Raw genomic sequence first — 144,179 nt, forward strand, 5'->3', positions numbered from 1 at the left:
ACAAAGCCTACTGAATGAAGCTTATTCACCAGCTTCTTACTTATGACCAAGATTTGCACATTGTCCAACAACGCAATCATGTCACATGATAAAGTGGTAGTTCCACACATGACAACTTAAGGCTGTGGACACAAAGTAATATAATATGTAATATTATTATAGTTACTTTATTTTATGAGTAATATGTAACTGTAACTAAATAGTTCAGTTGATGTAATATGTAACTAGTTACTTTTACAAAGTAACTTGCCCAACACTGGGCATTTGTTATCATCTTGAAAGAACTGTTTACATTTCTGTATAAAGCATATGTACATAAGACTACATTTAGACTACTGCTCATCTATCTGGAGTCTGTATTTTGCCTATAGTAGACATATAGAAGTATTAGAGAAAGTACAGAAACAGGCTATGAAGTTAATTAAAAGTTTTGGTAAATTCTCTTATAATCAGAGATTGAGGTCCTTGGGTTTGATTCTGTGAATGCTATCCCACTAGGGACCTGTGAGAAGGCTTAAAGCCTGTAAATACAGGGAGTCTGAAACATGTAGTTGAAATGTGAAGAATGCAGAAAAAATCCCAGACCCAGTAGTGACTTGATCCCTTGCAACATGTAGTCTAGGCATGTACCAAAGGAGCCACAACAGCTGGGGTCTGAGATCTTCTCTGCATTCAACCTGTGGTTTGTTTACTCTATTTTATTGCCGTAAATATGGTGATCTCATAGAGATTTTAAAGATATTAAATGGCTACTATGATATTATTCCTAGCTATAACCTTTTTTACACCAGCTGCTACTACAAACACTAGAGGCCACCATATGAAGCTGTTTAAACCATATGCTAGATTAAACGATGTTCGCTCTAATTTCTTTATGCAGCAAGTTATTAATAGCTGGAACAGCTTACCAGAAGAGATAGTTTTATCAAACATTGTTGGACTGTTCAAAGCCAAATTAGATAAGTACTGGGAAACAGGATATAGATATGAATAAAGGCTTTTAGCCTAACCCTATATTTTATTGTTTCGTGTACTGCATATCCATGAAATAATACTAATACTACAGCCATCTTGAGTGTTCTGAAACAGACCCAGCACCATATAGTTATAAGCACAGTATAAGATTTAGCAGAGCATGTACTGAATGTATACAGAAGGTCAGTAAGGATATGATAACGTATAGATGCCAGATAACAGTGTCCACAGAGACCTTGTATGCTGCAGAGCTCAAAAATTAATTCTGCTTATTACGATCATAATTTCTTTATGCTCAATAATTTTTTTGTCTTGTTGGGCCTTTAATCCTTCAAAGTTGGTGACTATCTCAATAAATAATAAATTTCAGTAACTTAAAAGTGAATACAATAGTACTAGGATATCCATGGAAAGAGATTAACATTCTCCTATAAAATGGACATAAAATAGTTGCTTGGCTAATGATGATCTTTTCCAGTGGCTTGCCTCTTCACATCCAGTTGAACCATATAGTGTCATCATTAAGCACATGGCTGCATACCAGCCAGCAAGATTTAACGTGCTGCTGTTTTGATAAGCATACATTGTCCACACCAAAATAATCCACAACTACATGTGGTATGAGAACGTAGATAATGAGCTGCAAATGTGGGATGGGATTTGGCTTACATGGTGGTCTGGAATTATTGAAATAATTGAATCAAGCTTGAGAAATGCAAACTTTTTACAACAAAAAAACTGCCTAATACATAGTGAACAGACAATACAACTCATCCTTTGCAGTTGACAAAAATTGAACTGATCCTTGAAGAAGTTTATCTGGCAGAATAATGTGAGCTTTGTAATCCAACTTTGTGGCCAAACAATTGAATAGCATGCATGGAGATGTATGAGCTAGCAATAAGAAAATGTTTGCATTGCTGTCAGCCAAACAACTTGTACCAGAGTTAGCTAGCTAGCTATAATACATTAGTTGGCCGGGTGGAATATGTATAGCTATTCTGGTGGACTGTTTGGGCCAGTACATACATGGTAGTGATGATGTGCAGCACAAAGAACATTTTAGTCATCAATTTTGTACAATAGTAAATAAATTTAATGTATATGCCACCATCTATTGATCTGCAGTGTATTCATAAAGTATATACACTTTATTAAGGCATTCTCTTTTGTGTGTATAATATAGCATTAACAGACAGCTCAAGAGCTAGCATGTAATGGTTAAACTGAAGTATGACTAAAATATCACTATAGTATACAGCTATATTCCTAACAAATTAAAAGATCAAAGTAGCTAAGTGCAAGTACACTATATAGCAGTTGCATGTTGTAAAATTGAGAGGAAATTTCAAGGAATTTTTACTATTGTGATTAGTATGTCAAAAAAAAGTCTGTGATATCTGAAGAAATTGATCTAAAGGTTTCAATATATTAGAAAACCTGCAAATTAAATAATATTAGAAAACATCTATGAAATGACACATAGCTATACTGCTTTAACTCCATGAGATATTAAATTCTAACTTAACTTTTCTGTGGTGATATCATGCAGATTTACAACTTAATGAAAGGGACGATAGGTGAAGTCCTGTCTATATATGGTGCTATGTTGGCATAGCATAATACTAGCATTTTATGTGACTATACCTATAACGAGAGATTTAATTTAGATCAAAAGGAAATATCTCTTGGTTTCCCACACCATAGAAAACATGGACATAAATGAACCTATTTTTTAATATATGAAATATGTAAAAGACAAGCTAAAAATAGAGTAGCTATAAATAGTAACAGGGTGTCTACCTTATATTGCTGTTGAGTGAGTTATGTATAAAATATCAACTATAGGACTGCATTGAGATGATTGTTCTGACAATTCCTTTTGTGGAACAAAAAAACTTTTGATAACTTAGTATGATGTACTATTGCTTCCTGTAATTAAGTACTTAATGTAAACGTACAACAAGTTTTGAAGATTTAAGATAGTGAGAAGTATATTAAAACAATTGGTACATTTTTGTGAAGTTAAAAGCCAATTAACCATGTTCCTTACACTGCTTGAAGGTTCTTAGTTTACTAATTTGTTAAGATGCCTTACTGTAGTTATACTGATAGTAAAGTGTCAGTAAACTTAAGTATATGGAACATAATTATTTTACTAAGTTTTAAACTCTCAGTAAAACATCAGTGAATGCGGGTTTACTGAAAAACTACTAAAATAACAAACAATTAACTGTTCCATATACTGGGGATATCCCACTGTAGTAAACTAAGATACTTCAAGCAGTGTTACTGGCAATGGAAAATGGTATAGTCATAAAACTTGGAGAATTAGATTTGTGGAGTTAGGGTATCAATGTGATATATTGAAACCCGAAAATGTAATGACAATGGCTCTGGAGGCGTTCTTTGAATGTTACATAATTTCATCTGCAAATTAAGGGACACACACTGTAGCACAGCACTCCAAATATTTCACTAGTCAATTGTGCATTGAAATACTCTAATAGAGCATTCATACTGTATAATGCATTTTGAAACTTTGACAACAAAATGTTGTGCGCACAATACGGTTGCATATGGGACAGTGAATAGTTTGATGGGAATTTCCTGCATGAGCACAGTTTGGACAATTTAAACATATTTGGTTCACACCTACTTGCTGTGCTAACTTAATACAGTCCAGAGAATGATCATCTCACTATAGTGTCTGCTACAGTTGCTGTATTATGCAAGTGATTTGTGGAGCTAGTTTGACACCAAACACTGAACAAGTATGTTGTAGCTATTGATAAAATGTGTATAAATTGATCAGCACAAAACTGAATTGACATATTAAACATCTTGCAATTGAACATTAGCTAAGCCTCACATATGACTATGTAGTGTACCATCGGGAATGCTATGATAATGTATATATTATTGTGGAAAGAGTATAATAGCCATACACCATGCAGGGGAGCTGTGTAATACTAGTGCTCTTAATTCTCATGTGTATTAATTTTATTGTGTCAGAGATGCGTTACCTTGAGAGTAATGTATGTTAGCCAAATTCTTGTATAGTTAGTCATAACTCAATTTTGTAGTTGTCGGTCAGACCCTGGTTGATATTAGAGATTTGACTAGTGCAAATGATAATCAGCAGCTGCAAATCATTACATATCATGTACACTACAAGAGAGAGTCACAAGCAACAGTTACATAGTCAGGTGAATTGAAGACAACATCTTTTAGAGTTGTTGATAATTGTTGGATAGCGGTGTGCAGCTTCGAAACGTTTGGTCTACTCCCTGGACTTTGTGACCAACATTGTGTCATCACCTTTGTTACCTACAGTACAAGTATACTGCATGAATTATGTAAACTAAATTAATGGTATTTCACCTGTGGAGGACAGCCAGTTGGCGGTTCTAAGGTTCCTTGTTTAGTGACAGATGAAATCACCTCTTCATTAGTCAACCCAACATAAGGTTGTTGTCCATATGTGAACACCTCCCACATTACTATACCAAATGACCACACATCAGTTGCCATGGTGAACTTTCCATACATAATGGACTCAGGAGCCATCCACCGGATGGGTAACACAGCACGTCCATGAACCCTAGTGATAATTTTATGGTAGTTATGAGAAGTGTAGTTAACTAGTTGTTCTTTTCGGATCAAGCATATCGAGTTTGGCTCAAAATGAATTTTAGGTCAGCTGCAGTGACAAGTTGTAAATTGGCTTTACTGTTGCTGAGTTTTCTTTTTTTTTGTAGATTTTTCGACATTTCTGCTATCACAGACTAGTTAAAGCTGCTAGTGCAACTTACGAAAGATGGATTGGATGTTGTATACATACAGAATTACTTTAATAAAATCTTTGTAAAGCTCTGGGGCTGGGTATATGACTAGTCAGACCTAAAACACAGCATTTATCTTGCTTAGAATCACCCACATACCAACTTTGGTATCATTTTGACAAGCAATAGCTTATGCTATAAGTGTTCACTATGAAAGAATCTAGCAGCAAATCTAACCGGATCTTCAAAAATCTGACAGCTGCCACAGTTTCTCAATGGTAAGCAAATTACATAAATAAACTGAAATGGGAATATGGATCACTGAAAAAGCCACAACATATTAATTGCTGAAGTAATAACTTAAACCACAACTCCCCATTAGACTTCAAAAAAATACTAGTGTGGCAATGTACAATTTTTCCTTCAGATAATAAGGATTTGTGGTTTACATATTACTACCTTAACAATTCCTTCTTATTTTATGGCTTACACAAACTCTTTAAACTTTCAATGATTTTAAATTGAATAAAGCTTTCCAAAACTTACGAAAGAGTATATTGCTATAAACTTTTAAACAACAACGTTTAGTATTATTACACACCTGTAGTAATCAGTTGAGTTTATATCTCGTGATAGTCCAAAGTCTGCTATCTTAATTTCCAGTCCTGTAGCAACTAAACAATTCCTTGTAGCCAAGTCCCTGTGTACTAAACCCTGGTTACTAAGATACTCCATCCCTTCTGCAATCTGCTCCACTATGTGTAACAAGTCACTCAGTTGTAGGAAACATGTCTCCTTTTCTGACTCATCACAGTCGGGGCCCAAACCAATGGCAGAGCGAAGGTAAGCGTTGAGATCCCCAAGGTCCATGTACTCAAATATCATACAATATGGTTCTGTTATAGTACACACTCCTAATAGTCCAACTATTCTAGGATGATCCAGTTTGGACATGAATGTCACTTCTGTAAGCATAAAAACATTAAAAATTAGCTTTAGTGTGATATTTAATGACTACCTATCTACCGTGCTTTCTGATTACAATAAATCACTTGTATAGCTGACCACTTCTCCAAGGGTTCCTTATTTGCATTAAAAGTTTCAGAGCAAACTTCAACAGTGCATTATCACCTTATACACTGCAACCTTATTTAAAATTCTTGCTATCAAAGACCCTTGGCATGTTATAACATTCAAATCTTTAAAACCACTTAATTAAACAGTGATGTGGAGTTTAGCTAAGTATTATCAATGAATTGACAAGGTTTATATGTCTGAATTACCAAGGCTGTAGACCGAGGTAATTAATTGTGTTCCCAGTTCCATTGTCTGATGGACTCTCAATAGCATAGAAACTGATGTTGGCTCATTCTACAAAGTAATTTTCCCTAGGCAAAGCAAGTGTAGAAAGAAGAAACTGTGGCTGTTTGCATCAAGCTTTACCCTGGTTTTAGTGCCAGACTGTGACATCACTGTATCAAGTAACTACCATGCCTAGATCACCAATGACACTTCATCTTTTCCAGAAAGTAATTAAACTAACAATTTGCAAGTGGCAAACTGTTAGTGCTAGCATTGAAATTTATGTAATGTGTAACTCCATACTGTAACATCATAGATGACATTGGTGTATCAACACATGGATCAACCACGGTTAATGATGCCTGTCTTGGCCAGAAAGTAAACTAACGGCATTTGTTTTGCCTTTTAGCATAGCTAATCACATACCAGCTTAAATTTGTATTTTGGTAAAACATGCTAGGTTCACATAGATTCTTTTACTTTAACTGCTCACCTTTAAAGAACTCCATCATGACAGCATTATCATCCACAGCATTATCTGTTTTTAACTGTTTCACTGCTACAATAGTAGAATCTTCTCCTTCAATTATATTTGTTGCCATTCCCTGGTAGACACGTCCAAATGCTCCCTCGCCTAACTCTCTAACAAATGTGATCAGTTCTGAGGAAAACTCCTTCTCATGAGGACCTGGTGGCTTCAAGGTTTGCACCCGATCAAATAATGGATTACTGGTTTGATATTGTTCAGTCATCATCTCAATAGTAAAGTCAACTATCTTGTTACGTTGCCTATAATACCACACCAGTATCACTGTCACTAGTACACTACCAGTGATCAGTACTAGAATTGGTACAATAACAGCAGTAGCTATAACACCAGGTGACGTCCCAGTTTCCTTACGCACTACAACAAAAATATGATTACAGTAGTTCACAAAGTTACAGTTAGCACTTACCAGTTGTAGGAGACTTGGTGGGAGCATTTGAGTCATTATAGCAGTCAGTTATGCCAGTGTTAAAGGGAGGTGGTAGATCACTAACATTTTCTGGAAATGCAGTAACACCAGCAAATCCTACAAAGGTGTTTACATACCATACATTTTATAGGTACACCACACAGTGAAACAAGTGATGTTGCTTCTTCTAAATTTAGTTTTTACACATAATAATGCATCATACGGTACGGTAGTATCAAATGGTACGGTCGTACTATTTAAGTAGGGATCATGGTGAATGTTTCGCACGCCGCCCAAAATTCCGCCTGTAAAAATCATCGTACAGACATTTTACATGGCGAAAATCACCTTTACGGAATAGTACTAGTCCATATAATACATAAAATACAAGAAACACTTACAGGTGGCCAGATATAAAATTTTAAATAATTGCCAAAAACTCTAATTTTAGTCTCACTGCCTCACTGCTTGACCACAGTCACAAGCCTAGAGCCCAAACAAAGCAGTGCACAGTCACCATTTTACGCCACAACAACAAACTCACTGGTGGGATGTGCCTTTTGGGGTTCTGACAAGTGTATGCCCTGTGCGTCTTGTCTTTTCTTTTATCTTCAATCAAGCTGCTTGTCTTCTTCTTCATCCAACGAAACCATATCGAGGTGTCAATTTTCCATATCAACACAATAGACACCACAAAATTATTAAAGGTGCTAAGACTACATTACTGTACGGAGGTACCGGTACTCCACAATAGGTCCCAAGATCATGCCCATTCTTTATTCTACATATATCAATTTATCAATCGAGACCACGATGACCACGCCCTTTTACGCTAGCTGTATTTGTGACCACACCCCTTCAAGTTGGTAGGCTAATTCGAGATACTCTAGTCTAATAATCAATCAAAACCACGATGACCACACCCTTTTCATGCAAGCACACATCTTTGCAGGCTGACTCGAGATACTCTAATACAGCAGTCACCCTAATAGAACAGTCGCATGTTTATAGTTTGCTGTATGCTTTACCAAAAACTAAACAAACTAACCTATGAAATTAAAAATGAAGTAGGGATCCAAGCGATAAAAAGTAGTGAAACAAGAGATGAACAATGGTAGTTATTACAGCATAGCTCAATGGGAAATCCCTACTTTGGCATGGTATAACAATAATATTATTTTTGTGTTCAATGCCAAAGTAGGGATTTCCCACTGAGCTATGCTGTAATAACTACCATCATTCATCTCTTGTTTCACTACTTTTTATCGCTTGGATCCCTACTTCATTTTTAATTTCATAATTTTTAATATACTATTGTATATTAAAGAACGTGGAGTTTGGGTCTCCTTGTCATTTAAAATCACCTGAAAAACAGCCTCAGTTTTCCTCAAAACATCTTGGGGAGGGGGATTAGTTAAGCATATAACCACTTTAGAATGACCCAAATCTTTCTAACAAGTTTCTGTGGAATTTTAAATTTCCTATTTAACTGAATTACTGACTAACTATGTAACTAACTAACCAACTAACTGAAGCCTTCAGCCAAACATAACTGAATGCATAAGTCTATAGGCTAATTTTTTTTTCACTGTTTGACATCGCGTGCCTATGTACAATACATTCATCACGGACTTACCATTGTCCTCCTTTGTATCCCCCACTGACAACACAAGATGTCAATTCACGGTATATGTGTGATATGGCTTGCCCGTGTAGCTACCATACACCCAGAAATTTTCACAGTTTTCATGGTTAGTAAAGCTACAGTGAAATTTAATCACGTGAAAATTTATGTGAGTCCTACTCACTTTACTGATTAATTAGTGTGGCTCCATAGTATTGTAGGCATATGTGGATGCCTTTATTTCAACTGTCATTGAAGTAATGCATCAATCAAAAAGAGCTATGTAGCTGTAAACATACATGTATATACTGAGTTTCGTGTAACTTTCACCAGAATTTGTATACCTCTTGAGTCCGCAATGATATCTTCAACCCAAGTTGGCCATTTTAATCCAATTATTCTTGTAATATGCCTGACAGCTTCTGATTATTCTACCAAAATTAAGCACCCATTATTCTCCAAATTATGCCTGCTTAATAGGCTCAGGCCTAGCCGATATTTTCCTGAATCAAATATCAGGACTCCCAAACAAGTCTTTAAAATTTTGTATAAACAAACTACTAGTTGGGCTTCTTGTCTAGGTCCTGATGTTCCCGGTACTTTTTATTAATGCTTTACAGCACAAGTGCTGAAGGTCTGTAGGACACTGGTCCTACAGCTTGCTCAAAGACTTTAACTACATAAGGTGTGTTTGAAAAGTTGGAGAAAGGAGAAAAATTCAATTACTGGACCTAGGTGGCCTCGAACCTGCAGCCATCCGATCGCTTACAGGAGTCTACCACGTGGCATTAAAGTGGGCATGGCTCACAAAGACATGAACAAAGCTAGCCTACTGCAAGACTAGACTATGTCTCGCACAGAGATTGCCACTACTATTGAGAATTGATGTCGGTATGATTGTAAATAAACTATTACATAATTACAAACAGTCACGTTCAGGCCGCATACAGTAATACGTAATACAATTGGTTGTAACCATGTTATAGAGTTGGTTGTTATGTTTCTTTAACGTTTTAGCTAAAGAAACACTCTCTACTTAGTTGTTTGGCTTATCGCTTCATAATGCTATCATACATTGTTGGTGCTGTGACCAGGATTCGCTTCGCCTTATGGCTAGCTATGCCTACATTTGTAACCTGTTACAAAAAAGCTGTGGTACTGTACCATGACAATTGGAGTGAGAACGGTACCCCAGAAGGCAAGCAAATTTATCTGAAGAACTCTTATTTGTTGTATCAAGACACACGGTAGTGTGTCGTGCGGCCCAAGAAGCCGGCGTGCCACCCGTGAGTATATTAACAGGAAGAAAGAAAACGCAATTTTCACACCTATGTGGCTCTGTGATCCCTTATCCGATTGGAACCAAATTTGCTAGAGAGGTGCCGGCCAGTAAGGGGAGTCTACACACCAAATTTGAAGAAAATCGCTCCAGCCATTTCCGAGATACGAGCGAACAAAATTTCGTTTTAATTTCTTCATTTTTCTTCTTCTTCTACTTCATTTCGCACACTTCGCAAAATCCGCCATAAAACACGAATGCGTGCTAGGATCGGGCTGAAATTTGGCACACTTAAAGGGTTCATTAAGGCGGATCTCTGTACCAACTTTGGTAGGAATCCGATGAACATTCACGGAGTTATGACCGATTATTTGCGTACAATAAGGTCGAAGGTCTGTCACGCCTACAGGGTAAACTCCTTTGAGGAATCAGTTGAAAATTGCTATGTAGATGGAGTAACCATCGTAGGAGTGCATTTTTGTGGTTTGAAAGGAATCAGGATAAAGACCACGGCGATATGGCACAAAACCCGACCTGCGTCAAAATTACGCGATCGATTTTTATGAATAAAAAACTATTAGTTTTCGTGTCTATCAGGCAAACCGCTTAGAGCAATGAGCTGAAAATCAGTATGTAGCTGGAATAATCATCATAGAAAGTCCTTGCAGTAGTACAGAAGAATCGGATTACAAACCACTGAGTTATGATTCGAAAGGCAACTACATGTAGCAAATGCGAGATCGAGATACTCTAATAGAACAGTCACCCTAATAAAGCATTCAGCTGTATTTATAATTTACTCAATTATATTACATTGCAAATTATTCTGTAAGGAATTCAGTTACAAACAAGTCACCCTGTAGTCAGATCAGCCAGAAGAAGGTACCTAATAGAGAGTTCAGCTACAAAGAAACCATCATGTAGAGAGTTCAGCTCAAACAAATTGCCCTGTAGAGAGATCAGCTAGAAGAAGTTACCTTGTGGAGAGTTCAGTTACAAAGAAACAATCATGCAAAGTGTTCAGCTACAAACAAATCACCCAGTAGAAAGTTCCGCTATGAACAGAATCAACAGATCCACTGTAGAGAGTTCAGTTAGAAACAAGTTATGTTGTAGAGAGATCAGCTAGAAGAAGTAACCTTGTAGAGAGTTCAGCTACAAAAAAAACACCATGTAAGAGAGTTCAGCTGCAAACAAATCACCTGTAGAGAGTCCAGCAGGAACAAGTCACCCTGTACAGAGATCAGCTAGAAACAAGTCACCCTGTAGAGAATTCAGCTACAAACAAATCACCCTGTAGAAAGATCAGGTAGAAGAAGTTACCGTGTAGAGAGTTCAGCTGCAAACAAATCCCCTGTAGAGAGTTCAGCTAGAAACAAGTCACCCTGTAGAGAGATCAGCTAGAAACAAGTCACCCTGTAGAGAGTTCAGCTAGAAGAAGTCACATTGTAGAGAGTTCAGCTACAAAGAAACTACCATGTAGAGAGTTCAGCTGCAAACAAATCACCCTGTAGAGAACTCAGCTACAAACAAATCGCCCTGTAGAAAGATCAGCTAGAAGAAGTTACCTTGTAGGGAGTTCAGCTACGAATAGATCACCCTGTAGAGAGTTCAGCTACAAACAAATCACACTGTAGAGAGTTCAGTTACAAAGAAACCACAATGTAGAGAGATCAGTTGCAAAAAAATCAATCACTCTGTAGAGAGTTCAACTAGAAAAAGTCACCTTGTAGAGAGTTCAGCTGCAAATAAATCACCCTGTAGAGAATTCAGCTACAAACAAATCACCCTGTAGAAAGATCAGCTAGAAGAAGTTACCTTGTAGAGAGTTCAGCTACAAAGAAACCACCATGTAGAGAGTTCAGCTGCAAACAAATCACCCTGTAGAGAGTTCAGCTAGAAACAAGTCACCCTGTAGAGAGATCAGCTAGAAACAAGTCACCCTGTAGAGAGTTCAGCTAGAAGAAGTCACATTGTAGAGAGTTCAGCTACAAAGAAACTACCATGTAGAGAGTTCAGCTGCAAACAAACACCCTGTAGAGAACTCAGCTACAAACAAATCGCCCTGTAGATAGATCAGCTAGAAGAAGTTACCTTGTAGGGAGTTCAGCTACAAACAAATCACCCTGTAGAGAGTTCAGCTACAATGAAATCATCATGTAGAGAGTTCAGCTGCAAACAAATCATCCTGTAGAGAGTTCAGCTATGAAAAGATCACCCTGTAGAGAGTTCAGCTAGAACAAGTCACCTTTTAGAGAGTTCAGCTACAAAGCTACCACCATGTAGAGAGTTCAGCTGCAAATAAAAATCAATCACTCTGTAGAGAGTTCAGCTAGAAGAAGTCACCTTGTAGAGAGTTCAGCTGCAAAAAAATCACCCTGTAGAGAATTCAGCTACAAACAAATCACCCTGTAGAAAGATCAGCTAGAAGAAGTTACCTTGTAGAGAGTTCAGCTACAAAGAAACCAGAGTTCAGCTGCAAGCAAATCACCTGTAGAGAGTTCAGCTAGAAACAAGTCACCCTGTAGAGAGTTCAGCTAGAAGAAGTCACATTGTAGAGAGTTCAGTTACAATGAAACTCCCATGTAGAGAGTTCAGCTGCAAACAAATCACCCTGTAGAGAACTCAGCTACAAACAAATATGCCCTGTAAAAAGATCAGCTAGAAGAAGTTACCTTGTAGAGAGTTCAGCTACAACAAAACCATCATGTAGAGAGTTCAGCTACAAACAAATCACCTGTAGAGAGTTCAGCTAGAAACAAGTCACCCTGTAGAGAGATCAGCTAGAAGAAATTACCTTGTAGAGAGTTCAGCTACAAAGAAACCACCATGTAGAGAGTTCAGCTACAAACAAATCACCCAGTAGAAAGTTCAGCTATGAACAGATCACTCTGCAGAGAGATCAGCTAGAAACAAGTCACCCTGTAGAGAGTTCAGCTAGAAGAAATTACCTTGTAGAGAGTTCAGCTACAAAGAAACCACCATGTAGAGAGTTCAGCTACAAACAAATCACCCATGCAGTAGAAAGTTCAGCTATGAACAGATCACCCTGTTGAGAGTTCAGTTAGAAACAAGTCATCCTGTAGAGAGATCACCTAGAAGTATCACCTTGTAGAGAATTCAGCTACAAAGAAATCACCTGTAGAGAGTTCAGCTACCAACAAATCACCCTGTAGAGAGATCAGCTAGAAGAAGTCACTTTGTAGAGAGTTCAGCTATAAAGAAACCACCACGTAGAGAATTCAGCTGCAAACAAACACCCTGTAGAGAACTCAGCTACAAACAAATCGCCCTGTAAAAAGATTAGCTAGAAGAAGTTACCTTGTAGGGATTTCAGCTACAAACAAATCACCCTGTAGAGAGTTCAGCTACAAAGAAATCATCATGTAGAGAGTTCAGCTGCAAACAAATCATCCTGTAGAGAGTTCAGCTATGAAAAGATCATCCTGTAGAGAGTTCAGCTAGAAGAAGTCACTTTTTAGATAGTTCAGCTACAAAGCAACCACCATGTAGAGAGTTCAGCTGCAAACACATCACCCTGTAGAGAATTCAGCTACAAACAAATCGCCCTGTAGAGAGACCAGCTAGAAACAAGTCACCCAGTAGACAGATCAGCTAGAAGAAGTTACCTTGTAGAGAGTTCATCAGCTGACTATGTAGTCATAGCTACAGCTTTAATACACTAATAATATTATTGAACACACCTGAATTATTTCTGCAGATATTCTAAGTCTGTTGTAACTATTTATGGTTAGATAATGCTTCATTTATGGCTATTAATTAATTCTGGCAAAACTACTTATAGCAGCATCTTGAAAACTAAGCAACTAGCCACAAAAAGCATTATTATGGAACAATAGGCTTAGATACAAGAAATAAAAAAAGAATAGGAGAAATTTTTGGGAAATTCTGGTAAGAATTATTACCAAATTATCAACAACATTGTTTAGTGACCATATTGGATAGCTTTGTTTTGCACAAATCTACTTCAGCACACCTCATTAATGGATGTAGCCATTTAGCCCAAATTGCTAGAAACTTTTGTCTAATCAATTCATTTTATTATACACACAGACTACTGCATAATGAAGATAACATTATGTACCTGACACATTTACACTTGAGAGTTCTGAACGCTAAGGGCGGAGAAACAGGAGGGAATAGAGCACTGCCCCTTCACTTTTTCTATGCCCATAGGCTGAAGTACAGCAAACATTATTATGACTAGTGAACCCACACATACAAAGAATGGTGAAAGGCTTTTTTTTCATCTGAATGCACACCCCAACTATCAATTACTGAAATAGTGCAATGGCCATTGTATTTCATCTTCAGCTACGTTCAGCCCATTACACAGTGTTACTAATGAAGAACACTGTGAGAAGGACCTCTATGGTCAATGCACATTCACAACAGGATGATTTCCATTACAAACATAGGGAAGCCATCACACAGTACCCAGCAAAAGTAAATGGAACACAAAGGAGGACACAGGTAAGTCCATGAAGCATACATTGTATACTGTGGTAAGCCACAAGACACCTATAGGGCTGAAGCGATGTCAAATAGTAAAAATCCAGTCCATAGCCTTAGCTATTAGTGAGTTACACTTGCCTGAAAACATCAGTCAGTCAGTCGGTCAGTCAGTCGGTCAGTCAGTCAGTCAGTCGGTCAGTCAGTCAGTCAGTCAGTCGGTCAGTCAGTCAGTCAGTCGGTCAGTCAGTAGAAAATTCCACTAAAATATTATTTTATTATTATTAAAGTTTCACAATTACCAGCACTGAAGACAAGACAACTATACAAGATTTCAAGACTAAGATTTCAGGACAACTATACATTTACAATTAGCTATTGATAATAAGGTGAAATAGAAAATGGGCTAAAGAAAGGAGAAAAATCCAACTCCAGGAGTTGAACTGCAAGCCGCCCAATGTCTAAACATATATTTTAAAAATTGTAGCAACCCATTGGAAGCAATTCAGGTCATACTGAAGGCATACTTAGGCTTGGTTATATCTATCCAATACTGCAAGGCACCATGAAGGTATTGTGAGGCTGGTTGCTGGTCAATATTTTAGTGAGAAAATGCAAACCTCCATGATCCCTAATATCACAAGTACACAGATAAAATTTGGAATTTTCAACTAGAGTAGGGATCATAGCACATCAATAAAAAGTACTGAAACAAGCTGGAGTAGTGCACAATATTAAATCACAGTAAAACAATAAGAAGTGTTATATCCCTACTGTGCATTTCCATTACAGTATCTTGAGCACAGTAGGGATATAACACTTCTTATTGTTTTAATATTGTGCACTACTCCAGCTTGTTTCAGTACTTTATCGTGCTATGGTCCCTACTCTAGTTGAAAATTCCAAATTTTTCTGTGTACTTGTTTGTTAACTTTTTGTAAATAATTATGATGACTGGTGAACCCATACATACCATCTAAAAAGTGAAGTATCCATTATGCTTCATTGTCAGCTATGTTCAATCCGATACATAGCATTTTGGATCAGGACCTGTTCGAAAAGCACCTCTGCAATCCATGCATACCGAAAGAAGGTGCCGTGCTCCCCAGTTATATCAATTTTCGTCTGAAAAGTGAAGTATCCATTATGCTTCATTGTTGGCTATGTTCAACCCAGTACAAATCAAGAACTGTTCAAAAAGCACCTCTACAATCAAAATAATCACTATGAAAAATAGGGACGATTTCCATTACGAAGGGAAGCCATCACATGCTATCACCAAATCGACACTTTTCGCTGTCAGCAAAGATGAATGGGACACAAAGGAGGACACTGGTAAGTCCATGAACAATGCATTGTACATAATGCGGTATGCCAAAAGGCACCTGTCGGGCTGAAGCGGCATCGAACAGTGAAAAAAGCAAACCCGTAGCCTTAGCCGTTATTGAGTTACGCTTGTCTGAAGGCATCAGTCAGTCAGTCAGGAAGTCAGTCAATAGAAAATTCCATTAAATAAATTATTTTTAAAATTCCATAGCAACTTATTGAAAGCGTTTCAGGTCGATCTGAAAGCTTGTTTGGGCTTAGTTTTACCTAAGCAATACTTGTCAGGGAAAATTATGATACAGTACGATAGTTTATCGTACTGTATAGTAGGGACCACAAAGGAGTAGGCGTGGCCCACAAAATAACATCACCCAAAAACCAGCATCAATTTTCTCTGACGATGATGAGGCAGTATTGGTTAGGTAAAACTAAGCCCAAACAAGCTTTCGGATCGACCCAAAGTGCTTACAACACGTTGCTACAGAATTTAAAAAAATATATTTAATGGAATTTTCTACTGACTGAGTAACTGACTGAGTAACTGACTGATGCCTTCAGACCAGCGTAACTCGATAATGGCTAAGGCTACGGGCTTGATTTTTTCACTGTTCAACGTCGCTTCAGCCCAAGAGGTGCCCTTTGGCATACCTGAGTACGTACAATGCATTCTTTATGGACTTACTAGTGTCCTCCGTTGTGTCCCATTCATCCTTGCTGACAGCAAAAAGTGTCGATTCACAGCAGCACGTGATGGCTTCCCATCGTAATGGAAATTGTCTGTACTTTTCATAGTGGCTATTATGATTGCAGAGGTACTTTTCAAACAGTTCTTGATTCGTACTGCTGTGTAAAGGATTGAACGTAACCGACAACGAAGCGTAATGGATACTTCACTTTTCAGACGACAATTGAAATAGCTAGGGAATGCAGTATGCATGGGTTCACCAGTCATAATAATTGTGACCCAGACTGACAAAACCGGGCTTATCGCCTATTTAAAAGTATCGAGAAATGCCAGTTTTAAGTATTTAGTGCGTTGTAGCTCGCCAATGGTTGAAGCTATGTGTACCAAATTTTCACAAGTCTTACACCAATTCCTTACCTTCCAGAGCATCCACTGTGCAAGTAGCCAACAACTATTAGTAAGTTTCCCGCCATTTTAGATAGTTTTTAAACCGAGGTTGACTGTATCAGGCGAGCTGCAAATTGGGTGGGAGGCAGGGGCCCTGGAAGGCAGGCAAGATGGTATTCAAAAATTGAAAAGGAAGGCCAAGGGATGAACTAGGCCAAGTTTTGAGCCATTGAGGTCTCAAAACTGGCTAAAATGAAAGGAAATTCACAACAGAGGTACTTATTCAACACCACGGAGCTGTACAACCACATACAGTCATTCCCAGGCTGACCAGAGCTCCATTAAGGCCCCTCACCACACGTACGGATCGCCACTGGGCTTGGGAAAAGCAGCCAGCAAAACCAGACCACTCAAGTCTAGCTGATTTTAAATGTGGAATTAGATAGTTTATTCATGTAGCTGTGTGTCCTGGGTGAAAAATCGAATCTGCTGACATGGGCGATAAGACCGGTTTTCTCAGACTGGGTCACAATTACAGTGGAACCTGTCTATAATGGTCACCTTGGGACCAGATATATCTGGCCTTTATTTACAGGTGACTGTTATAGAGTGCTACGGCCGTTATAAATAAGTAATTATTATTAAGAGGCTTGCGCCAACTGCAATATAGTCTGAATATTTTACTAGTTGTTAGTACAGAAAGGGTGAGGTGAGTCTATGAAAGTTGGTTATAGCGATTGAATATGCTTAAGCAATATAACCTGATAGATTATAATTATAGTAATCATCGAAAGGCAGGAAGTGTGATAATTGTGCATTAATTGAAACGGTGCCATGGTACCAGGCAATTGGCTTAGCAAGCCACCATAAAAGGTAGCAACCACTATACGAAGGAGAAAGTTATGTATACAGTGATTCATAGGTGAATTGTTGGTTAGCCATTATACCCGTTAGACAGGTGACCGCTTAATGCAGACCACAATGCATACATTTTGTATGGGAATATTTGGGACCTCGTGACCATGGTCGTTATGCAGAGGTTACCGCTTAATCCAGGTGACTGTAGCACAGGTTCCACTGTATTTACAAAAAAAAGTTAACACACAAGTACACAGAATTTTCAACTAGAGTAGGGACCATAACACATCAATAAAAAGTACTGAAACAAGCTGGAGTAGTGCACGGTATTAAATCACAGTAAAACAATAAGAAGTGTTATATCTCTATTGTGCTATCGATGTACTATGGTCCCTACTCTAGTTGAAAATGTGTTCTTGTACAGTACTACTGCATTGAGATTACACACGCATACAGTAGAGGGTTGATTATCCAAACTACGTAGAAGGGTGTTCACAATTATTGACAGATACATAAGATATAATACTGTTCTGTACAGGCCAGTTCAACTATACAGGAAAGCATTAGGTTAGCTATAATTATAATTGAAGATGTTCATTTAAACATTAAACTTTTCTCAATACCCTATTAAAGCATACAGAATAACAAAATACTCTAATTGAACAGTCATTCTGGCATTCAAATAATAGAGATGAATAAAAAATTGGAAATTTAAAATGGGAATAGGGATTGCTGAAAAAAGCCACGAAACAAGAAGGGATCGCTGGGGTGGTAATGTAAACCACAAATCCCTATTTTGACATAAATCTTTAGTTACATGCTCTGTAATTTTGAAGTGTAAGGATTTGTGGTTTACATTACCACCCCAGCGATCCCTTCTTGTTTCGTGGCTTTTTTCCGCGATCCCTATTCCCATTTTAAATTTCCAATTTTTTATTCATTTAGTTTGTGTACTTTTTATTAATCCAGTAATGGATTATGAAGAAGACCGTGGTGAATAGTGTAATTTTGCATTCTGCATAGTAACACCATCAACATTTCAGTACACACATGAAACTGATCAAATTGCAATGTACATACAAACTGAGAGTCTCCTAATATGAGCTACAATTTACATTACTGGTGCCTTTAATAGCTGTCAAATTCAGTGCAAGGATTGTTGTTATACACTTGACTGCATTATACATCAGGGTGAACTCCCTTCAGACTGGAAGAGGGCATATGCAACACCAGTATACAAGAAAGGCCCGTGTACTAATCTCCAGATTAAATACTCTAATAGAGCAGTCATGTAAATATTCTAATAATGCAGTCAAGTGTATAACGACAATCCTTGCACTGAATTTGACAGCTATTAAAGGCACCAGTATTGTAAATTGTAGCTCATATTGGGAGACTCTCAGTCTGTATGCACATTGCAATTTGATCAGTTTTATGTTTGTACTACGCAGAATGCAAAATTACACTATTCACCACAGTCTTCATTATCAATCAAAGAAATCCATGTTAATTTGTACACATGATATTGTAGTCAATAGCGTGAGAAGATATTGCTGAGGAAATGATAGATAACCCGCCCACATACAATAATCATGGAGTGAAAAAACTACCTTGCAACAAAGTCATCAGCCCAGATTAAGCTTCCTGGCCTATACTGAGTTTAATAAGGACAGATTCTATTAGCCACAAACAGCGCACACCAATAAACTTAACTTTGAGCACGATCTTGTATGGCTTCTCGAGTGTAATGGTGTTTTGGCAAGAAGAAACGGCCCGGTTAGGGCTGTTTCCATCCGAAAACGAAACCAAAAATAGGCCATGGACACGCACAATGAACCATTCAGCAAGTCTTGCTACTTTTTATCCCAGGATTCTCCTTGTAAACTTCGCTATGCCTGTGAAAGAATAATATTATGAATAATAAGAATAATAATATGAACAAAATGACAAATTTCAGTTTTGTCTGAAATACACGTACTGTTTCCTTTTCACTTAATACTTACTTGTGGACCTACACCAGAAGGTTGTTTTGGGTTGAAGGATACTTTTCAAGGTGGTTTTTAGGTGTGCATTCTATTAGGATTTTTGCAAAAAACATGGGCGATCCCTCCCTTATTATTAACTCTTGCTATTATGAACCCACTATCGTGGTTCATGATATTTTCTGTTCTCCACTACAATACCATCAATTACCTGATGAAACACTTGAACAAGACTTGCCCAGAAATATTGTAATTGGTGTGAAATTTCTACCAGGTGAGTAAGCATTGACAACAAACACAGCAGCAACGCGTCTAACATCTGTTCTACGATTACAAGGAAGTAGTATCAGCACTCCTATAGTAGATATAATAAGAGTACATAATAAACACGTTATATAGTCAGGAGAAATAAAATTACATTTGAAGTCTTATGTATTATACATAGTTTTAGATGCTATCATATATCATCTAGACTTAGAGGTCTTCATATTAGTTTGAACTATACTGACTATCAGAATGATCATCAGTATCTCATATCAGTGTACCATGACACTGGATTCTATCACTTGCAACTACAAAATGCTGTGATGTCTAGACTATCTGCACACCGGGCCAAGTACCAGCATAATTAAAAAAGCTCAAGTATATACAAGTCAATGTGTCACTCACGATAAGAACAGATTGGAAAGTCAAAACCAGAAGAAACAGACATAACTGGATCTCCGAGCACATCCTGATCTAGTGATGACCATGTGTAATTTAAAGTGATATTCTAAATCAAATACACAAATAATTCGTAATTTGACATTTTCATACCTCCTCACACATCAGAAAGGTCAATGGGACAATTGGTATATTTACAGGTACAGAAAATGATATAGCCCCAGCCTCATTGTTCAATGTCTCCAATGTGAGTACCCCATCTTTGACAATATCAATCCTATCTGTGGTCAAAAACAAATGTGCATATATCATACCCATCAACTCATTATTTGTAGAATGATATTATAGCATAGGCTGCTTATGTATACACAAAATATTGCATGGAGCATGATGACAAGATGCCAAATGTTATATATTAGCATCAATGTCCAGAGCTGAGTGCTTTCTTATCAGATAGAACAAGCAATGCAGTGTTTACATTAATTTCAGAACTTTCCTAAAATATAGCTCCCTTTCTCCATCTTTTCAAACATACTTAATATAACATCTTTAAACAGGCTGTAGGAACAGGTACTGTATCCTACAGATGTTCAGCACTTGTGCTGTAAAGATAAAGGCTAGTACATAAATGAGTTAGCATGGTGTATTACAATACATAGCATTTGCACTAGTTGTATACTTACACATGTCATAAACTCTAGTAGTTTTCTGTAGGCTTAATTAGCTGCTGGCACCACCCAGTTGTGGGATTGGGGGAAGGGTACACTAAGGATTGCCAATACACTGCATGTTCACATCATTCCTGTGCTTTACTTTCATAAAGTACAGTTGGGAGGTGTACTTATAAAGTCAACTGCACTTTACGAAAAATAATCCCCTTTGATCTTGCCCATGTAATTATTGTATGGGACCCATTGGTGCCGGCACGACCTTTTGCAGGTAAGTAGAATTCTAGGAAAATGGGAATAGGATGGAAATAGAAAGTGGGAATGGAAATGACCTACGGAAAATATCTGACATCAAGACACACGGTAGTGTGTTGTGTGGCCAAGAAAGCCAGCGTGCCACACTGTGAGTATATTAACAGAAAGAAAGAAAATGGAATTTTCACGTGTGCATAGCTCCATGGTTCCTTCTTCCAAGCAAATCATTTTGCATTATAGATGTCTGCCAGGTAAGCTAGACCACACAACAAATTTGGAACAGCTACTTGCAAGATATGGGCGTTCAAAGTTTCAATTTAATTTCCTTTTTTTTTTCTTCTTATGCCGTATGGGGGCTATGGGGGCTTTAATTTCTTTTCGCACACTTTGCAAAAATTGTAAACAAGTAATTCAATTGCCTCAATCTTTGGCATAAATGAAGAACGTATAAAGGCAAATTTACATACCAAGTTTGCTGTGAATCTGATGAATACCCAAGGAGTTATGAGTAGTTATTTACATGAAAAACCCATCAAACTTTTGTCACGGCTACAGGATAAACTGAGTATGAGAATAATAACTTGAAAATTGGTGTGTACATAGGCTGACCATTGTAGCAGTGCCTTTAGATAGTTTGAATAGCAATAGAGTTACAGCTACAAAGTTCAGTATAAAGCAAAACCCAGAAAATCGCAGGATTGAGATACTCTAATAGAGCAGTTACCATGAGGTAAAGAAGGTGCACAATCGGAAAAAAAAGAAGCTTACCAGCGTTAAAACCAGGGACCTTCATATCTGTAACACCCACATCCTTAACCACTGAACCGCTGCTATCTTGGCTGATCACCTCACTTAATTTCTGCTTTATAAATGAAAATTCTAATATTTAATCTAGATCTGTTGCGTATGAATAAATGTTTGTAATTTCATAGGTCTACCTAGATTGTTCTAGAACACCTATGTATGCTCTATCAGAAGTCCCCAAAAAATATGCACTCTACTGGAGTATCAAATATTGAAGTAAATCATGCAATACAATACATTTATAAGTCTGTCTTCAATAATCATTTTTGTGCCTGTATAGAAGAGAAGATACACAACCCCAAAGTCAGCCATAGGCTGGTTTTGGGACCTTATATAAAGTACAAAAAAAGTAAAATTCACACAAAACAGCTAAGCTGTAAAAATATTGGTGTGGCCTTTAAAAGCCTGGGTAGAAAAAAGTTGTGAAACTAAAGGTGCATGGCGGCCAAGAAATGGCTGCAATGATGTTAATGCTAATAAATGTATATAGCCATTAATTTATTAGCATTAACATCACTGCAGCTATTTCTTGGCCACCACTTTTCAATCCACAATTTTTTTTCACCCAGGCTTTTTAAGGTTGCACAATTTTTTCACAGCTTGGTTGCTTTTGTGCAGATATCAATATATAGGTTGGATTTTGCAGCATTTCTGCCAAAAATGATCGAAAAATTCTACTAGAAGTCACCTACAGTAAAATATTTAAATAGAGCAGTCAAGAATGTTTGGTTAATCAAGACACACGGTAGTATTGTGTGGCCCAAGAAGCCGGCACACCATACCATGAGTATTTTGACAGGAAGAAAGAAAATGTGATTTTCACACATATGTAGCTCCGTGATGTCTTTTCCTTATGGAACCAAATTTGCTACAGAAGTGCCCACCAAGAAGGAGAGCCTACATACCAGATTTGAAGAAAATTACTACAGCCATTTCCGAGATACGAGCAGCTAAAATCTTGTTATAATTCCTTCACTTTTTTCCTTCTTCCTCTTCTTTTCACACACTTTACAAAATCTGCCATAAAACACCAATGTATGCTGCAATTGAGCTGAAATTTGGCACATGTAAAGGGCTCATTAAAGTGGATCTCAGTACCAAGATTGGTAGGAATCAAATGAACAATCATGGAGTTATGACTGATTATTTGAGTAAAATAAGGCCAAACATCTGTCAAGCCCACAGGGTAAACCCCTTGGAGGAATGAGTTGAAAATTGCTATGTAGATGGAGTAACCATCGTAAGAGTGCCTTTTAGTGGTTTGAAAAGAATCAAGATAAAGACCATGGAGATGAGACACAAAACCCAATCTGTGTCACAATTACGCTATCGAGTTTCATGAATACAAAACTATCAATATTTACGCCTACCAAGAGTGAGCTGAAAACCAGTACATAGATGGAGTAATCATCATAGAAAATCGATGGAGTAGTATAGAAGAATCGGAGTAAAAGCCACCGAATTATAAAACAAGATCCAACTACGTGTAGCAAGTGCGCGATCGAGATACTCTAATAGTACAGTCACTCCATCAGAGTATTCAGTTTGTATGCATACTTACATTGTGTTTTATTATTACAATAATGATGGTTTTTATTCATTTGATGATGTTTTTGCTGTTGAAGAAAAAAGCACGGGACTTCATAGCTACCTACACTGTAGATAAACTGGATGCTGCCTGAATGGATGGAGCACTTGTTCATCACAATTCTTCCTGACCAAATTGAAGAACTACTGAAGTAGCTAACTCCTGTGTCACTCCGTATCTCATACTGCCAAGGTTATATCACTCATTGATTTGATTGTACGTGATATTTCAGAGGGTGCAGGTTTTGGACTAGTCCAGAGATGATACCTCCAGAAGTATCCAGTATCCAGTAGAGAGTTGAGCTACAAACAAATCACACTGCGGAGAGTTTAACTACAAACAGTCACCTTGTAAAGAGTTCAGCTACATTATAATCATTAGAGAGTTCAGCTACAAACAAGTCATCCATTAGAGAATTCAGCCACAAAAAGTCACACTGTAGAAAGCTTAACTACAAAACAATCACCCTGTGGAGAGTTCATAAGCCACCCTGTAGAGAGTTCATTCAGCACATGCATCTTGTAAATAGAGAACTCAGCTAGAAATATGTTACCTGTAGAGAGTTCAGCTACAAACAAGTCATACAGTAGAGAGTTTGGTTACAGAAAGTCACAGTATAGAGAGTTCAGCTACCAATAAGTCACCCTGTATGGAGTTCAGCTACAAACAAATCTCCCTCTAGAGAGTTCAGCAACAAACAAGTCATCCAGTCAGCTATAAAAGTCACATGTAGAGAGCTCAGCTGTGAACAGGTCACCCAGTAGAATGTTCAGCTTCAAACAAGTCACCCTGTAGAGAGTTCAGCTACAAGCTAGTCACCAGGTAGAGAATTCAGCTACAAACAAGTCACCAAGTTGAGAATTTAGTGCTGAAATTTCTAGAGGGTGACCTGTTTGTAGCTGAACTCTCAACAGGTGACTTGTTTGTAGCTACCAACAAATCACACTGTAGAGAGTTCACCTACAAACAAATCACCCTATATATGGAGAATTCAGCTACAAAAAACAAACCATCGTGTAGAGACATCAGCTATGAACAAACCACCTTGTGAAGAGTTCAGCTACTAACAAATCACTTGTATGGAGTTCATTTACAAAAAAGTCACCAAGTAAAATGTTCAGCTACAAACAAGCTACCCATGCAGTAGAGAGTTCAGCTACAAACAAGTCACTCAGTACAGCTAGAGTACAGCCACAAATAAATCACCCCGTGTGGAGTTCAGCTACAAACAAATCACCCTGTAGAAAGTTCAGCTATAAGCTAGTCACACGGCAGAGAATTCAGTTACAAACAAGTGATATAGTAGAGAGTTCAGCTACTTCTGTAACCAAGCTATGCAGTAGATTAAAATAACTACAGTAATAAAACTAGTTACATAATAATTTGTAACAAGGATTAACTGTCCAAAACTACAACAAGTTGGATAGTTACATTCTGTTGGCCTGTTGAGAAAAGTTTATTATATAAAAATTGTACAATTATAAAAAAATGTATGTTCAATTCTAAAACTGCTTTACACCTTTCTTCTTCTTCCTGTAGTAAAGACAGGTAAAAGGATGCCCCAAAGCATAGGCAAGCTTTGGAGTATTAAAAAAATACAAAAAGGTGATATAAAATCCAAAACAGTCAAGCTGTAAAAAAGGGTGCCGCCCCCAAAAAACCCATTGTGAATAAAGATGTGAAATCAAGACACACAATAGTGTGTCGTGCAGCCAAGTACAGCTAGTGTGGGTGCATGACAGACAAGTGTGTACTTCACAATAACCAAGAAAATGCCGCATCCATAGCTTGATAGCGCCTGACTGGAAATTAACCATTTTTGCCATGGAAACTCCCTCGGGGTGGGGCACTTCCCATTTCAGCTTTGAGCTGAATCCACCTAGACATCACCAAGATACACCCCTTCAAAGTTCTTTGTTTCATCATATTTTTCTTCATTATCTTCTTCTTTTCACTCCACTTAGAAAATTTGCTACAACTTGCGTATGCTTTCTTCAAATTTGGAGAACTGTAAGAATGTAGTATTGCACATTTACAGTCCAAATTTTGTACACATTGGATAAAGAACAAGAGAGTTATATGCGATTTTCAAAAAATTTGATACCAATTTTTGTCACGGCCACAGGGTAAACCGCTTGAAGGAATTACTTGAAAACCGGTCTGTATATGGAGTAGCTATAGTATTCCAAATCTTTTATGGTTTGAAAGAAATTGCACTAACAGTCATGGAGTTATAACAAAAACGCCAACCATAAGTAAAAAGTGCACAATTGAGTTTTGTTAATGAAAAAGTAATACTTGTCACACCTAGCAGGCAAATTAATTATTTTATTTTATTTATTAGGCTTTACAGCATGGGTACAGTGCAATACAAAATAGTGTAATTCTTAGTTGCACGTCGCTGGATTCGTTCAATTAAGTTAATATCTTTTATCAGGTGTGGCTTCCACAAAATACTGCAGAACAACAGTTGAGAACGGACTAATGAAATATAGAAGTGTTTCTTTGCTTCTACATGGATATTTGAAGAGAAAGATCGGCATAGTAGACCTAACATTTTGTAACTAGGCTTTGCTAAGAATATTGTTGCAGTGAGCTTCTCACCATAAGTTGGAGGAAATTATTATTCCCAAGTCTTAATGAGTATCGGTTCTAGAAATGGTACTGGATCTAATAGAGTACGATGTGGTAAATTGTGTCTTGAAACTCATATGGAATATCTTAGATAGATAGTTAACAGAATCAGCTGAAAAGAGGTAGAAAGGTAAATAAATCATTTTAGAACAATCTTTCAGTGGTTTACAAGGAATCACATTAAAATCCACTGAGCTACACTGTGAAAGTGAACTAGGTATAACAAGTGTGCGATCAAGATACTCTAATAGTGCAGTCACCCTACTAAAACATTCAGCTACGTAATAAGTCACTTGATTAGAACGTTCATCTACTATCAAGTCACCATGTAGAGAGTTCAGCTAACAACAAGTCACCTAATAGGGAGCTTAACCACAATCAAGTCACCCTTCAACTAGTACCAAAACAGATCACCCTGTAGAGAGTTCAGTTACAAACGAGTCACCCTGTTGAGAGTTCAACTACAACAAGTCACCCTGGAGACAGTTCAGCTGCAAAAAAATCACCCTGCAGAGAGTTCAGTTACTTTTCAAGTCACCCTGTAAAGAGCTCAGTTGAAACAAGCAGCCCTGTATAGAGATCAGCTAGAAACAAATCACCATGTAGAGAGATCAGCCAGAAACAAATCACCCCGCAGAGAGATCAGCAGGATCTGGATCAAGTCACCCAGTAGGGAGTTCAACTACTTTTCAAGTCACGCTGTAGAGAATTTTTAGCTAGAAACAAGTCACCCTGTAGAGAGATCAGCTAGAATCAAGTCACCCTTTAGAGAGTTCAGCTAGAAACAGTTCACCTATAGAGAGATCAGCTAGAAACAAATCACCCTGTAGAGAGATCTGGTAGAAACAAGTCACCCTGTACAGAGTTCAGCCAGTAGGAAATCACCCTGTAGAAAAATCAGCTAGAAACAATTGACTCTGTAGAGATATCAGCTAGAAACAATTCACTCTGTAGAGAGATCAGCTAGAAACAAGTCACGCTAGGCCTGTAGCGAGATCAGCTACATGTCAATAACCCTGTAGAAAGATCAGCTTGAAACAAATCACCCTGTAGAAGGGTCAGTTAGAAACAAGTCACCCTATAGAGATCAGCTAGAAACAAATCACCCTGTAGAAAGATCAGCTTGAAACAAATCACCCCGTAGATGGATTAGTTAGAAACAAGTCACCCTAGAGAGAGATCAGATAGAATGAAGTCACTGTGTAGAGAGTTCAGCTAGAAATAAGTCACCCTGTAGAAAGATCTGCTAGAAACAAATCACTCTGCAGAGAGATCAGCTGCATGGAAACAAGGCACCCATAGAGAGATCAACACACCCTGTAAGAGCCCAACTACTTATCAAGTCATGCTCTGTGGAGAGTCCAGCTACCCAAGTAGGTTCTGTTTGAGGCCCTGAACAACAAACACATTTTGTTGGCTCGTGGCATGTTTGTGAGTAAGGCTTGCTGTAAACTGTCCTATTATGCATAGTGGCAATATTGCTGGGCCGTATAACTTCCGTGAGCACTTCTCTAGCTTGACATTTGGCAATCTGTCAAAAGCAGCTTTACTAATGGCAGAGACTTCAGCTCCTGTGTCAATCTTAAAGGTCAAAGGTACTTTGTTTACTGAGGTCTCAGCCAGCCATTGGGTTGTCTGTTGGGTTGTTATCACCCCCAAGAAATGATCATCTTATATGTCTTCTTCATTGATAATAGTTGGATATTCTGCATGCGGTACTGAGTCTGCAACCGATTTTCTAGAGACACATGCTACTGTATGTCATCTTTTGCCACATCTATAGCAACTGACATCTCGAGCTGGACATCGATCTCTTGTGTGTTTCCTTTTCCATGTCCACAGTTCTTAGCGGGTGAATCCTGTCTCAAGGTGTCCATAGAGCTTGGGGGCACTAGGAGGTCTAAGTGGAAGGCAAATATTTTCTAAGTCACTCGAAATCATCCCTTCTGGCTTATCATTCAGGAAATCGTGCTGTTTGCCAACAGCTTCCTTTTGGCGGATTCTTGTTATGGCCTTTTCCAAGGTGAGTTCTGGGTACATTTGTAATTGCTGGGAAAGATGTTGGTCTCTAATACCCACAATTTCTGCTTTCGTGCCTTACCTGTACTCATCTCATTGAACCTAGTGTCAAGACTTAATTCAGTCGAGTCCACGAAAATTGATGTTAAGAAATGATATCCCCAGCTTTTCAACGGTCTAGGTCAATTTGAACAAGAATATGAGGTATCATTAAAGGAAGGTGCCAAGCCATTTGCCCTTCATACTGCCAGAAACATACCCCTTCCGTTAAGGAGCAAAGTTCAAAACGAACTAAAGTGTATGGAATCATTGGGAGTCATCTTCCCAGTATGCAGCCCATCTCCGTGGTGCGCCAGCATGGTTGTGGTCCCTAAACCAACAGGGAAAGTCAGAATTTGCATCAATCTAAAACACCTAAACAAGAGTGTTCAGAGAGAATGCCATCCCCTGTCATGTGTGGAAGAAACACTAGCTCAGCTCTCAGGTGCACAAGTGTTCACAAAACTGGATACCAATAAACGGGTTCTGGCAGATCCCTCTCACCAGAGACTCACACTTATTGACTACCTTCATCACATCATTTGGAAGGTACTGCTTTAATGTTCTACCATTCAGCATCACTAGCGCTCTGGAGTTATTTCAACGACGCATGAGCTTAATAGCTTATTATTGAATGGTATGCCATGCAGGTGTCTGCCTGATGGATGATGTTCTCGTATTTGGAGAATCTCAAGCCGAGCATGATGCCCATTTAGAGACAGTGCTGAAATGTCTTGTATCAGCAGGTGTGACCCTCAATCCTGATAAAAGTGAGTTTTCAAATTTGGAGCTGAAATTCCTTGGTCACATTGTCAACTCTCATGGTGTTCAAGTAGATATAGCCAAGACTGATGTAATTCTCCGAATGCACCCTCCTAAAACTGTGCCGTTTTATTGGTATGACTATCCATTTGTCTAAGTTTATCCCATGCAGTGCTGAGGTAATGAAACCATTAACTGAACTACTCAGCTCCAAGCATACTTTCTGTTGGGGAACAGCTCGAAGTGAAGCTTTCAAGAAAGTCAAAGAAAAACTGACAAATACTCCTCTGCTTTCCTTGTATGACCCTAGTGCTGAAAAAAAAGGTGTCGGCTGATGCATTGTCATTTGGATTTGGAGCAGTCATTTTGCAGTGGCCAGATGCTAGTTCAGAGTGGAAAGCAGTAGCTTTTGCTTTTCGTACCATGACTGAAATGGGTGCATTATGCACAGATTGAGAAGGAGGGGAGGGGCTGGCCCTTACATGGGCTTGTAAAAAAATTCTCAATGCATTTAATTGGAAGATCATTCACTCTGGAGACCGATCACAAACCTTTGCTTTCTCTATTGGGGCAGAAGAACCTAGATAGCCTACTACCACGTGTGTTACGGTTCCACTTACACATGATGAAATACAATTTACAATTGTTCATGTTGCTGGTAAATCCTTACTTACAGCTGACACCCTTTCAAGAGCCCCTTTGGCAATTAAAGCTACAGAGATTGGTGACTTACAAAGTCTAATAGAATGCTTTGTTGTTACAGTTGTTAACTCACTTCCAGCTAGTATTAGTTTAGCACAGATGGAAGATCTGGTGTTGTCCCAAGTAATGAAATTTTGTCAAGATGGCTGGCCAGCCAAACACACTATTAAAGGTACACTAAAAGTTTATTGGAATGTATGCATTGAGTTGTCCCTTTACAATCAATTGTTGTTGCATAATAATAGAATTGTAATCCCTGCAGGTTTGCAGTAAGAAATCCTTGATTGTATTCATCAGGGGAACCAGAGAATCACCAAATACCGGTTGCGTGCATCCACAACAGTCTGGTGACCAGGAGTGTCACAGCAGATTATGAACATGGTACAGAATTGTAAAGAATGTTGCCAGGCTTCTACTCATAGGAGTGAGCCATTGATTCCATCTAAGCTGCCACAACGTCCCTGGCAGAAGACTTGTTTGAACTGAAAGGTGTCATGTACTTATTGCTAGGAGACTATTACTCAAGGTTTATTGAAGTAGTTAATTTATCATCTACTACTACAAGGTGTGTTGTCTCTGCCATGAAATCCATGTTTGGAAGACATGGAATCCCAGAAGTACTCATCTCGGACAATGGTCCACAATATTCATCTGATGAATTTATGGAATTTGCTTCAAGCTACGATTTCAAACATGTTACAAGCAGTCCCTATCACCTGCAGGGAAATGGGGAAGCAGAGTAAGCAGTAAAAACAGTTAAGAAGCTATTAAAGAACTCCCATGACCCAAACCTAGCTCTCCTGGCATACCACTCTACACCACTTTCGTGGTGCCATATATCCCCATCTCAGTTGTTGATGGGCACACAACTTCACTCTACCATTCATATGTCCGATACTTCATTAACTCCTAAGTTACCAAACCTGGATGAGTTTCGTGAGGTTGAAGAATTCAAGCTAAAACAAAAGAAAGCTTTGATTGATGACACAGGGCAGTTGAATTACCAGGCTTTGAAGTTAATAACCCAGTCTTTGTAGCCACTAGGGATGGTACCGATCCAATACCTGGTAGAATAGTACAAGAAACTAGAGACAGGTCCTATGGAGTACAGACACCATTAAGTGTAGTCAGAAGAAATCAAAGTTACCTCCATTCTTGACCAGAAGACCCAAATGCTACAACGGAAGGGTCAGAGTCAAGTATAAGGCAGAGTGTACCAGAATCAAGAACAGAGTTTTCCAGAAGTCCAGTTGTCACGAGATCCAGGACTGGTACAGATGTTAGACCCCAGATAGATTAAACCTTTAGCCTCAGATAAAGGGGATGTAGTGTTACAGTATTTGAACAAACTAATCATGCATTTATATGCACACATACATCATAGTATGTAGGCACATGAGCACACTTGTGATGTAATTGATTGAGCATGTTGTATTCTATTATTTTTGTATCAAGTCTAATACAAAATCCATCATGTACCTGGAGGCATGACTGGTGTCTTCACAGAAATATTGTTTTTAGAGATGCAAAATTTTGTGCTCCATACAAAGGACCGGATAGCAAGATCATATCCAGAGTTGAAAAGTACGTATAGCTTTCCAGGCTAACAGCATAGATAGACTATGCATTCAACCTTATCACATCACTATGAAATAGAGTTGGCTTTTCTTGTCTTGGCTGGTAAAACAGCTTGAATTCAAAAATTTATGTTTTGTTTTTGAATTTTTAAAAGAAAGCAACCCTGTGCTGGGAACCCAGTGAAGCATTTAATAGTTGAATCTTTAAAACGTTAAAGAGGAGTAGCTAACTTTCAGTGTTGATGGATATATCTAGTGATAGCTGTAGTCTATCAATCCACAAGCTTTCAATGTAGGTCCCTGATAGGTTAATCTAATCAAAAACAGCCAAGCTGTAAAAAAGGGTGCAGCTTCCAAAAAATCCAGGGTGAAAAAAGATGTGAAATCCAAGGTGGCAGCCAAGAATTCACCTGAATTGTCATTATCAATTTTTTTCCCATTAATCTACCATCACAGCCATTTCTTGGCTGCCACCTTAAATTTCACTTTTTTTTACCCTGGCTTTTTTGGAGGCTGCACCCTTTTTTTACAGTTTGGCTACTTTTGATTAGATATCATTTCTTTTTGTAATTTCATACCTAAAGCCAGCCTATGGCCAGCTTTAGGTATTCCTTTTAACTTGTCTTTTTTCTTTACTACAGGGAGAAGACTATTATGAGAAGATTTTAAGGATTTGTTTAGCAACATGTACATTTAGGCAATAAGTTAGAACTGTGCTGATTGATCATAAAAATAAGTCACACAAGTTGAACTGTTTGCAGCTGAATACTCTACAGGGAAATGTGTATGTAGCTGAAAGTTCTACAGGGAGCTTCATAATGTAACTGTACTCTTTGAGTACATGATGAATGGTTTGTAGTTGACTTGTTTCTAATTGTTTCTAGTTGATCCCTACAGAGTGAATTGTTTCTAGCTGATCTTTCTTCAGGGTGACTTGTTTCTACCTGAACTCTCTATTGGGTGCTAGCTGATCTCTCTACGGGGTGACTTGTTTCTAGCTGAACTCTCTACAGGGTGACTTAAAATGTAGTTGAATTCCCTACTGGGTTACTTGATCAAGCTAATCTCTCTACAGGGTGATTTGTTTCTAGCTGATCTCTCTACAGGGCTGCTTGTTTCTACTGAGCTCTCTACAGAGTGACTTGAAAAATAGTTGAACTCTTTTCAGGGTAACTTGCCTAACTGATCACTCTACAGGGGAATTTGTTTTTGATTGAATACTGTACAGGTTGATTTGTTTCTAGCCAATCTTTCTATTGAAAGATTTGTTCGTCTTGTATGCTTTGATTTCATGCAGCTTGCTATGGTTGTGCCAGGCAAATAATAGCTTGAAAAGCTGCCAATCTCAAAATGAAATAATGGAAATAGACCTGTCACGGAAACCGATTTTAGATACCAAAACTGGTCTGGTTGGACCAATCAAGTTTAGTCTGGCCGGACCATTTTTGGCATCTAAAATTGGTCCAGCCTGACCAAAAGTGGTCCAGGCAAGTGCGAATTCTACTAGATGACTCCACGATCATCAGCATATCAGTGTAGCTAGCCCAGGTATGTGGCAGTGAAGTATTATTCCACAGTACTGGGTATAGGATAGAATTGTAAATATTTGGTGTCAGGAACCACTGCATGGCCTGCAAACTATTATTACGAGTAGTGTAGTTTTGTTTCCTGAGCTAATTTACAGAAAATGCATATCAGTAACTAGAAACTAAATGCCATGTCATAGCTATAGCTATCCATGGCCTTGCAGCCACTCAGACATACAATATGTACTAAAATGATAGTAATCAAAAACAGCCAAGCTGTAAATAAAGGTGCGGCCCCCAAAAAGGCCATGGTGAAAAAAGATGTGAAATCCAAGGTGGCGGCCAAGAAATGGCTGTGATGGTAGGTTAATGGTAAAAAATTTAATAACGACAATTCAGGTGAATTTGATGCCAAGACCAAGTGGCACAAAATTCACCTGAATTGTCGTTATTAAAATTTTTACCATTAACCTACCATCACAGCCATTTCTTGGCCGCCACCTTGGATTTCACATCTTTTTTCACTATGGCCTTTTTGGAGGCTGCACCTTTTTTACAGCTTGGCTGTTTTTGATTATATATCACTTCTTTTTGTATTTGTATACTGCGGGGCTTTTTTAACCCATGTGTTTTTTTATTTACCACAGGAAGAAGAAAAGAACTTATAGAAGATTTTTAATACTTCAATTATTTTTGATTTTATTAGTAATTATACAAATTATATACATATATTTATTACATGCCCATTATTCCCCACAGGATATTTTTTAGCAGCTGATCTATCTACTGGGTGACTTAAAATATAGCTGAACTATATACAGGATGGTTTCTTTGTAGCTGAACTCTCTACAAGTTGACCTTTTCTAGCTGATTTCTCTACAGGGTGATTTGTTTCTAGCTGAACTCTCTACAGGTTATTTGTTTGCAGCTAAACTCTCTACATCCATGGTGGTTTCTTTGTAGCTGAACTCTCTACAAGGTGACTTCTTCTAGCTGAACTCTCTACAGTGTGATTTATTTGTAGCTGAACTCTCCACATGATGGTTTCTTTGTAGCTGAACTCTCTACAAGGTGACCTCTTCTAGCTGATTTCTCTACAGGGTGATTTGTTTCTAGCTGAACTCTCTACAGGTTATTTGTTTGCAGCTAAACTCTCTACATCCATGGTGGTTTCTTTGTAACTGAACTCTCTACATGATGGTTTCTTTGTAGCTGAACTCTCTACAAGGTGACTTCTTCTAGCTGAACTCTCTACAGGGTGATTTCTTTGTAGCTGAACTCTCTACATGATGGTTTCTTTGTAGCTGAACTCTCTACAAGGTGACTTCTTTTAGCTGATCCCTCTACAGGGTGATTTGTTTGCAGCTGAACTCTTTAGGTGGTGATTTCTTTGTAGCTGAACTCTCTCCAAGGTGACCTCTTCTAGCTGATCTCTCTACAGGGTGATTTGTTTCTAGCTGAACTCTCTACAGGTGATTTGTTTGCAGCTAAACTCTCTACATGGTGCTTTCTTTGTAGCTGAACTCTCTACATGATGGTTTCTTTGTAGCTGAACTCTCTACAAGGTAACTTCTTCTAGCTGATCCCTCTACAGGGCGATTTGTTTGTTGTTGAATTCTCTACACGGTAATTTGTTTGAGGCTGAACTCTCTACATGGCGGTTTCTTTGTAGCTGAACTCTCTACAAGGTGACTTTTTCTAGCTGAACTCTATACAGAGTGATTTGTTTGCAGCTGAACTCTCTACATGATGGTTTCTTTGTAGCTGAACTCTCTATAAGGTGACCTCTTCTAGCTGAACTCTTTACATTGTGTCTAGTTTCTAGCTGATCTCTCTACAGGGTGATTTGTTTGCAGCTTAAATCTCTACAGGGTGATTTGCTTGTAGCTGAACTCCTTACATTGTGTCTAGTTTCTAGCTGATCTCCACAGGGTGATTTGTTTGTAGCTGATCTCTCTACAAGTTGATTTGTGTGTAGCTGATCTCTCTGCAGGTTGATTTGTTTGTTACTGATCTCTCTACAGGGCAATTTATTTGTAGCTGAACTCTCTATAAGGTGATTTGATCTCTCTGCAGGTTGATTTGTTTGTAGCTGAACTCCTTACATTGTGTCTAGTTTCTAGCTGATCTCTCTACAGGGTAATTTGTTTGTAGTTGATCTCTCTGCAGGTTGATTTGTTTGTAGCTGAAGTCTCTACAGGGTGATTTGTTTCTAGCTGATCTCTCTACAGGGTGATTTTTTGTAGCTGATCTCTCTGCAAGTTGATTTGTTTGTAGTCGATCTCTCTACAGGGTAATCTGTTTGTAGCTGAACTGTCTATAAGGTGATTTGATCTCTCTGCAGCAGGTTGATGATTTGTTTTAGCTGAACTCTCTACAGGGTGATTTGTTTGTAGCTGATCTCTCTGCAGGTTGATTTGTTTGTAGCTGAAGTCTCTACAGGGTGATTTGTTTCTAGCTGATCTCTCTACAGGGTGATTTTTTGTAGCTGACCTCTCTTTAGGGTGATTTATTTCTATCTGATCGCTCTACAGGTTGATTTGTTTCTAGCTGAAATCTCAACAGGGTGTATTGCTTGTAGCTGAACTCCTTACATTGTGTCTAGTTTCTAGATGATCTCTCTACAGGGTGATTTGTTTGTAGTTGATCTCTCTGTACATTGATTTATTTGTAGCTGAACTCTCTACAGGGTGATTTGTTTCTAGCTGATCTCTCTACAAGTTGATTTGTGTGTAGCTGATCTCTCTGCAAGTTGATTTGTTTGTAGTCGATCTCTCTACAGGGTAATTTGTTTGTAGCTGAACTGTCTATAAGGTGATTTGTTTGTAGCTGATCTCTCTGCAGGTTGATTTGTTTTAGCTGAACTCTCTACAGGGTGATTTCTTTCTAGCTTATCTCTCTACAGGTTGATTTGTGTGTAACTGATCTCTCTACAAGCTGATTTGTTTGTAGCTGATCTCTCTGCAGGTTGATTGGTTTCTAGCTGATCTCTCTACAAGTTGATTTGTTTGTTGCTGATCTGTCTATAAGGTGATTTGTTTGTAGCTGATCTCTCTGCAGGTTGATTTGTTTTAGCTGAACTCTCTACAGGGTGATTTGTTTCTAGCTTATCTCTCTACAGGTTGATTTGTTTGTAGCTGAACTCTCTGCAAAGTGTTTTGTTTGTAGCTGATCTCTCTACAGGGTAATTTGTTTGTAGCTGAACTCTCTGCACAGTGACTTGTGTGTAGCTGAATTCTCTAGAGAGTGATTTAATTGTAGGTGAACTCTCTACAGGGTGCATGACTTGTTTATAGCTGAACTCTCTTCAGTGTGACTTGTAATGTTCTGAATCTCTACAGTGATATAATTGTAGCTTAACTATCCACAGGGTGACTTGCTTCTTGCTGAACTGTCTATAAGATTAACTGTTTGCAGCTGAAGTCCCTACAGAATAACTTGTAATGTAATAGAATTCTATAATGGAGTAAATAAATTAGCTGAATGCTCTATTAGGGTGACTGTTCTATTAGAGTATCTCGATCTCGCATTTGCTACACGGAGTTGGCTTTCGAATCATAACTCAGTGGTTTGTAATCCAATTCTTCTATACTACTCCAAGGACTTTCTATGAAGATTATTCCAGCTATACACCGATTTTCAGCTCATTGCTCTAAGTGGTTTGCCTAGTAGGTGTAAAAACTAATACTTTTTTATTACTAAAAATCGATCGCGTAATTGTGACACAGGTTGGGTTTTGTGTCATATCTCCGTGGTCTTAATCTCGATTCCTTTCAAACCACCAAAAGGCACTCCTACGATGGTTACTCCATCTGCATAGCAATTTTCAACTCATTCCATGGAGCAGTTTACCCTGTAGACGTGACAACAAATCGAACTTGTTTTACGCGAATAATCGGTCATAACTCCTGAACTATTCATCGGATTTGCACCAAATTTGATGCTAGGATTCGCCTTTGGACTCCCTTTCTGTGTTCCAAATTTCAAGGCGATCGGAGCACGCGTTTGCGTTTATATCTATTTTTGCAAGTGTGCAAAAAGACGAAGAAGAAAAAAAAAACGAAGAAGAAAAAACGAAACTTTGGCCGCTCATATCTCGGAAATGGCTTGAGTGATTTCCTTCAAATTTGGAATGTAGACTCCCCTAGCTGGCGGGCAACTCTGCAGCAAATGTGTTTTCAATCGGATAAGCTATCACCGAGATACAAAAGTGTAAAAATGACGTTTTCTTTCTTCCTGTAAATATACTCACGGTGTGGCGCGCCGGCTTCTTGGGCCGCACGACACACTACCGTGTGTCTTGATCATGAACACTCTTTTGTTATTAACAAATTATTTGCATATGTCAGTATGAACCAAGTTCCTGCATTGCATGCCAATCAGGTTCCAATACTATACCCAGTCTATCACCTTACAGTATGCATTGATGAATTTATCTAAGATAATGAGCAGTGTTAGCTATCACCAGGCAGAGCAGTTCTTGATGAAATAAAATGGGGTCTGCTTTACATTTACATCTTTTATAATTACTGACAAGTCACCCTATAGGACTGTGGCATAATAATTAATGTGACCGCATCAAACTTAGTAAAATTTTTAAGTAGAATACTATAACTATAACCTTTAGGGTAATGTTTATTCCTGTGTGGCATGCGATCAGTAGATTTTCCTTATTCAATGGAGCAAACCTAAACTATCATCTCCTACATATCACATAGAATAGAGAGGAATGTGCAGTGTGTGCACATGCAGGTGTTACAGGTGTACTGTTCTAACCACTAGTGTTAACTCATGATCAGACATTGTATGTGCACAAGGGCTTTCATGCTACTGTGCACTTCACTGTACAAGCTAAACAACAGTGTCAGCTATATCCTGATGTATAAATATTAAGACATTCAGGACTCTCAAATTAAAATTTGGGCCAGCCGCCCACCTTGATTTATCTCTGGATCAGTGCCTGCTGATGAATGTTATAGGTGACTGCTCTATTAAAGTATCTCGATCTTATGCACCTCCAATGCAGCTAGCTGATCCCATGCAGTAATCCGTGCCCTTGTTGGATAACCTTTAGCATAAATCCATGCAGTGATAATGACTGCAATGCTCATTATTTGAGATTGATAAAATTGAGAATAGCTATAGCTAAGTCAGCTGCAGTGATCCGTCACAAACAACTTAGCTATGCATCATTGGCTGCATGCATTGGTGGTCCACCTGGACTGATTTTGGTCAACCAAAATTGATCCAAGTGGTCAGGGGTGTATGTGGCCAACCAAGCTTGGATGGGACCAATTTTGGATGTTAAAAATGGTTCGGGTGGACTAAATTTGGTTGACTGATAATGGTCCGGCTGGACCGATTTTTGCCCCGGACCTAAGTTTTCATTAAACAACACCCGCCCGCATTCAAATATGACTGGATACAGGACGGGACACAAAGAATTTATTTGGCACTATTTGGTGATATTCTGTTTTTCATCAGCACCTGCATATATTTTTACTGCTGCACGTATTTCCCCATTATTAAAGATTTAACCATTATTTTTCATCTGATTAACCAAATATTGAGGATACACAATTCAGTTTTCAAGATTGCTGCACAGTAGCTACCTTGCATTGTAGCCAAGAGAATGTGAAAGATTAGACTGCAGTGATGTTTACTGATCCTCGAGTGGAACTGTGATCCCATGACGAAGGACGACAGGATACGCAGGGGCAGTTTTAGGGGGTTTCTGGAAACCCCTTGGGGTTTGGCTTACTTCAGGCCAGCTGTCCAGCCATTAGGCAACTAGCTATTATACTGACTCTTCTTTGACTAGTTAGCTACAACCAAACCATCCCACAGGGCATAGTGTTATGAATCATACTCACCAATATTCATCAGCTAACTGATACTACCACTTCCTTACAGCAAAGGATCACACCCCAAGTGGTATGAGCTAATCAACTCTTTGTTTCTTCATCTTGACAAGATGAAGAAACAAAGAGTTGATTAGCTCCTTAAATTGATACTAGAGCTGAAACGAATAGCGATTTTTACTATTCGAATAGTTGTGAACAAAACGACCGAATATTCAACTATTCGTTAAGCTTATACTTTTATTGAATAAGTACTGAAACCTTTAGTTGGGGAGCAAGGTAGCTAAAGCCTAAGCGCTATTCCTACAGTATCTTTTCTAAAATAGAATTTTTACAGCATAGACACATTACTTCATTCACAATCTTAAGTTTCAAGGTTAACTTTTCCTTCTGAATACAGTGTACAAAGTGCTAACGATTATTCAAATAGTGTGTTAACAAATCGAATAGTGTCATACCAACTGAATAGTCAAATAACCGAATAATTGTTTCAGCACTAATTGATACCCTCTAATAGAACAGTCACTTTGTAGTGAAATACTCTAATAGAGCATTCACTGATGAAAATGTTCCAAGATAATTTTTGCTAGCCTATAGCTATTGCTATCTAAATAAACTATCCATATAGTAAGAATTCAGTGGATAGATTGACCTATCCTTAATCTATTGGTCAGCTTTAAAACTTCTTTTCATAGCCTCCTTCCACTAAATTTACTGATGGAAGTCATTTGCTTCCCTTGTAGCTATATATTACCTAAGTTTCCTACAAGATTAGTTGTTATAGAATATCGGTGGAAGGCATTGATCTTTTAACTGAACATGGTTTAATGAGTGTGAATGGACTGCATACTTAGTTACCACACATAGCTAGATAGAGTGTAAGTATTGCACCCTTTCTGTAAGATTCTGGTAAAATTGATAAGCTATGGTCAAGACACCATTGTATTTCTGCCATGTAAAAGTTCCAAGAAACATTCAGAAAGTGATGGCATGAAATGATAGTGGTGAGGATCAGTAGACCAAAACTATAATGTGTATAGTAGTTGTAAACAACAAGTTTTATTAAATTCATCCCCAGAATCTAAGTCCTACTACCACTGGAAACCCCCTGTTAGAAACCCTAGATCTGCCCCTGATACAGTTGCCAAACTAGCTGTATTGAGTTAAGGCCACTCCAAGAAAATTCCTTGTTTCCCATTTCACTGACTTCAAAAATACATGCGGGTGGGCAGTTCATTATCCATTATTCATTATAGATATTTCCACTAATTTTCAAAATTCATATCTACGTAACTTACAGGTAAGAATACAGTAGAAATATTTAAACTAAGAACCTGAACAGCGAAAAGCTAGCTAAATGAGCTTCTGAATGTTAAACTAGTTACTGCTATGCAACCACAGGATAAACAATGAATAAAATGTTCAGTTGACAGCAATAATGAATGACCATGTGGGAAGAGAATCTGCATGCGGGTGGGAAATGGGAAACAATGAATGTTCTTGGAGTGGCCTAAGCTAAATTAGCGAATTGCCTGTTATGCAGAGCCCTGGAGAGTAGAGGTATGACTATAATTGTGGAAAGTACTGTGAATAATGGGTAATGGTAATGATCCACCCGCCTGCACTATATATACATTTGGAATTTTCTGATGAAAAGCAGAATGTCACCAAATAGTGGCCTTATGTAAAGGGCAATTGGAAACAGTGGAAATGGAAACCAGAAACGGAAAGTGGAAAACAGAAATGGTCAAATCATCATATAAATGTACCTTAGAATGAAACCCTTGTTTAGTGGCCACTTCTTAAAGACCACCTTCTTATAAAGACCACCTCTGTACAGAGACCACTTTATAATTAGATCTCAATGGCATACTGACCACTTCATGGTCACCTTTTATAAAGATCACCTCTTTGCAAAGACCACCTCTTCAAATTGCAATAATAGCTAGGTTCCAAACATCCTATGTCATGACCGCTTTGAAAAAGACTAGGCTCTTAAGGTTGTCAAACCTCATTTTTCATTGATACAGTAGGTTGTAGTGTACTAGCTATATTTCACTTGCATGGAATATATTTTTTTGTATGACACATTCTGGTACCATAGTATTATCTAAGCAATGATGGCATATGACTTGAGTGAAGTGTGGAGAAGGAGATGACATTGATATGAGTCATGAAACACATGTTTGAAGCTTACCAAATATTACCATTTGAAGTGGTGGTCTTTATCAAAAGTGACCACAAAGTGGTCCTTAGCCATCTTAGAGACCTAATTACAATATGGTCTTTGTACACAGGTGGTCTTTATAAGAAGGTGGCCTTTAAGAGGTGCCGGGTCACTAAACAAGGGTTTCACACTAGGGTACATTTATACAATGATTTGACCATTTCCCTATTCCATTTCCACTTTCCGTTTCCAGTTTCCACTGTTTCCAATTGCCCTTATGGGAGACTATTTATGTGAAGGGTCAGACTATACTCCAGACTATGGGTTTTACTCTTTTCACCACCTTTCATAACCTTTACGTAATATTAAGCTCAAAAGCATCCAGACTTCCTACTGTAGTTGTTGTTCTCTCTCTTCGACTTTAGGGCACGCATCTAGTAGTTGCCGCGAGTAGTCGACTTTAGGGGATGCGTCCAGTAGTTGCCGCGAGTAGTAGACTTTAGGGGAAGCGTCCAGTAGTTGCCACGAGTAGTAGACTTTAGGGGAAGCGTCCAGTAGTTGCCACGAGTAGTAGACTTTAGGGGAAGCGTCTAGTAGTGTTAGCGTTAGGGTTAGAGTTCAGCTTTGATTTCACCTTTAGGGTTAGGTTCTTCTTACTATATACAGCTTATTTCGTTAGTCACATTTATAAGATACAAAAGAAGGGAATCAAGGAAGCTAGCAGCGGTAGCATAATCGATAGCACACTGGACCATCACACTGGGATCCTGGGTGCGATCCCCCTTCTATACTGCACTTTTTTTTCGCCTTTTTGGTTCACCATTTTTGTCTAAGTTCTGTAGGGTTATGAAATAGGGTGAAAAGAGTGATACCCGTCAGACTATAGGGCGGGCCCTGCCCTGGCTCATGTTTACCTGCCTACTCGTGTGCGTTATATTGTGCATACCTCTTGCTATCCCAAAAGTTTTTAGAGCATCACTTTTTGCAATATACAGGTAGAGCGGAATTCTCTCTCGAGTTACCTCAGAACCTGTTGTTGGGTCCTGGCCGTAACTCCACCCACATCGCAACAACAGAGACAACCACAACAGCAGTGACGTCCATATAGTGGCCATTCTGTGAATCTGTGTTAGCTACAAACGCAACAAAAATACTGCTATCACTTAGACAATCACAATGAGCAGCCTCGCATGCATGATTCAACAGAAACTACGCACGAGACGCACTCACCACCACAACAACCGGTGTCCGTAGATGTTTCCAGACTTGCGACAGAATTTATTTAATTTTCTACAATCTTTAGCCCTCACGAAAGACAGATGTGACACTCTTCTTTCGAAAAGTACACTCACTGAATTACGAGCTCAACCATCCACCCTCGAATAGTAATTGAAAACAAATTTTCACTGAGTGGATTCCCTGTGAATTTACGAAAAAACACGGGCGCAATAATAAATCAGAAATCTCCCGCTAGTTTTGTAGTCCCAGGGGCGGATCCAGGAGCTGGCAGGGGGAGGGGCACAAACAGACTGAGTTGTAGGTGGGTGGGGAAAGCCAGATTCTCTCGTTAGTTGCTGCATTTTTGAAGCAGCAAATAATCACCACTTAGCAGCTACAAACAAGTCATTGTGGAGAGGGTTCAGCTACAAAGAAACTACCCTACAGAGAGTTCATCTATACAAATAAGTTACACCTATGTTACTATATGTGACCGGGCTTGCGAAAATAGGGCATGTGGGCACAAACTACACCCCGTCACTTTACAGGTCATATCTCAGTTCTAGAATGGAATAGCTATTTGCATTCTGTAACTTGCATCATAAAGCCAATTAAATGCTTACTAAGAGCTGAAACTTGCATTGCCATAGCATTATGGTACAAAAAGTTATCATGTGCCCACATGCCCTATTTTCGTAGGCCCAGTCACATATAAAGATCTGATTTTTTGACATTTTGCCGGGCTTTTTTGCAGATGGTTGTGGAGTCTTAAAAGCTGTATACCACCACTTAGGCAATATTACCATCACACACTGTGATATATTAACTAAACTCAACTGGCTTAAGCCAAATAAATCTTGTGGCCCAGACAACTGTCACCCACGTGTGTTGAAAGAAATCAAAGATGGACTTATTTTACCCCTCTATCTCTTATTTAATAAATCGTTACAGGAGTCCTCTTTGCCTTCATGTTGGAAACTAGCAACAGTCACTGCCATTCATAAGAAAGGTGATACAAATCTTCCTAGCAATTATCGCCCAATCAGCCTTACTTCAATATTTTGCAGAATGCTTGAGTCAATTATTAAAAATAGGATAATGTCTTACTTCCAAGCAAATGACTTTTTTGCAATGAGCAACATGGGTTTCATAGCAGGAGATCTTGTGAGACGCAGCTATTGACTGTTATGGAACACAGGACTAGGTGTATCGATGATGGAACTAGTGTTGATGTTGTGTACCTAGATTTCCAAAAAGCTTTTGATAAGGTTCCCCACAGACGTTTGCTGACTAAGTTAGAAGCATAATATGGTGTTAATGGCTCGGTACTTCATTGGATTAAAGCTTTTTTATCAAACTGGAAGCAACGAGTAGTTGTTCGTGGAGCACTCTCTGAGTGGTCTACTGTCACTAGTGGTGTCCCGCAGGGTAGTGTGCTCGGTCCCATCTTATTTATTATATATGTCAACGACCTACCTGACTGTATACAGAGCTATTTGGGTATCTTTGCTGACGACACAAAACTTTATCGCCCCATCTGCTCATCTGAAGATTCCTCCATTCTGCAAGAAGACATTGATTCCGCTTTGCAATGGTGTGACACATGGCTATCCTTCCTTAACCTTCCTAAATGTCACTACAGCACAATTGGAGATTCTTCATCAAGTACAGAGTATTATTTCTCATCCGAAAATGAAGCAAATATGATCTCCATGGTTGTGGAGGAAAAAGATCTGGATGTAGTATTTGATAAAGATTTGAAGTTTACATCTCATGTTAATCAAATTGTAATGAAAGCTAACAGGGTATTGGGAATTATTAAACGTACCTTTGCCTCCAGGGATGCCAACACAATAAGATTATTATACGTTACTCTTGTTCGCCCAATTTTGGACTATGCGTCAACTGTCTGGAACCCTCATCTTCGTAAATTAGAAGCAGTTCAAAGAAGAGCCACAAAACTTATACCCTCCTTCTATAATTTGACATACTCTGAAAGACTCCAAGAACTTAATCTACCCAGCTTACTTTACCGTCGAACCAGAATGGATCTGATTATGACTTACAAAATCCTGAACAATTTAGTATCTGTGGACAAAGACTATTTTTTTACTGTTAATACCAACCCCACCCGATCTAATGGACTCAAACTTTACAAAAATCGCTTCAACACTGCTATTAGAGGTCATAGTTTTTCACAGAGAATCGTCAATGATTGGAACACCTTACCTCATGAAATTGTATCTGCACCTAATGTACTGATCTTTAAGACTAAATTAGATGTATTTTTATATGACCGCCGGTTTGACTTTATTTAGATGTACTTGAGATTGGTTTTTATAAGACTTTGTCTTCCTTATACCAATTAACAAATAATTATACAACCAAGTACTAAGAATAATACGAAACGCGGTTAAAATTACGTAATAAATAAATAAATAAATAATTAAATAAATAATTAAATAATTAATAATTAATGTTTGAGAAAACTACGAGGCCTAGGGACATGAACTAACCGGGGATAGATTCGCCTGTGAATGAAGGCACAAACGTATAATCGTCGCTCCTGTTTGTGCTGATGACTTGACCATACGTGTAATTCTATATAACGCCCAGTACCACACCCTTGCTTAATTACTTACATATTGCGCGAAGAAGATTAGTGATGCCCGTGCAGGAGAGCCAGAAGCCACTTGTGTAAACAAGAAGATTACAAGTAAGTTTTTATGTTTGTAACATCTCAAGTCTCCATGCCAGCTGCCAGTGGATTCATTCATGTAAATAAACAATACAAGAAAACATTAAACTGACATATTTATTATTTTTTTTTTTTATTTATTATTATTGATTAGCAAAACCCATTGGGTAAATCGCTAATGTACAAAAACAAAATTTTAGTGTCTATGCATTTTGCAAACAGTTCTTGAAAGTAAGTAAGTCTATATTGTCAAGATCTTCCATATCTAAATTGTTCCAGTCTGGTATTGATCTTGGTAAGAAAGAGTTACTATATCGATTTGTTCTGGCATACAACTGTAATAGCTTCAAGGGATGGTTTGCCCTGGTACTTGTTGCAGGAGATAACACTGGCAGATACTGATTTGGAACATAAATTAATTTGTTTACAAACTTAAACAACAGCATCAGACGTGCCTGTTTCCTACGATCTTCCAGTGTTGGCCATTTTAATTCCACTAACATTTCAGTTATACTGTCCCTATGATTCCTTCTCCAAGGTCTATTTAACACGAAACGTGCAGCACGATGTTGTATCATCTCTAACTTGTGAATGAGTGATTGTTGATGTGGATCCCAGATAGAAGAGCAGTATTCAATAGATGGCAAGACATATGCCACGCTCTTTACAATAAGCTTACAGTTACATATAAAATACAAGTAAACAATTTTGTCTTGTGCAGCTGGCATGGCGAACTTTCTTTGTGTTGGTGTCAGGCAATTCAATACGTGCTTAATCTTTTTTGCCTTCACCTGGCGTAGCTACTAGGCTCTAGTGGCTTGGCTGTCTTCCTTTATCTGGTTCATCTGGCTTGCATACGCCTACAGCATTGTGTAGCTATCTCCTGAAAGTTGTGTATGCATAACTATAGTGTGTCACCCATCACTGTGCCATTGCTACACCGCTGATGAACCTTACTTACCTCTAGTTGATGTTGATATGCATTGCTGTATATTGGCTAATAATTTTTATCTGCATGGTGATGTTGCCTATAATGTATTGCTGCATACAATACTGCAATAATGTATAGTTCTCTCCTGTATGTTTTGTATACATATACTTTGTACACATCACTGTGCCATTTATACCACACCAATGATGTACTGGCACTTAGCTACTGGTGGCCTTTAGTTACGATGCCACTATAGTGTTATATCTGTCACTACTGTGACATATTGAGTTGATTTGGGGATAATGCATTCACCACCTAATAGCCTCACCGGGGGGCTGTCACGTTGGTGTATGTACTTGGTTGTATGTGACGCGGTCCTAGTAATAATAATAATAATAGTATAAAAGACAATGAGTCTCTTATACAACAGCAACACGATAAATATTTTAGAGGCGCTTAGTACGTACGAAGGTGTTGGGGGCAATTTCACAGCTAGTTTGACTTTTTGGTTTGCTTTGATTTCAAGTCAATTTGTAATAAATGCTACTAAAAATTGCATATCGTTTTCATGAGTTAATTGATCTAGCCCTGGCTTATTAAAATAAAGTTTAGAGTTTTAATCAGAAGTATGGTTCCTCCAAAAGGTGAGGAAGGGCATTTGCCCCAAATACCTCATCCTGGATCCGCCACTGAGTCCTATCATAGTTGAGAGAGAAACCATCATTATTGATGAAAAAGGCATGAACAATAGTATAGTATAGAGACGCTACTACAATATATTTTGGAGCATTTGTACGTGCAATTTGTGCTAGCAGCAGCAGAGCAGCAGCAATGATAGCTTAGGCCATTCCAATAAAATTCATTGTTTCCCATTTCCCACCCGCATGCAGATTCTCTTCCCTCATGGTCATTCAATATTGCTGTCAATATTCATTATTTATCCTGTGATTACATAGGCAGCAAAGCAGTAACTAGTTTAGCATTCAGAAAGCCCATTTAGCTAGCTTTTCACTGTTAAGTTTCTTAGTTTAAATATTTCTACTCTATTGTTACCTGTAAGTTAGTTATGATTTCGAAAATTGGTGGAAATATCTATAATGAATAATGGATAATGAACCACCCACCCGCATGTATTTTTAAGGTCAATAAAATGGGAAACAAGGAATTTTGTTGGAGTGGCCTTATCAGCACAATAGCTACATAGTATGGGTTATTGTATCATCAGTGAGCTATATTCCAAGACTGTATCTCATTTTGCTAGTCTGCAGCCTTTTGTCATGGAATAGATATTGTATTCGCATCGATTTGCATCTTACACTTGGGACAAGCACATGTCCTTGATACACTTTGATTTTACAATTCTATTTAAGGCTTTAACAACACAAACGCTGAAGGTCTGTAGGACACCTGGTCCAAGTTTAAAGTTGTTACTTAAAGTATGGTTGAAAAGGTGGAGAAAGGAGAAAAAATCCATGACTGGACCTGGGTAGCCTCGCACCTGCAGCCATCTGATTAACACTCGAACACTTACAGGAGTCTGCCAGGAAGTCATTTTCTCCTTGTCAATTTCAAGTATATGTATCCATAGGAACGCTAGAGAGTGACTTACATTATCTCAAAGTACCCCATGTGGAACCAAATGGACATTAGGTTACTCATTAGGCTTTACAGCACAAGTACCGAAGATCCGTAGGACACCTAGCCTGGTTCTACTGCCTGTTTAAAATTGTTTCATAAAGTATGTTTGAAAAGGTGGAGAAAGGCCAGAAAAGTCTCAATTTTCAGTGGATGTATGCTGTATGTGTGTAGGCCCATTAGCTACCAAGAGGTTGTAATACCAGTAATACCAGTAATACCAGTAATACCAGTAATCTGGTATAACTGATTCGCTATTGCATTACAAATTCCTCCATAAAATATAGCTAATATTAAGGTCTTTCAGTGACTGGGGGCTGCACTCTCAGACCCCTGTCCTGCGTGCTGCTTGTAACTCAGTGTGGCTGTCCCCCTTGAAATATCCTTGCTATATGCCCTCAATCCAGTCTGGTAGTCCAGTATGCACAGCTGTAGAAGTACAGTATATACTTATCATGTAACTGCAATATGTGTAGGAAACATATCTCACAGACATTACATTTACACATCAATGTGGATGGTTGAAATATTTAGTGATCTATATAATAGATGTACAACGCATTTATTATATAGTAACACATGTACGATGAAGAATACTTATATATCAAGCACAAACAGTATAGCACTTATTATTCGTGCATGCAGTAACTATTACATCATAACAGGTGAATAATTAGGTGAACTGTAGACAACATCTTTTAATGTGGTTGATAGTTGTTGGATGGTAGTGTGTAACTTTGAAAAGTTTGATCTACTTCCTGGACTTTGTGACCAGCACTGTGTCATCACCTTCTTCACCTACAGTAGTACAAATATACTGCATGAACCAAATTAATGGTATTTCACCTGTAGAGGACAACCAGTTGGTGGTTCTAAGGTTTCTTGCTTAGTGACAGATGCAATCACTTCTTCATCAGTCAACCCAACATAAGGTTGTTGTCCATATGTGAACACCTCCCACATTACTACACCAAATGACCACACATCAGTTGCCATGGTGAACTTGCCATACATGATGGACTCAGGAGCCATCCACCGGATGGATAACACTGCTCGTCCACGTACCCTAGTGATAAGCAATTTTAATTTTACTATATTATTGGAAGTACCCACAGCTTGCATGAACCATTATTCTAAAATTCATATAATTATACATGGCTATTGCTTATAGAAATCTGTTTATACCAGGACATTACCACTTCATGGTGCCTAGCTATATAAGTGGTAATGAGTTTTCCATAGTTTCATGGTATCCAGAGTTCTCCCACACATTTAGCCAAAACAAAACATTTTGTGGATGCATGGATTTTGTTTGATATGTTCCAATTCTTTAAGTCAAATTTATTTTCTTACCACAAACTGTCTTTTCCTTCGATTACAAATGTCCGAAACTGGAACTGTGTATTTTATTGCTAATACATTTACATTCAATCAATATGTACAGTAAACCTGTGTTAAACGTATACTCATGATTTGTACATAATGTACTGTACTTACTGCTACACTACATCATGACTTTACATTACATGTCAGTGTGGGTTATTTCAAAGTAGGGATGGTATTAGCCAAAGAGTGGAGGATACAACACTGTGGCAACGAGCATTATATGAAGATACAGTACACAAAAATGGATGTCACTCTGAAAGGTTTGGAGGCTATGCCTCAAGGAAATTTTGTCATTTTTGAAATAGTATTTTTTTCATTGTGTTATGAAGCAGTTACTAACAGTTGTTAAAAGATATAATTATTTGTTCTATTAGAATGGTTGACAGCTCTATTAGAGTATTTTAATCTAGTTATTACGCTGACTAATTAAGTGGACGGACCATGCCCCCCTTCCACTGCTGTATATACTGATTATTTAGTAACAGTATATATACAGCTAGAGTATACATGGTTACCTGTAGTAGTCAGTGGAGTTGATGTCTCGTGATAGTCCAAAATCTGCTATCTTAATTTCCAGTCCTGTAGCAACTAAACAATTCCTTGTAGCCAAGTCCCTGTGTACCAAACCCTGGTTACTAAGATACTCCATCCCTTCTGCAATCTGCTCCACTATGTGTAGCAAGTCACTCAGTTGTAGGAAACATGTCTCCTTTTCTGACTCATCACAGTCGGGGCCCAAACCAATGGCAGAGCGAAGGTAAGAGTTGAGATCCCCAAGGTCCATGTACTCAAATATCATACAATATGGTTCTGTTATAGTACACACTCCTAATAGTCCAACTATTTTAGGATGATCCAGTTTGGACATGAATGTCACTTCTGTATGAAAATCAACACCTTATTAATAATTACTGTACACACGTACAGTACATCATACAAACACAAGGCTCCTTGTAGTAATTTTTTGTATTACATTTATAATATATACTAACTCGCACAAATAGTAGCATAATTTTACAAATTGTCTTATATTAAACAATGTAATTTTTTATGGATGAATACTAGTTTCAGCTATAAAGCTATTCACCACTACCCATTATCCCACCCCACCATATTTTGTGTTTCTTTATGAAAGTGCTTGTGGTATAACAGCAACACTGATGGGAAACAGATATTTGTATATACAATTCCCATTTAAATATAATGCATAGCATTATTTATTAACTTCATATACAGGTCAGTGGTGAACCACAGCTCCTCAAAACTTTCAACCAAAACTTCTGTAAAAAAAGATATTCACTAAACAGTTTACATTTGTATTATATATATATGATGCAGTTGCACACTGCAAGTTCTATATATAACCTTTAAAGAACTCCACTACAGTCGTATTATCATCCATAGTAGTGTCTGCTTTTAACTGCTTCACTGCTACAATAGTAGAATCTTCTCCTTCAATTATGTTTGTTGCCATCCCCTGGTAGTCCCGTCCAAATTTCCCTTTACCTAACTCTCTAACAAATTTGATCTTCTCAGAGGAGAACTCCTTCTCATGAGGACCAGATTGCTTCATAGTTGGCACCCAATCGAACAATGGGTTGCTGTCTTGATATTGTTGTTCCATTATTTCTATAGTAAACACTTCCTTCATTATCTTGTGATGCCAATAGCACCACACTACAGTCAATATCACTATGACTGTCATAACTAGCAACACTGCAATGGGAACAACTACTGCTATTGCTACAGTACTAGAAGATGTAGACTCCACCACTGTTGTGTCTGTAAGTGTACATGTCATACTTAACATGTGCAACACATCATAATTTGCTATATTTGTTTTGCAAATATTTTCTATGATAAAGACTTTGTGTAAAGTATTTTAATTTGATTATAATGAACGAAATTTATTTTAGGTGACTGCTTTATTAGAGTATATTGAAGTCCCTTGTAGTACCAGTAGCTAGCAACAGTGGAAATAAAGTTTGCTAACCAGCATATTGATGCTTGATGTATAGATCAATAGCAAGATCAGCAGCTACAGTATTACATTACCGTCAGTTTGAGATTGAACACATGTTGGAGGGTCTGTGTCATTAAAACATCCACCAGTAACATTGAACAATGAGGAGAACTCCTCAAAGGGAAACTCTGCAATACCTGCAAATTCTACAAAGAAAAAAAATTGAGATGCATGAGTTACATATAATAATAATACAGTATTATACACATAGCTGTACATATGTGTACCACCATTACATGTCTGTTGGTAACTACACCATGTGACTGCCAGTAATGCAGCACTTAGCTTAGATGGGGCAGGGGGCAGTGCCCCCCCGTTAGTTATCCCTCTTCCCCTAGGTTTATACCTAACGTGTTGATGCATAGTTAGAAATGAAAAGGTTAAATTTTATGATATTTCCCAAAGTTTTATAATCAAATGGTCAATATTCAGTGACACCACAATAAAATTTCACCAATATCGTGTATCTTCACACCTAATTTCTCTGGGAGAGGGGGGCATGCAGACCCCTAGAAACCTTGTATTTTGGAGTGTGCTTTGTACACTTATAATGATCCTTTCTCATAATCCTATAGAACCAAACACCACTACATTCTTATTTTGCCCACCCCTTCTCCCTCTTAGCATAATAATCTGGATTGAGCATTGTTAAAAATAATATTGTTTGTAATTAGTTTATAGCTGCTAATTATTACTGTGCATAATTAGTACCTGGTGGTGATTCCATTCCACAAATTTTGCCAAAGTACATTCCAATTGGAGCATAGACTTTCTTTGTAGTGTAAGCACTGATGGTTAATTTAGTAACAACAATTCTACCTTCATTTAAAACATGACATGGGTATACGAAAAATGTTCCTATGTACAAGAAAGCATAATATTAAATTACATTCCATGCAGTATCATATAATACAGTGCATCAGTATCGTACAGCATAGCAGTACTGTATAGTAGGGATCCTGAAGGGCACTTGCCAAAATTCCACCATTAAAATTGTAATTATTATTAGTCACTATCCCCAAAGGCGTAGCTAGATGGGGTTTTCAGATGGTTTCCCCTTTCAGAGGCAGATTTTTCTTTTAAATTAAGTCACAGCAAATCTTACAGCCCTGAAAATCTGTGGTAGCTACCTGCACACTGGCGTGGCTCTGTACTATTGAGGTTCACATCGCATTAATGCTAAAAAATCAATGTATCAAGTATGACATCACATGATCAATTGCACACATGATGCATGGTGGAAATGGCGAAGAACTGACTGGACTGTTGATTGATACATATTACTAGGCAGAAGCTGCGATAACCATGAGTCATTGTGTTATACATGTGTCAGGTTACCACAAAATGTGAATAGTTGATGTATATTTACCTGATGAATGCTTTGTTTATTTGCCACATATTGTGGGCACATGATGTCTCAAATATATTGGAGTACAAGCCAAGACTGAACCATCAACAGGAGGACCAGCCAAGAATAATGTATATACCCTCAAGAAAGTATTGCCAATTAAGTGACTCAAATGCGGAGGGAGCCTGTGTGCTTGGAAGTTGAAGTTGGTAGTCAGTATGTTATCTGGAAGTGTAACAATAGGTGTTTAGTTTCTATAAGCTGCATAAACAGCAGTGTGTAGGTTTTAGGTAGTTATATAGATGCACAGCAGCACCTTTTACTGCCTAACTGCACCATTTAAATGTGGTCCAGAGGGAAGCACCCAAGCCTCCCCCCAAAGACATTCCATACACTTCAAATCCGAACCCCCTTCCAGATAATCCTGGCTATACCCCTTTCCCACTAGGGATTTGCAAAGAAGGCTACTTCAGGCCTGTGTAGCAGGGAGTCAGAAACATGTTACTGAAACTCTGTTGAATGCTGAAAAAAATCCCAGACCAGGTGGAGACTTGATCCACAGACAGCTTGCAGTCAAGTCAAGTTCCTGAAGAGCCACACAAACTGGGATCCAGGATCTCCTGTGCATTCAACCTGTCTCAAATATCATAACTTCTCTTGTTTCATTAGGTTAGTCAGTATGATAACAGTGCAACAATATCATACAGTATGGTAGTACTGTATAGTAGGGATCCTGCCATTAAAAGCATCATACACCATGTAGATAATATGTGACAGATAGTATCTTTGTGGAAGTTCTAACATCAAACCTAGTGTTAAAACTGCGCAAAAGTACTTCAAAATCCAGAATTCGATCTGTATACCTGCCTGCCCTGACCACAGTTAAAAGGCAGAAACTAAAATCATCATGATACAGCCACCATTTTATGTCACAATACTTAACTCATGTCTGATGTGCCTTTCAGGGTTTTTACAAGTGTCTGCCCTCTGTGCATGCCTTGCCTTTCCTAGCATGGTGACCACATCTTTCATATGCATGTCCCCTAAGTATAGGTTAAAGACCTAACACAAGGATCTTCATTGATTGTAATAACTGAGGCGAAATTGAAATTTTTAAAACATGAATATCTGAGTGCATGGTCTAATGGGGGCATTTTATACGGGTATATAGGTGGAGTCATTGTGGGATTGGATTAGAAGACTGACCATGTTTTCATCGAAGAGGTGAAGAAATTGAAGCTCGCATCTTATCACTGCATGCAGGCACTTGAGCCTTGTGCAGGCAAATCCTCCTGGGGCAGGGCTAGTAACCCACAGGAGGCCTCATGGAGAGAGGTCTCAGAACCCGAAGTTCCACAATGACCCCAACACCACTAAGCAAAACAAGGATAGTTGGACATTTGCTTATAAATGCCAGGTACCCATTGATGCTACAGCTGGGTGATCTCAGTGTTACCACAGATGACACTAGGCCACCAGGTCCCTATTACATACACACACACACACACACACACACACACACACACACACACACACTCACACACACATGTATATTCATTCCAAAAGACTAGCTAGGTACGTACATCAGTGCACTATTACATATTGCACGAAAAGCATTATAGTTACCTAGTATTTTAAAAATTATAAATATGAGATTCATAAATTCTATGCAGTATAACAGTTATAATATACAGCCGTAATAGTATATACACTCCTGAATGCACAAATATACATCACTGCAGATGTACTTACGATAAGGACAAGTTGGAAATACAAAAGTATGAGGAACAGACAAGACAGGATTTGGCATCACACTGGTATCCATTGATTCCCAAGTGAAATCTACTGTCAAGTTATGTAACAGTACAAAACACATGGCTATCGATAATAATAATTCTATGACACAAATTTGCAATGACCTGTTGTTAGAAAACCAAGCTGTCTTACAGCATACAGTATATATTCCATATATAAAGTTTTCACAGGATAAACAATACTGAAGCATCAATGATTAACTATACCATAAATTGTGGATATAGTAAACAGCCTGGGCAAGGATGAGAACTAATACTAAAGGTTGTGTAAACTAATTGTTACTTTTTCCACGAAACATTAAAATCACACTTGGAAAGGAATTAGTTGTTTTATTGAATGAAGCAAGTCACAGGTATATAGTTTGCTGTTTTGATTGATAATAGACACCTGGCACATACAGCACAGGGAATGGCACTAAATGCATACAGCCATTAGTGTGATTAAAATAGTTTATTCACGACTTTAGTTAGTTCGTGGCTAGTACAGTAACTGCTTTGGTGCACTTAAAACATGCTCACAATTCCGCATCTGCACATTCTAACAATCAAGCATGCTAGTTCAGTACACATATACGTTTGGCCTCAGTAACACCTTCTTGTTATTCTTACATAGGTTATCCATGATCAAAATTTAAAAGGTCCAAATGTGAATACATGCATTCCTGCAGTTTCCCACACTTACAGGTGAGTCACCCAAACATGGGCACTTGTGATTTGCCTGATATAATATATGCACTTGCACTTGGACCTGTGGCCCTTGTGCTTGTGCAAATATATCAGGCAAATCACGCATGCCCATGTTACTATGATGCTGGTTATACACCTGTCATTGTTATAAGCCCCAAGGGTATCACGTATGTGAGGGCTTAGGTGGGGAATTTGCTAACTAACAATATAATTATGAATTAAATAATGTCTCTACTACTATACTGGACACAAATTTTCGCCAACTTTACCCCATATATTCCCCCACTATGCAACTGATGTATGTTGACTTTTGAAGTCCCTTCTATATGAAGAGACTCAGAGGGTGGGGCTATATACACATGATGTCATTTTAACTCAACATCAAAAACTTCATACTGAGGGATTTGTTGGAAAACCTTCCACTGATCCTCCTGTTTCCCATATAGGTGAGCACTATAGGGGTTAAGGCATTGTAGGGGTTACAAATGACAGTCTAAATCTTTTGTTTCTAGGGCCTGACCGATCCTGTTTTTTCTGTGCAAAATGTTTACATGCACACGTAATCACTTTGCAAGTAGAGATAACATCACAAAGGGTTTGCAAATAATACCTTTTAAGCTCATCACCAAGTAAGGAACACTTGATACTGTATCTCACTATATAGCTGGCTACTGACAGATGGCACAACTGCAGCAATCATTAACTACTATTTGACTCACAAAATCACTCTTCAGCTATCAAAAACAATTTTTTTTTAAATTTTATTTTACTGACCTTGTACTTGGCTGAGTTTGGCCCGAGAAACATAAGATTTAGTTGAAGTTGCCTTAGGTGCAATATAGGATGATGGCAAATTGGATGATGGACTATCAAGGTGGTGTAACATTGGCCACATTCTTTAGTAACCATGTCAACTACCTGGTAAAATGCAGCTAATTTATTACAGTTCCACATCAACACCATGCATAAGACGTGTGCTATACATACCTTAATGCATGCTAAAATGTTTACTGGAGCAAAACTAAATCTGCTTGGTACAGCAACAACAGCAGCTCTTACAGGTGATTCCAGAAAAGAAAATTCCACCTTTCCGTTCTGTACATAAAAGACACCCTCTATGAAGGGAACAATGATATAATTAATACAGCCACGCCTACCGTTGCACAGCAAATATAAATTACCGTCTGGTACATTCTCTTTGACTTCTGCAAACTTCTTCAAGTCGTTTTTAGTCGCGTAAAGATTCAATGGAGCACTTTCCATCTCTTGCATATCAGTTAATCCACAATGTAACAGTAGTGAAGCAAGCAACACCGATATTAGGTTCATCATGAGTGATCAGGCGAATTGAAGTTTTATGCCGCGGGGGTTTCCTAAAGGCTGGTAGATACGTAGCTAGAAGGCGGATGATTGCTAAGCTGCACGGAGAATGACCACAATTCCGGGGGAATAATAGAGCAATCCCTACCGCTTGAAGTCCTGAATGTCACAGTCTGGCGCCGCCCGCCCCTTCATAAGCTTGTCGTTTTTGTTTTAGTTTTCATAACACACGTACATACTGAAAACTACAACATACTGCTACTTATTACCTAACTATATACTTATTACTACCTATAAGTATATAGCTAGGTAATAAGTAGTTTTTTTATTTTTTATTTATTGTTTGCTTTACAGCATACAATATGTGTACAGTATAACCACAAGTATAGTCGTTAAAATCTTATGATGTATGCTGAAGGTCCACTGGCATCCAGTGCCAGTGGCCATGGTCAGGAGAAAGTAGTTATATAGTAATTATCAGTTGAGATTGGTTATAGTATATAAACTCATTAAAGCAAGGGTTACAGGTGATCAAAGTTGGGGGATTTATTACAATTACTACAGGGACAAACAAAAGAAACAATGCATGCATTGTCAGGATCAAAATTAAGTTCAAAATGATTCCAGAGAAAGTTTGTAAGTTTGCAGTATTTGATAGTAGATAGGTTTTTGCTGCAGGGGAGTTCTTTGTGTGCATGTGAATTTTACGCCCTACACAAAATTACCACTATGACCACAGATCAACATCTGTGTAGTAAAGACAATTAAGGCATAGCCTGTACAAGGGTGCTTCCCTATTAGCTAAATACATAAAATTAATAACAATAACAGAGAGTTAGCTACAGGTTGAATTGATTAAAAGTCAATGAAAAAAGTGAAATTGTGGAACTATATGAAACACACCAACTTTAGTAAGGTCCAGTATACAATACAGAACGATACTCCAAATGAAGGGTGTGTTCACAAAGAAAGAATATTGGCAAAAACTTATAGTGACCTGCAAGAGGGATTATGGAGAGATGTTGCTTAGTAGAGGTGGAAGTTGAATTCAAGCATAGCAAAGAAACATCGAGGTATTTTCAACAAATTGCAGCTGACAAGTCTGTATATACACATCCTCCTCAGTACACATATTCTGAGCCTGTGTACATATGTGTACTGCATATTATAGTAGCTGGTAGTCACTTTGAACCTATTGCTATCCAAGCAATAAGACATGACTAGCAAGCATTCTTAGGCTATAGCATTAGAGGACCTTTGAATGAGATGGCCAAAGCCTTGATTTCTGCTTCTCATTATCAGATAATCTTTTTGGTAGAAACGGAAATTCAACCCTCTGAGTCACTGTACTGTAGCTTATATGTATATATATATTATACTATGCAATAACCTCCAGTATTGATATACAGATGCATATAAAAATTGTTTTGTGATTAAGTTTATTTTTTGTTTTGTTTTTCCTTGTGCCATGCCCACAACTTACCCACTTTGTTGGCTAGATATGTGGACACATGTTGTCTGACAACTTACACACCTGCTTTTATTATATAATTGTTTTTCATCATATGATAAGCTTCCACACACATCCAATTCTATGATTTTAACTGCTTGCAATGTGACCAGTCACTATGCTATTGACCTACAATTTTCACACAATTCTTACAGAGCATTATGCAATAACTGGTCAAAATGTGAAAGTGATAGCATATTCCTACATTGCGTTATGGTCACTAACCTGTATGCGTGTGGAAGCCTGGTTTTGTCAAATCCAGTCACATACGTGTATAGTTTTTATATTAATCATTAATAAACTGGTGTACCCTTTAATCAATGATGGATTTCATTAATATCTGTTTGGCAGGTAGATATACAATTAGCCACTTAATTCTATTACCACATGATACTACATTACAAGTCAGTATCAGAAGTAAGGGTCACATAGTCAGGTAAACCAAAACCATCATCTTCTAATGTTGTTGATAATTGTTGGATAGTAGTGTGTAACTTTGAGAAGTTTGGTCTACTTCCTGGACTTTGTGACCAACACTGTGTCATCACCTTCGTCACCTACAGTATAAGTACACAGGATTAGTATGACACTCAACTAATAACACTTCACCTTAGGAGGACAGTTGGTTGGTGGTTCTAAGGTTACCTGCTTAGTAACAGATGCAATCACCTCTTCATTAGTCAACCCAACATAAGGTTTTTGTCCATATGTGAACACCTCCCACATTACTACACCAAATGACCACACATCAGTTGCCATGGTGAACTTGCCATACATGATCGACTCAGGAGCCATCCACCGGATGGGTAACACTGCACGTCCATGAACCCTAGTGATATAAATGTCTTACATAAGTAGATAACTATGTACATGAGTCAATATCTACAAAAATACACATTAAGAAATATCACTACTTTTATTGCTTGGACCCTTAAAATTATGGTAGTTATGACTGGTGAATCTGTGCATACTGTATTAGAAGAATGGTGCCAGCTAGGCTTATTGTTTTCGTCTGAGCATGAGTCCCAACTATCAATTACTGAGATAGTGAAGTGGCTATCATCCATTGCAACTGGATTGATTGCAGAGGTCCTTCTCGTAGTTAGAAGAAAGAATAGTGCCAGGCTCATCTGAGTATGTGCCCCAACTATCAGTTACTGAAATAACAAAGTGGCCATTGTGTTTAATTTTCAGCTACATGCATGTTTAGCCCATTACACAGCATTACCAATGAAGAACACTATGTGAAGGACTTCTACAATCAATCCAGTCACAAGTCACAATGGAAAACTCCCAGTACTAATACTAGGGAAGCCATCATGTGATGCTACTACAAATTGACACGTTGCGCTGTCAGCAAACATAAATGGGACACAAAGGAGGACACTGGTAAGTCCATGAAGCATGCATCGTACATACAGCTGGTATGCCAAAAGGCACCTGTCGGATTGAAGTGATGTCAAACAGTGAAAAATCTGTAACCTTTACCAGTACCAAGTTATACTCTATCAGTCAGTCAGGCAGTCAGTAAAAACTTCCACTGAAACAATATAGAAATTGATTGATAAAAGTTGTACTTAAGACACTTTTGGGCTTGGTTATACCTAGCTAATACTGCCAAGGCACCATGAAGGTATTGTGAGGCTGGTTTTAGGGTGATATTTTTGGCAAGAAAAGCCTAAGCCTTCATGATCCCTAATATACCCCGTACTGTATGATCATAGAACTAACTTGTTAACCTTTTAGCTTCTTTTTTGTCTAAGAACTCCCTCTGCATACTTTCACAACTCCACCATCTCAATATATGTGACTATAATATGGCAGAAAAAGATTGTATAGGACATAAAAATTATTCAGTGAAATTTTCTACCAATTACCTAACTGACTGACTGACTGACTGACTGACTGACTGATGCCTTCAGACAAGCATAACTCAATAACGGCTAAGGCTACAGACTTCATTTTTTCACTATTTGATGTCACTTCAGTCCAGCAGGTTCCTTTTGGCATGTACAATACATGCTTCATGGACTTACCTGTGGTCTCCTATTAATCTTTGCTGACAGCACAAGGTGTCGATTCATGGAAATGCCATGTGATAGCAATTGTAATTGGAATTGTCCAAGTTTTCCTATGCTTCATTTTCAGCTAATTATACAACATAATGAAGACACATGTGTAACAGTCATAATAATGTTACAAATAAGCAAACAAACAAGAAAAAGGAAAAATTAAGAATTTAAATTCCGTTTAGGTAGAAAGAAATAAAAGTAGTGAAACCTACACCTGAAGATATACCGGTGAACATTTAATCCCTACTTCAGTAAAATTGACAGAAGTACAGATTAATGTCCACCAGTATATCTTCAGGTGTAAACGACCTCCCTTGTTTCACTACTTTTTATTTCTATGGTCCCTAATCAAACTTGGAACTCCTAATTTTTCCTTGTACTTGTAATGTTTTGACAAATCCTAGACACCTGGTTCAATTATATGTACATAACATGCACTTAAAAAGTAAAATGTTTGTACCAAACAACAGTCAAGCTGTGAAAAGGGGCACAACCCCAAAAAAGCCAGGATAAAAAAGTTTGTGAAATCAAAAGTGGTTAACGTCAATCATTTTTAATGATGAGTGATCATGAAAAAGGTAGAAGGTGCCTGGTGGTGCTAGCATTCTGGGTCATTTTATTGGCACATTTGCAAGCTTAAATACAATCAACCAATATTGTCATGGTACAATGAACATAACATCACTATGTTTTCTAACCAATTCATTTGGTACAAAAATGTAAACCTCGGCTATTTTGTAATACTTTGGGCAAAACCTCAAAATTTTGTGCTTTATCATAAACTTCACAGTTAACAATATTGTACTTTGCGTGGGAGGATCAGAGTGATGTTGTATATCATATTGTCCATACAGTACTAATCAATTGCATAACTGTACTGTATGAGTCATACAGTACAGTTATGGAGCTAATTGGGCAAATATAGTACAGTTATGCGGAGAATTTATTTAAGGAATGTTACATAAACAACACACTGTAAATCGCTAAAACCAGCCAAACTAATCCTATGAGTTCATTCTACAGATAGGAAAAGATTGTATAAACACTTACAGATCGTCTGAACACTAAGCTTTTTAAACACGACTCCACTAAGACAGTACGATTGACTACATGCGTGACATTGTAAATCACTAAAACTAGCCAAACTAATCCTATTAGGGGTGTCTCGAGGCAAATGCAGCACTTGGCTTTGCCTCGTACTGTATTAGCCTCTCAACACGCCCCCTCGTGCTGTATTTTCCATACACACACACGGCGGTGCTTTAACTATAATATACAGTCTTACAATTGTATAGTGACATTATTGCATACCTATAATAGTCAGTAGCATTGATGTCTCGTGATAGACCAAAATCTGCTATCTTAATTTCCAGTCCTGTAGCAACTAAACAATTCCTTGTAGCCAAGTCCCTGTGTACCAAACCCTGGTTACTAAGATACTCCATCCCTTCTGCAATCTGCTCCACTATGTGTAACAAGTCACTCAGTTGTAGGAAACATGTCTCCTTTTCTGACTCATCACAGTCGGGCCCCAAACCAATGGCAGAGCGAAGATAAGAGTTGAGATCCCCAAGGTCCATGTACTCAAATATCATACAATATGGTTCTGTTATAGTACACACTCCTAATAATCCAACTATTCTAGGATGATCCAGTTTGGACATGAATGTCACCTCTGTATAAAATACAAATAAATGAATCATAAACACTTTTATAGATCTACACTGTGTATGCATGTATCTGCTGGCATACATAATTGCTCTGCCAAAACTAGCCTTGTGGCTTTTATGGTTGTATCATCATGGCTATATAAGTTGACTTCTGGATGCATAATATTATAGCCATTTGTATATTGTCTTAGCAGATATGAAACAGTATGGTAATATTATTTAAGTAGGGGTCTCCAAAAAATGACACGTGCCACCTAAAGTTCTGCCTTTAAAATCATCATAGAAACATCTTACGCAATGAAAATCACCTTTATGGAATAACATCAGTCCATCTAACATCAAATACAGCATTAAAATCAAGAAAACACTTACAGGAGGCCAGATACAGAATTTTTAAAATATCACCAAAACTCGAATTTTGCCTGCCTGCCTGCCCGCCCGCCCGCCCGCCCGCCTGCCTGCCTGCCTGCCTGACCAGTCACAAGGCTGGAGACCAAACGAAGCAGAGTACGGCTACCATTTTACACCACAATAATAAACTATCCAGTGGGGTGTGTCTTTTGGGGTTCCGACAAGTGTATTCCCTCTGCTCCTTGTCTTTCCTTTTATCTTCAATCAGGCCTGTCTTCGTCCTTCTTCATCATCCAATGAAACCATATTTTAGGCATTAATTTCCCCTATCAACAAATTCTTTGCGCAGCAAATTTAGGTGCCACAAACTTATTCAAGCACTTACACTCGGTAGATACTTACATGTAACTTCACGATAGGTTCAATACCACACCTATTAATGTGATCTTGGTTGATTAATCAGAACAATTGAGCACCGAGACTACACCACTTAACAATATATTACTTGATCACGATGACACATCCCATTATTATTGCCCTAGTTGTATTCATAATGCTAGCACAATGAAAATATGAAATAGTGACACACACCCTGGTAGGCGAAGGATGACTTGAGATAGTCTAATACAGCAGTCACCAATAGAACAGTCACATGTGTATAGCTGTATGCTATAACAAAAAAAACCAATCAAACTAGTATATTAAGTATTATTAAATGAAGTAGGGATCCAAACAATAAAAAGTAGTGAAACAAGAGATGAGTGATGGTACTACAGCATAGCTCGGTGAGAAAATCCTCATGTTAGCATTGAACAAAATAATTATTATAACACGCCAATGTAGGGATTGTCACCACCAAGCTATGCTATAATACCATCATTCATCTCTTGTTTCACTAATTTTTATTGCTCGGATCCCTACTTCATTTTTTATATCATAGTTTAACATTAATATTACGCATGGAAATTCAGAGAGGCTATAACAGGGACAGTTGGTCACTATATAGGCCTAACATGTATTTGTTTACTATCCTACTAGGGACCTGCAAGAAGACTGAGCCTGTAAAGCAGGGAGCCAGAATCATATACACTAAAAACTTAACTAAATACCTCTTGCTGTACACACACACACACACACACACACACACACACACACACACACAAATGCACCATGTGCATCTAACAAGCAAACAAGTTATACATACTTTTAGTTCTGTCTATATAGGTAATTGGAAACAGTGGAAATGGAAACCGGAAATGGAAAGTGGAAATGGAAAACGGAAATGGTCAAATCGTCATATAAATGTACACTAGAGTAAAACCCTTGTTTAGTTGCCACCCCTTAAAGACCACCTTCTTATAAAGACCACCTCTGTACAAAGACCACATTGTAATTAGATCTCAAAGATGGCTAAGGACCACTTTGTGGTCACCTTTGATAAAGACCATCTCTTTACGTATATGTTAAAGCATAGCCGCGAGTGTTATATGAAAAATAAAGTACGAGGCCAAGCGCCGAGTACTTTATTTTTCATATAGCACGAGCAAGGCTATGCTTTAAATGATTTATGGAGCTTTCTAGTCGTGTAGCTTCACCATACACTAGGACTCGTAATTAACAAGCGTTGCACGAACTATTAGCAGCCTGAACGCACACAAACTAGTTTAACAAAGTAACTCATGCGTATTTCACCATAGTTTGGCATAGTAGACGTTCATCGCGTCTTTTGGCAGGTTTTGCTCGCAACCCACAATCGATTCTATTGCGAGTCACATGGTGAAGTATTTCCGTGATATCTCCAGGACTTGTCCGTTTACATTAACAAACGTAACAGCAACGTTATCTTCTCCCACCCATCATCGAAGCATTTAGGTATGTCTATAAAACCAATCCAGTGGTGGAACTCGTATTGGCTGGGGTGATTGATCACTCAGCGCGGCGAGGCTATCAGCCTTCACCGGCTTGGGTGATTAGTCGTACTGGCGCGAGCCCCGTAGGCTATTAGCCTACACTAAGGCACGTGGGCAACTGTGCTTTATTGCCCACAAAGAGTGCTTTATTGCACCGCAAAGAGTGCTTTATTGCACCGCAAAGAGTGCTTTATTGAACGAATAAAGCACTCTTTGCGGTGCAATAAAGCACTCTTTGTGGTCGATGAAGTAGTTGGCCAGCTGAGAGTGTACTTTATGAAATTTAAAGTACACTTTTCCTTTGATCTCGCCCACGCAAAGTTCTATAAATGGTAATATTTGGTAGAGTTGCACCGATATGCATATTTTCACTTTTACCGATACCGATTTTTCACTCATTCCTGTAGCCGATATGCCGATATTTACCGATATTCTTCTATTCTGTAGGTCAGGGGAGAAAGAGCAAAAATTATCTGAAGTTTATGTGCGTGTATAACATTAGTTGAAATAATTTAATTACTTGCGTGGGCGGCCGATTCTACAATGTTTGCTACCAGTGTCCCACTAACCCCTTACATGGAAATGAAAGCCAAGTAGTTATAAAACACCTAAGTCAGCTTCTCAAACGGAGTTTTGGTGGGATTCTAGACCCTTTCCAAATAGTGATTGGTTGATTGCGTGGGCGGCCGATAAATATACACAGTCTATTATAGCCTTGCAGCCACACTATTCACAGATAAACAAGCCTAAATAGTTATAAACAGGTACAGCAAATAAATGTTTACCACTTACCACTGCATTCACTGCTTTCTTTTAATACTGTCACGTGTTTATTACTGTCGTTAATGATTGATTGTGGGTTTAGGTTATCGGCAAATAATTTCCTCTTTGTAGCCGATACCGATACTTGCAAAATCACCTTATATCGGCTGTTACCGATTATTCAACCGATTATCGGTGCAACTCTAATATTTGGTAAGCTTCAAACATGTATTTCATGACTCATATCAATTGTCCACACTTCACTCAAGTCATATACCATCATCGCTTAGTTTGTACCAGCGTAGATAATACTATGGTACCAGAATGTGTCATATGAAAAATATATATATTCCATGCAAGTGAAATAAATGTAGCTAGTACCAGTGTTGGGAGTAACGCATTACTTATGTAACGCAGTACGTAATATTATTACTTTTGTGGTAACTAAGTAATATAGCGAAATACGCTATAAAAACAGGTAATATAACTCAAGTTACTTTACTTACAAATGTAACGAGTTACATAAGTAATATAGTTACTGTAACGAATCTAATATTTATTACTACAAGTAATGAAGTTACTAATCTCGTTAGTAATCCACTGAGTAACGCCTAGCCACAATGAAGTAATGAAGCCTACTGAATGAAGCTTATTCACCAGCTTCTTACTTATAACCAAGATTTGCATATTGTCCAACAACACAATCGTGTCACATGATAAGGTGGTAGTTTCACATGTGACAGCTTAAGGCTGTGGACACAAATGTAATATTATTATAGTTACTTTATTTTATGGGTAATATGTAACTGTAACTAAATAGCTCAGTTGCAAGTAATATGTAATATGTAACTAGTTACTATTACAAAGTAACTTACCCAACACTGGCTAGTACACTACAACCTACTGTATCAATGAAAAATAAGGTCTCATAGGAGATGATGACTTTTTAAACTGTTTCAATAAAGCGGTCATGACATACGATGTTTGGAACCTAACTATTATTGCAATGTGAAGAGGTGGTCTTTGTAAAGAGGTGGTCTTATAAAAGGTGACCATAAAGTGGTCAGTATGCCTTAGACACTAATTACAATGTGGTCTTTGTACAGCAGTGGTCTTTATAAGAAGGTGAGGTGGCCAAGGTTTTACTTTATAGGGTGCATTTGTATAACGATTTGACCATTTCCGTTTCCAGTTTCCATCTCCATTGTTTCCAATACCTAATGGAAACCTTTAAGTTTCACAGCAAAGTGTAAAACCCACAATTCACCAGTAAACAACATTCCAAGGTTAATTATGTCATCACATACTAAAATCAACAGCATGTTTAATTGACCATAAATCTGACAAGGACACTATAATAGCTACTGACTGGATGATAGTATAATATTATAGCAAGTTAAGTATATAGTCAAGGTCTCTCTTCACTAGTTATAAAAGTTGACGTACATGCAAATCTAAAATTTTATACAATTCTTTTGTACATGCAACAAAAAATATTCTTACCTTTGAAAAACTCTACCACTGTGGCATTATCATCCATAGTAGTGTCTGTTTTTAACTGCTTCACTGCTACAATAGTAGATTCTTCTCCTTCAATTATATTTGTTGCCATCCCTTGGTAGACCCGTCCAAATGCCCCCTCACCTAACTCTCTAACAAATTTGATCTTCTCAGAGGGGAACTCCTTCTCGTGAGGACCAGATGATTTTAAAGTTTGGACCCGATCAAAAATGGGATTGCAACTTTGAAAGTTCTCTGTAATATTCTCAATTGTAAATTCAATTTCTTGTGTTTTGTATTGTCGATAGAACCAGACTATGACTAATACCACTATCACGGTAATAACCACAAACACCACAATAGGAACTGCCACTGCTACTGCTACAGCACTAGAAGATGTTGACTCCACTACTCTTGTCACATTATCTACAAGGATTAAACTATTAAAACACAAAGACATCATAATATGCATATACCATTTGATATAGAGCATCTAGGAGCATTTGGGTCATCAAAACATCCATCAGTAGTATTGAATATTGAAGAGAATTCTTCAGAAGGAAATTGACTAAGATTAGCAAATCCTACAGAAAAAATAAATCCTATTTGATACATATGACTTTTATGTAAGACTTAATGCATCGCTGCAAGTACTATACACAAGTATACAAATTAAATATACATAAGGCAAAGCCAAATGCTATATTTGTTCAAGATCACTATTTGAGTGCTATAATTCTTTGTGTAGCATGGGCAACAGGGGGCCAGGTGTAGTTCTAGAAAACCTGTTAACCCAGAAGAGCAAGCACAGCTGCTTATACCCATGAAATTCCATGGTCAACCCTTTCTGACAACACAATACCTGAACCAGACATTTGAAAAGGGGTTCAACCCTGAGGCATTATAACTAACTATATACAACCAATATGAAATCACCCTTTGATCTTGAAGCCTTAACAAAACATTTCCAATAGTAATAACACGAAGAACTTGAAATCACTAGAAAGATAACTGCGCTTTAGTGATAATTTTAAAAAGGTGATGGAGAAGGAAATTGGGTCATTTTATTGTATGGAGATATCTATGATGTTGTTGACCACTAATGGCTTTATATTATATAACAAGTAATCTCTTAATGATTTTGGCTTTAGATTACTCTAACTGTTCCATTAAGTTCTTTTTGTCCATTTTGAATCCATAAACCTCTCTAGGACCAGTCCTAATGGGAAAGGCAATGCTTTAAGCGTTATAGAGAACTGCATGCCTTCAACTTACATGTGTGAAACACACGAACAAGTCTTGAAATCATCTATAGACCATGTGCGCGCTAAGGCGTGGCACTTTATTGCATCATCAAAATAATGCATCCGTCATTTTTTGAGGGCAAAAAACGTACGCATTCTATGCCTACAAATTTTTTTTAATGCTAATACGAAGGAATTGTGCTAAAAGATATAGTTAGCACTGGTATAAAGTAAGTTACTGGGTAAAAGTATATAACATATTTGCTGCATGGCGAGTTATTCTGCCAAGGGAAGGTTTTTGCAATAGAACACTCGATACTTTTGCCCTCACTTTTCTCATAAACTATTGTGAAACTTGAAGCCATAGCAACCTTTTTCCAGTTTTTGCCAGACCATGCCTTGGCACGCACAAGGTCTATACAGATTTGCCATTGCATCCATCCTTCTAGCAGTTCCGTGTCTAGTTGACTCACATACTATTCTATAACTATGTACCTGATGGTCATGTAAACTGTTCTGTATGGCAAGTAGGATTGTTATTACTATGCAAGGCTCGGTGTATGTGCCAGCTACTTTGTAATAAAGGTACCCACTGCTGGTATCCGCCAGCTTACATGAATATATCACACAACAGAAAATCACTTCAAATATGGCCATATTTGTACTAACAGTTACTTGGTTCACCACAAGCTCCAAATACTGCTGTAAATATGCAATGTATATATATGTGTGATGTTGTTTGTTATTTATTTACTCAGTCAATTCAATGCAACTATCAACAAAACACCGTGCCATGCAATGTTTGGGACTGGATATGCAATGATCTACTGTAATGTACATAAGAAACTCATGAAGTGCACAGCATACTATGTAGACAATGATAAGCAAAAGTTTTACATACTTGGTGGTGAATCTGGTCCACAGCATTTATAAAAATACATCTTAATCGGTGCAAAACTTCTTTCTGGTGTTCGGGCATTGATGACAAACTTAGTGATGACGTATGTTTCCACATTCTGAACATTACAAGGATAAAGAGTGAATACCCCTACAATAAAACAATGAAACATACATTAGGACAGCATGATCGAATTACCATTTAACATGAAGTATTGTACATCTATGAGAGATTCTACTATACGCACAAAGGATCATTGATTCATTTCTACTTAAGCTGGTGTAGTAGTCTATAAAATGAGAGAACTTGATTCCAATTTGCTAAAATTGCTAGTGGCTACCTTATTATGAGTTAAACACCCATAGTTGGCTGCATTCACATTGAATAGTCCAAACCCATAACTTTTGAATGCGATAGAAATAGTTGGTGAGTGCATGTTGTACACATTCTCAACCTTGGTAATGATATGGAATTTAGTATATTTTCAATGTTGTGCAGACTACGCTGTTGTTGTTGTAAAGTTATATTATTGTTTTGTGGAGATTATGGTTGTAGGTAGATAAAGCTGGTCACTCCTTATCAAACATGTTGTGATCTCAAAGAAACGTTCTTATCGATAAAAAGTATTCCAATGTACATAATAAATTACAGTTCTCAGAGCCCTTCTTTCAGCCATGTGTGGCCTTCCTTATGTTATGCATACTCCTCGTAAATACGACAAAAAGACTTCAAAATATCATTGCCTATTTCATGATCAAGTGGCATGTTTGGTTACAAATATCATAGGGCTATGACCTCTTTTGCGGTCGTCATCTCAATAACAATCTGATGGTTAAACATGAACCACCAAAATTATTTTTGTTGGCGTTACATACTACGTTTGAACATTTAAAAATTTATAATTTCAATTTTATCAGTAACCCATTATATGGTGGCTTACACAAATCTAACTACTAATACAGGGTAACTGTCTTAATTCCAATATTAGAAATATGTGAATGCTGAAAACTACAACACTTTCCAAAAAAAATTGACAATACTATTTTCAAATTTTTTTTTGTGGGTTTAGGTCACACATATACAGTTCATCATGTTTTGCATACAGTGTGGTAGTACTTTATAGTAAGGATCATCAGTTCCCTTAACCACAAATACTAGCCTAGTGTTTCCAACATGGCAGTATTGGTTAGGCATAATCAAACCGAAAAATTCCTACAGAGTATCCGCAAATCTTTCTAGCAAGTCAAAAATAGTAAATTTCTACTAGCTGAATGCCTGACTAACTGATGCCTTCAGCAAAACATAACTCGACTATGGCTAAGGCTAAGGCTACAGGCTTGATTTGTTCACTATTTGATGTCGCTTCACAGCTCAAGACATTCCTTTCTCCAACCACAGCAACTATGCAATGCACGCATCATGAATCTATACTCGTCCCCATTTCTAATGTTCCACTACCGCACCAAGTGTTGACTCATAATACCATAACTAGCTTCAGTGCTGGCAATCACAAGAAACATCTGTGATTCCCAAAGTAACTGGATTGAATGCAGAGACACTCCTCATACAGTTCTTTGCTTTTACTGCTGTATAATCGGTAGAAAGAATATACATAGCTTCACTTTTTAGTAATAATTGATAATCCGGGTGTGCATTCAGTTGCAAAATTATTTTTTTACAATGTGTCTGGTGCTATTCTTTACTTATTGTGGTATCTGCTGGATCACCAGTAATGTAATGAAAAAAAGAAATTCCTCATTTAAGAGATCATATATAAAAAGCAATGAAACAAGCAACATTTAATCTCAATGGCTACATTTATTGATAGGCTGCACCTGTATATTGTTGAAGTATAGGAATTAAATGTTAACTATATTAGCTACAAGTATAGACGACCTCTCTTGTTTCATTGCTTTTATGTAAAAATTCTAGCTTTTTAGTGGAATGTTAAAACTGACCACTATGACACACCACAGCAACTAGCCAGATGTAGCTCCAGGATTTGGAATGGGGCATCATAAAAGTGGGTAACTATATAAAGCAGGGGTACTGGGATGCAGCCCCCCAGAATCTAAAGATTTTATATGCTTCAAGACTGAAAATTTTAATTTAGAGGGAGGAGGAGGGTGCACATGCTGCCCTTGTGCCCCCAACTAGATCCGCCATTGTTAAATGATTGTAGTAAAGTGCAACTGAAAGTGGATGCAAACCATTTACTCACACCCTCTAAATTGTAAATTCTGATTTTTGGCATAACATGATTTAGATACAGAGTACATAAACTATAGGCTGTTGCTATTGTTCTGGCAGTCAAGTGAATAAAAATAAAACTTAAAAGGGTCCTCAAACAAAAAAGTGCAAAATCCTTGATCGGGCATCAAGCCCAGGACCTCTAGTATGTGAGCACAGCATTGTACCCACTTTCCCAACTACCCACTTCCCTTAGTTTCTACCTTATGTGTCCGAGTGGAAAAAACTTCTATATATTGAAGAAGAAACCAACCAACCAACCCTAACTCTAACCCTAAGTTTTGCCTGTGAACTACTTGTCATATGCCCTAAAGTACAAGACCCAAGGCAAACTACTGGTCGTGTGCCGTAAAGTCTGGGCCACCTCCTAGCTCGTACATGTGTTTGATAGTGAGAGAAATCTGGTGGACTGCCGGAACAATAGCCTCGCCAAAATATTTCCGGCTGCAGGAACAATAGCAACTTCATAAACTATAATCCCTTGTTGATTTTTTACTGAAAAGGTCACTTACGAAATGGACAAGTCTCTAATGTGAAATTAAATGGAATGGACAATACAGGGTTTGGCATCACTTCAGTATCCATTGACTCCCATGTTATGCTGATCATCATATTACTCTAAGGTAACAAATAAGATTGTTTTACTAGTGCACAAGATATATAGCTACACACTTTGCAACATACCTCACATGCTAAGAAGGTCATTGGAGTAAAGCTAAATCTTACTGGTACAGCCAGGGCGAAAGCAGTCACTGGTGACGCCAGAAGAGAAAACACCACCTCTCCATTCTCTACGAAAATGATTTCACCTGGTGAGTGAATAATAACTTATTTATAGTCACGCCCCAGAATTTTGTACCGGATGACTGTCCTGCAAACCGTTGCACATCGTCTGCTGTTGAGTACAGATGTAATGGAGCATTTTCCATTCCTTGCATATCAACGAATCTACAACGTAGCACCACTATAATAAAGGTCAGAAGTAACGCCCCCTTCATCATGGATCGCACTGAAATCATTTAATCCGCTCTCCAATAATACGACCCAAGTGTCATCGCCTGTACGTCTAAGATATCACGAGAACTAATCCTCAAGCCGCTTGGCGCCTAGCCATGATCTATAACCGCGTGGCTGCAAGCTGGCACATTAGCAAGTAATAATTTCTAGTATATAAGCGCCCATGCACTACACGTGACGTGCCTATTTTTATTGCCCTCGCTCGATTGCCCTAATTATTAGAACTTCACAGTGACCAGTACTGAAGATTTGCGACAACCGAATAACGGGTATATATTGGTAAAACCGGGAGGGGGGTGGGAGATTTCTTGGTAAAACCGGGAGCTGGGAGATCACGTACACAATACTGTTATTTTCGCACTAAAGATGGTTTGTTGATGCAGAAGAGGACTCATGCAAGTAGTCTCCCTTCCTTCCAAACATGCATATTATACGAACTAGCTATAGGCTAGGGAATTGCAATATTTTTTACAAAAAGTTAAAGATCACATACTAAGTCATCTATTTACATACAGTCTAATTTCTCCTTATCAATTTGGCTTTATGCTGGGAAGATCATGTTCTACCCAGTTATTGCAGGTATTAGATTGCCTTACTCAGCATTTAGTAATGGTTATTGTGTTGATGTAATCTACTTAGATTTTCAAGAAGCGTTTGATACTGTCCCACACCAACGTTTATTACAAAAGTTAACTTCTTTTGGCATTCATGGCAATCTCTTAGAATGGATTAAGAATTTCTTATCTAACAGAAAACAGCAAGTTGTATTGAATGGATATAAGTCTCATTCCTCTCCAGTCTCCAGTGGTGTCCCTCAAGGATCTGTGTTAGGCCCTTTACTTTTCACCATGTTTGTTAATGACATTCCATCAATTGTGTCTAGCCCTGTGTTCATGTTTGCAGATGATACAAAGATTTTCCGTGTGATAAGAAACGAAGAAGACTACGTTACATTACAGAATGACTTAAATTGCCTTTACAGCTGGTCACAACTCTGGCAATTGAAGTTTAACATCTCCAAATGTAAACATCTCCATTTTGGCCCAGCTCACCATCATGGCTTCTGTTATCTTAATGGAACTCCAATTGACACAGTTACATTCCACAATGATCTCGGAATTCTCTTTGATGACAAGCTTAAGTTTCATGATCATACCGCTAAAGTTACGACCAAAGCTAATCGAATACTTGGCATGATCAAGAAATATTTTGAATATCATGACTCGAGTATGTTGTCTAAGTTGTTTACCACACTCAGGGGCGTAGGGAGGGGGGTTCAGGAACCCCCCCTGTAAAATTTAGACTTTTGCAAGCAGGATCCTAACACACCATTTGGTGTGGCAGGACAAAATGAGTGAGCAATATAGTGTAATGGCACAGCACAACAATTGATAAAACTTACAGTCATCTCTCAGGGAAGGATTTACAGAGGTAACATGAGCCCTCTTCAAAACTTGTTAAAAAGATCGATATACTCTAATAGAGCAGTCAGGTATACTCTAATAGAACATGCATGTAAATATCCATGTCCATATGAAGTTTTTCAGACATTCCAACATTAAATGCAAAACTTAGCATGATCTTATACTGCTATAGCTTTGGTGCACAGTGTTTAAAGATATAGAGCTCCAGTAATTTATCACTTGTGTTATGCAAAATATATTCATGCTATGCATATTTGTATAGTTATATTGTTTTGATTGCCATTTGTATCAGTGGATTCATGGCTCCTATACCACAGTGAGATATAACCATCACTTACAGATTACTACATGTGTCTCTATGTGTTATGCTGTCTGTTTCCACTAGGTGACTTTATCTAGTACTACCTTCATCCCAGGGGCACTTAATGCATCATAATTAATGTACTTTTTGCATAAAATATAGCAATTTGCTGAGTTTTGATTTATTAAAATATTGAAAGTCTCTCAGCGGATGGGGGCTGTGCCCCCAGACCCCTGCTTCTAGTAACTCAATGCTGGTGCTGGAACCCCCCTTCAAAAAATTCTGGCTACGCCCCTGACACTAGTTCGACCCATCTTGGAATACGGTAATGCCATTTGGGGACCACTATTTACCCTTGATCAGAGAAAGGTTGAAAAGGTACAACGTCAAGCTACCCGTCTCCTCCCATCATTACATGACAAATCCTATACTGAGAGGGAGAATAAACGTCTTAATGATTAAGACAAATATACATTACAAGCATACAGGGGCCTAGAAACAGGGGTACCATGTGCTGATGGATCAGTACAGGAGCCCCGGCAAGACTTACATTAACTAAAGGTAAATTAAATTACAATACACACAAAAAAAAAAAAACTATATCCAACTCAATTTTCAGTCCAGAGGAGGGACTGAAAATTGAGTTGGTCAGGCCATTGTATATGTTGAAATTGCTACTATATATGGTGCTGCCAATGAGAGAGGAGTTGCTGCACAGTGTGCGAAGCACACTCTGCGAAGTGCAAAACACGAGCATTCTAGGGGGGTCTGGGGGCATGCCCCCACAGGAAATTTTTGAAAATTGAACACTCAGATATGCAATTTTAGTGATATTTCACTGGTAGCTAGCTAACTAAATATGCATACTCAAGCCTATCTGTTAGTCTCACATGGCCAGACCGCTTTTTTCTCTTTTTCATTGGGTAAGGAGAAAAAAGGGTCTGGAACAGTTCGAATCCCACAATCGTCTTGACACGTCACGAAGCTACGTCATAAGTAGCAACCCATGCGCTTAAACTCCATTGTAACAAGAATGCTACAGCACAACAATAAACAAAGACTTAACTTACCTAAACACTAACAATCGATTCAATCTATTATCGCCTCACAGGAAGCTTTAGATGCTGATAGCTACTATTTGAAAACACATCACGTTTCTTTGGTTAACACCCCCAATTATCCGGGGAGTGCCAAGACGAGTGTGGGATTCGAACTGTTCCAGACCCTTTTTTCTCCCTACCCAAGAAAGAAACGGTCTGGCCACGCGAGACTGCCTATCTGTTGCTCCTCAGACTTGCTATACTATGTAGATAAAATAGGTAGGTAATTGTAGACTTGACATACAGGGGACACAGCATGAAACTTGCAATATGGCTCAGTACAGTTAGTTATAGTGAGAAGTTCAAGGGGGTCTGGGGGTGCAACCCCCAGGAGCTGCAGAATTTTGCAATTTAAAGGCTTGAAAATGCCTTAAAATTGATGCTAAATTACTAGCTAGCAACTTTTCCCCAAACTGAATTAAATTTCACAGGGAACCCTATATTATGACTAGGCAGCTAGCTGCATGCAGTGAATTCACACAACTACCACAGTACAAAGATTACACAGCTAAAAAAAATGCAGTATACTATACTGGTTTGTCTGGAATGAAGTGAACACCTGGAATCATCACGTAAATATACTGGTGGACAATCACAACAGACCATACCGGGGTAGAGTAAAGGATCTTTGACGAGACCAATCAGCAGTGGCGTAGCCAGACTTTTCGCCATGCCTGGGCAATGGGTGGGCAAGCCATTTCCTATGTAACACACGTACACATGCCCATCTTCATATGGACATCAATATAACATTTTTAAAATGCATTATGTATCATCCTACACTGCTGTATGCAAGATGACTAACAACCTAATAGAAGCGAACGCCTAGCTAACTATTGGCCTTCTAACATATTACATACATCTAGCTACATGTGTCTTAATACCAGACTACAAAGGTTCTTGAATTAAAGCACGAGGCGCTCTATCACGTGATGACTATGCTCTGCCACTAGTTGTTAGCCTAGAAAAGTGGAAACAAAAAGAAAAGAATTGCTGACTGAACAAGTACTCCATACCGTTTGAACTGAGCAGTATCCACACGGATACATGGGTGCTAATTTCACAAATACCTCTAGACTGCTTTGCCTCCCGAGTTTTGACCACACCAATAGCTTCCGTGATCACTTAATCCAAATGTAAACCGTCCAGCCTACTATTGTGAAACCAATTCTTTGTCCTTCACTCCTTGCCACAATGCTGCGCGGGTTTTTGTAATCACGTGATCTTGCTTCTATTTATTTCCTCTATTTGTGCACAATCAAGTTACTCGTAGGGAAAATCCCTTGGATACCCCATCTCTGTTTAGCCAAAAAGAAGGAAACCATTGGCGAAAATGGCACGGTGAGTGTTGTATAAGTTGTGCTATACTTATTCTTGTACAGTGACTAGTTAAGTAACTTTAGCAAAATCTCGAGCTATCCAGCCCACGTCTTTATAATTACTCTAGGAGCTGATGGTGGGGCAAAGAAGTCTGATGCCCGGGCAATGCCCTGGCTTGCCCGGGTTTGGCTACGCCACTGCCAATCAGTATTCAAAAATGGCGTGATGTGGTGAGAGTTTGCTCAGTATCTCGACAGGACGAGTGGGTAGTTATTATTATTATTATATTGTTTAATTAGCAGAGCCCACCTGGGGCATAAGTGCTAATGTACATTAAAATTAAAAGTGATTGTATAATAATTGTTTGAAGCCGTCAGTAGTTTGTTGGTTGATGAAGTCTTGTGGTAGTCCATTCCATTCTGGTATTGTTCTTGGAAAAAATGAGTACTTATAGTTGTCTATTGATGTATGATAGTGTAGGAATTTTTGTTCATGATTAGATCTTATAATGGTGACAGGTGATAATGTTGGTAAGTAGCTGTTAGGTATTTCAGTTAGGTTGTGGATAATCTTGGTAGTTGAAGAGGAGTGATTTCTACTCAAAATCTTATCCAGATGGTCGCCATGTAAATAAATGTATGGGTGTACAGCTTCCTGCCGTGGAATGAGGCACCAAATTTGTCACTGTTAACCCTTCGCAAGCCAAGGATGACAATATTTTATGAAGATTGAATTGTGATATAAGTGTGCTGGTTTAGAATGAAAGAAGGCACCTACCGTACACGTGATAAATGTCAACTGTCAGCACACGTGATACGTAGAACCCACAATCATTTCTGTACAAAATGATGCGAATGCTATACTGTACCGTAAGGTACTGTACGTGTATTTTTGTGCTTTAGCTAGTTAGGCTGAGAAATACTTGTGCCATGCATTTTCGATAACATCTGTAAAATGTACGTGTAGATATGATCGTCCAGAGATTGCATGAGAGTAACTTAATATAGCTAGTTTGAGCTGGTCAGCTAGTTGGTCCAGCTCCAGATTATTTGTCCGTCTCCTCCGGCCTTGCGGCTATTGTGCTAGTCTCACGGCGCCCGACCCTTTTCGCCGCGAGACTACTGGACAATAAATGCATGCTGTTACCATGGAATTCCCATGATCCTCATGAAATGCCCATGCCGAAAAGTTGCACTTGGTATTTTTCATGGGTAATGAAATGCACGGAGCAAAATAATGTACCCATGAACGAGTGAGTTTTCATGGGCTTGTATGTATGTCCATGAAAAGCCTGTGAAATCAAACCTGTGGAAAGCCAATGAATGTTATTCATAGGTTTTCAACAGGTTTTTCATGGCTGTGATTTCAAAGGTATACAAATCCATGAAAACTCACTCGTTCATGGGTACATTATTTTACTCCAGCATTTTATGGGTATTTTATCATATCAAACAATTAAGCGACTCTTAAAAATTTTTTTTTCGTTTACAAGATACACGCGTCTACACTAGTCTCGCGTGGCCAGACCCTTTCCGCGCAGCCGCTTATCGATTTGAAATTATAAGCGCCGCGCTTATAATTTCCGATCGATAAGCGGCTGCGCGGAAAGGGTCTGGCCACGCGAGACTACGTCTACACTGGAAGCAGGTTTTCAAGGCTCTGTCATGGAGCGTCAGATAACTTTAAAACCTTTCCCCGGTTCTAGCAGGAATGGCCAGCATGACATCTACTTTCACGTAAAACGTAACAGCGAGCGTAACTGCTTAATACGGCCTTTTTCATGGTACAAAGTAGGGGGTTAACATTACACATAAAACCATTGGCAATGAAAATATTGGCTCACCCCAACAATCCAGGCGCGAACTTTTAAACGAATCCCAGTGATACAAGGCTAGATCGCTCCTTGCTTGAATACTTCAGCTAGTTATACCGTTCGTGACGAACGTTTTACATGATACAAATAATTTTATAAAAATCACCATCTCAATCCAATAGTTGCATACCCCGGCTGAGAACTGATTATTAGTGACGCGCGCTATATTGCGTGGGCGAGTTGCAATGGAGAAGCATTCCTTTCGTGAATGTTTAATTCATCAACTTTTCAATGGTCAATAGCCCTTGTACATCATGCTAATAACACGTTAAACTATTTTGATCACATGATACAACTTTGTAAATGTAATCAAATAAATAGCTGCTACTCTAGATAATTTTACTAATCAACTACGTAAGTTATTAATTGTATAACTATATTATCGTAACTTTTCTTTTTTTTCTTTTATTGTAATATATGCACCAGCGTTGAAACCGGGTCACTACTGCTGACCCGGATGACCCACTGACCCGGATAGCAATCCGGGTCAGACCCGGATGTGACCCGGATTGACCCGGATTAAATTAAGCCGAGGCGCGCGATAAGAGCTATGTTTCGGGTATTCTCGAGCGAGCGAGACAACGTTTTGAGCGTTCGATTCGTGTTGAGTAAACGAGTAGTTATGTGATAACTAAGCCGGTAAGTTTAGAATTTAAAATCAGTCAGTGGGTTTGGTTCCACGTAGCTACTGTGAGTTTACAGACAGCAATTGGATGTGGCTTCATACATACTTAGTATTGCAATTTCCCAATATATTAAAATGGGTGTGGCTCACAAAAGTACTTAATATCCTGCTGCAAGACTAGACCTAGACTATATACAACTCGTACATTAATCGATTAGTGGGCGTGGCTCCACGTAAGCTTGCAGACAGAAACGGACACAGTTTCATACTACAGACTGCACTTACTAATAAATGGGCGTGGCTGAGCGTATGTTTGTAACGCGATAAGTGGGCGTGGCTCATGAAAGAGCTACGCGACTAGCGTTTATACGTTCCACGTCGTCAAACGATCAATTTCGTTTCTCACGTGATCCAATCCGGGTCAGACCCGGATAATTTGTAAACCGGGTCAGACCCGGATGACCCGGAGAAAATGTGACCCGGTTGACCCGACCCGGTTTCAACGCTGATATGCACTATAACTCACTGATTGATTATATCTAGCAATTATATGTATGTACTGTATGCTGTAACTTATTATTTATGAATAGTAATTGTAATCAACACATGCACTGTTTATTATTAGTAATTGTAACATGCACATTGTAGCATACATACTTTAACTTATTGATTGTAACGCGTTTTGTGATTTACATCCTAAGCAAACCAGCTGTGCTGCCTGCCTAGTAATTAATAATAATAAAGAAAAATATTAATTTTTTTAAAAAATGGTCATTATAAAACTTTCAAGTTAGCTGTTTGCAGATCTCCAGCATGTAAACCTGTGGAAAAAACGGTCACATTTTAATTAGTGAATTTAAAAAAATCTTTATCACGCACACACACACACTACACTACACTACCCTACACACACTACGCTACACTACACTACACATTCACATAAAAATAAAACACTACAAGGTATGGTAAGGGTTGTTTACATTAGTTAATTTTGTGGTCCACCACATATAGCAACAAGGGAAATGTGTATCTGTGATCAAGAATTTAATTTAGATTCTAATATCATAATTAGATGGTCAGACTACCTTTATCAACTAGAGATGAACTGACTTTTGGTAAAAAGCGAGGGGTAGCCAATGCCTTGGGACTCTTGTACACTATGTGAGAAATCCAATCAGAAATACACAAATATTTTAGAAACCAAATCCTAAATCACGTAAAAATAATGGAGAAAGTGAGTTTAACAAAGTAGACAATGATCGATCACGAATAGCTAAAACAAGATGTAGATCAACAACTGTACAGGTAGTTACTAGTTTTTTTTTTGTTTTTTTTAATGTTATTTAGACAGGGAGACAGCATCAGCATAAGCAGCTGTGCCCTGAACAAGCATACAAAAACAATATAGGTACATATATACACACAATTAACTAAATATGACTTAAATAAGCTAGCTTAAAGCTATTTAATGAGTTCATCTCGGTGATTGAGGTAGGCAGGCTGTTCCATATAGTTGTGCCACGATAATATAGACTTCGTTTGCCATAGTTTAATCGCACAGCAGGTACATACAAACGATGGACATTACGCCCTGCATGACCTGTGACGGATAAAGCAGACCTGAAGGTGGAAAGTAAGTAGGAGGGTGATAGCCTTTTTAAGATCTTGTATACTTGTATGGCAATATGAAGTTAGCAATCTCACTAAATGCTTTTAAAATACATAAAGATTGGGACTCTCGTACACACCATTTGGGTGCTTTGCGTGGGCGTTGGCAACCCCTCTGGTACACCATTTCGGTGTTTTGCATGGGCGTTGGCTACCCCTCGAAAAAACAAAAAGACTATACAGAAGCTGAGCCTGCACAGAAGATGAGCCCTGCACAGCTACGTGGGCTTCTTTGTACAAAGCATACACTCACCTTATTTGCACAGTGCCCAATCGTCATCATGGACGCTTCCACCTCCCACCGTGCACTAAAGTAATAGAAACATCATTAAACATTAAAATAATAATATAACTTATATAAGCATTAATATTATTATACAGGGGCGGATCCAAGGGTTCCATGGAACCCCCTTTTGAAAGAGCCTCTCTTACTCGAGATACTCTAATAGAGCAGTCAAATCAATATACTCTAATAGAGCAGTCACAGTAGTCTTTTGAGAAGCAGTGCAGCAAGTTATGTATCTAGATATAAATAAGGAAATTTAGTTGGTAAGGGTGTCTATGGTGAGGGGCAGCTGTTGTCAGCAGGTGATGACCTTTTATTTTCTTTTTTTTTTTTTTTGGTCTTCAACTTACATCTAGGCTGAAGTTGCAATTCCAAAAATGGAACCCCCCTTTTTAATAGTCTGGATCCGCCCCTGTTATAGCATAACACAGCAGCACAATATTATAGCATGATAAACAAACCAAAGTATTTATATAGAAAACTACGTCCTAGACATTTAATCGTCTTTGAGCAAGGCCATTTTAACGAAGGCGCAAATTGTGCGTGGGCGGGCAATTCATTACATTCTGTTCACCGTTTATAACTATCACTGGCAAACTAATGTATATACAATATCAAAGAACGTATATATTTAAACAGTTGCATGATACTTATAGACTGTTTTCTCACTGTTAACCACTTCTTGTGCGTGGGCGACCCACCACCCCTCCCCTCCGCACCCTCCCACCCACCTACCCCCTATATGATATACGTGCTATACAGGTGAGCATATGAAAGTTGCTAAGGTCTTTGTAGAATCAGTTTTTTTTTAAATTCTAATTGAACAAACAGTACATTTTCATACTATAGCTGAATGATGACATTAAAATATATTGAATTGTTCTGATATGTTACCCATGATAAAAAAAAACCTACTGCAGCTTTCATGGGTATTTCATAGGATCATGGGAATTTCATGGTAATATATAGCATGGATTATTGTCCAGTAGTGTATTGTGTCGGCATAGTACACTAGTATAGTATGCCCCTAGTATTCGACTTCATATAGGGCACGCGACCAGTAGTTTTCCTCGAGTCTTGTACTTTTAATAGGGCACGCAACAAGTAGCTAGTATTTAGGGTTAGGGTCGGGGTTCAGCTTTGGTTTCTTCTTCACTTCAGTTGGACATTTATACTAATACAGATCGGTAGCTGCAGTGCCGGCATACCTCTCAACTCAGGCGTGATTCTCACGATTTGAGGTGCAATCTCACGCTCACATGCCTAAGGTATTGTATCTCACGCCTATTTTATTTGTTATTTTATTATTAATTAGCAAAGCCCACCAGGGGCAACACGCTAATATGCATTACAAATCACAAATTTTTTAGCTTATTACAATGTTCTTAAAAGTGTCAAGGTTAATTGTGTCAATGTTATCAATTTTCAAGTTATTCCAATCAATAATTGTTTTTGGCAGAAAAGAATACTTGTATAAATTAATTCTGGATTGCAGCTGTGCAAATTTGAGGGGATTATTGGCACAAGTATATGATACTGAGGTAAACAACGATTTGGTAGCACCAGTAAGTTTCTCACAATCTTGAATAATAAGATAAGTCTAGCATTCCTTCTCCTACTTTTTAAACTTGGCCATTGAAGGTAATTAAGCATATCTGTAATACTGTGTTGTTGACTGGATCTGTGCCATGTTTTATTAAGAACAAATCTTGCAGCTCAGTGTTGGATCATTTCTAATTTGCTAACTATTGTTTGGTGATAAGGATCCCAGATGGCTGAGCAGTATTCAATAGCCTACAAGTAATGTAGCTTAACTTCCACAAAAACGTTCAGTATTAGAACCAAAAGAGACTGTAAAACTTTGGATAGTTATGTAGTTGTGAACAGTTGTGTCACATGATCATTCTCACGTGATTCCTGGTATTTAAATGAGGAAATGGCATTGGATCAGACATGTGTGTGGGATTAATAATCTATGGTCAAAACACTAAACATGGCTGGGGATAACATGAGTGAGATGTAAAATAAGAATGTTTCGACTGCCTGGCATCTTAATGTTATTTGAGTTGTGCTGGGCCATGTATCATAAAATGATCACGTGATGCCATGGATACACCGCAAGACGAAAATAGAGAACAAGTGACTAAGTGTGGCTGAACACTAAAAAAATAGTGACATTCTAGTACCTTCAAAGGATAGCTATACGTGCACTACCAGAATTCAATGGATACGTCAGCGCAACGTGTGCTCAACTAATTCTAGTGTGTGGTATAGCAGATGGTGGCAGAATGTATTGTCAATTAATAGCAACTAAGCCTGCATAAACAGGTGGATAGATAGCGGAAAACATAGGTGCACAACTACACATTATCAGCCTAAGGGAATATTTTATGTATGTTGTGCTTGTTATCTCCATCAGGTTGCATGGGACGGATGGCAGTTCACTCCTGGCAAAGGCTACAGGTTGAGAGCTCTGCACCGGTGGTACAGTGGTTATGAGTACGGATGCCAGCTGAGAGAACTTTTTTTTCGCTTTTTTAGTTTTTTGTCCAAGTTTTTTTTTAAAATGCATGTAATTTCTCACTGTAGCCTCCACTGCCAGAAAAATCAAGTATCCGGCGAAACAGTGCAACTGGTACTGGTTCTATGTAACCTGCCAAAGCTATAGCTGTGTGTTCTCAACATAGCTGATAAACTTTTGTCCTTTTGCCTGTGCTCCAAAAATATTTGCAGCTGTTTAGCTACATATATGTGCATGTACACAAACACATATTTGTAGCTATCCTTTTTGAGAAACATCTATAATATGTTTACAAAGCTTGCTTTGAGGGAATTTGAACTGTATACTTATAGCTATATATGTACGATTTTTCTCTTTTTTTCCTGAGCATAGTTACCACCATTGTTGACTCAGGATTGCTCATGCTCAGTAAAAATTAATATTATTTTTAAAAAAGCTTTATGGTGTAAACACACCAAGGGTCTGAAGACAGATACCAACAGCCATTATCTACATTACCCTACACTACTTATTTACATGCATACGTACAGTTGCAACTAAGTTAAGTACAATATAAGTGTTTCAAGTTGAGGTAGATACCAGTGTTGCTGGAGTCATCACATAGGAATAGCCACTAGATCTGTCGATTCTGCCAAATAGTATGTAATTCCTCTCTGGTCAGATAAGGTTTGATTAGGTGCCAAAGACCGGTTACACAAAATTGATAAGGTACGTAGCAACTTAATTAGGATTGGAGACATTAAACTTTCCCGGACAGTGGAGATCTTGGATGGATGATCTAGACAGAGCAGGATCAATGTTAGAGAGAACAGTTATCACAGCATCCACATCATGCTTCTGTCTGATGATTCTGGAAGTTTTGGGCTGAGATTCATTGATTCCGTAAATAACAACACTTAACATCTTATTATAGCTAGGCGAATCAGCCATAATGCATATCTCGATACATATGCCAGTTAATGCATCAATTTTGTCAAGGGACTGGATTGTACAAAAAAGAACAAGCAGTTAGCCTGTAAACTTACTTCTCCACAGATAATAAACAAGAAGGCCTAACACAAGACATTACAAAAACAATAAAAAATACTAGGACATGCACATGAAAGAAACAAGTTAAAATAATAATGACAGAGGGCTAATCAGAATAAAACGTGACTGGTGGCATGTAGCTATATACCATAGCTGATTATGTATTAATTACATTAGATTATTGATTTACGTAAAAGACAAAGCCTACAAACATGCTCCCCTTACAGAGACATACATAGCTACAGGTACAAGTACAAAAACAACAACCATATGACAACAGAAACATGACACAACAATACCTGCACAAGAATACAAGACAAAAATAAATAAAGTCATTAGAAAACAACGAAGTGCCAACCAGAAATGACTGATTTGGTTAATTATAAAACCTCTGCAGGTACTGATCATCAATTCCAAAGGAACGGAAACTTTATTTTTAAAATGAATAGTGATATATGCATTGATGGTGGAAGATGATACATGCATGTTGCAAGTGAGGATCTAGTACAGTATTGTTAGAAAACTAAAAATTTAAATTAAATGGAATGGAATGGAAACCCTATTATATGTAAAATGTTGTGCACTTGAGCTGAGCTATGACAAAGTACAACTGACGAGTATGCAATGAAGGTCATTTAGACTCATCTTAGGTCCTGTAGACAAGATCAAGGCGGAAGATTTGGACCAGTTACAGGTATGAGGATTCCATCTGCTACCACCCAAGCGTTGTATCCAGTTGAACAGTGTCTAAATACCATACAAGTGCAACATATTTCAATGAGGGCCCATTAACAAGGCAATTGTAGGCAGCAGCTTTAACATACCATACCATATACCATCATTCACTATTACAGCTACATAACTATATATACACTACTTTTGTCTTGATGTTTTTCCTACCTAGAATCCTAGATGCGATTCCTTCCCTTGACTAATGTGGAACTGCAATTTTTTTTTGTGGAAAATTTCAATGCATCCTACTGACATGCAAATTCTCTTGTAGTATGTGGATTAAAATATACACTACTTTGATGAATAAGCTAACAAAAAGATTTCAATCCTATGCCCTTACTACTGGTTATTTTGTAAAGGCCTAAGAAGATAAAATAGAGACCTCTACTAATAATTAAATGTATTGTAAATCAATTGTATACTCAATAAGCCAGAGGTGGATTTAGGATTTGAGATGTTAAGCTAGCTAGGGCATCTATAGTGGGGGCTAAAATGTGACAAATGGTTGATACAACTCATAGTAGTAGCACACTCAGCATGAGGAGAGAAGCATGCTTTATCTAGGGAATCTGGGGGTACGTACTCACAGGAATTGTTTTTGCAAATTTGGCTTTCTGAGATGGATTTTAGCAATACTATTGACTGAATCTTATTGAATAAGAATTGTGGGCTAAGTGAAATCATTATTTCTAGCAGTAGTAACTACTTATACGTAGCTTTCATTTAAAGGAGATTCTGCAGTATGGTTTGTTCAAATCAAAGGGTCTATGTAGCGACACAAATTGAAATTTTGATGATAAATATTCTATTAGAGTGTTTAACTGTTATAAGAGTATTTCAATATTTTGAGCCCTTTTCTTATGTTGATTCCTAGAAGAGATTAGCTCTTCTCTTCTCACTCTCTTTCCATGTTTTTATTGCCCATGTACACTTTTGACCCCGGCTACTATACTTGAATTCTAAAAACTTATTTTATATGTAGATTATTGTAAGGAAATATAGTAGAAATATTAATTAAATTGTGGGTGGGGCTCCATAGTGCAGATACACTCAGCCGAAAACTACATTTCTATTACAATGTGTCACAATGATGAATCATAACCTGCTAGTACTTTTAAAGTACAAATCACAAGTATAATGAAAGATCCTATATATGCATTAAATGCATGTCAATAAAAGTTTATACTTTTAACGTCATATTATATGACATCTAATATAGTCATTTATCAGGCATATGATTTAGTTAAGTTTGCTTTTTCGATGTGAGGACTTTTCATTATATTTGTGGCTAATAAATAAAGTAAATAAAAGACAACTTACAATTTATTATTGTGACACAAATTATATCCAAAGATTATCAAAAATCAGGCTTTTCGACTACTTTTGACCACAAATTGCTCCACTCTAAGTAGGCACCAGCCTATTATGCCAGCATAATTTTGAGCATAATAGGTGCCTGAAAGTATCAGGCATAATGCTAGCATAATAGGCAGAGTAATTGTCATACTGTAAGCAAAAATGAAAAAGGTTGACTTACAATAATAGAACAGTTGATGTCACTTATATGGCATTAAGTAGTTATCTGACACAATTGTTATTATAGTATACAATGTAGCCAAATTCTTAATGCACAACAAGCACTTTTTACATTTAACCAGTTGTTCATAAGCCAAAGTTTATTACTATCCATAGAAAGTAACAAAACAGTGGAAATTTTTTGAGCATAATTATGAGCATAATAGGAAAAAGTTTTGAGCACTGCAGCATAGCATAATAGGCAAAATTAAAAGCATAATAGGCTGGTGCCTAACTCTAAGGTACTTTATACCTTTTGTTTGCTTTATTTATTAGCTACAAGTACAATGAAAGGTCCTGTACATCAAAAAGGCAAACTTAACTAAATCATACGACTGATAAATGACTGAATTAGATGCCATATAATATGCACATGACATTTTTCATCATATATACCTGTGACTTTGTAGAAAAGTGCTAACAGGTTTTGATTCATCATTGAAAAAAAGGTCATCACCTGCTGACAATAGCTGCCACCTCACCAACTATATTTCCTTCCTTATTTATAACTAGATATATAGCTTGCTACACTGCTCCTGAAATAGAAATGTAGTTTTCGGCTGAGTAGATTAGTATTATGGAGCCCCACCCACAATTCATTTAATATATTTCCTTACAATATCTACATATAAAATAAGTTATGAAAATTCAAGTATAAAGCTGGGGTCAGTAGCTACATACCGTAAATGCAACTGCACCTGTACTGTAGCTTCTACAGTAAAATTTTGATGGAGGTGCTTCAGCCCCTCAAGCCCCCCCCCAAAAAACATCCTTGATCAAAACAGCTACAAGGTAACATAGATACAAAATGAAATAAATTGTAAGTACATTGTAGTATATGCAATAAATTTAAAATATACTAAGTCAGATGAAACTGTCATTGTGACACACTTAAAATAATCATGTGCTTTACTCTATGGTACAAATATATATACAAACATCATCTGTCTAGCACTGACAAAGCTGTCACAAGGCTGCATTGAAAGCAAGAGGTGGATAATCAGGTGAACTATAGACAACAGCTTTCAGAGTTGTTGGCAATTCTTTAATGATGGTGTGTAACTTTGAGAAGTTTGTCTACTCCCTGGACTTCGTGACCAGCACTGTGTCATCACTTTTGTCACCTAGACCACAAGTGTCTTAATGCATAACAAAGTATTGACTTGTTACCTGTTGAGGATAACCAGTAGGTGGTTCCAGTGTCTTGTTAGTAGTGATAAAGGTGATCACCTCTTCATTAGTCAACCCAACATAAGGTTGTTGTCCATATGTGAACACCTCCCACATTACTACACCAAATGACCACACATCAGTTGCCATGGTGAACTTGCCATACATGATGGACTCAGGAGCCATCCACCGGATGGGTAAAACTGCACGTCCATGTACCCTAAACAATGGTAATGATGACCTAGCTAGAACACTGGAAGTCAAGCATTTACATAACTGTGAGCTAGCTAAGCATATACATGGAATTGAGGTAGACAGTGCTATATAAACAGAAAATAAAGCACACAGAAGAAGTACCGATGCAACATGACAGGTATCAAGGCCACATGTTGAATTTTTTGGTGTACAGCAAAACATTTGGTTTGATACATTGTTGAAATCATCTATAGCATGTGAAAATTGCTGCATCTTAATTATCATGCACCAATTATATGTATATATTGCATAAAGCGCACTTGGCAAGGTTTTGCTTGTTCATTACAAGTAAACACAATCCTTTAGCTACCTGTAGTAATCTGTAGAGTTGATATCTCATGATAGTCCAAAATCTGCTATCTTAATTTCCAGTCCTGTAGCAACTAAGCAATTCCTTGTAGCCAAGTCCCTGTGTACCAAACCCTGGTTACTAAGGTACTCCTTCCCTTCTGCAATCTGCTCCACTATGTGTAACAAGTCACTCAGTTGTAGGAAACATGTCTCTTTTTCTGATTCATCACAGTCGGGGCCCAAACCAATGGCAGAGCGAAGGTAAGAGTTGAGATCCCCAAGGTCCATGTACTCAAATATCATACAATATGGTTCTATTATAGTACACACTCCTAATAGTCCAACTATTCTAGGATGATCCAGTTTGGACATGAATGTCACCTCTATAGGAACAAGGCAGTTGTATAATATGTGTGTGACATATAATGTACAGTATATATATAGTAATGAAACTACAGAATACTCTTAATTAATTTAAATAGCTACTGCAATTGTCATGACTTCATGAGTTAAGCCCGAAGTTATGACGTATTGATGTTACATAAATCGAAGTGGCTATATTTACGGGCCCGTAATGTAGGATTTTTTTGCTATATTTACGGCATTCCTAAGTGCGCATGTGCAAGCATCTTGTGACTTACGGTGAAAATATTTACTGCGGTTTTCCAAGTTCTTGCAATGCAAAGCGTCATGCGCTAATAATATGTGTCAGTATGCGCAGTTCTTTAAATACACTTGTAATGTTCTGTGGCTGTCCAGTTGTATGCGTAGGCATGCCTAAAGTCCTGTGGGTCAGTAGTCTTCACTGAAAACCCACTGCTGAACAACTGCACACCACACGCTTGTACAACGCATGACGCTTTGCATTGCAAGAACGTGGAAAACCGCAGTATTTAGCCAGTCGTTTGTTGTATAACTCGAGTATCAAACACACTAGTTGTATGAAGGTAGGTTTTTGGGTGAGTTCAAGGCAAGCTAGGGTTGGAGCGAGCGAAGTGAGCGTCCCGGCGAAGCTGGGCCAACCCTAGCTTGCCTCAAACTCACCCAAAAACTTACCTTCATACAGACAGTAAAAGTCATCATTGTGTTTAACAGGCAAACGTCAGGTTAACATTAGGGTTAGAGTCGGGTTCAGCTTTGGTTTCTTCTTCACTTCACTGGTATGGGTTAGACTATATAGTATTTTATATTAGTAACATTTAAATAGTACAAAAACAAAAGGAATAGCCAGCAAGTACCGGTGGTACAGTGGTAGATTGTGGGTACTCCAAACCTGGATGTGTGGGTTCGAGCCTCAGTCACATCACACCTTTTTTCTTCATTTCTTATACCTTTTTGTGTCACGATTTTCTCAAAGTTTTTAAATAGCAAATGTAACAAGCTAAGTCACGAGATGCTTGCACATGCGCACTTAGGAATGCCATAAATATAGCAAAAAAATCCTATGTTACGGGCCTGTAAATATAGCCACTTCGTACATAAATTATACATATTTTATGAGTTCATCTGTATCATAAATTTAACTTATGTAGTAGCATTTTGCTATCAATAAAAGTTTTCATTTTTATCCAAATCTTGTGACGGTATTGTTCCCAGAAATGAAATGCAAAAGGTTAAATTCCTGCAAGTCAAGGGCATCAGAGTAGGTGTGACCAGTGAGACCAAAGCCTCACCACTTTTTAGCTTTAAAAAAAACTTTCAAACTTGATGAAGCCAAAACCAAAAGTAGTAAGTATGAAATATTTAATGGTAACAATTGACAGAAACAACACATATCTAACCTGTTTTTTACTCAAAACAGCTTCAAGTCGACTTTTTACATGTTAAGTGTCTCTAAAAATAATTGTATATTCAGCTTTCCTGTGTTTCTCTTTGCAGCTATTTTGGAATCATTCCTTACAGCTTATCTAAACTCAAATGATAAGCTTTAAGAGTTAGACAGTATTATGGAGGTGCTTTTTGGCAGTATCCAGTTATGTCATTAAACACTTGTCAGGTAGCTGAGCTAACTAGCACCTTGCACACAGTGCTAGTTACAGCCCAAAACTTGCTTCTCAAAAATTTCTGGGAAGGGGGAGACATTCCCCCAGACTGAGCCTTACCACTTTCACTTTTACTCTGACGCCCCTACTGCAAGTGTATGCAATTTAGTTAGATAGATTTGGCAAAGCCGACTTATAGCTTACACCAAAACAAAGAGTTCCTTCAGTTTTTGTATTCTTTACCTCTAACTTCAGTGGCGATAATTGATGAGTGTCACCAGTTATAGTGTGATTTTGGGGCATCCTACACACCAATGCCTGATGTTTAGTTTTGCTCTGATTTCCCGCAAGTTTGAATCTCACTTATGTATGATAAAAAATTTGGTGGAGAAAATTTTGATGAATCCAATACCACATTGTCTCCATCTTTTTATTAAGACTTTACAGGACAAGTGATGAAGGTCTGTAAGACTCCTGGTCCTACAGCCTGTTAAAAGATGTTACAGAAAGTATGTTTGAAAAGGTGGAGTAGGAGAAATTTAGTTTGTAAAAAAATGGACAAATTTTTTGGCAAGTTGAAACTGAATTGCCAAATTCACCAAAACTTTACCCCACTAAAATTATACATAGCTAACTTAATTCTTTCCGTTCCCAAATATTCTTTGATTATATGCTTACTTTTTTCACATTATTTATGCCAGACTCTACATTGACATACCGTAAGTTGGGAAAATTTGTCAAAAAAATTTTTTTCGTCACTGGCTGTATCAACGAAAATTAAAATGACATTATCTATATGAACAATTTGTACATACAAATATTAACATATGTGACCGGATTTGCGAAAAGGTACCTTTTACACACATTTTACGTACCAGTAAACAAAATAATGTAACTCTTGACTCCTTATACTGATTAGCTTCCTCTTAGCATCAACATGCAGCCAGTTACTGTAGCTATACTAATGGAAAATTTCAGGCAATTATATGTCATAATCAAAACAATATTAAGCTTCAAAGTTCAAAAATTGGATCAAATTTTGTGTGTGAAAAAGGTACCTTTTTGCAAGTCCGGTCACATATAGTTCTTCTGTCAAAAATATTTTCGTCAATTAGGTTAGTAACGAAAATACATTTAATACATGAAATTTTAATAATACACGAAAATTTTCTACATCAACATTTTCCTGATTTATGGGTAAAAGGTGTAAAAGTGAAGCTGTGTAGCTGCATGTAATACAGATGCAATGCTAATAACTTTACAAGTACACAGAAAAATTTGGAATTTTCAACTAGAGTAGGGACCATAGCACATCGATAAAAAGTACTGAAATAAGCTGGAGTAGTGCACGATATTAAATCACAGTAAAACAATAAGAAGTGTTATATCCCTACTGTGCATTTCCATTATGGTATCTTGAGCACAGTAGGGATATAACACTTCTTATTGTTTTACTGTGAATTAATATCATGCACTACTCCAGCTTGTTTCAGTACCTTTTATCGATGTATTATGGTCCCTACTGTAGTTGAAAATTCCAAATTTTTCTGCGTACTTGTTTTTTAAACTTTTTTTGTAAATAATAATTATGACTGTTGAACCCACGCATACTGCATTTGAAATGGCGCCATGCACCCCAATTATCGTCTGAAAAGTGAAGTATCCATTACGCTTCGTTGTCAGCTATGTTCAACCTGTTACACAACATTTCAAATCAAGAACTGTTCGAAAAGCACCTCTGCAATCCATGCATACCGAAAGAAAGAAATAGTGCCGCGCGACCCAGTTATATCAAAGTGAAGTATACATTACGCTTCGTTGTCGGCTATGTTCAACCCGTTACACAGCAGTATGAATCAAGAACTGTTTGAAAAGCACCTCTGATATCAAAATAGCTACTATGATGAATACAGACGATTTCCGTTACGAAGGGAAGCCATCACGTGCTATCACCAAATCAACACTTTTCGCTGTCAGCAAAGATGAATGGAACACAAAGGAGGACACTGGTAAGTCCATGAAGAATGCATTGTACATACTGCGGTATGCCAAAAGGCACCTGTTGGGCCGAAGTGATGTCAAACAGTGAAAAAATCAAGCCCATAGCCTTAGCCGTTATCGAGTTACGCTTGTCTGGAGGCATCAGTCAGTTACTTACTTACTCAGTCAGTAGAAAATTCCGTTTAATAAATTATTTTTAAAATTCCGTAGCAACTTGCTGAAAGCGTTTCGGGTTGATCTGAAAGCTTGTTTGGGCTTAGTTTCACCTAACCAATACTGCCTGATTGTCATAAGGGGAAATTGAGACAGTTTTTTGGGTGATATTATTTCGTGGGCCACGCCTACTCCTTTGTGGTCCCTACTATACACTACTATCGTAGTGTATGATAACAGTAGACAATCCTTGTAAAAACAGCTTGGCTGTAAAAGAAGGCCCATTGATGGCAACCAAATTAGCTGATATCCGGAGCAGCCAAAACTGAGCGTTAATACTATTACTACTATGTAACCAAAGTAAACAAGGTTTTAATATCTGACCATTATTGATTGTCAGTCTTGTAGCAAAAAGGCAATGAACCTTATAATAATTTTTTTTCTTTAAGTGGTTGACTGCTCTATTAGAATATCCATGTTCAGAACATAATATGACAATATCAACTATGTCCCAGTAGTCTCATTCAAAACATGCATGGTAGGATTTTTGAATCATCGTCACGTAGATTCTGCTAAAACCCCAAGTACCACTTATACTAGTATTTTCCAATGTAAACAAAACAATTGTTACAGTTATACTGTATGTTGATATTGACAGGATGAGACTGAGAAATAGAATGCATAATTGTATGGTTTTATAATACAGTAACAGGCTAGTGAAGAAATGATGGCTAACTAGTTAATTATGCACTACAAATTAGGGCATTGGCCAACTTCCTCAACACTGATTCGCCTCATGTTAGATGAATGACTTAGTATGGATACAAGTATTGTTTGTGTCTGCTACGAAATGAAAACTTGTTGCACATCCACGAGCTGAGGTACTAAAATATGTGAATTGTGGTGAGGATTGCGTGCTACATGTAAATAGCTCACAGCAGTGACTTCAACTTATTAATTGCTTAATTTAAGGGGTACACTTTATTTCCTCAGCAGCGTGACCAACTATGGTATATTGCTATATGCAACAAGTACACAAAAAATTAGAACTTTCAACTAGAATAGGGACCATAATTATATTATATATATAGCACATCGATAAAAAGTACTGAAACAAGCTGGAGTAGTGCACGATATTAAATCATAGTAAAACAATAAGAAGTGTTATACGTATCCCAGTGCACTCAAGATACCATAATGGAAATGCACAGTAGGGATATAACACTTCTTATTGTTTTACTGTGATTTAATATTGTGCACTACTTCAGCTTACTGATGTGATATATATGGTCCCTACTCTAGTTGAAATTCTATTTTTTTTTTGTACTTGTTAACTTTTTTTGTATTATTATGACTAGTGAACCCATGCATACCACATCTGAAATGGTGCTGCGCACCCCAGCTATATCAGTTATTGTCTGAAAAGTGAAGTACGTATCTGTTGTCAGCTTATGTTCAACCCGTTACACAGCATTTCGAATCAAGAACTGTTCGAAAAGCATCTCTGCAATCAAAATAGCCACTATGAAAAATACAGACGATTTCCGTTACAAAGGGAAGCCATCATGTGCTACTGCCAAATCAACACTTTACGTTGTCAGCAAAGATGGAGGACACTGGTAAGTCCATGAAGAATGCATTGTACGTACTGCGGTATGCCAAAAGGCACCTCTTGGGCCGAAGTGACGTCAAACAGTCAAGCCTGTAGCCTTAGCCGTTGTCAAGTTACGCTTGTCTGAAGGCATCAGTCAGTCAGTTACTCAGTCAGTGGAAAATTCCATTAAATTTTTTTTAAATACCGTAATAACTTGTTGAAAGCATTTCGGGTCAATCTGAAGGTTTGTTTGGGTTTTGTTTTGCCTAACCAATACTGCCTCATCATTGTCAGGGAATATTGAGGCTGGTTTTTGGGTGATGTTATTTCATGGGCCATGCCTACTCCTTTGTGGTCCCTACTAATCATACTGTATGATTTGTTGCCTACTTTATTAGAGTGTATAGGCATTCAATAACAATTGTTCAAAATGGCTACCCCTCTCTATGCACAGCATACAGAAGTTTCACAAAGTAACTGAACTTCTGTTAAAGTATATAAATAGCACCTCATGATCACTAGTTTATCACTGTTAATTGACTTGGACCAAAATATATTACATGCACAAGAAAGCACGACAAAACATACATGCATTAAATGCACTTGCAAAACTTGAGATCAAATGGAAAAGTGCAATTTATTTTCCATAAGCACAGTTGAGATTCTTGAGAACACTCAACTGTACCTACCACCACCAAGACAGCTGGATGGCACATGATGAGTAATCAGCAGCGTAGTCACACAAAAATTATTGGTAGTAAGATTACTCTCTACAAACAGGTTGGAAAACCCACAATAGGAGTGAAAAACGTGTGAAATCAAAGGTGGTGGCCATGAAATTGCTGCAGTGATGTTGATAATAAATTTTATAAATGCGGCCATTTTTAAAATTTATTATCATCCATATCAATAAGCTAGTACAATCCCAACTCAGCTGTTTAGTGCATATTATGTACTGGGTTTCAATCCACAACATACATATATAATATATGAAGGCTCCAAAAATAATTTTTAAAACATTTCCTTGCTTGTGCTATACTGATAATGATAAATCACTCAGAGCTTGATCTCATATAAGCTTTATTTAGCATTTTGGCCGTGAGCCTCGCATGCTTTATTATCAGTATATCACTCATGGCAATGCTTTAACATACACAAAAGTATTCTACAACCTTTGAAAAACTCCACCACAACAACATTATCATCCATAGTAGCATCAGTTTTTAACTGCTTCACCGCTACAATAGTAGAATCTTCTCCTTCAATTATATTAGTTGCCATCCCCTGGTAGACCCATCCAAATGCTCCCTCACCTAACTCTCTAACAAATTCAATCCTATCTGAGGAAAACTCCTTATCATGAGGACTAGATCGCGCCAAGGATTCTACTCGATCAAATATTGGATTACCAGTTTGATATTGCTCTGCCATCATCTGAATAGTAAAGACAACTTCTTGTGTTTTGTAACGTCGATAGAACCACACTATGAATAATGTCATCGTCACTGTAATAACTACAAACACTACAACAGGAACTGCCACTGCTGCTGCTACAGATGATGATTCCACAACAGTGTTTGGTGGTTTACTAGGAGGGTCTGTGTCATTAAAACATCCACCAGTAGCATTGAACATTGAAGAAAATGCTTCAAACGGAAACTCTGTAATGCCTGTAAATTCTTTTTAAAAATGAGAAAAAAAACTATCAGAATTGTAATATCTTGTGAGTGATTTAGTGCTCAATAATATGCAGATACACACATTATAATTTTTCGTGTAAATAACATAATTCAGTTTTTGTTACAAAATAAATATGAGTACAAAATCAATTAGTATATAATGCTAGCTATGCCAGTACACCAGCCATATCTTTTGTTCAATTTAAGGCAAAGTGTGACTATCTGGCTTTGATATTGTAGCTTTGAACTTTCAACTATGACACATCAAGTATTACAAAATAGGGATGCCACGGCATAGAAATTTTTATGTCACATGTCATAGAGGTTTATGTCACGACATGTATTATGTCACGACATGAGCAATTCTTAAAGTTTCAAAACTGAAGCTGTTACTTATATAGCTATTTTGATTCAAACATGCAAAAATATGAACTTAAACATCAGCAATATTAAATATGACATCAACAACCAACAATTGCTCATACTCATCTGTCAAATTTCCTCATATTTATTGCGATAAAAATGAATGGAAAAGTGTGCATTATTAGAAGACAATTATGTCACGACATAAAGAAGCCTATGTCATATCATACCATGGAGCTTTATGTCACAACATGTTGTATGTCACGACTATCGTGGCATCCCTATTACAAAAGTGGAGAGACAACACTACCATTGTACCAATGCCAAGATACTCTAATAAAGCAGTCATACAGTAGTAGTAGTAGTACAACAAAGTAAAGAGTAAAGCACATTAGGTTATTGTGCACTTGCAGATAATGCTTTTATTTGATGTATTCTGTCAGGAGTTATATGATAGGCAGTGTTGGGCAAGTTACTTTGTAAAAGTAACTAGTTACATATTACATATTACTTGCAACTGAACTATTTAGTTACAGTTACATATTACCCATTAAATAAAGTAACTGTAATAATATTACATATTATATTACTTTGTGTCCACAGCCTTAAGCTGTCACATGTGAAACTACCACCTTATCACGTGACATGATTGCGCTGTTGGACAATATGCAAATTTTGGTTATAAGTAAGAAGCTGGTGAATAAGCTTCATTCAGTAGGCCTCGTTACTTCGCTGTGGCTAGGCATTACTCAAAGAGATTAGTAACTTCGTTACTTATAGTAATAATATTACGTAATATTAGATTCGTTACAGTAACTATATTACTTAGGTAACGCGTTACATTTGTAAGTAAAGTAGCTTGCGTTATATTACCTGTTTTTATAGCGTATTTCGTTATATTACTTTGTTACGACAAAAGTAATAATATTACGTAACGCGTTACATAAGTAGCGCGTTACTCCCAACACTGACGATAGGCTTTATGTAAACTCAGTCTTCAAACGTGACTGGATTTTGGACAAACGATCCAAATCGCACATTAGAAGTTTCGAGATAAACGGTTTTAAAGAATTGAAGCCAGCATAACTCTCCAAGGATAGCAAGCACGCGTATGAAATTTACACAAAAGATGCATCAATCTGTTACCTTTCAAGCCACTTCCAGTACCTGTAGCTGCTTGTACAGTTTTTCGTCAAATAAGATAGAAAATCTGAGCAGTTGGACGAGCGAAGTAGTATCACGAGTGCTCACAAAGGGGTGGAGGCTGGGGGGTGGCGGGGAGGGCAAAAGATAGACCTCAAAATGGAGGCAGACCACGATTGGAGTCCAGACACGAGATTACAGGGCTGTGCTGGCTCCTTAGTGGCTGATATGTAGCAAAATCTACAGAGAACACGTCTGGCCAACATTACAAGGCTGTCCACCAGTAAACCACTGATTCTTGCCAGGCCAGGTCCTTCACAAGGCCTGAAACCGCCATTTGGGCACTCCACACCACCCAGAAAAGACGTCTATTAAAACCAGCCTCGTGTAGTTTGAGTAGTGCTGAGGGTCAAAACTTGTAGTACGATAGTGTAGCTATCCACTGGTGGTGTTAGTTTGATTTTGCCTGATGTGCGATTTGGTTCGGTTCTGTAAAATCTGGTCACAAATGTACTTCAAATATACTTCAAATGTAATTTATGAGTAAGTTTGGCTGAATGAAAGTTTCGCTTCAAACATGTATATAATAGCATACACCAATTAATCCCGGATGGAGCATTTGGGGAAAATGCACCCCCCCCCCCCCCTCCTCACCTTGTGGAGTAGCCATAGCTACTTCTTTTGATTAAAACTTTAAGTCAGGCCAAGATCAATTTATAACTCATGAAAATATGCACATTTTACTAGCATTTAATGTTACAAATTCACCTAAAACCAAGGCAAACTAGCAGTGAAATTGTCACCAGCACCTTCGTGTGTACTAAGTGTCTCTAAAAATAAGCTGTTGCTTTCATAGCCTTTTAAAGTCATAAAGTCTATCTGCAAAAGCCAAATAGCAAAAATCAACAGTGAGACATTAAGAGGTGATTATTTGCTGCTTCAAAAATGCAGCAACTAACAAGAGAATCTGGTTCTCTCCAAATGCCTGTTTGTGCCCCTCCCCTTACTAGCTCCTGGATCTGCCCCTGCATAGGAAGCTAAGCCAATAATTGCTATTGCTCTAGTTAATACTACTCAAGTACTCAACTATACATTATATATAGAGCCAAGAGTTCTATACAAACACTGCCATGAGTTCACCATTATATTGGTTAATGGGTGTTGAATACAATTCCACCTGTTGATAGGTGTTGAATAATATGGTGAAGCCTTTATTTTAAAGAAAAAAAGTGAAGTGTTTATGTGTACTCTACTGATTTTTTCTGCATTCGACAGAGTATTTTAGTGCAATATTTCTTCACAAGTTATTGGGGTGGTGAATAATTACCTAACTAGCCAACTTATTTGAGTAGTGTGTCATGTGGCCAAGAAAGCCAGTGTACCAGTGCAACCAGACCAAGCATGTGTAATTGGCAGGAGAAAATGTGATTTTTCACACACCATGCATGGTCCCTCTCCAAAGCAGTTTGTTTTTGCATTATAGCTGTCTGCCAGGTACGACAGGCCATACACCAAATTTGATTAAATTCGCTTCTACCATTCCTGAGATATAGGCACACACTTTGTTTGGTGTATCATGACATGCAGCACACAAACACTATTGGAATCACAGGTGGCCACACTGCTCTGTTAGTGGCGCACCTAGCTTCTTAGTACTATTACATAATTACAATGATACTGCACTATAGGATGGAACAGTTTGCCAACATTTCAACTTCACCTATCTAGACGTTTTATAGGGAACTAAGGTACAGTATGAAGCTAACCTGTACAGAGAAATGTTGGTTTTCAGTGTACGCTTACACATTGACATTTCCAAAAAATGTGCTTATAAAATAGGATTTATCATCAGCCAAACTATAGTTCAATAGTAGTTGTCCAACAATATGTAATTATTATAAAAGCAGTTACAGTATAACTATACACTGAGAATTAGGCATTACCTCTTGATGATCCACTTCCACAGAGTTTAGCAAAATACAATTCTACTGGATCAAAACTTTTTCTTGCAGTGAATGCATTTATAGTAAACTTGGTAACAACTCGTCTGCTCTCATTGAAGGCAGAACAAGGGTACACACTGAACACTCCTACACAGTAAATAATACAATTCATAAAGTATAAGCTATGGCAGAGTTGGTCAGTTATGTATCATTATGTGTGAGTGCATGTATTGATAACCATAATACAGATATTGGGAAACTGTTTTGTGGTGTCACAATACATAGGGAAGCAATGCATTGTGTTTATAAAAGCTATAGGTTCTTGTGGGTTCTAGGACACAAAATTTACAGGTATACAATCCGTACATTGGAATACGTTGATCCTAAGAGCCAATAGTTTGTCACTGCACAACAAAAATAATAATGATGCACATACGTATCTCAATGGAAGTGTTTGGTACCACAAACATGTTACTTGGGTTGTGGATTAGTAGTTATATAATAATCATAATTTCAGAGGAAATTGGCTGTTATATCCAGCTACACATGTAGATTATACTTTCTGTTACTAGTACTATGATTCTTGCATACACAACCCATTTTATACATCGGTGATGTTACACTTGTTTGGGCCCTGCAACTTTGTTACTATTACTCTGATTCCTTTTAAACCACAAAAGGTTTGAGATAAGATTGTTAACCTTTATTGTTTTATCAAGAGTTACCAAGAGTTAACAATAGAGAGAGAGGCTTGCAGTGTTTTCCTCGTGCTTTTAGTCTTCACCTGACGCTTTTTCTTAGGCTTTGGCTCTTCACTCTCCGCTGTAGCATTTCTTTTCTTCATGGTCACGTTGTCTAATCATAAGATCACTACACAAAAAATATAGTATTGATACTGGTGCTTACTCATGCGTTGCCATCTTAACCACACCTTTGAACCAATTATCGTGTCTAGCCAGAAGCCATTCATATGGTGTGCTCATTTTATACAGGCCTATTCAGCATTAGACACTCTCCCTCCCTACTATTATTAACTCTTGGTTTTATGATAAGTCTAATATTCCAGAAGTTCATTATGTAAAGATTTACAAAAATGATTTCTGCCAAAAACTGTTTAGTTTATAGTGTAAGTTGAAAAACTCCCAAGTCTTGAACATGAACAGTGTAACCTATCTTTGTGACACTTAGTTATCCCAGAGTCATATTATGTATATGTATACAGTATTTTAAAGAATTACAAGATTACAAGCATTTTATGAAAAGTGTTTAATGATTGGTCACTTAATTCTTGCAAACCAGGCCAACAACCGGTGCATGTACCATACTCTACTTGTCTACCATGAGGATTATAACTTGGAACAATAGGCAGCTCCTTCATCTTAACAATCTAAGCATGTCATATATAAGGCCAGGCAAACTTGATTACTTGTTTTTCATCCACAAAAATTTGGACTTCCTCGTTGGTGGGAGATCATATCTCATTATTCATTATTAAAGAAAAATATACTCCAAATCAAGCTGTGTGTTACAATGAAGTTAGCCTAAAGCCTTTTAAGAACTTATGTTTTACCACCGTTTCTGAGATACAAGTGACATTTACTGTGTTGTAAAATGATAGCCAGCCTTCTTAGCATCAAAATACATGTACGCGTGATTGATAACAGCAATAATGAAATTAGAGGCGGTGGGATAAAAAGGGATGAGGGTGAGGATGAGAAATAATTAATCGAGTTTGTCTGGCCTAACTGTCTATCTACATAGTTAGCTCAATGTTGTCTAAATGATGAATCATCCTTAAATGTACAGGCACTGATCCATACAATTGACATTATTCATTATTTTACAGATAGCTAGCTATAGGCCATGACATACAGTACACATACACTAACTACGTAAGTGCATGGTTTCCCGGCAGTTTGTGATGATCGCATTACAATATGGGATCACCACAAATAAATGTCTAACTAACTATATAGCTACCACTCACGATAAGGGCAAGTAGGAAACACATACTTGCTGAATGGGATGGTCATGTAAGGGTGTCCCATTATAGTGGTGTCCACATGATGTTCACTGTCATGTCCTACAATAATATTAGAACAGTTACATGTCATACAAGCTAGTTAACTACAACTACTGAATATCAAGTTAACTACCTCCAAACATGACAGGAAGGTTACTCCAGTGAAACTGATACTTTCTGGTACAGGGAGCAAGAGAGCACCTTCTGGTGTTCTCAGGAAGGCGAGCTCTACTTCGCCATTGTCTATAAATACGACTTTTTCTACAGTGAAGCAATATTAAAAATAGTACTAAATAGCCACTCCTACTGCGCGAAACAATTCTCACCGGTTGCTGTTTCCACTCCTGCGAATTGGTTCACGTCATTTGCTGTCGAGTACATGTACAAAGGAATTTCTTTCACTTCCTGCATATCACCAACTTCAGATCTGCCTACTAACAATATCACTAGCAGTAACAAACACCGACCCATAACACGACCGGTCAGTCGAATCGGATATTTTAGTAAAATGTTAGCGCGATTGCTGTTGACCTGCTTCTTGCTGTCTCCGCTCGTGGCAGGCGAGTGTCCTCAAGTCGCAGCTAGTTTTGGTGACGATTTGGATTTGTCATCGCTATGGGTAATACTGGACGACGGAGAATGTGATATCGCCAATGAAGCCAGTGGAGCCTGTAAGTTTTTAACAAGGTTGAAGGGCGGCAATTAGTGATGACCGCGGTTTATATAAAGCTGGGAGATTTACTCTCCTTAGGTTGTAGCCAATGTAGGGAGTTAGTGGTATTAAAGGTTCAATGCCTAGAAGAAACTGGATGCTCACAACACTGAGGCCTAGCTAGGATGGCTGCAGAAATCACTCGCTAAACACACTCAAATTAATGCTTACACTGTACACTTGCTATGGTTACTACCACTACAAACTAACACATGGGACTAGCTAGCTATCGTGATTCATGTTCACGCATTCTAGTTCAAGGGGGTGACACACAGGCAACCGCGGCCAAACTCTAAATCACAGGTCAAATTCATACCAAGTCAATGGTCAATGGCAAAAATTTCCAACCCACAACCAAAAAGTGCTGAAATATCATTGCTAAGTCACAGGTCATACACTCAAAAGGCTCTTAATCTCAGTCAAAGGTCACAGCAAAATTTTGGTAAGTCAAGACTTTTACCACGGTCGCAAATTTACCTACAGTGCATACCTACATGACACCCCTTGTGGTTTCACAAAGCCGGATCACTTTCTTATCTTTTGAGAGTGGCTAAGTCAGGAAACGAAAGGGTCTGGTGAACAAGACAGGTTTAACAAGAAGGTGTGACACTATATTACATCATTTTCCATAACACAATCCGAATTTGTGTAGGGCAAAAAGATAGGGGAAATCAATGTAGGGCAAGCGTTTTCGAAGTATTTCTGAGCACTGTAATACTGCATCAAGTAATCACTACCTGAAATACAAACCTTGTAGTCATACTTTATCAGTACTCGGGATTTACTGAAAAAGAATAACAGAGTGACTTCTGTACAACTAGTTTATGAACGTAAAATTTAAATTACCTCCTAAAAACTTACTTTAGCATATTGAAAGGTAGCTTATTTACCATGCATGAATTTATTTATGGTTTTAGTCCTGAAACTACCCGTTGTTACCGTTGCTTGATTGATAAGTTCCAGTTGACATCGCATTTCTTTTGCCCTACAAAAATGGCTGGTAATTTGTGCATGAGGTGCATTTTTATGACCACACCTCTTTGTTAAATACTTCTATAGTATTTTTTCTTCACTCAGATTTTGGAGACTCTACTATGCAGCTTCTGATCATTGCAAATGTTACAGGAAAACTTATAGCTAGATTAGCAAGAATGCTATGCATGCTGTTACTCTCTCTGTTGTTGCTTAACATCAATTAGTAGCTCTGCAATGGCACCTCCACTATGTATAGGTTGCAATCGATGGCATTATAGCTACACACACACACACACACACACACACACACACACACACACACACACACACACACACACACACACACACACACACACACACACACACACACACACACACACACACACACACACACACACACACACACACACACACACACACACATATGAAGTTGTCTATCTCAGTAGTCATTAAAGAGTTGTGTATAGTACCACAACCCCTGCATGAATTTGATCACCTCACACATTGATTCTTTTGATATATAAATGTTGATCTTTTGTTTGCACCTTCGTGTTATGGTAAAAACATAAGAACTGGTGGACTTCTAATAAAATACTCAATTTCTTATTAAATTCATAGAAGTTGTTTTTTTTTTTGGTATCTGTGTGCCGGCCTCACAGAAGCATATATATAAGATGTGGGGTGTTATGGTCAATAGAATTTTAGCAAATCCAAAAATTTGTTAATACCCCTGTGTACCTACATAGCTGGATTCGGTTGAGTACTCTGCATGTTATTAAAACCAAAGACATATGAATGTATCCTAGCATACCAGAATTAAAAACAAAGTGGTATAGTATCATTTTTTGATAGTTAATATGTGTGTCTATTGAGTTGTAAAGCTTTAACTAACACGTATGGAATTTTGTATGGTAGTGAATATCTGGTCCCCTTTCATACACCCAAGTTAAACTGAGCACTTACACTGAAGGCAGGCATACCAGTATTTTAGCATGTTAGATCTGTACACAATAGACAGATTTTTTGATGGGGTAATATTAATACGTATTACTAAGCTAGAAAACTGCTGTATAGGGGGAAAGTTTCAATGGCGAAACGTTTGTGGATTTTGCAGTTTTGTCAACAGTGAAAGTTTCCCCGTGAATGAGTATCTGTCCGGATTGGTAACGTGTGAAATAAAGGAAAATTCTGTAGCAGCCCAGCTTGTTTTGTGAGTCATTGTAGTCTTGTATCCAGACCGCTTTTTCCTCTTTTGTATTTGGGTTGGGAAAAAAATGGTGTATTGTTTACCTGTTCAGCTAAACGCTTTGAGCTGGTGCCACCATACTATTGTCCACCGTGAAAGTTTAACCACAAATAAGTTTGTTTACCCTCTACCGTGAACTTTCACCCATTGAAATTTTCCCCCTATACGGTAACATCTTACTTCACCTGTACAAAGCCTTTGTGGTTAGGGTGTAAAAATATAGTTCTCATCCTACTATTGTAAGCATAGAGCTATACAGTATACTTTGTGAAATTTCTACACTATAAATCTATTGTGCAGGTTAGGTAGCTGGTCCAATGAATATTTTATTGACAAAAAATTAGTGTGATCCACATCACTGATTTATAGGGACCAAATGTTTACATTACAACTTAGTGTAATGTTATCTACCTGTTGTGATATGGTTGAATAGTATGCTATGAATGTGATGAGTTAGTCATCTCCCACTATCATGTGGTGTCCAGTCTGGTCTACCTGTCTTGTGTACAGTAATGCTACACTGTGTGCCTACTACTTTCAATGACTGTTCATATGCTTGAGTGGAGTGTCCCATGGATGTGCAGTATTAGACTATTCTTTTGCACCCGCATCTATGGCTGTTACAGTAGATCCTACCATGATAATTTGAATAGCATAATAATCTACCAACATGGGTAGTGCTAAAAGCCTACCAAGATGGATATAATTACATTGTGTCGGGGAATGGTTACTGAAGACTATACCAATTCATCTAACTTAGCCTATTGACTGACTGTCTGATGTGGTTTGGTAATAAAGGTCAGTTCCAGTGGTTAACTGGTTTAGATAACTAATTGATCATAGCTCTGCTTATACAGAACTACTGTAGTTGTTAAACAGATGTTCTTACTCAGATTGCTAAGAACATCCAAACCTGGGTATATATGTGGTATGTGTAAATAGCCACTGGGAGATAAAGTATGGTTCACAATTTTATATTATTTGTCATACAGGTATAGAATTGGTGGCTGGTGGTGATGTGATTGATGCACCAAATATCATCGTGGAAGGGAATGCTTCATTGACACTGACTGCCATGTTGACTAATTCTTCTCAACAGGTACGTACTTTGTGACTGAATAATTAGTCTTTTTGCCTGTTGGAAATATCAAGAAACACCAGTTTAAAGTGAAGTATTCAGAGTGCTACAACAGCCCGACCATTTTAGATAAATTTATCTCAAGGTTGAATGTAACAGGCAAGCTTCACAATAGGGATGGTGCATGGGGATGGCAAAGGGTTGAAAAGAGGAAAACACAAAGATAAATTAACTGGATTTATGGGTTATTTAGGGCTCAAAACCGGCTAAAAGTTTCTGTACAGGTCTCTACCCACCACCATCGAGCTTTGCGACCATCCTCTGGTTGACAATAGCTTCATCAGTACCTCAGACCACCCAAAGAGCTTGCCATTGGGCTTTACTACTCGACTGCTGAATTTGACAGTGAAATTTGATAGTATACTGGTATTATGAACTCTCTAGTGTAACGTTTATGGTTAACAAAAAAAAACTGCTGTTCTGTGCAATAAGACTGGTTATTTCAGACCCTGTCAGATTTAGAGTTAAATAAATATAATGCTTCCTTTGAATACTAATTTAGTACGTGTACTTCATTAAAAAAAAACTCAGAATAATAATTTTGATGCTGATCATTCTAGTTATACAGTCATTTACGATTGACCATCATTTTATTAAAACTGAGTGCAGTATTGCTCAATTATTTTATTCCTCAAATCAGTACAACAACATTTAAACTATACTTCATGACATCTGTAATATGCACGTACCATTATAGCATAAATTGATGCACAGAAAGGATCCAAGATACTGATACACAGTAGCACAATGCTCCAACTCGAGTGCTAATATGTGTTCAAATTTTTCATAATTGTCGATCTACGCACACACCAGTGAAGTACCATGAATGGATAGCCACACCAATACTCTACATATTTGTACCACAGCCATGCCTCTGGTTTCCTCAGGTTGCTTTTCACAAGTAGATTCCTAGAAACATGTGCCAGCCACTGGGAACGTTCTGGCACCTTGTAATGCCACTGGCCAGCTGAAACATGAGACTATAGAACATGAACAGCCTTGGGCAGTTGTCCAGATATTTTCTACGCACATTTTCAATGGCATGGTGATCTTGAGAGCCCAATATTATGGGTGGAGACACCATATGACCCACTCAGCCATTTTCTGTTCATATATCAATCACCCACCCACCACCACCCATGGTGGCGTGCTTGTGTTACAGATACCGTCATGAAAAAGTTCTCAAAATTATGGTTATATCAATAGCTAGCTTGCTATGGATTGAAGTGAAATAAACACTATGGTTGGCTGCATTCATAGTGAAAATTTCAAACTCGTTGCTTTTGAAGTTATAAATATTTAAAATCGCATATCTTACAATCTATTGATGTGTGTTGATTGACAGTTTTCCCAAATTAGGTCACATTATAGTATGGAAGCCACATGTTAAACACTTTATTTCATTTATCATGTATGATAGGACCAAAAAGATGTAGCAAAAACCTATAATCTATCTTTTTTTTGTCACTAAGTGAAGGTTACTAGCTGACACTATTGTGTGTACTTCATAGATGTTCATGGTTCTGTCAACATACACCAACAACTCAGTACGAATAGGCAATGACATGACTTGTGCTGCCAGCAATACTGAAGAGCCCATAATGGGATCAGAAGATGTTGAATTAGTATTGTTGTGTAATGATACTGGGATCAGAACTGTTGAACTGTGTCTTACACTGTCCGATCAACCATTTCTGGTTGGCAACGGAACATATTACACTTTGTCATTACAATTGCAAAAGAACTGTACAGGTATGACTCCATCATTGTTAAACCTGTTTATACATGTTGCTGTGTTGTGTTATGTAGCAGTGGGAGACAATACAGAGCATACCTGTACAGCTGGTAATGAAATATTAGGTCTGTACTGCCTGACACTACGTCAGAGTGAAGTGTTGTTCAATTCTAGAATAGGAATGTGGCATACTCTAGTCAGTAAGTTACTGTAGTATTCGTGGTAGCGTAAGGTGTCCGTACAATAATGTTTCTATTTTCTGAATAAATTCACCACTCATTTTTGACAACAGTATGATAAATATACTCCACTGAGCATGTTTAGAGTAGAAATAATACACTGTTTAATGTCCATCTACTTTGTAGCTGCTATAAAGGATGGAGATTTCTGTGTCATCAACAAAGATGGCATAGTGTTCCTAGCACAAGTCAACAACAGTTTATTAGAGTTTCCAGTGTACCGTGAGCTACCACAATTGGAATTTGAGATCATTCACAACACAACCTCAGCATACCCTGTAAGGAAGACCTTATAACGGGACCTCAAATAATAATGACTGTTTAATTAGGGTATTTAATTGTGACCGTTCAATTAGAGTGTTTAGTTATATTGCAAATTGGAAAAGTTTCATGGATATGGTAAACAGTTGCTGGAAAACTTTCACAATTTTTAGAATTTTTGATTTTAAAATCCATAATCATTGACTGTATTCACAGTAAAAGTTCACACATCGGTAAAATCCACAAAACTTTTCCATTTGCAATATAAAATTGGTATAAAGTATAGTAAAAGGATAGTTTAAATGTATGGGCGAGATTGTTCAATTAAATTAGCACACAGCTGTGTGGATAATAGAGATCCAATTGGCCAATTCTATTCCATTGTGATACTGGTTATTACTGTTGTTGTTATGCACTACTATAGCTTGTGTTCCAGTCATCCTTTGTGTCAACCAATAACTCAATCAGTATGCCAACTACTAACAATATAACTACAGGAACAATACAACCTGGAGGGAGATTTGGTAAGTGTTGTTTTATCTATAAGAAATGTGTAATATATAAACTGTGTAAATATATATGAATTGTTATTATTTATGTCCATGGCCAAGTCAAGGATACAGATAATATACTAATCTATACAGATCTTATTGTTCCTTATATTTAGTGTTTAATGTCAGTCTGCCATGTTATATGGAGAAAGCTGTGCCGGTAAATGCCTTTATGACATGGTCACAACTTCAGCCCAATGGGTTACTTCGTCGTCAGAGTTTAGATCTGCAGTTCTACCGTGACTGTGTTCCTAATGGAACCAACGGGACTATCATTACAGGTAATCCTGTTGTGGTTTCTAAATAATGCATATAAAGTAATCATAGCATAGTGATAAATAGTGTAAGCATCTTTACACTGAATGGTGGTCAGTCTGCATGTCATGCATGTTATATGCAGAGTTGGGGTCGTTACACTAAAAATGTAACTAGTTACATATTACTTGTTACGTTTACGAGATGTAGCGTGCTACAGTTACATATTACTTACTGAAAAAGTAACAAGTTACATATTACTCGCTACTCTGAGGGCTATAACTAGTAATAATATTACATTTGTTCATTACAAACTATAAAGTAAGTCCAACCTTCTAAATACAAGTTACTAGCCTACAACTACAAGTGACACGAGCGAGACACGTGTTTCTCTGGTGTAGTTCAGTCACAAATACATACTTTGTTGTATCTTGGCCTCAAGGGCACTCCCCATACACTATCATTCTTTGTCCATGCCTATAACGCTATCTCCAGTCTTGTCTGGACCCAAAATGCAATCAATCACGTGCCTGGATACAATGCGCCTTAAAAGGAAGTAACGCATTACATTCGTTACAATTTCCGGATGTAACATATTACTCTCTACTTTGTCATGTAATGCGTTATATTACTTGTTACTGTAAAAGTAATATTATTATGTAACGCGTTTCATTTGTAACGCGTTACCCCAACTCTGGTTATAAATATGCATTTTAAACTCTGATTATCATTTTTTTCCTTACAGAAAGCAGCAATAATGTGGTGGTGATTGTTGTCCCAACTGTGGTGGTGTTGACAGTCTCATTACTGCTATTAATTGGTACTATCGGATTAGTATCGTATTATCATTCACGCCGTAAGAAATATGCGATCCAACAAAAGATTGTATTGTCCGAAGGAGCCTTCAATCCTTATTACACTCTACAAAAGATGCAGGCTCCATTAAAGACACTAGAACACTATGGTATTGAATATGACTACGAGAAGCTTCAGTTTGAGAAAGAAATTGGCCAAGGGAATTTTGGAGTAGTTTACAAGGCTAAGGCACCTGGACTGAAACGTGGAGCCTGGGAGTTGAATGCTGATGGGTATGTTGCAGTAAAGACATTAAAGGCTGATGCTGACTTTGACGTGATGTTGAATTTTCAAAAGGAAGTAGATACTGTTGTGAATTTTGAACATGAGAATGTAATTCGATTGGTCGGGATTTGTATTCAGGAAGTAGAAAAGACTTGTATGATCTTTGAGTACATGGATCTTGGAGCACTGAATGATTTACTGAGGACAAGTAACCCAAGAAATCCAGACTTCCTTAGGCTAAAGCCAGAAGACGTGACACTTAAAACATCACAGTTTTTACCCATATGTATCCAGCTTGCCAAAGGACTAGAGTATTTGGCTAACAAGAGATTTGTTCACCGAGACATTGCTTCAAGGAACTGCCTAGTTAACTCACAACTTGTATGTAAGATTGCTGACTTCGGTTTATCCCGAGATGTGTACGGGGCAGATTATTACAAGGTTGGTAGTGGCCGTGCTTGTCTCCCTGTTCGTTGGATGCCACCTGAGTCTCTTCTTTATGGACGATTCACTGTCAAAAGTGACGTATGGTCTTATGGGGTCTTGATGTGGGAGATATTCACTTATTCACAGCAACCATATTATGGTGCTTCCAACCAGGAGGTTATTGACAATATCCGAGGAGGTGTCCTGTTATCGTGTCCTCAACTGTGCACTAAAGAGATATATGACATAATGTTACAGAGTTGGGAGAAAATGCCTGTCAGGAGACCAACTATCAGCAATATCCTACAATTGTTGGAGGATCTGCAACAGAACAATGTCACTGTTATTAAAGATGTTGAGAATTATGTCAACATGCAAGCATTAGTTATGAACAATGATGAAGTAGCCCAATAATATATTCTGTTGTATATGATCATATAATTTTTATTGATATTGTAGTTCACAGCGTTTACATATAACATTTTATGGATGATGGCTTGATTTTTACTTTTAATTTTCTTTCTTTCAGTCCACTATAAGTTGCCTTAAAATCCTATAAAATAAGGCTTGCGTGTACGTAATTATATACGTAGATCTTATTTTTAAACTTTGTCTTTTCAGCTTGCTATTTTCTTAAATTACCAAATCTCAATCATTTCTCTAAAATTGCTTCCACTAGGCATGTTTACATTTTCAAAATTTCCCTGGAGGAACCCCTATAGACTCCACTAGTTTGATAGTTCACTAGCAAAATAATGAAGGTTTCCCATATATTTTATCAGTGGCTAAAAAACTACATAGCTCTAACCTGAGACTGCAGGAGATGCATACATAGTGAGCACTTCACACTGGTATATAAAGTAAAGAGAGGTCTTGTGTGACACAGAGCTTTGATTGGAGCTATTGCTCATATAAAGTATAGTACCTTTAATTTAATTGCTTATGAGTACACTAAAATAAAAATCTTTGAGATGTTGTTGTTTATATACTCATTGCCTGAGGTGCCTGTGATACTGTACTCCAGAAAGACTGTTTGGTAGCTATTTATACACACGCATGTGCCTAATAGGGATCAAAGAGTTCATAATTATGGATTTTGATTGTACAGTTAAACCTCTCTAATCCGATGTTCAATGGAAGCCATAAATTTTGCTGGATTAAGGAGGTTGTTGGATTATCAAGTCACCTCTGTAATCCGAAATTGTAGAATCATGTCGGATTATGCAGTAAATTTGCAAGTATTACAACTTTTTCTATTATTGTCAACCAATTAAATGCTTTGGTTGCTTAAATATTATTCTCTGTGATTGCTTTTAATGCTGCTATTATTCTATGTCGGATTACAAAAATCAAAAACAATGTATTTCCAACTCTAGCTAGGGAATCAAATTTTGTGTCGGATTACAGAGTACAGAGGTGTCGGATTACAGAGTACAGAGGTGTCAGATTACAGAGGTTGTTTTCTACACAAAATTGTTGGTAAATGACATTTTGGTCGGAATAGAGAGGATTCTGGATTACGCAGGTGTCGGATTAGAGAGGTTTGGCTGTACTAGTCTAGAACACACACTGTATTTTTTCTTTTGTCATTTGATGAGGAAAATAAGTGTTAATCTTGCTAGCCAGCCTGTATTTGGTGAGACCTAGGGACAGATTGATCAATGTACATGTGTGTGCATTTATTATTTATTTATTTATTATTAATACTGTGCAGACCTCCATTAGGGAGTATAAAGCACAGATACATGCAAGAAAACAAAATGTACAACATTTTAGACTATATAGCTGGATTAATACAAAATCCTTTTCTGAAAGTCATCTACATTGGTTGCTTCAATTGCAGTAGCTGGGAGGCTGTTCCATATTTTGATAGTGGCAGGGAAAAAAGAGTGCAAATAAATGTTTAAGTGGGCTGATACCTGTCTGAATCTGTAAGAGTGCCCTCTTGTACATGTGGTTATTGGCATAGGAAGGTGGTAACTGGAAATGGATGTTTCATTATGTAATATTTTAAAAAGCATGATAACCCGTGAAATTTCTCGCCTACACTCCAAAGATGTCCATCCAAGTGAGTTTAACATCCCTGTGACACTAGACATAAAACCATAATCACCAGTCACAAATCTTGCGGCTCTACGCTGCACCGACTCAACTAAGTTTATGTTTTTATTTGTAAAAGGTGACCACACAACACTAGAATATTCAACAACTGGTCTCACCATAGATATATAGCAGGCTTCTTTCACCCTAGCTGGGCAAGAACTAATGTTTCTTTGTAAAAAACCCCTAACTTGGTTTGCTTTATTAATAATTTTCTTAATATGTTCATTAAATGTTAAATGCTCATCCAGAATAACTCCCAAATACTTTGCATTAGGCACTGATCTCACCTCCTCACCATCCATATGATAACAATACCTTGAGGGGTTTTGTTTGTTTGTAATGCGCAGTAGCTCACATTTGGATAAATTAAACGTCATTTTCCATGTTTTTGCCCATTGTGTTAGTGAATGCAGGTCTTGTTGTAAAATATCATGATCTGCAGCAGAATGTATTGCTCGATAGAGTAACACGTCATCAGCATAAAGCCTAACAGATGATTTAACATTACCGGGTAGATCGTTGATATAGCAGAGGAATAATAATGGCCCTAAGACCGTCCCCTGAGGGACTCCAGATATCACATTACTAGGGCTACTGCTATATCCATTTATAATCACTTGTTGAGTTCTATTTGTCAGAAAATTCTGAATCCAATTGAGGGTATTGTTACGAATCCCATAATGTGATAACTTATGGCACAGACGTTGGTGTGGAACTTTATCGAACGCTTTCTTAAAATCTAGTAACAGCACATCAGTTTGCAAGCCTGAATTCAGATTTTGTAGAAAGTCATCCACAGTTGATAGAAGTTGGGTTTCACAAGAGTGACCCTTTCTAAAACCACTCTGATTATTGCATAAGATATTATTATCCTCCAGGTGTTTATAAATGTTAGAACTAATAATATGCTCGAACACTTTACAGCATATGCATGTTAGGGAAACCGGCCGATAATTCAATGGGCAAGACCTATCGTCTTTCTTATATATTGGAACCACATTTGCATTCTTCCAATCATGAGGTAATTGACCTTGTTCCAATGATGCCTTGTAAATCACAGATAAGATGGGTCCAAACTCAAAAGCAAGTTCCTTTAGAAGTCTAGTTGGAACCTTATCAGGGCCAGGAGCTTTAGATGTATCAAGATTCTCTAAAAGATGAATAATGCCCTCTGTACTGATGTCTATGGGAGGCATTTCTGGGTATGGTGTGCCATCTAGAACAGGCACCGTTGATGTGTCCTCACTTGTGAAGACCGTGGTAAAAGCCTCATTGATTAAATCTGCCTTGCCTTGTGGGTCACTAAAAACAATTCCATCATCCTGTAGAGTTGCCACACCACAGTGATCATTCCTTTGTGATTTGATAAACGACCACAATTTCTTTGAAACTGATCTTCCTTGTCCGGCCAGATTATAAATATAATTATTATATGCTCTTCGACATTGCTGTTGTGACTCCTTTTTAATTAGGTTATACTGTAACCAATCTGCATGTGTGCATGTGTGTGTACATTAACTATGTATCATATTGAGAGAAGCCTGTGTGCCCATGCTGTACAAATGTACCACAAGACAGCTTGCCAGTAAGCAAAGAAATCATTTCACTATAGGCCCGCATCAAATATGTCATCATATTACTTAGGCTGGAGTGCTCTGCCATCACAATCATATTGCAGGTGATTGTTCAGATTTAATTTCTTGATAACTTCCTAATAGAGCAGTCAGTGGAGATCACCCTACACTCTAATACAATGATCTACTGACTGACAAATGGTATCATTTTAATCCAGACAAATGTGTGAACATCTCCAAATATCCCTCAAAAAGCATCCCCTCACATCACAGTTGGCCACTAACCACAAATACTGTAAAGCAATAATTAATTATGATAGTAGTCTTATTTGATCTGATCATGTCACCTACATCTCCCACAAAGCAAACAATGCCGGAGGTTTCTTGCAAAGAAATAAGCCATCATACTGATCATTTCAATGATAATTCCTTTGACTGGAATGCTTTGACAATAGACACTATTTTATCATCCAACCTTAATTGACACGGATTACAATCACTACTTAATTTGAACATTGATTATGATAATGCTATGTACATGATACTGTTGCTGAGTATATTATGTACATTAAATATGTACATTAAATACACAATAGTAATTTTAAAAACATTAGGGCAAAATTTATAGAAATTTTATAATTATTTGCTTATCTTCAGCCCATATGTGGAGATGTGTGTATGAGTACATGCAACAGTGTGCGCGTTGTGCCCATGTTGCATAAGCATGTGCATGCATGTGGTTTTCACACACATTTCACAAACTTATTAGTTAGGCATAATTACCTCTGCATAATTATATATATATAACCTTGTATGAGTATGAGTATAAGTGCGTAGACAGCATTTAACTAACAGTATTGTGTTACAGTGCTACGTATGTATTAATCACCATGTCTACTAACAACTGAAGCTATTGGATTGCAGATCAAAAGTTGCATCATACATTATAGAATCGATATTGCATACACATAATGGAAGTGGACATGTATTAAATGGTTGTAGAGAAACACATCCTTGAGAAATCCTCCCTAGGTGAAAGTCAAGTTACGCTAAAATCATTGGCCTCTCTTGAAATTCATTATCTGACACGTGTACAAGTGACAAACCCACATCATGCATGGTATTATTATTATATTTGTTACTGTGCAAAATGTTGTGCACAGGTGTGATCATACTGATGAATGTTATGGTTAGCCACAGCCCCTCACTCTTCAGTAGCCTAATAAAAATATGAACCAGCAAGCCGCGTTTGATTTCATCATAGGGTGTGTGACCTATGGTTTCATGCTTTCATGAATAAGTCCAAACATGCAGCCGCATTAATAGTTAGGGCGCGCGTCAATTAGCCAGGCTATCAAGTTACCGGTAGTCACGCGCTTACCCACAATTTACCATCCAGTAACCGCTAATAATAAACATATGGCTGGACTACTGTTGCTAGCTACTTTACTCGGATCGCTGTCATTGGCAGCATATGGTGCTACTCCAAATGTGATATTCGCAATGGCGGATGATCTGGGATGGGGTGACGTCCAGTATAACAATGGTAAAGCTGCCACACCCAACCTGAACGAAATGGCACACTCCCCCAACACCATACTCCTACAGCGATATTACAGTGGTGGTCCAGTGTGTTCACCTACTAGAGGAACTGTATTAACTGGTAGGAACCATAATAGGTATTGTGTGTGGACTGCTAACGCCGGAAATAGTGATCCGGATTTTAAAAAACCGGAGCATATGCCTTTGCCTTACTCTGAAGTCACTATAGCGGAAGTAATGCGAGATTCCGGCTATTCTACTGCCATGTTTGGTAAATGGCATTTAGGAGATTTCAAAAAACTTCAAAATGGCAACTCAAAGTGGCCAGTGTCTCATCCAGGAATGCATGGGTTTGACCAATGGTGGGCCACCGAAAGATCTGCTCCAACGTGTACACTCAACTGTGCATGCTTCCCAAATGCTACCTGTATAGAAGGACATAATAAAGGCCAACCGCCATGTACAAACTATTACACTAATAATTCAAATACTATTGAAGGCTGGCCAGATGCTATTCCTGGAGATGACTCTCATTTTCTCTTTACACTTGCAGAGAAGTACATTAGGGAACAGGTCAAGTTGCAAAAGCCATTCTTCCTCTATCTGCCTTTCCACACAGTTCATATCCGTTACATTGCAACAGATGAAATGAGAGAGAAGTACCTCAAACAAAATTATACTGAGGAGCAAGCAGATTATTTTGGAGCCATAACTGCAATGGATGAAGTCATTGGAAATTTGCGTGAACTGTTGAAGGAATTAGGGATTAGAGATAACACTTTGTTTTGGTTTGCCAGTGATAATGGAGCACTTCACGGTAGTCCAGGTAGTGTAAATGGTTTACGAGGATACAAGACTTTATTGTACGAAGGAGGAGTCCGTGTTCCAGGAATGATAGAGTGGCCAGATGTGATCAGTAGTAACAAAGTGTCATGGTTCCCAGTAATATCTAGTGATCTACTACCAACTGTTCGTGATATACTGGGTGTTAAGCCTAGTGATGATCGTCCAATAGATGGTATTTCTATACTTCCATTTCTACAAGGAAAAATGGACCATAGAAATCATTCCATATATTGGGGCTTTGATATAGGTGGAAAATTTGATGGCAAATACAATATGTCTACCAGTGGGGACCAGTATAAGCTTATGGCTACTTATGAGAATGGTAAAGTGTTTCGTTATTATCTTTATGATTTATTGAATGATCTTGAAGAGACTACAGATTTGAAGGATAAGCTTCCTACCATAGCCAATAAACTGTTGAGTCAAATTGAGGATTGGAGGAAGTCTGTGATGGCAAGTGTTGAAAAAGTTGGCTGTCTTAATGTTTCTGTTGCAGATGATGAACAATATGATGACTCTTGGTATTAAGATTAAGGATTTGGTATTTGTAAGACTCTTGGTATTAAGATTAAGGATTTGGTATTTGTAACTTAATGTTAATCAATGCTTTGTCAAAGACTAATGAATCATATGTGTATAGATGAACCTACCTACCTTATTTTGTTGGTATCAGTACCTACTTGAATCATTATTTGCTATAACAATTATAACAACATGCAAACTACCAGCTATAGCGTATTCCACGTGCAAGACTACTTATAGTAGCTATAGCAACAGGTGACACTTCATAAACCGCATGCACATACATAAATCCGAGCCCGCCCCGCCTAGCTGAACAACTTCCGGCTGTAATATTACAGTAGCCTCGTATAGTGGACCTGAACTATGTTGGTATTGTTGTTGATACTTCACTACGTAGCACATCATTGTTACGGTGTTGGGCTCAGTCCGATCAACGTTGACCAGAGTATTGATTGTGACATTCGCAACCTCGCCTACCAGTACGCACAGAAACTACTTCCACAATATGGACAGTTTCATGCTGTCTACGATGCTCTACAACTACACAATTGTAATATCAGTCTGAGCTCTGAAAAGCTGTACGAATTTCGTCCATTTCGTTATCAAAGCTACAAAGAAGGGGTGGAAATATTCGTTGACGTTGTTAATGGAGATGACAATAATAATGGTGACATTAATCATCCACTAAAAAGTATAAAGGAGGCGTTAATGTTGTTCAGATCACAAGTGGTTAGGTCTGCTACTACAATATTTCTACGTAAGGGCACATATTATTTGGAAGAGACCATAAGGCTAAGTGCTGCCGATAGTGGGTTGACATTGGCAGGCTACAAAGATGAAGCACCAATCATTAGTGGAGGAAAGTTGTACAGTTTCACATGGAAGCCATATCATAGCATACTATATCCAGATCTGAAGATATTCACAGCAGATTTATCCCAACAATCTCCAGTTGCTTTTAGTCAATTATTCATTAAAGGTCGTCGAGCAGTGCGTGCTCGTTATCCTAACGGAAATCCTGAAACAACAGGTCTCCACACAAACCCAACAGGGTACTTTGCTGATGTCGGTAAATGGCACGTTAAACTACCAGCTGCTGGTACACCACTTGTAATAGATAATCCTATACGTAATGGAACACACTTTCCTTATTTTTCCTTAGGAGTAGGAGGTAGTGTGTCTGTGTTTGATCCTCCTGAGTCTTATTTCGGTACTGCTGATCCCAATTCTGCTCATACCTATCTTGTTCCTTATGCTATACAGTATCCGGCTAATGTCAGTTTTATAAATTGTACATGGAGTGAGCCGAGTACTGGAGAGTTGCACACATTTCAGGGTCAGAGATGGGGAAATTGGATATTCCAGATTGATAGCAGGGATGATAACACTAGGAACATATCATGGAACAAAGGAGGCTTTCAAGTAAGCATATGTTCAGTTTGTATACACATAATTTGACATGTGTACTGAATCTATTGATACATAATCAATGTTGGGCACATTACATTACTCCTTGCTTCTGCATAGTTACAATCTAAGGTAACTTAGCCATTACAGTAAAAGTTGCTTAGTGTAGCCCAGCTCTAGCTATGTCAGATCGAACTCATGCCTATAGCTATATGATAATAGTTTTAGCTGTAACCTGATGTATTATCACTAGCTTCAGATACTTTGTTATGTCTTCACACTATGAATAGTAACTCAGAAGCCCAAAAGTACTATTATTACATAACATGTTACTTTAATATTGTGTTATTCCCAACACTGCATGTACATAGCCAATATAATTATGTCCATTGCATGTCATATGCAATGGACATTGCATGATACAGGACTCAGTGGCCATGGTCTCAGTTTCTTATTGTTATTTTGTCAAGTTGTGGTTCTATACTAAATCTAATTGACATAATTGCCAATTAAAAGCAGTTACTAATAAATTCATTACTTACTATGTTGGTTAATTAGCCTGGTAAGCCTGTATTCAACCTGCTAAGCCTATATTTAGGCTTTCATCCATACAAACGAAGAAAGATCCTACAGCCACTACATTATTCACTAGAGTTTCAATGATACAGTGTGTAGACGTATCGATATATTGTCTCTGGTGTATCACGATACAGCGATATATTACACTATACAAAGTGGAGTCTATGCAACATTGTTTCGTGTTCAAAATTAATTCCGAGTTTTAAGGGTTAATTGTAGTGTTCAACATTGTATATACCACAACAGAGTCTTACCTGAGAGTTAATTCTTTCATCAGATTTACTAGCTAAGGCCTCAGACTGCATTTTTTTTGACATACATAACTTTTTCATCTGAAGTATTATGTTGCTCCTGTTAGCCTAGGTTGTAGCAAGAGTTTATAATATACAATATTACTACTTTATATTATGAACTCTTAGTTGTAGCTAAGTCAAGGTCATTGCTTGAACCACTTTGTTGCTTGGTGTAGCACTTTTAGCACTACACCAAGCAGTGCAGCACTTTATATTGTGATATTATCGTAACACACAATGGTGTAGCACTTTTACACAAAATTTATCAAAAAATTATTTTTAGGACATTAATAGAGACTTCTAGTAGTTCAGATGGTGTAAAGTGTTGTACTGCTATTTTTCAAGCGTAAGTGCTACGTTTGTCATTAAATTATTACCATAGTTGCTGTTTATGTTTCATGATAATTTATCGTATCATGATGAAAAGATGTGTAATAATCACAATAGGCGATGTACAAAAGCGTACGACACTATTAAAGTGGGTGGTATGATGAGGCACCATAATAAGGATCATAGAAAATCAATGAACCATAACTCCCACTATCCTAGCTCAAAATATGAAGAAAAAAAACACAATGTGTTTCACACGAACCTGTATACAACTTATAAGCTAAGCTTTATCCACAGTACCTGACATTCACTGTTAAATATACAAGTGTAGTTGCTGTATATATGTTAGTGTATTGGCTACTAGTGATACCTACTATATCTGATGAAGGTTCTAGCAGACCTCCCTACTTAATTCTCTCTCAAAAAAACATAAATGGTACAATGGGGTTGATTAACAGTTCAAATACCAAGTACAGAAGGTTTATATTGTATGTAATACATACTGGTCCATACTGGTCCATACTTGATACTCATGTTTAGAAAGCTGCACAAGCATATGAACATTGTATTTGCCATTGTAAGTTTAGTTGCACCATCTCATTGCATTGTAGTGATCATGTCAGGCACATACAGTGTCACACATGCTGCTAAGGTGTACTTAATGGTCTCACCAATAACGTCACCTGTTTTTGAAGCCTTATACTGTATAATAAATTCTATAGGAGGCTAGAGGATCAGGGATAGGAGCTGAATGGTTTGTAGAAAACATCTTTGAAGAGTTGGACTCACCTGGAGAATGGTTTTATGACACTAAGAGTAAGATGCTCTATTACGCACAGAATGGAACCAGCTTACCAGAAGAAGGTGTGACTCCAGTACTTGATGAACTTGTTACCGTCATTGGGACACAGGATCAACCAGTTAAAAATATTACAATAGCCAATTTGACTTTTACACACACGTCCACTACGTACATGTCAAGTTATGAGGTCCCCAGTGGTGGGGACTGGAGTGTACACAGGGGAGGGGCAGTGTTTGTTGAAGGAGCCAAACAAGTGTTAGTACAAAACTGTCTGTTTGATTCTCCAGGAGGAAATGGACTTTTCCTTAGTAATTATGTCCGAGATGCAGTTGTGGAAGGAAATGAGTTTGTGCGGGTAGGAGATAATGCAATTGTTGCTGTGGGTACTGCAGATCTCATTGATGGTACTAATGGTAATCAACCTCGAGGTACTCAGGTACTTGGCAATCTTGTTCATGAGATCGGCATTTATGGCAAGCAAGTGTGTGCATATGTACAATCCGTTGCCTGTCAAACAAATCTAGTTGGAAATGTTTTCTTTAATGGACCAAGAGCTGGTATCAACTTTAATGATGGATTTGGTGGTGGTAACATATTAGAGAATAACCTAATGTTCAACTTTGTGAGAGAAACTGGTGACCACGGACCATTTAACAGTTGGGACAGACAACCTTACTTGACTAAGTTAGCTAATGGATCAGCCTCCCTCATACCAGCACAGAGTTTCATCACTAACAATTTCTTCATCTGCAACTACCACTCCACTTGGCCTATTGATCATGACGACGGCTCTTGTTACTATACTGACACATATAACCTGTTAGTGTATGGTGGATACAAAAACCACCTCGGTAACAGCAAGACAGTTACTAATAATCTATATGTATTTCCCGATGCTGTACAAGGCTACAATGATGATGGTACGTTAGGTAAATACTTAACTAGGCCATTTTGCCAGAACAGTGATGGATCATCTATAACTAACCTACCATCAGGATGGGGTGAAGTATGGACCAACAATACTTGTGTTATCACCAGCTCTGTAGTGTATTATAATGACAAATGTAATGTTGCCCATCTAAAGGGTCTGGTACCATTCACTGCTAACAATCACTTCTACACTGCTGATGGTACTGTTGTTATTACTTGTGGTAAAAAGAAGCTCACACTAGCAGAATATCAGAAACTGGGTTACGATATTGGTAGTGTTGTGGATAAGTTACCATCTAATGAACAAATCATTTCATGGAGTAAAGAGCTACTAGGTCTGTAGTCACACAAACCAATAAAGATTGAATTAAAATTTATATAATTATTGCTTATATTTCCAGGCCGCAACTCTAAGGATATGGCAGTCATACTGGAATAATAGGTATTTATGGTAAATCAGGTACTTATGTTGACATTATGAAATACTCTATTAGAGAAGACAACTCTGATGGGTAAAAATGAAATATTCAATATAGCAACCATCCAGAAATATTAGAAACAACTTTACCAGAAGCCATGGAATGTTAATTGAATAACTATACTGGTGCTTGCTTTCCTGAAAATGTTATTATCTGGCCTATGCTTTGCCACAAGTCTATGAAAATAGTTTCATTAATACAATTATGGTCTAGGGATAGCTAACAAGGTCAATCAGTGCTTCATTGTAAGTGCACATATTGATAATGATTTGTAGTATGGTTACAGTAATCAAACATCACATGTGCCCAACAATGTAATATCACTATCTACAGAATAGATACTGTCATACAGTGAATGGCATTGAATCTTTTTGGTTTATTGCACCACTCAGTGCTGAAATGTACCATGTGTAGGTACCACCTTATAAATGCATTTAACCAAAACGTGTCAGTACACTATCCTAATTTGCTGCAACATCATATACATGTTATTGTTTAAGTCTGAGTCCTTGTAACTAGGTTAGGTAATCCTAAGGCTACAGCACAAGTTGCTGTAGACCTTCAGTGCTGGTCACTGTAAAGTGCTGATAATAATAACATGTATATACTACATTCTTGAAACCATATCTTCACCTATGAAAATGCAATTTTCACTCTGCTTGTGCCAATTTGTGTATATATAGACTGCTGAGTTTCATTTGGAATTAGGAGATACTTTGAACAAATTTGTATGATGATAACCAATGTGTGGTTTAGGAAGTACTCCTGGCATTGACAATCCTTACACATGCATGCTTTTATTTATAAATGAGCGGTCTATACTAGCACTTCAGAGACAGATCTAGGATTTCCCAAGGGGAGTGCTAAGCTAGGGGCATCTATAGTGGGGGCTAAATATGTGGTGACTGATTGATACAACTAGTAGCACATTGTGAGAAGCTCACTCATCATGAGGAGCATGCGTTATCTAGGAAGTCTGAGGGCATACCCTCACAGAAAATTTTTGTAAATTTAGCTTTCTGAGAATACTGAGATGGAATTTGGCAATAATTTAAGCATTGTGAGCCACTTTAAATATATGTGACTGAATTTTGGAAAATCACCCATATGGGCGCATTTGACACCTGAAAATAATGATCAAATCACAAACCTTATAGTGTAAATATACTTTTTAATAGTTGTAAGCCATTCTCAATACCATAAATTATAAGAAAATTGTTGAAATATTTTTAAAGCTGTGCCATGCACTTTTAGCAACCCACTAAACATGAAAATTCTATTTATTTCACGTGCGCCCATGTGGGTGATTTTCCAAGATTCAGTCACATATGTTCTTATTCTCTAGCAGTGGTAACCAGCTTTCATATAAAAGACACAGCATAAATGCTGCAGAATGGTTTGAGTTCAAAGTTCAAGTAGTCTAGGAGTTGGTATTTGTTCTTTACAGGTTAAATTTTATTGATGGATGTATTAGAGTAGTTGACTGTTCTATTAGAGTATTTTGATGTTTAGCAGTTTTTAATACCCTATATGTGACCGGATTTGCGAAAAGGTACCTTTTTCACACACAAAATTTGACCCATTTTTTGACCTTTGAAACTTCATAACATTTTGATCATGGCATATAATTGCTTGAAATTTTCAATAAATGTAGCTACAGTATCTGGCTACATTTTGATACTAAGAGCAAGGTAATTAGCATATGGAGTCAAGTGTTACAGCGTTTTGTTTGCTGGTATGTCAAATGTGTGGAAAAGGTACCTTTTCGCATATCCGGTCACATATAAATTTATCTTCCTAGCTACAGCACATAGTAAAATTTTGGAGGGAGTGCTTCAGCCCCCCATACACCCCCTCCCCTAAATCCACCCTTGCACTTTAGCAGACCACAGATGTATATATGGTATGCTATCTGCGGTCACTTAGTATGATGTACATGTTTCAGAAGTATTGATCATCATACTAAGTGATCACAGGTAGCATACCAATTAGTATGAGCTTCATATTTCTGAAGACTAGTAAACAGCTACAGATTAAGATTGATAAATGCTCTGATTATGGCATTTCTCATGTGTAGGCCCTTAAAGTATTGAAAAGGTGAATGAGGTCCCCACCATAAGTTTTCCATATGTGAATGTAATATTATAAACTGTCATGCAGTCCTAGCAAACATAATGTGAACACATAATTGTGATACAAAACTTTACACCGTCAGACTGTGACCAGTAGTACTTGTCTTAAACATGTACTGGCTATGAGTAATCCTCTATCTAGATGACCAGTAACCATGTGATCCATGTCACAAGTTAGTTATCTTACTAACATTTCCATTATAGATGATATTATGGGTCAAATGACTGTTCAATTAGAGTGTATGTTCAGTTAGAGGAATATTAATGTTCTACATCCATCAAGCAGATGTCACACATCATAACTATCTAATCACCTAATCAATGAGGCTATACATATAATATTTTGTATTTACTGAGAAACCGATGACCAAAGATCATTAAGTTTTTAGTTGGGACAGTCAAATATACTTGACTATATAGTTAATGGGTCAACCTCACTCACGTCAATGATAAAGACAGAGTTCATTATCTTGAAGACAGTTTTATCGGTACATCTATCCTGATGCCATAAAAGGCTATAATTAATGCTGATGATACATTAGGCAAATGTTTTAGTTAAGCTGTAATTACCGGAACAGTAAGGCCACATACTGTTAATTTTATATTTCAGATCCTCCCCCCACATTGTGACATTATAATGCAAGTTTTCATCATTGTTTCATCATCTCTATATATGTTTAATGATGATTGCATGGAAGCAAGAGACTAACTTGCTTACATAATTTAGTATAGAGGAAGGCAGGCTAGATGGGCTGAAGACCCACCTTAATGTCAGAGGATGGGGCTTTAATTAAAAACCCTATCACTTCTTAGGATAGCAGGATAGTGATCAATAACAGATCAAAATATTATGCTAATACACTAACTACAATAATATATGCAATTATATATAACAGTTGGGTGCATGTACATTATAATGAATAATGAGCTGCCAACCCTCATTAGATTAGGTGATCTGAAACATAAAGTCAATAATAAATGGCCTGATAGATGATCTACCATCAGGATGGGGTGAAGTGTGGACCAACAATACTTGTATCATCACCAGCTCTGTAGTGTATTATAATGACAAATGTGTTGCCCATCTGAAGGGTCTCGTACCATTCACTGCTAACAATCACTTCTACACTGCTGACGGTACTGTTGTTAGATGGTAAAGACAAAATCACACTAGCAATATATTATTGGGTTATGATATATTGGTATGCAGTGTCGTGGATAAGTTAGTGAACAGATAATTTCATGGGGTAAACAACTACTGTTACAGTGAACCTTAAAATTTATATGGCTGCCTTATTATTGTCATAACAATATTTAGCTGAACTAGCATATAAGATGTCACAATTGACTCCATATACAGCAGACAACAATACATGGTGAATCATCACGTACAACACAGCAAATAACTAGGGGACCACAATTACACAAAGCTAGGGTATAACATAATAGACTATGAAATAGTTTAAGACTCTATAGTGGTAGCAGTTACAGCTGGTTCATCCTGCTTGCTACGTTTAGCATCATCCTCCGGCTGGGCATTGTCCCTTGGCTAAGAGAACAATATATGGAGTAAAAGGTACAAGAGTTCACAACTTACCCTTTTGCGGACTAAATGTGAAATATCTGTAGCTGGAGCTTTGCTAACCTGTGTATAAAGATGATTACTTGATAACTAAGTATGAGGTGCTTACTGCTGCTGTACATGGAGAGTCAAAGGCACTAGAAGGGCCAGCACCATCTTGTTGCATAAATGACCTTATTATGTTGGCCATCTGCCGGTTAGCATCCTTTGCATCCTCGATCTGTAAGAAGAGTACAATAAATGAGGCAAGCAATTTACACATGCACATATACATGTATAATATTATCATGCTCCATTGCATTTAATTCATTTGTGTGAGCCTAACAAAGCAAAAAAAAAAATTGCTTTATGCACTATCCCATCACAGGAAAAGCACATATAGTCGCCCTTTATTGCTATACATTTGTGCACTGTGCATATATGTAGTGAAGTTGCAAACTGACATGAATGTGCTACTGGAGGAAATGTGTTGAAATACCACTTCCATCATATGTGATCATGATGTGCTGTATAGTCACAAATTCAACCTATTCTACATACAGTGGTACTGCCCAAGTGCAACATCACACTCGCTCGAACATGCAATTTTGCTCGAGATTTAAAAAAAGTGCTAATAAAGGGACATGGCAACTGTTTCGCTTGTGATTCTCGTGAGGGAAACAGCTGCCACGTTGTCTCACGAGCAAAACAGTTACCATGCCCTTTAATTAGCAGTTTTTAAAATAAAAATCTTGAGTAAAATTGCATGTGCGAGCGGGTGCAATGTTGCGCTTGGGCAGTCTGCAAAAACACATAATTATGTTGCAAATTTAACCTCATATGCTAAATGTACCCTTGGGTATACAAATCCAAGATTTTTTTTGCAGCGCAACTCATAAGGAGAAAGAGTAATTTTGGCAACCTAAATTAATTAACAAGTTTCTGTCTGGTTCCTTCTACATATACAGCACCTGACAGACTTTGGCAGTATATTTAGTTTGAGAAAAATTCTCAACAACTATATATAGTTATGTGCCAACTTGAATAATAGCTAAGCTGATTTCTTATGTAAGTCATCCAGCCATTGTGTGTAGGTGACTTTCTCCACCCAACTAGATGGAGATATAAGGCTATCACAAACAGCTAGCTTCAATGCACTAAAGACTAGCTAGTAATTATATGCACATAACAGGCAAGTTTCGTTTTACTAAGCTTCAACTATAACGGACATAAACGGAGATATGACATGCAAAGGCGCCTCGCGAAATATACCTACTGTGTTTCAAAATTTATTTTTGTAGCGCGAGAATTTTTACAGCGAAATCACATAGACCTGATAAACGCCGACATGCCACCCAAGAATGCACAAGATACTCGAAGGGACAACTTTAGCGCTCAAGTTGTAAAGATACTAGCTGAGCGCTCCGGTGGAAAGTGTGCCATATGTCGAGCACCAACTTGGGGACCCAACGATTGTGCTTTCAAGGCGACTAACATCGGACAAGCGGCACACATTACAGCAGCAGCGCCTAACGGGCCTCGCTACGACCCAACGATGAAGCCAGAAAAGCGACGTAGCGCGTTAAATGGAATGTGGTTGTGTGGAAATTGTCACCAAAAAATAGATAAAAATGTGGGTGAGTATCCAGTTAAAAGGTTGCAAGACCTAAAGAAGCAAGCAGAGGATGATGCCAAGAAGGAATTGGGCGTGGCTGCTGCAAAACCAAAATCCTTTAGTGATGACTCACCTATCACCATAGCAACAAGTGCCAGTGCAATCATGGAGATACGCAAGGCTAAGAGCATGCTACAAGATTCAATCCAGACTCGAGATACGAATTCACAAGCTGAAGATTTTTTAGAAGAAATAAAATACATTAGTGTGGCAGATCATGATTACCTACCAGCTGTAGGCACTGAGCTGTTACAATATTACTGGCTCCTTGTGAATTACGATAGCAAACAAACCACCTGGTTACAAATTGTACGTCTACTGAAAGAGGTTGCTGATGCGTACCACACTACTATGACACAAGATGATGTGGACACAATGTGTACCATAGTGATGTACATGATAACAAACAAGACCAAAGATGGTAACATGACGTACCAATCAGCAACAGTGTTCCTTACTAATCTTGCCCGACAGCTGAAAAACAGAAAGGATATCACTAACACTGCCCAAGATGAACTAAACACCGTAAAAGCAAACACAGGGCCAAAACGTGGTACTAGAACAAGACACGGTGGTAAAGATACAATAGACGGTGGTGATGACAGTGGTGATGATAGTGATGGTGACGAAGCATACAAGTATCCAGCTGTTGATGAATCACATGATTCCAATGAGTGGGTGTACCTCTCAGCAATGTGTGACCTAGTGGAGTTGGGAGATGAAGAACGAAGACAGAAGGAGGTTAGCTTGGAAAATGAAGGATACATAACTTACGTTATATAACAGATATTTTTATAGTTATCTAGAAACATTTATTTTATATATGTAGGAAAATAATTATTGTATATTATACCCTATTGTACTGTAGTACAGGTGTGTATGTATTGAGACTGTGAAGCTTATGATTTGGCTGTTAAGCTACACAATGAAATTAAAGTGTAAAATGATTTGGGTTGAAGTCTCAAATATCAAAACTTATGCAATACACAAATTTGATGGTTTAAAGCCATAGCTGGTTACTTTGTACTGAAAGAGATTGTAGATTGACAGCAAAGAGTGAGATGTCATTAGTCATGGAGAAACCTGGATTGTATAAAGTTTTGAACTTGAAAACAAAGGCTCACTTTTATAAGCCTCTGAAGTCAGCCTTCATTGACTTTCATGTTATGTTTTCTCCAGAGTATCACATACACACTACACACATGTGCACTACCTGCACATACAAATTCGCTACACATGTACACATTGAATACACAACCTGCCTGCCCACACACACACAGAGTACGGCAGCTGTGAGAAACACAGCTATTGCTGCCCAGCAAAATGCCTGTGCACTACTTTTGTGCAGGCAAATCCTCCTGGGACAGGATCAGTAACCTGCACAAGGACCGTCCAGATATCATGGAAAGAGGTCGTCGAAGCCCAAGTTCCACAACAACCCCAGTGCCACAAAGCGAGACCAGAACAGTTGGGCATTTGCTTCCCCCCTCCCTCTCCCACACACACTAATTGAGCCTTGAGAAATTCCAGAAACACTGTGTTTCCCAGACAACTTACTTTACTGTCAAGATCTGGCATCAACTCTTTTATGTCTCTTAACTCCTTCTGATACCCCTCCTTATCTGTTGCTATAGCAACACAACAATAACATGATACAAGTTAGTAACACTTACTGTTCTCATCAGCAATAAGTGAGTCAAGGTGTTCTAAATAAAGACCATTCAAAAGTAAATATAGTTTGTGATGATACATGCGTACTGTGTACAAGGGTGGAATACAGTTTTATCAAAGTAGGGGGTTACTTCTAATGCATTCTCAGTTACCTGAAAATGTGACATGCTACTCAAGAAAGCTTTGTACTTTAAAGTCTCTTAGATTACTTCTGCATTCTGAGGTACTTTAGAATAACAAGCAATTTGAAGCTGCAAATGCTTTTGGTGCGTTCTCAGGTACCTGAGAAAGTGATATGCTGCTCCAGAAATATTTGCATTTTAGAATTTAAGAGGGGTGAGAATTTGTCAAAGGGGGGCACCCCCCCAATTAAACCTTGAAGAGTCTAATATATTTGAAACTTTTATGGTTCAACGAGAATTCACAACAACAAACTTTTGACAAAGTTTTGATCGGAGGATAACAACCAGTTGTATCACATGAAGAACCTCAGCCAGGGTTTTTAGTTTACAAATGTAGTATTAGTTGAGCTGTCAAAACTGACCCATTGTTCCTGTTAAGGTGTTCTTGGCTTTTTGGTAGGCCTGCAGGTTATACAAACAGGTCACATGATCTCATACAGTAATATCCACTAACTTGTATGGAGTTATCGTAATCCTTGATCAACATGTATGATAGTCCTAGTTGGAAGTGTCTGTGGTACGACAACAGATTGTTAACACAATAATTATTTTCAATTGGACATTTTACAGTGGTTAGGTTTTACAGTACCTCGATACAGTGTAGTTTAAACACTATAGGCAGGGACACAGGGTGTATCCTATTTGAGCAGGCAGTATTAAGGATGGCACTTTTATACTAGCAGCCTTAAATGTAACTACTAGGGAGGCTATTATTGATGAACATATATATCAATATTACCAAATGACAGTGGTTTAGCTACACCTAGAACACAGGTAAAGCAACTGAAACTCAGCCTGTTAGTCCCCAAGTACCATTAGATGACCGCAGAAAACCACGACAGGCTGACTGTCAAGTGGTTTGTACGTAAACAAATAGGACCAATTGAGTTAAACAATTTATAATTGTGCATTCAAGAGATGCTTTATTGTACATGTCAGCTAGTGGGTGTGGCTTACAGTTCTGCAATGCTGCGATCATAGTCAGGTAGCAGGGATTGTCGGATGTCCAGACTGGCTGTGAAGTCCTTGATGGCTTGTTCAAACATGTCTACAAGGATCACATGATCCCTGCTGCACACAGCTAGCCACACCCACCTGACTCCAATCCTATCTCTCCCAATAGTGACATGATATCAGCTTGTCTCAGCTTGGCCTCTCTTGTGTCTTGCCTGAGGAGAAACATGCAGTATGTTGTTTTACCATTTCATCAAAGTAATAAAACTTAACAAGTGTCTTGGTCTGGTGACATTAACTAAGACCCATTACCAGTTTCACAAGAAATTACCCCGTAGGAGAAAAAAATTTCATGGGATACAAATTTTCATGGATTTCATGGGTGTCTTATCCACGAAAATTTTGTAGTTCCTGTACAAGTTGTATGGAGATCGATGTCTAAACCACAAAAATTGTTCCACGAAAATTTAATACCACAAAAATTTCTTGCCCTACGGTAGTAGAAATGGCACACATATTTGTAGCAGTTTTATGAAGGACAATAGCATGCAGTGAATAATAACCTGTCACTTATACCCCTGTACTGTATACCCCAACACTAAAAATTATCTTTGGAAGTAGCTGATGCTACAGCTACATGTATACTGCACATGCCGCTACATTCCAGTAGAACAGGTAATGGGTCTAAACATCACCAGACCACATACAGCCAGCATTTATAATCAGAATATTGATAAGTGCCTGGAGCATATTGGTCTGACAACGCAAGACTATATCATACAATACACAATGTCACTTTACTTGGATAAAATAACTCGTGATAGCTCAAGAACTTCCCAGGCTAACTGGAGACCAGTAATATCTTCTTGTACATTGGAGCTATTCCCTTGATCATGTGAGCTACCAGCTTGATCATGTGAGCTACCAGCTTGATCATGTGAGCTACCAGCCTGATCATGTGAGCTATCCTCCTGATCATGTGAGCTATCCTCCTGACCATGTGAACTACTCTCCTGATCATGTGCACTGGTGTCTTGATCAGGTGATTTACTTTCTGATGCTTCTACATCATGTTGATCTACTCCAGAACTGTTTCCTCCTTGATCATTTGATGATCCTTCATTGACAGATGTTTCTTTCACAGCTGATTGGTCAGATTGATCAGGACCCTCATCCTCATCCTCGGATGATGATGATGGCTGTCCATTATTGTCAACTAGCAACAGTAACAATGACTGACATAGAAAGATCATTGAAAAGCTCATCAAGAAACCTTTCAGTACATTTAGAAAATTATACATACTATGTCTGAGGTTACTACATCCAATAGAAACCTGTGGTCTCACCGGTGGTTGCTTGCTACATTCATAACATGAAAATCGGCAAAGCCAAATCAAAATGTTGCTCCTTACTGTTAGCTTACTTTCTGGACAAGACAAGAATTATTGACGTTCAGATTTAGGCATTCAATACACCAATGTCATTATGGTGCTGACACAATAAACTCAAAGGATAAATCTCAATGCTAGCACCTACAGTTTGCTCCCTAACAGCTCACTTTCTGGACAATACAAGCGTCATTCTAGCCTCAGTAGCCTGGCATAGTAACCACTTGATACTGGCACTATAATCACATTATGGTTATGAAGTCATGCTGGTGCAGTGGCACTGACACGATTTCAATGCTAACATGCATTCTTTCTTTAGCTACCTACTGTACTTCATTCAGAAACATTTTCTAAATCATTTAGAACAAGCCGACAAGGTTTCTATGCTATTTAGAGCCCCTCAGAAAACGTGGGCTTTGCTGTGGGTAGTATCGTCCTCAGGTCTCTAGCGTAGAAACCTTGTTCTAAAGTCTACTGATTAGGCAGACAAACTAGCATTGGAGGGCATGTTATCATGTTTAAATCACCAACAACTTTATTATAGTGATTATCACATGTGATCATAATGAAGACAGTACCATTGATATTATATACTACATATCTACGACGGCTCTTACCAGGTATAGAATCTCCCAACACAGATGGCTCTAGGCTAAAGTAGCAACACAAAAATACAGCATAATACAGTACACTCCTATAGTGCATCTAGATAAGTGCACATACCATAGTATTAACATATGATTCAATATCTAATGTATATCTTACTTACCGCGCAGCCTCTAGTAGCGCCCTCCCATACAAATAGGAGGGTTCTGCTAATTCTGCACACAACGGGCCATGCTCCTTGGCTCTAATGACACAAACAATGACACACACACTACCAGGGTATACGTGACACACTCACATCTTAGAACAAGCTCTAGCATAACACAATATCGCGTTATGGATGTTTTGGCAGGCCATATTTCGTTTACCAAGCGCTAACAACTCGCTATAGGACATCTCATCCGAAGGAGCACTAAAGTAGACGTAATAATACGTTCATTGTGTCACCGTACTCACTTCTTCTCTGAATCTTTCGGCATGTCTCTGATCTCGCGCCAACTGGTTCAAATCGCGGTAAAGAGGATCACGTGTCCCTTGTCGAATTGGAGAATCACGTGTGTGGTACACGTTGTCGCTTTCGCATATTCTTACTATCTTAATCAGTGATTACAGCCATGCCAGTCAACCCGGCCAAGTTACAGAAACTACAGGAGAAACAAGGCCAAGTCAGAATTGGCGGAAAAGTGAGTTTTTTTTTGTTCGCGGATTCGTTTCGTTTGTGTTCTCAAATGACCTGTTGTTTGGTAGGGCACAGCTCGTAGAAAGAAGAAGGTTGTGCACAAGACGGCTACTGATGACAAGAAACTACAGAGTACTCTGAAGAAGCTGGCGGTAAATAGTATACCGGGTATTGAAGAAGTGAATATGTTTAAAGATGACGGCAACGTGCTACATTTCTCCAACCCTAAAGTGCAGGCTTCACTACAGGCCAACACCTTCGCCATCAGCGGGAACTGTGAGGACAAACGTAAGTGGTGTGCTTTAGTTAGAATTGTCGTCGATTTCCTGCCCTCACTACATTCTATGGGTGTTAAATACTGTTTGGGTTAGTAATGTGGTGGTTGCCATGCAGTGTGTGTCCATGCATGCATGTGTGTGACACAGGCCAAGTGGTAGAATTGTCACAAGTTATGATGTGTAACTATACTTGCATGACTCCAGCTAACCTATTTTATAAATAGGAGGTAGAAAAGTGGCCTAGTCTATATGTCTGTATCAATGTAATAAACAGTGAAGCAGATACCATTTGAACTGTCCTCATCTTTGTCCAGGATTTGTACAGCATCTTGTCAATGTGTAGTTACTAGTTAGGAATTTTTTGGGGAGGAAAGTTGTTCAATATAGCTGCTGTGTGCAACTAACTCGTGGTGGTTTAGGACTCAAGTTTGGTCATAGTGGGCATAATAACTGGTAGTAAAATAACCTGACTGCAATTAGTTGGTGACAGTAGCACTAATGACAAGGCATCGTTACTGAAAATGATGTGGGCACAGATGATGTACTCTATTGATGTCATGTTGCCCAAACAGTATTCACATGTTCCTTGTAGGGAGAGATGTGATTAGTTGCATCATCCACATGTTGCTATGTATTCACATGGCACATTGAAAATGATTAGTTTTTTTAACCATCAAAAATATCACAAGGGTTGTCACATGAAATCCCTCAAACAAATCCAGAACTCCGGTGGGAATAAGAACTTTGAAGTAAACAATGCATCTTGGGGGATATCTTGAAACAATGTTGCCAACTTTCCCTTTGAGAAAAAAATGGTTTATTAGATACAGTGTTATAGGTTCCATAAGGCACCAAACGATGACTTCTGGGATATATTTTGACTCACCATCAACTTATACTGAAATGACCATTCCCATGTGCAAAGGCTAGTTTTGTTTAAACTCGTAGAAAATAGTCCTGAAAGAAGATTCGTGATAGAGATTGTTTGTTTCATGTTGTTACACTTACAGTACCCATTTTAGCCAATTTTACTCTTTACGTTTAATAACTTATAACTTTAGCGTTGTATCGATATGTGTATTTTTTTCAAACAGTGTTTATAGTGGGATCCAGACCTTTGTGAAGAGTGATTGGCTAATAGTATTTCTGCTTCGTTACTAATTCAAATACTTCCAAGAGTGGCTAATATTGACTGTTAACTGATTATTCAAACAATTATCGGTGCAACACTAAGGTGGTTAATGCTACTGTATGTAAACGACATGCCAGCAAAACCCCCTATTGCATAACACGCACTGTAGTCCACCATGGAACCAGCTTTCTGGCCATATACTTCATTGCTCAGGAGAAATTGCAGTCCAAGGGAAGCTGAATGTCGCTGCTACTGTATGAGTACTGTTGCTGACACTTTTAGCATCCCAGCGCTTTCCCAGCAAAATAAAGTAAAGCAGTAAAACTGTCAATTTGTTATTGACATCAAAGTCAATTTGTTAATAATGTACACTCTTTTACCACATCAAAAGAATTTTGAGTAAAGTAGAGCAGTGCTGTACCACTCTAGCACTCTTTAGGGAAGCCCCTGGCATCCACTATTTCCTTCAGCTGCAGTAGCTTCCTCTTCACGTTTTCAACATGTTCTGACTATTCAACCACTACTGTTTCTTATCGGTTAGGTAGCCACTGCAATTGCAAATTAGAGCCAAAAAGAATGTCATAAGGAGATAACCCTATGTTGGAATGTTTGGTGGTTCTGTACATAAACAGTAGGAGCTGTGTTTCTCTCACTGACTCTTTCTCCACATGAGTCCAAATCTAGTACCGATTTATCCCTTCAATAAGCCTATTACCCTTAAGATGGTATGGAATTTCTTGACTCCAAGGCCTTATAGAGAATCGGATAAGATCCTGCTCTCAAAATTGAATTCCAGATCAGAATGTCATTTCTTGGGTGGCCCAACTAAGGTGAATATTTCATCACTCAAATTTATACAATCCTCTCAGCTGTCTGGTCTGGCATTACCATGGCAAATTGCCAGTTTGAAAAATAATCTTGAGCATTGATTTCCATTTGTGGAGACAGGAATCTTGAGTATATATATATCCAATGCCACCATCTCCAGAGTTACCAGTTGAAATGGGGTGCAGAGCTTCGCTTAACACAGAACTTACAGCGATCTACCACCCTCCTTCCCATTCCAATCCAGTAGGCCATACCATATAGTTTGGACATTGTGCCGTCTACTCCCTGATGTCCTGAATTGTTGTGAGAAGTTAAAAAGAGCTTCTGGAAAACATCAATAGCATCTGATTCTGTCATAGTGGGAGACTTGATCTTGTGATACACAATGGATCAGTGTATGGTGAACTGTGACCAGAGTTGTCTGTATTGCTTAAAGGGAAACTTGGTCGGGAAATTTTTTGTGCTAAGAATTAATCACTACAGAAAGCACAGGATCTATTCTTTGGACCAATGGACTTGTACTATTTGTGCTGCCTCAAAATGGAGGGGAAAATGCAACCAAAGCAACTAATCATCTGGACTGCTGGTTTGTGTTGCCAGGGCGATGAACAATTGGAAAATTGTATGCATGAAGTTCCAAGGACCACATTTCCAGACATTGTGATCGAGCTCTACTAGACTTTGATGACTTAAGCCACTTCAACAGTTTGTGAGTTTGAATGACAATGGTGCACCAATCAGGTAGTGCCTAAACTTCCTAGTGGCCCATACTATTGCCAGACACTCTTGTTCAATAGTGGCATAAAATTCTCTGTTTTGGTCAGAGCTCTGCTTGCATACTCAACAACAGTACCATCATTTGTTGACGGGACAGTCCCAAGTCCCACATCTGAAGCATCTGTGGCTAATGTGACTGTCTCGCCCTGCTTAGTAGGATAAGCAACTATTGGATATGAAGATAGTGATTGCTAGAGAGCTTTATAAAGGCCTTCTTGTCTTTCTCTTCCAACTTCAAGAAGACTACCTTGTACCCAGTCAGGTCAGTGAATGATGATGTCTGCAAATCTGGGGATAAAACGAGGGTAGAAGCCAGCTAAGCCAAGGAATGATCTGATATATTTTGAGCACATAGGTCAAGGCCACTCTCTGCCATTGCGCTTACACCAATATTGGAGTATTCAAAACTGAGGTACGACACGCTGCTCTCATTTGGAGTTGGGGGGGGGGGCTGCATATATAAGTCAACAGTAAGTCCTGGGGGTACTTCCCTTGGGGTGGCTAGCAATTTGAGTTAGAGCAAAACTGTGTCTTGGTGGGCATTAATTAGATGATGCAGCTCAGTAGTGCGAATGTTTGGCTGGGAGACCTTGTAATGCTTTATCAACTAGCTTCTTAATGAATCATGATGACTCGTTGATATTCTCCCTTCAATATGAACTTCTTGCCATTCAGTTCTTCACAAGCAATAAGTCTCCCTTCTGAGGATAATCATGCCAAAAGAACCATCTCAGGTGCTCATACATGTCCACCTTCAAATTAAACATGCCCTGAAAGCGACTCGTTTGCATTGTCCCATTCATTATAGCAGTGTTTGAACCACAACTTGGTATCTTCTCCATGGATCGGCTCAGATAGGACAATAACTAGGCCTGCCATGTCATCTAAGGGTTTTGACACCAACGTTATTTGACAATGTGCTAACAATCTTTTATCATGTGACACACAATAGATACAAAGACGTAATTAGATTATAATGGAGAGAGCTAGAACATGATTGTGCAAACAGTGTATGCATGTAAAGAGTGATTCTCCCAATGTCACAGTTCATAAGGCATAAAAATATGAAAATCCATACAATTTATGATAACTAAGAGGTGGTATTTTATAATTATTACATTCCTAGCATATATAGCCTGCCTTAATCTTATATTTTCAAGCAGTTAACTCACATCATTGTTTGGATGGTCGTGAGATTTGGTTGTTACCCCATTCTCCATATCTCATATATGTTCTAGGGGCAATTGCCTCACTTCCTCAGGAATTATAACACGTCATAGAATTTGTTGATTTCTGTAGCTATGACAGAAATGTTGCCAGGTATTTTGACGCAGTTGGGAGCAGAGAGCCTGACTGGATTAAGGAAACTGGCAGCTAACTTCACACAACAAGGTATGCACCGTGACATCCCTCGAGTCTGTTTGTGATTTCCTCTGCTGATCTTCCAGGGGATACCCAAGACCAACAGATAGCTGAACAAGATGAAGATTCTGACGACGTACCAGGTATGAGATGTGATGGCAGGTAGTGTGGTGTAATATGTGTGTTGTCATCTCTATAGATCTGGTGGAAAATTTTGATGAAGCTTCTAAATCAGAAATGTGACAGTAGTTACCTGGCTGGCTATATAGCATCTAGTGTTGTATATTACTTATCAATTCAATTTTGATAATTTATTGTTTAATGTACACTCATACTGAGGTGTGAGTAATGTTGTGTCTGCTGCTTGGTGACGTACAGGTAGGTGACTGTTGGAAGGATTGCTAATTAGTTGGGAATGTGATATGGCTACACCTTGCACTCTCCAACAGTATGTGTAAGCTTGTACTTGGTGCAAATGTGTTTGTTCTATTAGAGTACATTTTCCAAAGAAGGTGGTAGTGGTAATTCATAAACATAAAGTACTTTGCTGGAGATACTACAAGATTTTGATATAAAACCTGCATAACTAATGCTTGATTAGCTATTAGTAATCCTGTATGGGGGGGTAATACCCACATTACTGGGTATTCAAGTGCTTGTGGCCAAACTAAGTCATAAGTGTCTGCCCAACACAATGTTTATTTGCCAGGTACCATGGTCTTTGTACAGAGGTGGTCTTTAAGAAGTGGCCACTAAAGGGTTTTACTCCAGGGCACATTTATACGACCATTTCTGTTTTCCACTTTCCGTTTCTGGTTCCCATTTCCACTGTTTCCAATTGCCCCAGCTACCATGCAGTGAATCAGGTTAAACCAGTTTTATATGTGTACTGTATAATAATGATGTTGACAATCATTGTGCTACAGTCTTAGTACTGGTTTAGAAAATGGAAGGAAAGGTTCACAATGCTCAAGGTATCCATGTGTTGGACAAAGTATTCCTGAAGTTTGACACATTCTTTAGGAAAATTGGTGTTTACTTTGAGATATTTTACTTAACTCCAAGATTGACAAGAGACAAGATCAATCATCTTGTTAATGTAGCTAAGAAGCATGACCCACATTTAAGTTTGTTTCTCAAGGCACTGATTGAGTCTCAAGCAACATGATGAACTGTTGGTAATCCTGCAAGAATCAATGAAAGAAAATGCGTCAACTATAAACAGTGATCAGCCTCGAGCTCTGTCTCAAAGTTTTGAAAAGCTGACTGTCAAAGATCCTGAAGATGACTATTCCGATAACGACTACTTTGATGCCGATGATGATGACTGTTCCGATGATTTGTATGAGGAATGCATCTGTTGTGACTTGACCAATATTTGCTGTTTGAAATGTAACACTTCAAATGTTATAGGGAACATACAACATATCACAGGCTTTTTTACATTCACCAATCCTGGAGGATATGTGCTTACCTTCTATACCATAGTAGATATTCCCCCACAAGTAGCTTAGAATTCCAAGGAGGTTACATTAAGAAAGATTCCTGGTTTGATGATTTCAGTTGGAGAATAATCAACTGTAGAAAATGTAAACAACATCTGGGATGGCACTATAAGACTTCCATTAGTAATGGTCCACCTTCGTTCTATAGGATACGCCAAGATGCTGTCTGTCTTTGTCACTAACTATTAAGATTTTTTGTACAATCTGTTGTTTTGTCCTTGTAGTCCAAGTAGTTTCATTAATTTTGTAATATCTTGTGTTACTGTATGTATGTGTTTGTGGGGAGTACGATTGTAGGTTTGTCCTTTTGTACAACCCAGTCTTTTGACAAATTCTTAATGACAAAATTGATAATAAATAGATAAAATCAAAATATGTGACGATATTTTGGAAAACCATACATTTGGGCACTGGTGTGCAAAATTTGTGGGAATACTCAATTGAAAGTTTCAGCAATTTTTTAAAAATGACTTTTTTGCATATGCTGATAAAGCAACTATTAAGCCTTCTTGCTGTGAAATTTCACACCCATATATAGCTCCGGTCCTTTATTCTAGGAGATATACTCAATTATATCAGGCCATGTAGTAGTTTCACAATGGGTGGGACAGCAATTAACTTACAAATTGGGTGATTTGTTCATTCCCAAAACCAAACAGTTTCTTGTCTGTAGACAATACTACAAGTGATTTAATTGAGGAAAAGCACAAAGAACACATAATTAAACTCTCAGGATCTCTTTTCATCCTGTAAGAATGGAGATCTTTGTCAACAAAGTGATTTGTCATCAATTTGTCACACCTGATCACTATACAGTTCTATAAACTGATAATGAAAAGTTAGTTTGTAATGTATTAGACAGTATATTAGCCATATCTTTGGAATGCTTTATTGTATCATCACAAAATTTTCACACAAGGTAGATAACCACTCAGTGCTTCATTGTAGCTATAAAAAAGAAATTTGGCCAATGTGCCCAAATGTATGGTTTTCCAAAATAGGGTCACATATTACCTTCGCATAATGTCCTACAGGCCCAGAGTATAATAATGTAGCATGCATGATGTAGATATTAACACTCACAAAATTAATACGAAGTGTTAACGTTACTATCATGGCCTTTTCAGCTATGATAACAAGTTTCAATTTTTTGGAGATCAAGACCTGTGGTAATGTGTCATTGACCAAAATTAATTACTGTACTAGCATGCACATGCACACACTTGCAGCTATGAATACAGCAATGCTGTACAAAAATCAGTAAGTACTGTACAATGTGTGGTTGGATTTGGATGACTTTATTGCAAAGCTGCACTTTAAAAGTAACCCACTTTTGCAACTTAAAATGCAGCTTTGCAATAAGGTCATCCAACCACACATTCTCCTACATTACATTATTAATTTTGGATATTACGACTATTTGGACAGAAAGACCAGGCATAATGGAAATTTGGGCCACTTGAATTTGATTAATTGCTAATCTTAAGTGTGCCGAGTCAGTAGGTCAGTATAAATAAAAATATTAACAAAAATATGAGTACAGAAGTAACAAAATACATGCACGTAAGGTCTCAATAAAGTGGCAACTTGTTTGCAGCCATAGTGTGTTAAGATATTTATAGGTAATTAAACAGTATAATGCATTGGACGAATACAAAGGGTTGTGCTCAGTTTTCATTTTCCAGATTTTTCAATCTATGAAAAGATGGGTCAGTCAGTCCCATGAAACAAGTTGACATGACCTTATATAGCTATTTTATTTTTGCATTTTTGGGGACTCTGTTTTGGCCTGTGTGTATTATCACCTGCCTCTTCAAACAGACTTACTGCTATTATGTAGTCACTATAGCTGTCATGTTATTATTCTGAGAACACATCAAAAACATTGGGCATGATTCCAGCATAATAGACACAATTTTCATGTGTTGGTTATGACACTCTTCATAATTTAGTGTATTCAGTGTACTGGCAAAATTAAGATTTACAGCTAGGGAAGAATGGCTAAAGATCGAGATACTCCTATAGAACAGTCACTGCAATTGAAATATCCTGATAGAACATTAATTTTACTGATGCATTTGATACTCTATAATAATAAAGCAGTTAAGATCTAAAGCATATTGGAGCATAATGGGACACAACTGGACATAATATGAGAATTTATAATTTTTGGAGCCTACTTAAACAATACTACCGTACTATTTGATAACCTTGACTTTGACTAAAAAATTCTTAATCAAATATTTTTGTAAAAGTTTATAGCCTCAAATTACAGATGTACATACTAAAAACAGTGGTCCATCACAAATTACTACTAGACTACTATAATTAAAGCATAATAGGAAAGCACATATAGGTTCAGGCCTACCAACGATAAAATTATAATAAGACACCCATACAGTTTTTTCATGAACAAATTGATGTGTGGGACAGTTTCATACTTTTATGACAAAGTGCACAATTCATGGATGATCACCTCATTATTGCTATACTGTAATCCAGGATGGAGATCACTAATAAGCAGCTATTTTACTACTTGTCAATCTCTATAAAACCTCATGAAAATGTCATGCACAGATCTGGACTTGATGGATAGGGTGTGTGTGTGTGTGGGGGGGGGGGGGATCTAAGAATTGAAGGGTTGATAGGCTCTCAGTGTGCTATCTAGGGGATGGGGGCATATGTAAACCACACAGGAAATTAAGAAAGGACATAACTGAATGTTTTATTTGAGTACATGACCGGCCTATTAGAGAATTTCGATCTTCAAAGAGGAGGCCCAGCTTTAAAATAAAAATAAATCCTGCTACACCTATGGATCACAATATATATAATAGACCGTTCTCATATTCACATTAGTGTACATTGTATGGCTTTTAATAGTACAACAGATTGATGGCTAATGTATACACTTACAAAACTTATCCTATTTTTTTGTCAGCAATTTCAGAAAGTGCAGATTTCAAGGAGGATGAATGAAGTATAGATTTATCAGCTTTGTATCTTACTTACTAGTTGATACATCAAGTAATCTTCTAAGGCTCTCTATGATGATATGGTTTTTAGGTGATCGCTCTATTAGGATTTATACTGTTGCTTGGCAATGTCTATTATCCACTACACTGTAGTTATATTATGAGAATGCTATTGAATATCAACAGGCAAAAGTTCCACACACAGAGGTGACTGTTTCTATGATTTAATCAATTTGTCTGTAAAAAAATCGTATATAAATCCACTGGAATGTTGATCAATATAAGTAATGCCATGCACAGAACAGTATAAGTACTATATAGCTGAGATACAGCTGGCCATTGTTTTATGCATCCACATGCATGGAAATTAAACATTATAACTTGTGGATATGCATGTATTGATTTTATATAAAACAAACCATATTTTTAATCATGCAAAAATTTATCTGGTATACTGTACGATGATACTACTCTTCCTTTGCCATCACGGAAACTTTCAGAACAAATTGACACAACACACCTTTTGGTCTCATGGAGTGAAATATACAATTTTGCAGATGACTGCACAAAACTGGACATGGTCCCAAGTACCACTATACAATCAGCATGTGTAGCAATCGTCTTTTCTAGCAATGTAATAAATCCTTTGTCTGTTATTCCACCCGCAGCTTTCAACAAACTTTTTTCTCTTTTTTCCATGTTAACACTACCATTAAAAACATCCAACAATACTTGATCTCGAAGTGGAAATAAACGTTTGTCATGGGACGAATTAAAATATCCATTGCTTCCATATGACCCTAAGTCATAGGTCAGAAATATATCCCATTTTGTTCTAATTTTATTTAACACATTACTGAGCTGTTTGCTGCAGTCAAGTAAATGCTTGCTCTGCTGATCAAAACCACCAGGTGAGTAATACATAACAGTATGTGTTCTAAAAATAACTGCAATGTACTTTCGGTTACCAATGTACTCAGAAACATAAGTTTTGTAGGCTTGTAACAATTTTGTGCTAGGTAAAATATCAGGTGACACATGAGAACCACTTTCTGGAAACATAAAACTGACACGGAGAGCCTTAAGAAAAGAGGCAGGTGCCAACTTGATTTGTATTCTCCACGTTGTTACACCAATACCAATCCAATTCACACATATCAACGTCACTTGAGTTGACTTTAAATCTCCAAATATATATGAATGGTACTTTTCTAAAGTCATAGGATTTGCAATTTTTTCATTACGAACAAAGGTTACAACCCTGGTTATGTTAAACTTCTTTTTTATCCAAACCATGTCAGTGTTTGCAATTTGCTCATACTTACCAGGTTTATATTTCATTATATCATCTTGGCCATAAGTAACAATCAGTGCTGACTGAGCTGGTCTTAGGATTGTATACAAAATTATTGCCTGACGAGGAGCATTAGGAAGAAACTGTTCCCACTCAATTAATGGACTCCCATTGTACTTATTTACCATTTCATTCCACTTTTCTTTGTCATAGTAGTCACGAAATCGTAACACTTTATTAAAGTCAGGAGCTGCTCCCATCACACCAAACATAGAGTCCACAGCAAACGGTTCTGCAACTGTCATGTTGGCCTGTTTAGCCCACATCTCCAACTGCCACAAGTTTCTAGCTCCATTGGTCTGTTCTTCAAAGCTACTATAAAGAAAAACGTGCCCTTGTGATTTCTGCTTTTCTGCAGGAGATGTTTCTGCTGTTGTCTTGTTTGCAGATGCTGCAGTCTCGTGGTTCTCTTCATTTGGGTGTGGCCCGGCTGAACTGTTTTTTGAAATGGTCGCAACTGAAGATATAACTCCTAAAATTGTTGAATTAGACTTACTAGTGTCTCTTGCTACTAATACGTATTGGTCTTGCTGCACTGAGCTGTAGCGCATCATCGTGAAACCAAAAATAATCACCATCACAGGTGCTGTGAACACAAAACATACTGCTGTACGATAGCTCAGAAGTCGAATCATGACTGGATACTGGGGAAAAAGACACAACGCTGAATGACCATATATGCGGGTGGTTACATCGAGTCGAGGTACATCTTGCTACGATTCAACTTGATACGTACATCGTAGGAGTGTGTCCCGATCTTCACAAAAATTACGGAAATTTATCCGGAAATTTATCCGGAAATTTACGTACACTTAAACTCACACCTTTGGCTTGGTTTTTTTTCACAAGGTGACCAGCACTACCCCAGCACCTTAGGCTTGTACTTGTACATCTACTGGATATAGACATCATATATAGCTATGGCTGTGCTTTTTATCATGACTGGACCATAGACAGTCATTTTATGAAAGGGTATAGCTACCAACTTTTTTCAAAGCGGGTCACAGTCGCTAAAATGCTTGCTCACTGCCTTATGTATAACATCTAGCTACCTGTATGTAGAGACCTGGTCCAAAGGTGTTTTGATTATCTGCACTCTACCATCCTCTATTATACATGAAACTTTATGTGCATGCCACCTTAACTCTCCATAGATGGCTGGCAATATCATTTGAATGTTATGTTAACCGGCTGGCAAACACATTGTATTAATGGTACCACAACATCTATATGGCCTCGCTGTGTGATATTTTCTTGGATTTTGTACAAATGGCACAAATGGTTGACTTCCCCAATAATATATTAAACATTTTGCCACAACCATCCAACGTTGATTATTGCATGTTTGTAAGCCAGTGCAGGAATTAGTGACTATGAGGCAGTCCTAGTTCACTCCTCAATAAAAGTTAACTTTCAACCCCATCAGCTACAACTGCATTATCATACAGTACGATAGTACTGTAGTAGGGACCACAAAGGAGTAGACATGGCCCACGAAATAACATCATTGAAAAACCAGCCTCAATTATCCCAGACGACGATGGAGCACTATTGGTTAGGTCAAACTAAGCCCAAAGAAGCTTTCAGATCGAGCCAAAATGCCTTCAAAAAGTTGCTACAGAATTATAAAAAAAGAATATTTAATGAAATTTTCTACTGATTGAGTAACTGACTGATGCCTTCAGACAAGCATAACTCGATAACGGCTAAGGCTACAGGCTTCATATTTTCACTGTTCGACATCACTTCAGCCCGAGAGGTGCCTTTTGGGATACTGCAGTACGTACAATGTGTTCTTCATGGACTTACCAGTGTCCTCCTTTGTGTCCCATTCATCTTTGTGCATTTCCGTTATGGTATCTTGAGCACAGTAGAGATATAACACTTCTTATTGTTTTACTATCATGGACTACTCCAACTTGTTTCAGTACTTTTTATCTATGCGCTATGGTCCCTGTTCTAGTTGAATATTCTAATTTTTTTGTGTACTATAGCTAACTGGGATTGTTTTACTTCCTTCATGAACAGATCATATCTGAGAGGAACAACGTATGTATAATCTAGCCCATCTCAGTCACCAACATTCAAGATGATTGGGCTGAGTGCTACCATCTTAAACGAGAATGCCAAAGTGAATTCTGCAACTATTTGAGTCTGATTGATGATAACAACAATGATGTATCTAAAAGAATGTTGACTTATGTAAAATCCAAAATATCGGCTGATTATTGTGGAATTGCTCCACTTAGAAAAGATGATAAAAGTTCACTTACTCAAAAAAAAGCTGAAGTACTAGTATGCCCAATTGTTTGAGTGTTTGCATCTAAAAATGCATCCAATTCTAGATCGCGACAATTTTCCCACTATTTTTTCAATAATCATCCAATAATCCACTATTTCAATTCTACAATTTTCCCACTATTTTTCCAATAATCATCTGTATGAAGGTGTCATTGATTTGCTATCTGATTTTATAATGAAATCTCAGCTGTATTATTGAAGAGGCTTTCATAGCAATGTATCTCCAGCTTTAACACACCAAGCCTCCCTCCATCAGTGTGAAGTCCCTATACAGAATGGAAAACAGCTATATTATGTTGTCCCAGTTTTTGAAAATGTGAGGTAACTACAGACCAGTATCCCTTACCTGTGTGTGCAGTAAGCTACTTGAGCACACTATTTATGGTCAGTATTAATTTTTAACATTCGAAGAAGTACAGTACGGTATATTGTGTACAGAGCGACACGGATTCTGACAGTACAGATCATGTGAAACCCAATTTCACAAAACATGAATGATGACAAACAAATTAAACTGATGTAAACCCCTATGGCCTTTGACAAAGTAAGTCCCTCATGTGCATCTTTGTCATCATACTGGCCCATGCGAGGAATGGTTCTTG

At 37.9% G+C, this 144,179-nt stretch overlaps 10 protein-coding genes and 1 long non-coding RNA gene across 20 annotated transcripts; 5 read left to right on the top strand and 6 right to left on the bottom strand.

Moving 5' to 3' along the window:
* Positions 1-4,092: 4,092 nt before the first annotated feature.
* LOC136256768 (muscle, skeletal receptor tyrosine-protein kinase-like) lies at positions 4,093-42,317 on the bottom strand. Of its 3 annotated transcripts, none has more exons than XM_066049785.1 (10): positions 42,128-42,317; positions 41,844-42,030; positions 20,449-20,576; positions 20,302-20,404; positions 19,844-19,987; positions 7,019-7,135; positions 6,556-6,966; positions 5,362-5,725; positions 4,360-4,579; positions 4,093-4,305 (listed from the first exon to the last, which is right to left on the bottom strand). In XM_066049785.1, exons 2-10 carry the CDS (start codon positions 42,010-42,012, stop codon positions 4,147-4,149), a joined length of 1,815 nt encoding a protein of 604 aa, XP_065905857.1. In that variant the 5' UTR covers positions 42,013-42,030; positions 42,128-42,317; the 3' UTR covers positions 4,093-4,146. The 3 variants fall into 3 exon arrangements, with proteins under 3 accessions (XP_065905857.1, XP_065905858.1, XP_065905859.1); XM_066049786.1 differs by having other exon boundaries at positions 41,844-42,050; XM_066049787.1 differs by lacking the exons at positions 41,844-42,030; positions 42,128-42,317 and having other exon boundaries at positions 20,302-20,370; positions 20,449-20,485.
* Positions 42,318-47,895: 5,578 nt separating this feature from the next.
* On the bottom strand, positions 47,896-56,113 carry LOC136256770 (muscle, skeletal receptor tyrosine protein kinase-like). 4 transcript variants are annotated; one of them, XR_010701644.1, is made up of 9 exons: positions 55,819-56,113; positions 55,625-55,752; positions 51,500-55,555; positions 50,821-50,934; positions 50,131-50,547; positions 49,281-49,644; positions 48,392-48,445; positions 48,226-48,344; positions 48,037-48,177 (listed from the first exon to the last, which is right to left on the bottom strand). XR_010701644.1 is itself a non-coding variant. In XM_066049791.1 (8 exons), exons 3-8 carry the CDS (start codon positions 51,537-51,539, stop codon positions 48,031-48,033), a joined length of 1,302 nt encoding a protein of 433 aa, XP_065905863.1. In that variant the 5' UTR covers positions 51,540-51,646; positions 55,625-55,752; positions 55,819-56,113; the 3' UTR covers positions 47,896-48,030. The 4 variants fall into 4 exon arrangements, 3 of the variants coding, with proteins under 3 accessions (XP_065905863.1, XP_065905861.1, XP_065905864.1); XM_066049791.1 differs by having other exon boundaries at positions 47,896-48,177; positions 48,226-48,445; positions 51,500-51,646; XM_066049789.1 differs by having other exon boundaries at positions 47,896-48,177; positions 48,226-48,445.
* A 1,666-nt stretch (positions 56,114-57,779) lies between these two features.
* Positions 57,780-71,285, bottom strand: LOC136256769 (muscle, skeletal receptor tyrosine-protein kinase-like). 2 transcript variants are annotated; one of them, XR_010701643.1, is made up of 10 exons: positions 70,984-71,285; positions 70,809-70,933; positions 70,637-70,742; positions 67,878-68,024; positions 66,209-66,316; positions 65,736-66,158; positions 60,851-61,214; positions 58,243-58,296; positions 58,077-58,195; positions 57,826-58,024 (listed from the first exon to the last, which is right to left on the bottom strand). XR_010701643.1 is itself a non-coding variant. In XM_066049788.1 (9 exons), the coding sequence occupies exons 1-9, from the start codon at positions 71,141-71,143 to the stop codon at positions 57,866-57,868; spliced, it is 1,812 nt and encodes a 603-aa protein (XP_065905860.1). In that variant the 5' UTR covers positions 71,144-71,285; the 3' UTR covers positions 57,780-57,865. The 2 variants fall into 2 exon arrangements, 1 of the variants encoding a protein (XP_065905860.1); XM_066049788.1 differs by having other exon boundaries at positions 57,780-58,024; positions 58,077-58,296.
* On the bottom strand, positions 61,781-64,694 carry LOC136256774 (uncharacterized). Its single transcript, XR_010701645.1, has 3 exons — positions 64,263-64,694; positions 62,152-62,229; positions 61,781-62,098 (listed from the first exon to the last, which is right to left on the bottom strand). It is a non-coding gene; the product is annotated as an uncharacterized lncRNA (long non-coding RNA).
* A 15,106-nt stretch (positions 71,286-86,391) lies between the features above and the next one.
* LOC136255666 (muscle, skeletal receptor tyrosine-protein kinase-like) lies at positions 86,392-100,866 on the bottom strand. Its single transcript, XM_066048481.1, has 8 exons — positions 100,519-100,866; positions 100,326-100,453; positions 100,157-100,252; positions 98,170-98,316; positions 94,214-94,720; positions 87,331-87,694; positions 86,766-86,985; positions 86,392-86,719 (listed from the first exon to the last, which is right to left on the bottom strand). The coding sequence occupies exons 2-6, from the start codon at positions 100,333-100,335 to the stop codon at positions 87,357-87,359; spliced, it is 1,098 nt and encodes a 365-aa protein (XP_065904553.1). The 5' UTR covers positions 100,336-100,453; positions 100,519-100,866; the 3' UTR covers positions 86,392-86,719; positions 86,766-86,985; positions 87,331-87,356.
* LOC136255664 (uncharacterized) lies at positions 100,679-109,289 on the top strand. The gene is made up of 8 exons (XM_066048480.1): positions 100,679-100,863; positions 104,118-104,224; positions 105,775-106,015; positions 106,073-106,198; positions 106,364-106,515; positions 106,923-107,022; positions 107,166-107,330; positions 108,050-109,289. The coding sequence occupies exons 1-8, from the start codon at positions 100,701-100,703 to the stop codon at positions 109,222-109,224; spliced, it is 2,229 nt and encodes a 742-aa protein (XP_065904552.1). The 5' UTR covers positions 100,679-100,700; the 3' UTR covers positions 109,225-109,289.
* A 4,585-nt stretch (positions 109,290-113,874) lies between these two features.
* Positions 113,875-115,590, top strand: LOC136255719 (N-acetylgalactosamine-6-sulfatase-like). Its single transcript, XM_066048553.1, has one exon. The coding sequence runs from the start codon at positions 113,907-113,909 to the stop codon at positions 115,401-115,403; it is 1,497 nt and encodes a 498-aa protein (XP_065904625.1). The 5' UTR covers positions 113,875-113,906; the 3' UTR covers positions 115,404-115,590.
* Positions 115,591-115,732: 142 nt separating this feature from the next.
* On the top strand, positions 115,733-120,328 carry LOC136255777 (uncharacterized). 2 transcript variants are annotated; one of them, XM_066048670.1, is made up of 4 exons: positions 115,733-116,819; positions 118,729-120,073; positions 120,140-120,180; positions 120,233-120,328. In XM_066048670.1, the coding sequence occupies exons 1-3, from the start codon at positions 115,761-115,763 to the stop codon at positions 120,175-120,177; spliced, it is 2,442 nt and encodes an 813-aa protein (XP_065904742.1). In that variant the 5' UTR covers positions 115,733-115,760; the 3' UTR covers positions 120,178-120,180; positions 120,233-120,328. The 2 variants fall into 2 exon arrangements, with proteins under 2 accessions (XP_065904742.1, XP_065904741.1); XM_066048669.1 differs by having other exon boundaries at positions 120,140-120,239.
* A 3,314-nt stretch (positions 120,329-123,642) lies between these two features.
* LOC136256771 (protein HGV2-like) lies at positions 123,643-130,953 on the bottom strand. Its single transcript, XM_066049793.1, has 14 exons — positions 130,843-130,953; positions 130,685-130,798; positions 130,550-130,630; positions 130,398-130,432; positions 129,194-129,608; positions 128,534-128,607; positions 128,396-128,486; positions 127,893-127,950; positions 127,801-127,840; positions 127,259-127,291; positions 127,143-127,213; positions 124,041-124,151; positions 123,947-123,994; positions 123,643-123,898 (listed from the first exon to the last, which is right to left on the bottom strand). Exons 1-14 carry the CDS (start codon positions 130,863-130,865, stop codon positions 123,812-123,814), a joined length of 1,281 nt encoding a protein of 426 aa, XP_065905865.1. The 5' UTR covers positions 130,866-130,953; the 3' UTR covers positions 123,643-123,811.
* Positions 125,171-126,532, top strand: LOC136256772 (uncharacterized). The gene has a single exon (XM_066049794.1). It carries the CDS (start codon positions 125,259-125,261, stop codon positions 126,366-126,368), a length of 1,110 nt encoding a protein of 369 aa, XP_065905866.1. The 5' UTR covers positions 125,171-125,258; the 3' UTR covers positions 126,369-126,532.
* Positions 130,909-135,768, top strand: LOC136256773 (transcription factor BTF3 homolog 4-like). Of its 3 annotated transcripts, none has more exons than XM_066049796.1 (5): positions 130,909-131,069; positions 131,134-131,353; positions 135,380-135,472; positions 135,529-135,585; positions 135,642-135,768. In XM_066049796.1, the coding sequence occupies exons 1-5, from the start codon at positions 131,001-131,003 to the stop codon at positions 135,683-135,685; spliced, it is 483 nt and encodes a 160-aa protein (XP_065905868.1). In that variant the 5' UTR covers positions 130,909-131,000; the 3' UTR covers positions 135,686-135,768. The 3 variants fall into 3 exon arrangements, with proteins under 3 accessions (XP_065905868.1, XP_065905867.1, XP_065905869.1); XM_066049795.1 differs by having other exon boundaries at positions 135,380-135,471; positions 135,519-135,585; XM_066049797.1 differs by having other exon boundaries at positions 135,401-135,472.
* Positions 135,769-144,179: the final 8,411 nt, after the last annotated feature.

The sequence above is a fragment of the Dysidea avara genome, chromosome 5, assembly GCF_963678975.1.
Source record: "Dysidea avara chromosome 5, odDysAvar1.4, whole genome shotgun sequence".
In the NCBI taxonomy this organism is placed as follows: Eukaryota; Metazoa; Porifera; class Demospongiae; order Dictyoceratida; family Dysideidae; genus Dysidea; species Dysidea avara.

Coding starts and splice junctions, on each gene's coding strand:
- LOC136256768 (XM_066049785.1), bottom strand. CDS start 42,012: ATGGCCACTATATGGACGTCACTGCTGTTGTGGTTGTCTCTGTTGTTG. Junction 19,988..20,301: donor CTTTCCAATCTGTTCTTATC/GTGAGTGACACA, acceptor TATCTACTATAG/GAGTGCTGATACTACTTCCT. Junction 7,136..19,843: donor TTGTTCAAGTGTTTCATCAG/GTAATTGATGGT, acceptor ACACCTTTGTAG/GATTTGCTGGTGTTACTGCA.
- LOC136256770 (XM_066049791.1), bottom strand. CDS start 51,539: ATGTACTTTGGCAAAATTTGTGGAATGGAATCACCACCAG. Junction 50,548..50,820: donor TGTTCAATCTCAAACTGACG/GTAATGTAATAC, acceptor GTACACTTACAG/ACACAACAGTGGTGGAGTCT. Junction 48,446..49,280: donor AACTCCACTGACTACTACAG/GTAACCATGTAT, acceptor GCTTATCACTAG/GGTACGTGGACGAGCAGTGT.
- LOC136256769 (XM_066049788.1), bottom strand. CDS start 71,143: ATGATTTCAGTGCGATCCATGATGAAGGGGGCGTTACTTCTGACCTTT. Junction 70,743..70,808: donor TGACCTTCTTAGCATGTGAG/GTATGTTGCAAA, acceptor TTGTTACCTTAG/AGTAATATGATGATCAGCAT. Junction 58,025..58,076: donor CAACCAACTGTCCTCCTAAG/GTGAAGTGTTAT, acceptor CTTATACTGTAG/GTGACGAAGGTGATGACACA.
- LOC136255666 (XM_066048481.1), bottom strand. Junction 98,317..100,156: donor GTTTCCTACTTGCCCTTATC/GTGAGTGGTAGC, acceptor TTTACTGTGTAG/GAGTGTTCAGTGTGTACCCT. Junction 94,721..98,169: donor TGGAAGTGGATCATCAAGAG/GTAATGCCTAAT, acceptor ATTTTTAAAAAG/AATTTACAGGCATTACAGAG.
- LOC136255664 (XM_066048480.1), top strand. CDS start 100,701: ATGTTAGCGCGATTGCTGTTGACCTGCTTCTTGCTGTCTCCGCTCGTG. Junction 100,864..104,117: donor CAATGAAGCCAGTGGAGCCT/GTAAGTTTTTAA, acceptor TTTGTCATACAG/GTATAGAATTGGTGGCTGGT. Junction 107,331..108,049: donor CAACGGGACTATCATTACAG/GTAATCCTGTTG, acceptor TTTTCCTTACAG/AAAGCAGCAATAATGTGGTG.
- LOC136255719 (XM_066048553.1), top strand. CDS start 113,907: ATGGCTGGACTACTGTTGCTAGCTACTTTACTCGGATCGCTGTCATTG.
- LOC136255777 (XM_066048670.1), top strand. CDS start 115,761: ATGTTGGTATTGTTGTTGATACTTCACTACGTAGCACATCATTGTTAC. Junction 116,820..118,728: donor GGAACAAAGGAGGCTTTCAA/GTAAGCATATGT, acceptor TAAATTCTATAG/GAGGCTAGAGGATCAGGGAT. Junction 120,074..120,139: donor ATGGAGTAAAGAGCTACTAG/GTCTGTAGTCAC, acceptor TTATATTTCCAG/GCCGCAACTCTAAGGATATG.
- LOC136256772 (XM_066049794.1), top strand. CDS start 125,259: ATGCCACCCAAGAATGCACAAGATACTCGAAGGGACAACTTTAGCGCT.
- LOC136256771 (XM_066049793.1), bottom strand. CDS start 130,865: ATGCCGAAAGATTCAGAGAAGAA. Junction 127,951..128,395: donor GATCGCAGCATTGCAGAACT/GTAAGCCACACC, acceptor GTCGTACCACAG/ACACTTCCAACTAGGACTAT. Junction 123,995..124,040: donor ACTCTCCATGTACAGCAGCA/GTAAGCACCTCA, acceptor CTTTATACACAG/GTTAGCAAAGCTCCAGCTAC.
- LOC136256773 (XM_066049795.1), top strand. CDS start 131,001: ATGCCAGTCAACCCGGCCAAGTTACAGAAACTACAGGAGAAACAAGGC. Junction 131,354..135,379: donor CGGGAACTGTGAGGACAAAC/GTAAGTGGTGTG, acceptor TGATTTCTGTAG/CTATGACAGAAATGTTGCCA. Junction 135,472..135,518: donor CAGCTAACTTCACACAACAA/GGTATGCACCGT, acceptor ATTTCCTCTGCT/GATCTTCCAGGGGATACCCA.